Here is a 144,179-nt window from a genome sequence, read left to right as displayed (position 1 = left end):
AGAGTTTCCTTGAGAAAAAGGCACACGATCGCCATTTGGCAGGAGAGGGACCCTGAGATAAGACCGCACCCACACCTACCTCAGAAGCATTCATCTCAACAATAAAAGGTAGAGAGACATCAGGTTGTACCAAAATGGGAGCGGAAGCAAAACACTCTTTAATACTAGAAAAGGCTTTAAGCGCATCTACCGGCCACGAGGAAAAATCCACCCCCTTTTTAGTCATATCAGTGAGTGGCTTAACAACAGAGGAATAATTCAAAATGAACTTTCTGTAATAATTGGCAAAACACAAAAACTGCATCAGCGCCTTCTGATTCTCAGGAAGCTCCCAATCAAGCACAGCGCGGACCTTCTCAGGGTCCATCCGAAAACCAGTAGCGGATAGAAGAAAACCAAGAAATTGAATCTCCGGAACCGCAAACACACATTTTTTCAGTTTAGCTTACAATTTATTCTCCCGCAGAATCAGCAAGACCTGACATAGGTGGTCCCGATGAGTCTTGAAATCAGGAGAAAAAATCTAAATGTCATCTAGATACACCAGTACAAATTTTCCCATTTAATGATAAAAAATGCTGTTCACAAATGTTGGAAGATGGCCGGAGCATTAATCAAACCAAAGGGCATAACCAAATTCTCGAAATGACCCTCAGGGGTATTGAAGGCCGTCTTCCATTCGTCACCTTCCCTGATCCTGACTAGGTTGTATGCCCCTCTTAAATCCAACTTAGAAAAAATAGTTGTCCAGCTTAATCAATATAAATCAATAAAGAAGGGTCATAAAGTCAAAATATAATGTCCAGCAGTATTGATCCCTTTAAAACATAACTTTTACTATGCAATTTATAAAATAATACCACCGTAGTGGTTCACCAGTGAATAGTGATAGAACAAACAACAATAATCAAAGATAGACAATGTTCCTGGGAGCTGGTCGTGGATATACCTATAAAGGGGTGAGTGAACACAAGGCAGCTGAGGGGAGCAGTTGGCAAATCTATACTCTCCCTATGTTCTCCCTGGCTAAAACCTCAGCCCAGGGACGTCCCCTAGTGGTGGAGACTCCCTGTCCTCGTTCCTGGGCTGACTGCCCTGCGTTTACCCTCCTCTCCAAAAATAACAAAAATGTGCTCCCCAGGAAGCTGACGGGTGTAATAATGCGTCCCTGGTAGATGGATACTAACAGGGATGTTCATAGATAAAGACCAGTTCAATGTATAGGTGAATTAGATAGATATCACCTCTAGACAAAAGGAACCAAACACAGGGGCATCAGAAGGGTGCGTTCCCAGGTTGGTTCCACAGAAGCCCCTACGCGTTTCCCCTATTACTAGGTTCATCAGGGGGCATGCATGATCAAAGATACAACCATCAATCAAATGATAAATCAAAGATACTTAAAATATAGTTGAGGGAACAGGACCAGAGACGCAGATGATAACAAGCATAGGACCAAGGGACCCGTTTGATATGTCCCACCTGTAAGAGATAAACATATTCTAAGTTCAGATGTTGGATATAGTATACATATCCCCTATATCTCCTTCTCAATCGGCACTTACTTAATATCCTGTGCAGTCAGGAGGCTAAAGTGCCCACAAGATAAGGGCCAGTACTTCACCCAGGAAGCTGTGAGCAGAAAACCATATATAATGTGAAACCCACTACATACTAAGATAGTATCAACTCCCTGTAGATGGTCCTTACTTACATATTAAGCTGCGTCCTGGTGGCGTCCTGCTCCTCCTCTCAATCACACTCACTCTTTCTCATTCCCCTAAATACCCACTTACCCGCTGTAGAGCATTAGCGCTAATTGGCATGCAAAGTCAGCTTATGCCAAACAGTGAGGCACCACAGCCGGCCTCGCTTCCAGCCTGAGAGCCGCATGTGTGTGTAGTAATTCATCCCTCCCAAGGCCAGGTGCATACCTCCCATCATCAAGAGCCGGCCGGACCAGGTGGAACGCACTCTGCGACAACATCCGGTCGCGTGGAACGCACAGTCGCGTCACTTCCGGTCTGTGCAATACCTATCCCAGGTGGAACGCACAAAGCGGCCACATCCTGTTCTGTGAAACGCAAGGTAGCGTCACATCCGGTCTATGGGCCGCATCGTTTTAGCCATACATAGAAATCAAATGTCAAAGGAGGCAGCACGGTAGGCAAGGCGACGCTAAAAAACTATACATAGATCCGACCAGCCTCATCTGGCATGATAGTGTATGTTATGGCATATCAGTAGTGGGGGACGAAAAATGGAGTTTGAGGGGTACTAGTAGTTCACTATCATACTTTTCACTATGGTGTATACCCTATGATAAAGGTGACACCTGTGGCACATTAGATGGCTAATGTGCAGTCTGGATACAAAATGTATCAAAGTTCTTTCATCTTGGCCATCAGTACGATTACCGACGTGGCGTAATTTGTTAGACAGAGAGAGAGGAGAGATGTACATATATATATATAGAAACCCACCCCCCCGAAAAGATCACAGGTAGCAAGAAAATGTGAGTCTCTCATTGATCCCTAGTGGTGCCTGGGATCTAAAACGGTGGATCCAGACGCACTCTTTCTGGAGGATTTTACGGTCCCAGTCTCCACCCCTTGGTGACAATGGGATGGTTTCCAGGACCGAAAATCGCAGACATCTGGGATCACCGCCATGAACATCAATTACATGCGACGCGACGGGTGTGATCTTTTTCTTCACCACGTCGTTCACATGCTCACAGATACGACGCCTGACCTCTCGAATGGTCTTGCCTATGTAATCCATGGGGCAAGGGCACTGGCATATATATACCGCACCCTTGCTCCTACAGTTATAGAAATCCCTGATTACATAGGCATGACCAGTGACCGAGCAAACAATAGACTTTTCAGTGGAAATAAAGGCACATGCTTTACAGGAGCCACATTTAAACATCCCGCAAGGTTTCCGGTCCAGCCAAGTCCCCACTCCAATTGGTGTGGTATAATGGCTATGGACTAGACGGTCTCTTATACTCCTCCCCCGCCTGTAGGTGACACTCGGTTGCTTCGTCAGCACATCCTTCAGGTCAGGGTCCATGTGAAGAATTGGCCAGTACCTTTTTAGGACTGACATTACTTCCACGTTTGCGCAGTCAAATACAGATATCAGGCGTATTGGTTGTTGTCCACTCTGTACCTTTGGTTTGGGAACAAGGAGTTCAACACGTTCCTTGCTTGCGGCGTACTGAAACGCCCCCCCAAGGACCGTTTGAGGATAACCCCTCTCCCTGAATCTCATTTGTAGCTTCTTAGCCTCAGTATGGAAGGCCTCACCCTCAGAGCAGTTTCTGCGGGTCCGCAGATACTGGCCCCTTGGTATACCGCGTTTGAGCGGTGGCGGGTGATGGCTCTCCCAATGCAGCAACGAGTTGGTCGCGGTATCCTTCCTGAACATGTTAGCAGTGAGTTTTTCTCCCTCCCTGGTTATACGTACATCGAGGAAAGAAATAGAATGATAATCGAACTCAAAGGTGAACCGCAGTCCAACGTCGTTGCAGTTAAGGGACCCCACAAACTCCCGGAGTTCCTCTGACCCACCCTTCCAAATCACGAAAATGTCATCTATATAACGTGTCCAGAAGGTGATCTTGTCAGACCACCAGGTCACTGCATCTGGAAACACGCAGGTGTCCTCCCACCAGCCCAGGAAGAGGTTGGCATATGTGGGGGCACAAGGGCTCCCCATTGCCGTCCCCCTGAGCTAGTGGTAGAACCGTGAATTGAAAAGGAACGCATTATTACACCCGTCAGCTTCCTGGGGAGCACATTTTTGTTATTTTTGGAGAGGAGGGTAAACGCAGGGCAGTCAGCCCAGGAACGAGGACAGGGAGTCTCCACCACTAGGGGACGTCCCTGGGCTGAGGTTTTAGCCAGGGAGAACATAGGGAGAGTATAGATTTGCCAACTGCTCCCCTCAGCTGCCTTGTGTTCACTCACCCCTTTATAGGTATATCCACGACCAGCTCCCAGGAACATTGTCTATCTTGGATTATTGTTGTTTGTTCTATCACTATTCACTGGTGAACCACTACGGTGGTATTATTTTATAAATTGCATAGTAAAAGTTATGTTTTAAAGGGATCAATACTGCTGGACATTATATTTTGACTTTATGACCCTTCTTTATTGATTTATATTGATTAAGCTGGACAACTATTTTTGTATACATTATGGCCAATTTTTTATCTGGCACATTATTTACCGATGCTTTAATGAAAGAGGCGCATGATATCTTTTCTGACAGAGAGATTCCGGGACTCAGTACATCGGCCTCCTGTAAACAGGTTTTTTGGGACTTATATAACAGGTACAAAGATAATATTAAATCTTGGTGGGAGATACGCTGTCTTGAGAGCTACTTGGAACATAAGATAGTCCCTAAAGGACTTCGTCTCCAAGTAAGACCGGCAGAGCGTATTGCGTCACCATCCCTCACAATTAGGTGGGAGGAACAACTGACACGCAGCTCACTGAACCTTATGCAAATCCTCCTTGATGAGGAGAAATTGATGTTCGACAAAACATCTGGTAGCCTTCAAGAACAAATTGAAATTGCCCTCACCTATAAAGACGACCCTGACTTTTCTAGACGGGAGGCTTCCCTCCAAGTGTCCGTTGAGAGATTTCAAACTGTCATTAAAGAAAGAAAGCACAGACAGTTTCTGTGTGACCTCTCTGAGTTTAGAGAGAACAGGGCCTATCAACAACAACCTACCAGTTCCGTATCCTTGGTGTCTGAGGTGTCCACATCTGAGGTGGACTCCTCCGACACTGAATTATCGACTGGGAACTATAAGGGCAGAGGCACGACACAAAGTGGGAGGAGGGGTAGACGACGATGGCAGAAGGGAGGTACTGGCGGGAGGGGTCGTCCGGGAAGGGCAAATTACCCCACTGGCCCAGCATCTTATTCCTCTGGTCCATCATCTCAATCAGCTGTTGTTTCATCCAACAACTTTCCGTCGTCACATCCCCCTGTACCCTCACCTGCGTCTTTTTTAGAGAAAAGCCAGGTCCCCTACCATCTGCGGGAGAGGAGCAAGACCGACAGAGCTTGAAGGGAGGATTACAGGTTATTAATCTAACATCACGGACACTAAGCGCACTTGAACTTGGTGTACTGAGCAAAGGTTTATCCTTTGTACCGACTACCAATTTCTGTTTATTTACGTGGATCAAGGATTTGAGTCTGTTCACCAGACGCCTTAAGTGGCATAAATTTTTTAGGGAGAATGACAGACAAACATGTACCAGACTTGGTTTGAGTGAATGTGACCTGACCTCACTACAGTCTCTTTGTGAACTGGGAGAGGAAGGTAGCCGGGGTCCAGGACAGGGACCATTTACAAATTTGAAACCAACAAGCAGGAAGATGCCCCCACCCATGAATTATGAGTGTGTGGACATCTTCATGCAGATGGTGACGAGTGAGCTGGAGAGTTTAGAGGGAATGTCTCCCCGCCACTTCAATCTGTCTCGAAGGGAGATGTCGGCACTTACTGCCCTGGAGAAAGATAAATCCATCATCATTAAATCATCAGATAAGGGTGGTAATGTGGTCATCCTTGACCATGTAGCTTACCAGACTATGTGTCTGGACCTCCTAAAGGACAGGGAGGGGTATAGGGTGTTAGATACGAACCCCCTGGTCCCTTTTTATGAGGATCTTAAGATCATTTTGACTGATGCCCTAACAGACAGATTGATTTCGGCGGCTGAGTACGACTTTCTTCTCCCGGCTCACTCCACCATCGCTACCTTCTATGGATTACCCAAAATCCATAAGGGTGTGACACCCCTTAAGGGACGCCCCATCGTCTCTGGGGTTAACTCCCTAACCCAGAACTGTGGCATCTACATTGATCGCGTGCTGAGGGAGTTCGTCGTGTCCTTACCCTCCTATACGAGGGACACGATGGACTTCCTCAGCAAGATTGACGCGATCGATGTGGACAAGGACTGCATACTGGCCAGTATAGATGTCGAGTCCTTGTATAGCTCAATCCCACACACCAAAGGGATATTTGCCACAGAGTATTACCTGAGGACGAGGGATATCCACTGCAGAGCACATAACAGCTTTGTTCTCAGACTCCTGGAGTTCTCTCTGACCCACAATTTTTTCCTTTTCAATTCACGGTTCTACCACCAGCTCAGGGGGACGGCAATGGGGAGCCCTTGTGCCCCCACATATGCCAACCTCTTCCTGGGCTGGTGGGAGGACACCTGCGTGTTTCCAGATGCAGTGACCTGGTGGTCTGACAAGATCACCTTCTGGACACGTTATATAGATGACATTTTCGTGATTTGGAAGGGTGGGTCAGAGGAACTCCGGGAGTTTGTGGGGTCCCTTAACTGCAACGACGTTGGACTGCGGTTCACCTTTGAGTTCGATTATCATTCTATTTCTTTCCTCGATGTACGTATAACCAGGGAGGGAGAAAAACTCACTGCTAACATGTTCAGGAAGGATACCGCGACCAACTCGTTGCTGCATTGGGAGAGCCATCACCCGCCACCGCTCAAACGCGGTATACCAAGGGGCCAGTATCTGCGGACCCGCAGAAACTGCTCTGAGGGTGAGGCCTTCCATACTGAGGCTAAGAAGCTACAAATGAGATTCAGGGAGAGGGGTTATCCTCAAACGGTCCTTGGGGGGGCGTTTCAGTACGCCGCAAGCAAGGAACGTGTTGAACTCCTTGTTCCCAAACCAAAGGTACAGAGTGGACAACAACCAATACGCCTGATATCTGTATTTGACTGCGCAAACGTGGAAGTAATGTCGGTCCTAAAAAGGTACTGGCCAATTCTTCACATGGACCCTGACCTGAAGGATGTGCTGACGAAGCAACCGAGTGTCACCTACAGGCGGGGGAGGAGTATAAGAGACCGTCTAGTCCATAGCCATTATACCACACCAATTGGAGTGGGGACTTGGCTGGACCGGAAACCTTGCGGGATGTTTAAATGTGGCTCCTGTAAAGCATGTGCCTTTATTTCCACTGAAAAGTCTATTGTTTGCTCGGTCACTGGTCATGCCTATGTAATCAGGGATTTCTATAACTGTAGGAGCAAGGGTGCGGTATATATATGCCAGTGCCCTTGCCCCATGGATTACATAGGCAAGACCATTCGAGAGGTCAGGCGTCGTATCTGTGAGCATGTGAACGACGTGGTGAAGAAAAAGATCACACCCGTCGCGTCGCATGTAATTGATGTTCATGGCGGTGATCCCAGATGTCTGCGATTTTCGGTCCTGGAAACCATCCCATTGTCACCAAGGGGTGGAGACTGGGACCGTAAAATCCTCCAGAAAGAGTGCGTCTGGATCCACCGTTTTAGATCCCAGGCACCACTAGGGATCAATGAGAGACTCACATTTTCTTGCTACCTGTGATCTTTTCGGGGGGGTGGGTTTCTATATATATATATGTACGTCTCTCCTCTCTCTCTGTCTAACAAATTACGCCACGTCGGTAATCGTACTGATGGCCAAGATGAAAGAACTTTGATACATTTTGTATCCAGACTGCACATTAGCCATCTAATGTGCCACAGGTGTCACCTTTATCATAGGGTATACACCATAGTGAAAAGTATGATAGTGAACTACTAGTACCCCTCAAACTCCATTTTTCGTCCCCCACTACTGATATGCCATAACATACACTATCATGCCAGATGAGGCTGGTCGGATCTATGTATAGTTTTTTAGCGTCGCCTTGCCTACCGTGCTGCCTCCTTTGACATTTGATTTCTATGTATGGCTAAAACGATGCGGCCCATAGACCGGATGTGACGCTACCTTGCGTTTCACAGAACAGGATGTGGCCGCTTTGTGCGTTCCACCTGGGATAGGTATTGCACAGACCGGAAGTGACGCGACTGTGCGTTCCACGCGACCGGATGTTGTCGCAGAGTGCGTTCCACCTGGTCCGGCCGGCTCTTGATGATGGGAGGTATGCACCTGGCCTTGGGAGGGATGAATTACTACACACACATGCGGCTCTCAGGCTGGAAGCGAGGCCGGCTGTGGTGCCTCACTGTTTGGCATAAGCTGACTTTGCATGCCAATTAGCGCTAATGCTCTACAGCGGGTAAGTGGGTATTTAGGGGAATGAGAAAGAGTGAGTGTGATTGAGAGGAGGAGCAGGACGCCACCAGGACGCAGCTTAATATGTAAGTAAGGACCATCTACAGGGAGTTGATACTATCTTAGTATGTAGTGGGTTTCACATTATATATGGTTTTCTGCTCACAGCTTCCTGGGTGAAGTACTGGCCCTTATCTTGTGGGCACTTTAGCCTCCTGACTGCACAGGATATTAAGTAAGTGCCGATTGAGAAGGAGATATAGGGGATATGTATACTATATCCAACATCTGAACTTAGAATATGTTTATCTCTTACAGGTGGGACATATCAAACGGGTCCCTTGGTCCTATGCTTGTTATCATCTGCGTCTCTGGTCCTGTTCCCTCAACTATATTTTAAGTATCTTTGATTTATCATTTGATTGATGGTTGTATCTTTGATCATGCATGCCCCCTGATGAACCTAGTAATAGGGGAAACGCGTAGGGGCTTCTGTGGAACCAACCTGGGAACGCACCCTTCTGATGCCCCTGTGTTTGGTTCCTTTTGTCTAGAGGTGATATCTATCTAATTCACCTATACATTGAACTGGTCTTTCTTTATCTATGAACATCCCTGTTAGTATCCATCTACCAGGGACGCATTATTACACCCGTCAGCTTCCTGGGGAGCACATTTTTGTTATTTTTGGAGAGGAGGGTAAACGCAGGGCAGTCAGCCCAGGAACGAGGACAGGGAGTCTCCACCACTAGGGGACGTCCCTGGGCTGAGGTTTTAGCCAGGGAGAACATAGGGAGAGTATAGATTTGCCAACTGCTCCCCTCAGCTGCCTTGTGTTCACTCACCCCTTTATAGGTATATCCACGACCAGCTCCCAGGAACATTGTCTATCTTTGATTATTGTTGTTTGTTCTATCACTATTCACTGGTGAACCACTACGGTGGTATTATTTTATAAATTGCATAGTAAAAGTTATGTTTTAAAGGGATCAATACTGCTGGACATTATATTTTGACTTTATGACCCTTCTTTATTGATTTATATTGATTAAGCTGGACAACTATTTTTGTATACATTATGGCCAATTTTTTATCTGGCACATTATTTACCGATGCTTTAATGAAAGAGGCGCATGATATCTTTTCTGACAGAGAGATTCCGGGACTCAGTACATCGGCCTCCTGTAAACAGGTTTTTTGGGACTTATATAACAGGTACAAAGATAATATTAAATCTTGGTGGGAGATACGCTGTCTTGAGAGCTACTTGGAACATAAGATAGTCCCTAAAGGACTTCGTCTCCAAGTAAGACCGGCAGAGCGTATTGCGTCACCATCCCTCACAATTAGGTGGGAGGAACAACTGACACGCAGCTCACTGAACCTTATGCAAATCCTCCTTGATGAGTAGAAATTGATGTTCGACAAAACATCTGGTAGCCTTCAAGAACAAATTGAAATTGCCCTCACCTATAAAGACGACCCTGACTTTTCTAGACGGGAGGCTTCCCTCCAAGTGTCCGTTGAGAGATTTCAAACTGTCATTAAAGAAAGAAAGCACAGACAGTTTCTGCGTGACCTCTCTGAGTTTAGAGAGAACAGGGCCTATCAACAACAACCTACCAGTTCCGTATCCTTGGTGTCTGAGGTGTCCACATCTGAGGTGGACTCCTCCGACACTGAATTATCGACTGGGAACTATAAGGGCAGAGGCACGACACAAAGTGGGAGGAGGGGTAGACGACGATGGCAGAAGGGAGGTACCGGCGGGAGGGGTCGTCCGGGAAGGGCAAATTACCCCACTGGCCCAGCATCTTATTCCTCTGGTCCATCATCTCAATCAGCTGTTGTTTCATCCAACAATTTTCCGTCGTCACATCCCCCTGTACCCTCACCTGCGTCTTTTTTAGAGAAAAGCCAGGTCCCCTACCATCTGCGGGAGAGGAGCAAGACCGACAGAGCTTGAAGGGAGGATTACAGGTTATTAATCTAACATCACGGACACTAAGCGCACTTGAACTTGGTGTACTGAGCAAAGGTTTATCCTTTGTACCGACTACCAATTTCTGTTTATTTACGTGGATCAAGGATTTGAGTCTGTTCACCAGACGCCTTAAGTGGCATAAATTTTTTAGGGAGAATGACAGACAAACATGTACCAGACTTGGTTTGAGTGAATGTGACCTGACCTCACTACAGTCTCTTTGTGAACTGGGAGAGGAAGGTAGCCGGGGTCCAGGACAGGGACCATTTACAAATTTGAAACCAACAAGCAGGAAGATGCCCCCACCCATGAATTATGAGTGTGTGGACATCTTCATGCAGATGGTGACGAGTGAGCTGGAGAGTTTAGAGGGAATGTCTCCCCGCCACTTCAATCTGTCTCGAAGGGAGATGTCGGCACTTACTGCCCTGGAGAAAGATAAATCCATCATCATTAAATCATCAGATAAGGGTGGTAATGTGGTCATCCTTGACCATGTAGCTTACCAGACTATGTGTCTGGACCTCCTAAAGGACAGGGAGGGGTATAGGGTGTTAGATACGAACCCCCTGGTCCCTTTTTATGAGGATCTTAAGATCATTTTGACTGATGCCCTAACAGACAGATTGATTTCGGCGGCTGAGTACGACTTTCTTCTCCCGGCTCACTCCACCATCGCTACCTTCTATGGATTACCCAAAATCCATAAGGGTGTGACACCCCTTAAGGGACGCCCCATCGTCTCTGGGGTTAACTCCCTAACCCAGAACTGTGGCATCTACATTGATCGCGTGCTGAGGGAGTTCGTCGTGTCCTTACCCTCCTATACGAGGGACACGATGGACTTCCTCAGCAAGATTGACGCGATCGATGTGGACAAGGACTGCATACTGGCCAGTATAGATGTCGAGTCCTTGTATAGCTCAATCCCACACACCAAAGGGATATTTGCCACAGAGTATTACCTGAGGACGAGGGATATCCACTGCAGAGCACATAACAGCTTTGTTCTCAGACTCCTGGAGTTCTCTCTGACCCACAATTTTTTCCTTTTCAATTCACGGTTCTACCACCAGCTCAGGGGGACGGCAATGGGGAGCCCTTGTGCCCCCACATATGCCAACCTCTTCCTGGGCTGGTGGGAGGACACCTGCGTGTTTCCAGATGCAGTGACCTGGTGGTCTGACAAGATCACCTTCTGGACACGTTATATAGATGACATTTTCGTGATTTGGAAGGGTGGGTCAGAGGAACTCCGGGAGTTTGTGGGGTCCCTTAACTGCAACGACGTTGGACTGCGGTTCACCTTTGAGTTCGATTATCATTCTATTTCTTTCCTCGATGTACGTATAACCAGGGAGGGAGAAAAACTCACTGCTAACATGTTCAGGAAGGATACCGCGACCAACTCGTTGCTGCATTGGGAGAGCCATCACCCGCCACCGCTCAAACGCGGTATACCAAGGGGCCAGTATCTGCGGACCCGCAGAAACTGCTCTGAGGGTGAGGCCTTCCATACTGAGGCTAAGAAGCTACAAATGAGATTCAGGGAGAGGGGTTATCCTCAAACGGTCCTTGGGGGGGGCGTTTCAGTACGCCGCAAGCAAGGAACGTGTTGAACTCCTTGTTCCCAAACCAAAGGTACAGAGTGGACAACAACCAATACGCCTGATATCTGTATTTGACTGCGCAAACGTGGAAGTAATGTCAGTCCTAAAAAGGTACTGGCCAATTCTTCACATGGACCCTGACCTGAAGGATGTGCTGACGAAGCAACCGAGTGTCACCTACAGGCGGGGGAGGAGTATAAGAGACCGTCTAGTCCATAGCCATTATACCACACCAATTGGAGTGGGGACTTGGCTGGACCGGAAACCTTGCGGGATGTTTAAATGTGGCTCCTGTAAAGCATGTGCCTTTATTTCCACTGAAAAGTCTATTGTTTGCTCGGTCACTGGTCATGCCTATGTAATCAGGGATTTCTATAACTGTAGGAGCAAGGGTGCGGTATATATATGCCAGTGCCCTTGCCCCATGGATTACATAGGCAAGACCATTCGAGAGGTCAGGCGTCGTATCTGTGAGCATGTGAACGACGTGGTGAAGAAAAAGATCACACCCGTCGCGTCGCATGTAATTGATGTTCATGGCGGTGATCCCAGATGTCTGCGATTTTCGGTCCTGGAAACCATCCCATTGTCACCAAGGGGTGGAGACTGGGACCGTAAAATCCTCCAGAAAGAGTGCGTCTGGATCCACCGTTTTAGATCCCATGCACCACTAGGGATCAATGAGAGACTCACATTTTCTTGCTACCTGTGATCTTTTCGGGGGGGGGTGGGTTTCTATATATATATATGTACGTCTCTCCTCTCTCTCTGTCTAACAAATTACGCCACGTCGGTAATCGTACTGATGGCCAAGATGAAAGAACTTGGATACATTTTGTATCCAGACTGCACATTAGCCATCTAATGTGCCACAGGTGTCACCTTTATCATAGGGTATACACCATAGTGAAAAGTATGATAGTGAACTACTAGTACCCCTCAAACTCCATTTTTCGTCCCCCACTACTGATATGCCATAACATACACTATCATGCCAGATGAGGCTGGTCGGATCTATGTATAGTTTTTTAGCGTCGCCTTGCCTACCGTGCTGCCTCCTTTGACATTTGATTTCTATGTATGGCTAAAACGATGCGGCCCATAGACCGGATGTGACGCTACCTTGCGTTTCACAGAACAGGATGTGGCCGCTTTGTGCGTTCCACCTGGGATAGGTATTGCACAGACCGGAAGTGACGCGACTGTGCGTTCCACGCGACCGGATGTTGTCGCAGAGTGCGTTCCACCTGGTCCGGCCGGCTCTTGATGATGGGAGGTATGCACCTGGCCTTGGGAGGGATGAATTACTACACACACATGCGGCTCTCAGGCTGGAAGCGAGGCCGGCTGTGGTGCCTCACTGTTTGGCATAAGCTGACTTTGCATGCCAATTAGCGCTAATGCTCTACAGCGGGTAAGTGGGTATTTAGGGGAATGAGAAAGAGTGAGTGTGATTGAGAGGAGGAGCAGGACGCCACCAGGACGCAGCTTAATATGTAAGTAAGGACCATCTACAGGGAGTTGATACTATCTTAGTATGTAGTGGGTTTCACATTATATATGGTTTTCTGCTCACAGCTTCCTGGGTGAAGTACTGGCCCTTATCTTGTGGGCACTTTAGCCTCCTGACTGCACAGGATATTAAGTAAGTGCCGATTGAGAAGGAGATATAGGGGATATGTATACTATATCCAACATCTGAACTTAGAATATGTTTATCTCTTACAGGTGGGACATATCAAACGGGTCCCTTGGTCCTATGCTTGTTATCATCTGCGTCTCTGGTCCTGTTCCCTCAACTATATTTTAAGTATCTTTGATTTATCATTTGATTGATGGTTGTATCTTTGATCATGCATGCCCCCTGATGAACCTAGTAATAGGGGAAACGCGTAGGGGCTTCTGTGGAACCAACCTGGGAACGCACCCTTCTGATGCCCCTGTGTTTGGTTCCTTTTGTCTAGAGGTGATATCTATCTAATTCACCTATACATTGAACTGGTCTTTATCTATGAACATCCCTGTTAGTATCCATCTACCAGGGACGCATTATTACACCCGTCAGCTTCCTGGGGAGCACATTTTTGTTATTTTTGGAGAGGAGGGTAAACGCAGGGCAGTCAGCCCAGGAACGAGGACAGGGAGTCTCCACCACTAGGGGACGTCCCTGGGCTGAGGTTTTAGCCAGGGAGAACATAGGGAGAGTATAGATTTGCCAACTGCTCCCCTCAGCTGCCTTGTGTTCACTCACCCCTTTATAGGTATATCCACGACCAGCTCCCAGGAACATTGTCTATCTTTGATTATTGTTGTTTGTTCTATCACTATTCACTGGTGAACCACTACGGTGGTATTATTTTATAAATTGCATAGTAAAAGTTATGTTTTAAAGGGATCAATACTGCTGGACATTACAACTTAGAAAAAACTTTAGCCCCAACAATCTGGTTAAACAGGTCCGGGATCAGAGGAAGCGGATATGGGTCACGAATCGTGATACGGTTAAGCTCCCTGAAATCCAGACAAGGTCTTAAAGAAGCATCTTTTTTCTTAACAAAAAAAAAAACAGCGGCAACAGGTGACTTCGAGGGTCGGATGTGTCCCTTTCTCAGGCTCTCAGAGATATAAGTATGCATAGCGACTCTTTCAGGTTGGGAGAGATTGTATAATCGTGATTTTGGCAGCTTGGCGCCTGGGATGAGATTAATAGGGCAGTCATATTCCCGGTGAGGGGGCAACTCCTGGACACCACTCTCGGAAAACACATCCGAAAATTCAGAGAGAAAAGATGGCACAGTCTTGTTAGAAACCTCTGAAAGAGACGCCGTGAGGCAATTCTCTATGCAAAACTCACTCCAACCATTTATTTGCCTTTCTTGCCAATCAATGGTGGGGTTATGTTTAGTGAGCCAGGGTAGCCCCAACACTAGCGGAGTAGGTAATCCGCTTAAGACGAAACATGACATATCCTCAACATGAGCGTCACTCACAGTCAAATGGATATTGTGAACTATGCCCTTTAACGATCTTTGAGAAAGTGGAGCGGAATCGATAGCAAAAACAGGTATATCCTTTTCCAAAGTGCACACCTGGAAATCATGTGTTGTTGCAAATTGATTATCAATGAGATTGACAGCTGCTCCACTAAACAGTGAGGGGCACACCTGAAAATATAAAACGGAGTGCAGGCCTGGTATCAAAAAGCAAACATGAACACCACTAGAGAAAGAAATACCATAGCACAGCCGCACCTCCAAAAGTAAAGCATGATTTTATTGAAACATATAGGTTAAAAACATGGATAAACAAGGCAAACCCCACAGATGGGGAGGGATTTAAAGTGCTGCAGTGCATAAATGGCCATATAATCACAGAACCATAACAGGAAAACAGGAAAATATCTGCAAAACCTGGGTAAAATACTTATCATGGAGCACAGTGGTAGCACATAGAATAACAAAAACCCATCAGTGAGGGGAGCCTAGCATATCGCTAGTGCAAATACTAGCTTCCTGAGAGGTCCATGTAAGTCCAAATGACTGTTAGAACATTTATAATTCACATGATTAAGACATAATTTAATGAACCTGTGGTAAAAGCCAATCAAGGAGCGGTCACCTACAGAGGGGACAAAGGAGACGGTGGCAGGGTATGTGGGTTACATGGATCCTCCCCGGTGCATGGTCGCGCGCAGCTGCGAGTGCCAGAACAAGCCGGCGTGTTGAAAAAGCAAATGCGCATGCGCAAGATGGCGCCCAAACCGGAAGTCGACGCCGCGATGCGCTCCAAAGACCGGAAGTGCAGCCCGGCATCGACGTCACAGCCGGTCGCCAGCCCGCGCCGTGACACCCAATGGAACACAAACAAACAGGGGGCACAGGCAAGCGCAATAGGGTGCAGAAGACGATCAATCAACTATATATATACAGTACAGACCAAAAGTTTGGACACACCTTCTCATTCAAAGAGTTTTCTTTATTTTCATGACTATGAAAATTGTAGATTAACACTGAAGGCATCAAAACTATGAATGAACACATGTGGAATTATATACATAACAAACAAGTGTGAAACAACTGAAAATATGTCATATTCTAGGTTCTTCAAAGTAGCCACCTTTTGCTTTGATTACTGCTTTGCACTCTCTTGGCATTCTCTTGATGAGCTTCAAGAGGTAGTCCCCTGAAATTGTTTTCACTTCACAGGTGTGCCCTGTCAGGTTTAATAAGTGGGATTTCTTGCCTTATAAATAGGGTTGGGACCATCAGTTGCATTGAGGAGAAGTCAGGTGGATACACAGCTGATAGTCCTACTGAATATACTGCTAGAATTTATATTATGGCAAGAAAAAAGCAGCTAAGTAAAGAAAAACGTGTGGCCGTTTATTACTTTAAGAAATGAAGGTCAGTCAGTCAGCCGAAAAATTGGGAAAACTTTGAAAGTAAGGGCTATTTGACCATGAAGGAGAGTGATGGGGTACTGCGCCAGATGACCTGGCCTCCACAGTCACCGGACCTGAACCCAATCGAGATGGTTTGGGGTGAGCTGGACTGCAGAGTTAAGGCAAAATGGCCAACAAGTGCTAAGCATCTCTGGAAACTCCTTCAAGACTGTTGGAAGCCCATTTCAGGGGACTACCTCTTGAAGCTCATCAAGAGAATGCCAAGAGTGTGCAAAGCAGTAATCAAAGCAAAAGGTGGCTACTTTGAAGAAACTAGAATATGACATATTTTCAGTTGTTTCACACTTGTTTGTTATGTATATAATTCCACATGTGTTAATTCATAGTTTTGATGCCTTCATAGTCATGAAAATAAAGAAAACTCTTTGAATGAGAAGGTGTGTCCAAACTTTTGGTCTGTACTGTACATTATAAAGTCAGGCCAATGAGATGCTCACAAATTATAAAAATATATACACTGCTCAAAAAAATAAAGGGAACACTTAAACAACACAATGTAACTCCAAGTCAATCACACTTCTGTGAAATCAAACTGTCCACTTAGGAAGCAACACTGAGTGACAATCAATTTCACATGCTGTTGTGCAAATGGTATAGACAACAGGTGGAAATTATAGGCAATTATAGCAAGACACCCCCAATAAAGGTAACCACAGACCACTTCTCAGTTCCTATGCTTCCTGGCTGATGTTTTGGTCACTTTTGAATGCTGGCGGTGCTTTCACTCTAGTGGTAGCATGAGACGGAGTCTACAACCCACACAAGTGGCTCAGGTAGTGCAGCTTATCCAGGATGGCACATCAATGCGAGCTGTGGCAAGAAGGTGTGCTGTGTCTGTCAGCGTAGTGTCCAGAGCATGGAGGCGCTACCAGGAGACAGGCCAGTACATCAGCAGACGTGGAGGAGGCCGTAGGAGGGCAACAACCCAGCAGCAGGACCGCTACCTCCGCCTTTGTGCAAGGGGGAACAGGAGGAGCACTGCCAGAGCCCTGCAAAATGACCTCCAGCAGGCCACAAATGTGCATGTGTCTGCTCAAACGGTCAGAAACAGACTCCATGAGGGTGATATGAGGGCCCGACGTCCACAGGTGGGGGTTGTGCTTACAGCCCAACACCGTGCAGGACGTTTGGCATTTGCCAGAGAACACCAAGATTGGCAAATTCGCCACTGGCGCCCTGTGCTCTTCACAGATGAAAGCAGGTTCACACTGAGCACGTGACAGATGTGACAGAGTCTGGAGACGCTGTGGAGAATGTTCTGCTGCCTGCAACATCCTCCAGCATGACCGGTTTGGCATTGGGTCAGTAATGGTGTGGGGTGGCATTTCTTTGGAGGGCCGCACAGCCCTCCATGTGCTCGCCAGAGGTAGCCTGACTGCCATTAGGTACCGAGATGAGATCCTCAGACCCCTTGTGAGACCATATGCTGGTGCGGTTGGCCCTGGGTTCCTCCTAATGCAAGACAATGCTAGACCTCATGTGGCTGGAGTGTGTCAGCAGTTCCTGCAAGACGAAGGCATTGATGCTATGGACTGGCCCGCCCGTTCCCCAGACCTGAATCCAATTGAGCACATCTGGGACATCATGTATCGCTCTATCCACCAACGTCACGTTGCACCACAGACTGTCCAGGAGTTGGCAGATGCTTTAGTCCAGGTATGGGAGGAGATCCCTCAGGAGACCGTCCACCACCTCATCAGGAGCATGCACAGGCGTTGTAGGGAGGTCATACAGGCACGTGGAGGCCACACACACTACTGATCCTCATTTTGACTTGTTTTAAGGACATTACATCAAAGTTGGATCAGCCTGTAGTGTGTTTTTCCACTTTAATTTTGAGTGTGACTGCAAATCCAGACCTCCATGGGTTAAAAAATTTGATTTCCATTTTTTGATTTTTGTGTGATTTTGTTGTCAGCACATACAACTATGTAAAGAACAAAGTATTTCAGAAGAATATTTAATTAATTCAGATCTAGGATGTGTTATTTTTGTGTTCCCTTTATTTTTTTGAGCAGTTTATATAAGACGGGCCAATGTAATACTTGCATGATGTGACTAAAAAATATATAATAACATGATTGTGCATACAATATAATTATATACCCACAAAAAGTAATTGAATAAGTCAATGATTGCATAAAGATATAAACACAGCAGATATTGAAGATTGCAAAATCACAACATAATTATTCTATCATAATATAAGCAGACCCTTCAAGCCATAATTGATACCACAAAAGACCCACATTAATTAATAAATGATCACAAAACATTTTATGTTATAGTGCAATAAATACATTAAGAAAGAAACAAATTCATGAAAGCATACTACCCTACAGGCAATTTTCCTCATTGGCTCCAATAACAAATTTATACAAACAGAAGGCGTCCTGTACCCGCAACACCTGTCTCCCTGAGTATGTACATTTTATGCGCATTAATTTAATACTCCACTGCTGCTCCACTATCTAAAAAGATATCACGAACAATGTTCTTGCTGTCTAGCGCCACCCTGGCAGGTAGGAGAAAACGGGAACTACAAGCAAACGGCAAACCTTCAAATTCCACTTCAACCTTGCCAATAGTAGCAAATGGAAAGTTTTTAGAGGTTTTTTTTTTATTTTTTTATTACCCTCAGAAAACTCCATGAATCTCCTAGAGGGGCAAACATTAGCCAAATGATTTATACCCCCACAACAGAAACAAACCCTCCTCTGAGAGCTGAATCCTCTACTATCAGAGGCAAGCAAACGCAGCTGCATGGCCTCCTCCTCAGAGGGGATTGAGACAGCCTGAGACCCCTGCGCACTGAATGAGACAGACCCACTGTCCTTGGGGTGAATATGACAGGAAAAAGTAGTCTCCTCTCTCTCTCTCTAAGACGCCTGTCAATATGAACTGCTAGAGACATGGCAGACTCTAACGACGCTGGTCTCTCATTAAAAGCAAATGCATCTTTCAATCTTTCCAAAAGACCATGGCAAAATTGACTTCGGAGTGCAGCATCATTCCAACCAGTATCAGCTGCCCATCTCTGAAATTCAGAACAATATATCTCTGCAGACTGTTTACCCTGACAAAAAAGACGCAGTTTAGATTCAGCCAGAGCAATATGATCCAGGTCATCATATATCTGCCCCAGGGCTACAAAAAATTCATCCACCGATCGGAGGGGCAGTGCCCCAACCTGCAGCGAAAAGGCCCAAGACTGAGCATTATCCCTGAGCAGCGAGATGATGATCCCCACCCTCTGCTCCTCATCACCAGAGGAATGGGGAAGTAGGCGAAAATGGAGTTTGGAAGCCTCTCTAAAGCGAACAAAATTCTCACTACCCCCGGAGAACGTATCCGGAAGCGAGATCTTAGGCTCGGAACAAACTCCATGAATGCCAGCAGAAATGGTCACCTGAAACTGAGACACAGTTTCATGGAGATCTGCTACCTCCAGTGAAAGACCTTGCATGCGGTCAATCAAGGCTGAAACCGGATCCATGCTTAAGACGGTTTAGGCGGTTTATAATGTCACGATTGAAATTGCAGATAGCTGGAACTTATGAATAAATGACCGACTGACTTGATCCCAAACTAAGGAGCATATAGGTGAGCCCTTTAAAACCCTAAGAGCTCTCCATGACTGCTATGCACATGCAAGGGTCTCAATGGTAGACGATTGCATGCCCACATAGCTAAGACTGTGTGACACCTGAAAACCCTATAATAGTGAGGGGACACGACCACCGGCTCCCTGCACTTAATACGGACGGAGTAAGGGTCACCTAGAATCAAGCCAGCAAGGAAACACAATAAAGGAAAAGACTTATCTGAGCAAACAGCAGCAGCAGCCTCCAGCAGTGAACACTTATTCCAGGAAGTAGTATAAACCGCAAGGTGAGGCAGTATGGGAGGGAATATAAAGGGAGACGATTAGTCTAAATAAGTGACACCTGGCAGAAGGAAAGGAGTTGACAAAGTGAAACCAAAACAAAGAACGTCATACAAGAGGTAGAGAAGAACGTCTGTCAGACCTTCTCACAGATCTGGCGGTGACAGTTCAGATGAGACCTTATCCACCTCAGGGTTAGACGAGGAGACAGATGACCCAGAATGAAAACGAGGATGGAAACCGTAGTTACAAAAGAATGGGAGACACCAGCGGAGGAATTAACATGGTTGTTAATCGCAAATTCTGCCAAATGAAGGTATTTAACCCACAACTGTTGATCACCAGAGACCTGAGAAATTGTTCCACAGACTGATTAAGTCGCTCCGTCTGCCCGTTACTCTCAGGATGATAGGCAGACGAGAAGGACAATGAGATTTGGAATCTCTGACAGAACGCTCTCCAAAATCTCGACACAAACTGGACACCCCTATCAGACACAATGTTCTCGGGTACACCGTGCAAATGTACAATTTGTTCCACAAATATAGAGGCCAGAGTCTTAGCATTCGAAAGTTTAGCAAGGGGAATTTTTTTTATAATTTTATGAATCTGTCGACCACTACCCAAACCACAGTTTTACCCTCAGCAGGTGGCAGATCCGTGATGAAGTCCATAGAAATATGGGACTAGGGTCTACTGGGAATGGGTAGGGGTCGCAGTTCACCAGCAGGACGAGTCCTTGGGGTTTTGGACCTGGCACACACCTCGCAGGCCGACACATAGCACTTGATATCCTTGAACAGGGTGGGCCACCAATAATACCTGGATACCTGCTCTTTAGTACTCTTGATACCAGGGTATCCACACAAAACAGAGTCATGACACTCACCCAACAGCCAGAGACGGAACTTTTCAGGAACAAACAACTTATCTGTTGGTGTGAGTGTCGGGGCAGATGTTGTTCTGCCTTAATAAGAGCCGTAAGATCTTGGGACACGGCTGATAAAAATAAACTATCTGGCAATATGGTTTCAGGTGGTGCATCCATGGGCTGGAACGCACAGAAACTCCGGGATAGGGCATCTTCCTTCACGTTCTTTCTTCGTGGCCTGAAAGCGATGGAGAAATTAAAGCGTGTGAAAAACAATGCCCATCTGCCTTGACGGGGATTCATCCTCTTAGTAGACTCAAGAAACATCAGATTTTTGTGATCAGTAAAAGGGTAACACAATCTTTAGCCCCCTCAAGAAAATGTCTCCACTCCTCAAATGCCCATTTAATGGCCAGAAATACACAATTCCCCACATCATAATTTATCTCGGTTGGAGAAAAAAAAAATTGGAAAAAGAAGGCACAAAGCCTTAAATTGGTAAGACTAGCGGGACCTTGAGAGAGGACCGCCCCCACTCCATCCTCAGATGCATCCACCTCCACAATTAAAGGTCTCTCTTGATCCGGCTGAATCAAAACTGGGGCGCAGCTGAAAGCCTTCTTAAGTGTCTCAAATGCTTCAGTAGCCTCAACAGACCAGTTCTGTTCTCCACGTCCGCCCCTTTTTTGGTGAGGTCGGTCAAGGGCCTAGCAATTACCTAAAAATTCTTTATAAATCTACGATAATATTTAGCAAATCCTAAAAAACGTTGTAAGGCTTTTAAGGATGACGGCCTTACCCAGTCCAAAATTGCCAATACCTTGCTAGGATCCATTTCAAAAGCATGAGGAGTGAGGACATAACCAAGATACAGAATCTCTTGTACCCCAAAAACACATTTCTCCCGTTTGGCCGCCAATTGATTCTTCCTCAAAACCTCCAACACTTGTTTCACCTTATAAAAATGACTCTCAAAATCAGGGGAAAAAAATCAAAACATCATCAAGGTAAACAATTACAAATTTACCCAACCATTCTCTAAAAATATCATTCATAATGTTTTGAAACACAGCTGGCGCATTGCTGAGTCCAAAAGGCATAACAAGATATTTGAAGTGTGAAGCTGGTGTATTTAAAGCTGTCTTCCACTCGTCTCCCTCTTTAATTCGAATCAAGTTATATGCCCCCTTCAGATCAATTTTAGAGAAGCAGGAAGCCCCCATTGCCTGATTAAACAAATCAAGAATCAATGGAAGGGGGGGGCGGAGCTTGCGCCGGTCAGAGATGGCTGCACATTCCTGAGCTCCGTTATACAGATCTCTATTAGCACCTGCTACTGCCAGCAATCTGCCTGAACTTGGCTAATAATGGTGAAAATCGGGAACGCTAAGGCTGGAGAACATCCAACCTCTAACAAGACACAAGCCACTGCAGGAGAAATGGATAAATTTATAAAGAAGGCTGCCTCCTCGTTTGTGGCGCATGAATTCAAGATGGCGCCGGCTCACTCTCAGAAAATCTCTGAGTGCTCACTGGAAAGATCGGAGGAGGAAAGCGATACAGAGGAGCCGCAGGGTAAAGGTGCACTCCCCATCACCAGGCACTACCTGAAACAAGCCCTCTGCAAGGCCATGGAGCCGGTCATCGACGAAATCTCAGCTCTCCTCCAGGAGATGAGGCAAGTGGGGGATCGGGTAGAGACACTCGAATCACACCAGGCTTTAATTCTGGATCACCAGATGGCCACCACTAACTCCCTTCAAAAATGCAGCGCTTACCTGTCACGGCGGGCGTGCACTTAGTATAACAGATAACGCACCAACCAGGCTCTGGGCGAGAGACAGGGGAAGGGTCACCTCCTAGCTAATCCCTGACCTCTTTCCCTGCACTGCTCAGCCCACCTACAGACCTTTAAGTTAGGTATGAGGTGTCCCCGTGCCTGGGCTGACCAAACCCTGAATTCCCTGAGATAGTAAAGTGGGGAAATAGGAGCAGCCTGCTCGCACAGAACCTGGATGGGATAGATGACACAAAACAACCAAACTAGAAATAACACTTATCTTCCTGAGCTGGAACAGACAGCCAACCTTCCTTCCTAGCTTCCAAGCCCACAATGATGAGTATAATCCGCTCAGAGCACTGGGCTGGTATACTATTTAAACTAATGACCCCACCCAGTGCACTTGATGAGAGGCGGATCCAGCACGGTTCCAAAACAAAACAGAACTATATCAGGATCTTGCTGTGCTCCCTGCTGTCCCTACAGTCATCCCGTTTACTTACCAATGGACCCCCAAAGCACAAAGAACCAGGAAAAGAAGCCGACAGCTAACACCGAAGAGACTCGCTCAAGCTCCATGAGACACCTCTATAGCTGTCTTTAGTAGTGTCCTCCTTACCTTCATTTATTTTGAGTCTGCGTTCTTGCAGCTAATTCAAAATTCTATTCAGATCGGGATGTTTCTCAACTTACCACAAGCCCTGTCTTTTACTGTCCTCTTTAACTTTGCCTTACCTAGACAGGGATACTACCGTTCCCCTTCTACCTTCATCTCTATTCAGATCATCTCTACATATGTTCAGTTCTCTTCTACTAGTGCTGGAGATCTATCTTCAGGTCTATAGACCTTTTTCCCCCCATATGTATACTCTCTTTACCTACTCCATTGTAGGACAATGTAGGTTTTGTTTATTTTATGTTCTAATTTTCTTTTTCCCTCTTTCCTTATGTTTTTTGTTATACCAATGGTACAGGTTTTAGATCCACTCTATAATTCTGAATTGGCGAGTTTTCTCTGGTTCTCTGGCACCATGCCCGAGGCAGCAGAATATGTTCCCTGTGAATAGTGCGTCTTCCTGGAGAACCTGTGAGTTTTATAAAGGTAACCCTAGACATTCAAACCAATATGGCTGACATACATATCGCCTCCTACAATATTAAGGGTTTCAACTCTCCCTCCAAACGTAGTCAGACCTTCTCCTTGATGCGAAAGTCAGGTGTGACTGTTCTTTTCCTCCAGGAGACGCACTTCAGGTTTAATCACTACCCCAATCTGACGTTTTCATACTACCCTCAGTGGTACCATTGTGGGGGGAGCTCTTCTGCCTCGGGGAAGGGGGGGGGGGTGAGCATAGGATTCCAGAGAAGAATCCCCTTTAAATACATTAGCCACCTCCAATATCCAGAGGGAAGGTATATTCTAGTCAAAGGTCACATAGGCTCTCTGATATACACGTTTATTAATTTATATGCACCAAACACCAAACAAGCACATTGGCTTTCCACAATTATCCCAATTATTGAATCCTTCAAGGAGGGTTTGGTTGTCCTGGGAGGGGATTTGAATGCAACCCTGAATCCACAACCTAATGCTTCCTCACACAAATCCGCTCTCTCTCTAAGCTCCCTGCGAGTCATGAGAGAAGGTCTGTGGAACCTGCACTTAGTGGATTCCTGGCATGCCTTCCACCCCAACTCAAAGGACGTCACCTTTTTCTCGCATCCCCATAACACCTATCATCGTCTAGACTACCTATTTGTTTCCAAGGAACATCTCCAGCTTTGCTCAGAAGCTAGTATTGGCACCATCCACCTTTCCGACCATGCCCCTATCTTTCTCTCCATCCTGGCACCGTCACAGCATCCGAGAGCCTTTAGTTGGTGCCTCAATGAATCCTTATTAGGAGACACAGAAACTAAAAGCAAAATTGAGGCCCTTCTGAAAGAATATTTTCTATTAAATAAACAACCCTCTATGTCACCTCAATCTCTTTGGGAGGCCCATAAACCTTACATTAGGGGACACTTTATTAGCATAGGAATATTCTTGAAGAAAATCAGAGGAGAAAAAATAGAATCTATCCAACTAAAAATTAAAGCCCTTGAGACACTTCATAAGAGCTCTTTCTCTGACCTTCAACTTGAAGAACTGTCAAAGCTAAGAGCTGAACTGAAAGCCCTTTTACAAACTAAGGTAGCCAAATATTATTTCAATTCCCAGCACAAATACTTTGCCCATGGAGACAAGGCCTCTAAATTTATGATGCACAAAATAAAAAACAGGAGAGCCAATAATTTTATACATCAGCTAACCTCCCTGTTAGGAGACCCATTATTTACCACCACTCAAATTGCAGCTCAGTTTCGAGATTTTTATGAAGCCCTCTACAACCTATCACCCTCCAATGACCCAGACACCCATAAGTCTCTGATTTCTTCCTTTCTAGACTCAGTAACCCTTCCATCTCTGACAGACTCACAAAAACAGGTCTTGGTCTCCCGCTTCACCTTAGATGAACTAACCATTGCCCTCCACCAGATACCAGTGGGCAAATGTCCAGGCCCAGACTGCCTACCTGCCTCATATTATAAAACCTTCCAGAGCCAACTACTACCCCATCTCCTAGATGTCTGCAATCTCACCCTAAAGGGTGGCCTTCTCTCCAGGGACATGACAGTAGCTCACATCACTTTGATAGCTAAAGAGGGGAAGGATCCAAAACAATGTGCCAATTACAAGCTGTAAGGCAATATAGACTCTTTTGCCTAATGTGTCCCTGACACACGATTTCGGTGATCAGCTTGAATTAAGTCTTATCCGGTACCGGGAGAATGAATCAGGGTGAAACACTTAAACACGTGTGTAGTTCCAATCCATTCTGGTTTATTTCACAGTTGGCAAACAGTTATAATAGAGGGGGTTGAGCTTCCTTGACATCCAATCATATGTTAGCATTTGTTTGACCTATAGTATGATCACACATGAGCTCTGCTTTAACATAATAGATGACTCATAGTAACAGCATTTGACCAATCAGGTATATACACATAGGACAGCATGCATTTGAGCCAAGATAACCCTATAAGGTAGGACTGTTCAAACTTACAAACTAAGGAATGTATGGGTATCTTGAAACCGCACAGGAAGTTTCTCACATTCCAAAGGGGGGAAGGGAGAAGGGAGATTTTGTAAGTGCACTGGCCAAATGTAATGTAATACATGTTGCTGACAAGACAAAATGGAGTTACTTATACCCCATCAATCCCCTCTTAGAACCTTATATACAGTACAGACCAAAAGTTTGGACACACCTTCTCATTCAAAGAGTTTTCTTTATTTTCATGACTATGAAAATTGTAGATTCACACTGAAGGCATCAAAACTATGAATTAACACATGTGGAATTATATACATAACAAACAAGTGTGAAACAACGGAAAATATGTCATATTCTAGGTTCTTCAAAGTAGCCACCTTTTGCTTTGATTACTGCTTTGCACACTCTTGGCATTCTCTTGATGAGCTTCAAGAGGTAGTCCCCTGAAATGGTTTTCACTTCACAGGTGTGCCCTGTCAGGTTTAATAAGTGGGATTTCTTGCCTTATAAATGGGGTTGGGACCATCCATTGCGTTGAGGAGAAGTCAGGTGGATACACAGCTGATAGTCCTACTGAATAGACTGTTAGAATTTGTATTATGGCAAGAAAAAAGCAGCTAAGTAAAGAAAAACGAGTGGCCATCATTACTTTAAGAAATGAAGGTCAGCCGAAAAATTGGGAAAACTTAGAAAGTAAGGGCTATTTGACCATGAAGGAGAGTGATGGGGTGCTGCGCCAGATGACCTGGCCTCCACAGTCACCGGACCTGAACCCAATCGAGATGGTTTGGGGTGAGCTGGACCGCAGAGTGGAGGCAAAAGGGCCACCAAGTGCTAAGCATCTCTGGGAACTCCTTCAAGACTGTTGGAAGACCATTTCAGGGGACTACCTCTTGAAGCTCATCAAGAGAATGCCAAGAGTGTGCAAAGCAGTAATCCAAGCAAAAGGTGTCTACTTTGAAGAACCTAGAATATGACATATTTTCAGTTGTTTCACACTTGTTTGTTATGTATATAATTTGTCACGAGTTGGAGGTCCCAGGAGAGACCACCGCGTCGTCAAGCAATAAACGGAAATCAGGTACAGACACATAAGAGTTTATTGCACGAACAGAAACATGGAAAGCAGCACAGATAAAACATGAGCTCTATGTACCGTCAGCACAGTGGGAGAAAACCCCCACTGCGCCACTGTCTAGTAATACTCCAGCAGGGCGTAACTAAGCAACTCCTGGTTTTCACTAGAGCCCTAGATGGTAGGGTTAGACTTAGCCACAGGAAGTTGCCAGGGTCCACTCTGGAGCGTGACCTAGACAGCGACAGCAGGAGCGAATGGACAACAGGTACCAAAAGGTACCGACGGCACATAGGCAAACATAACAGGCAGGTAAATACAAAACAGGGGAACTAATAATACAAACAGGAGTTCACGCAAGGGAGCAGGAGTGGCAATGAGCAGAGAAGGACTTGCTCCACCAGTAGTAAACTGCATGGCCTTGTCATGCCACTCTGCTGCAAAGGCTTGCTGAACACAGACATCAGAATAAACACAAAGTAACTAAAACATAACTGGCAGAACAGAAAGACAGGAAAGAGGACGCAAATGAACAAGTAGGGAAACTCACAGAGTACAGACAGACAGACACAGATCCCATGGGTCAGCAGCATGGGAGAGAGTACAAACCAGGAGCAAAGCAGGACAAGACAACACACACCAGGAGAGCTGACACAGAACTGAGGAAACCTCAGCCTTATATACAGGTTCCATGGGTGCAGCAGAGAGACCACACCCATGGAGCAGACAAAGGATTAACTCCTAATAGGCACACAGGGGAGTAACCCATAAAGAACCACAAATTACACACAGGAACGGAACTTCAGCGAGGAGCGCCGAATGAGCAAGAACGGAAGGTCACAGCCAGAGATAGTGGCTGTGACATAATTCCACATGTGTTAATTCATAGTTTTGATGCCTTCATAGTCATGAAAATAAAGAAAACTCTTTGAATGAGAAGGTGTGTCCAAACTTTTGGTCTGTACTGTATATACACCTTATACTATATGGTTCTTTCTCTGCTCTTCCTTTGTTTGCTTGTAAGCCTTTAGGTATTCCATATACCCTTCAGGAGTATAATCCTCAGGCTTTGTTGAGGTTGTGTTTACCTCTTCTACCTCTACCGGAGTGTAGAGGAATGTTGAGTGTACCCCTCTTTCGGCCACCTTTTGACATATGGCTAGAAGTGAGGGCACACACTGTAGACAACAGCAGAGACACACTATTGCAGCGATCACGGCGAGTACCACTCCTAAAACATATCTTATTTGACCAAAGTCAGGTATCCAGCCAAAAAGCCAGTCCAACCAACCTTGGTCAACATCTTGTTTTATATGTTTTATCATTTCTTTTAGTTGGCCAATTTTATCTTTTATTCCACGGGAGTGATCTGATAAATTGAAACAACACATCCCTGTGAACGCTGAGCATCCGATACCATGTTGGAGCAATAGTCAATAGTTGCCCTATTCTGCAAGATAGCCTTTTTATATGATTGTATATCCAGCAGCATATCTTGCAGAACTGTACTAGTGACATTTATCTGTTTTACCATAAAACAGGCAAGTTTTGATATTGTCCTGTGGTTATATATGGCCAAACCTGGTACTCCTATCAAAGACATCCCTTAACTCATGTATTCCACTCTAGAGAGGAGATTTACATTATAGTCACAATTTTCTGGTAACTGTAGGGAAGTGTCTCTCGTGTGTCGTGTCTGCATTGCTAGGAATAGTGGTATCATTGCTAATGTCAACCTAGCTATTGTACAGGGTCCCTCTGTAATATTGGCTGGTATGTATGTGTAACTAATATTCCCACAGGCCAATACCCATCCTGTTGGTAGAGGTACATGTTTGTCTAGGGATGGTACTGTTTTTGTAATATTACATTGCATATTCTTTCCTGATACTATCTTTTTACAACTACCTAAATCTCTATCACAAATATTTGGTTTAGTCTTATTCTGCATTTTTGCTTGTATACAGGGAGGCAATAGTGTCTCATCACAGGTGAAGTTATAACATATTTCTGCTGCTGTGACAAGACCTGTAATTATTTCTACCATATTACTTTGCAGAGTCTCATATGTAGGACAGTCATAACAAGCATGATAAGGATTTACATATCCATATTTAACATCATGATCCTCCAAATCTGTGTCATTCCATTGAGAACGTAGGAGCCCCGTCCATACATCTACTGTGGTGGGGACTGCTACCAGACATGTATCCAAAATGTCAGATGTAGATAAAGTGGTTCGGAGACAAAAGTCAGTTAAGTTCTGAGTTTTGGCTAGGTACAACCATAAGTTCTCCTTTGTCTTCCATAGATTGTCTTCCCCTCTGCATTCTGTTTTCAGGTATGTCTGTCTGTTCCACAGCCATGGGACAGTGAATAGGAGACACAAAACTGCAATTGTCAAGGGACTATATTTCAGCCATCTCGAGGAATTTCCCGACTGCGTCATCTCGTTGGGGGTCAAGGCTGTCTGCCTCCGTTAGTACCCCTTCTGTATCTTCTTCGAGGTCAAGGCTGTCTGCCTCCGTTAGTACCTCTGGGCCTCATTGGAGGTCAGGGCTGTCTGCCCCCGTTAGTACCTCTCTTTTCTTCAAGGCCAAGGCTGTCTGCCTCTGTTCCTGCCTCCTCTCTTTCTCTCACAAGCTTCACTCGGGTGGCGTGGATCCAAATTGGAGATTAATCAGTCAGCACAGCTGTTCTGGTTACTACAACCACGGTAGTAGGTGGGCCATATACGAAATCACCTTGAGCTCTTCCTTTCTTCAGTGTTTCAACCACCACCTCATCCCCCACCTTGTATGGGTGGGTGGGTTCTTGTGGAAGAGAGGGAGACTTACAAGCAACTTATTTTTTCAGTTTTACTGAGGACCTTGATCAGATTATTACTCCTCTCTGATCAGGTCCAAGTCCCCTTCCTGCACTACCAGGGGGCGTCTTGCCCATGGTGTGGGGAAAGGCCTACCCATGAGTATCTCAAAGCTGTTTATGTCCTACTCCGTGGAAATGTGCTATTAAGATGGAAGCACTGTGTTGGGGAATGCATAGCTTCCCCTCTTCGCAGAATAATCCTGTCTTAGGATTTTTCTGCAATACTGGATAACACCAGTCTTACTGTTCCTGTTCAGTGGCATACCACTGAAGATCAGTAAGCATTTGCAACATCTCAGGGTTGGAGGTGCCAAACATGGCATTTCCCAATGGTTACACAAACCTGTGAGGCTGCATTTGGCCACTCATTTCGCCACCTTAACTGCCAGTGCAATGCCCTGTGAGACATGATCCTTACCATCTGCTGCTGTGAATCCTCTCCTCTGCCAAATCATACCATGGTCCCACACTACCCCATGTGTGTACCTACTATCAGTATAGATGGTGACAGGTCTATCAGTATGTAGAATACATGCCCTAGTGAGTGCAATGAGCTCAGCTGCCTGTTGTGTTGAGTGCGGATGTCCTTGAGTAGGCCCACAACATCATGAGTGGTGTGCAAAATGGTGTAATGTCACATTGTGAAAGAAGTTGCCGACTCTACCATCATAGCACAGGCTGCAAGAGAACACAGACATGCCGGCATCCCTTGAACAGGAGTGGGCATTACCTTTGAAAAAAAACACACAAGGACGCAACTTGCCTCCGTTTTCTTGTGTCAGTACACCCGCCATGGTTTTACAATTTTGGCATGCAAACATGTGGAAGGGCATATTATAGTCAGGGAGGCCCAGCCCTGGACTCGACATGAGTGAACATTTCAGATAATCAAATGCATTGTACATTTTCAGAAGACCATTTAATCAAATCTGGATTTTCTTCCAGAGTGGCTTGCCTCAAAACATTGTCATAATAGGAGCAATCAGAAATCCATTGTCTACAGTAGTTTATCATACCAAGGAAAGATAACATTTCTTTCTTGGTGTGCGGGGTGACCAAACCCGCAATAGACTGAACTCTTTCTGCGCTGATTCTCCTTTCACCTTTTGTGAGGACAAAGCCCAAGTATTCAACCTGCATTTTACACCATTGCATTTTCTTAAGTGTCCCTTAGTGACCATATCCTGACAATCATTATAACAGTGATAAACCATCCTGAATGCTGGCCTCCGCTGACATGCTACACAGTAACAAATCATCGACATATTGCAGCAACACAGAACCTTGGGGGGGGGGGTACCATGGTTTTAACGTCGCTCGGAGGACTATGCTGTACACTGCAGGTGAATCAGCATATCCCTGGGGCATTTCTGCACCAGGTCAGTTGACATCTGTCAAAGGAAAAAGCAAAAAGTAGTCTGGTTATCTTATCAACTGGGATAGAAACGAATGCATTTTTCAGATCTATCACACTGAACCAAACAGCGTCTGCTGGAATGGCAGATAATAATTGAGTGACATCAGGTACAACAGGGGCTATAGGCACAATGATGTTGTTGATGGCCCTTAAATCCTGTACAAAGCGGGTAGTACCATCTGCCTTTGTCACTGGATTCACGGGCGTGCTGTAGGGTGAAATCAACTCTTCCAGGATTCCCTTTTGTAGGAATTCTTCTATCATTGGCCTAAGTCCATCAAGTTTCTCTTTTGACAACGGGTATTGTTTCTGGAACACTGAGATGACACCTGGTTTCACAGTAGCTTTGTAAAGTGTGCAATCTATGAATCCTGTGTCATATTCATTTAAAGACCATAATGCAGGGTTAATGTTATTAAGTTCTGGGTGGTCCTGTATGTTTGCAAGAATCAGTGGCACTGGTGTAGAGATTGGAATGAGATCTGAGTGTACTCTTATGTCCTGATTCTTTGCTGATACCTCTAAGTCAAGCTTAATGAACAAATCTCTCCCTAACAGGCTGACTGGGCAATCTAGTATAATGCTAAATACATGATCTGTGATGTATTCCTTGTCCATGGTCTCGAGTGGTAGTGAGTCAGTTTTGAAAGGTTTTTTCAAAACCCCATTAATTCACATAGAAGGCTCACACTTCCTTCCTCCCACTCTGAGTCATCTAAGTCCACCCCTTTTAGTCGGACGCTTTGGTCCTCCTTCTCTCCGTCATTAGTATCCCAGCTGCCCATAAGAACAGAGCTCAGATGTTAAGCACAACACTTAACATGTAACACGTAACTGCAAGCATTGAAACAAACAGATTTGACAATACAGACATGAACACACAAAGGGCCCATAAAAACTTTTCATTGACTTCAATAAATAAAAAATGTACAGCTTGATCAATGCTGTTGGTACCAATAAAAACCAAAAACTTCCAAGAAAAATAAAATAAAATCCTCAATGCGCATATTATAAAAAAAAATTATACCGTACTCCATACGCATTAATTTTTTCATGTTTTCATGTACTCATGTTCACAAACAGCTCATAATCAGTCTTCACACATATTCGCCTCAACTACAACTCAAAGCCACACCCATTCACATTCCACTGAATCATGTATCTTTCAATCCAGTCACACAATTTCTTTGTTACATTCCAAAACTTATAGCACAGACAAACACAGCTTTCCTGTAAACAGATATCCACACAACACCCAGAATTGCTAATGGTCTGTCACTATTAAGCTGCTTTTTCCAATATCTTCTGATCTTCATTCTGTGATTAATCAACTCTTACAAGAAGACAATATATATCATACAGTCATTTTGTTAAAATTCAAATCATCTTATATGCCATGTGGTTTTAGTTTAGTGTTACACACATCGTTACTTACTCTATATAATTCCCCTTCCCCCATTTCCTTTGCCTTGCGTCTCTTATCTCAGGAATGTTTAGGCAAGGGAAGTAAAGCAATCCATCACAGGACGTTCAACTGTCCCAAATATTCCTCAAACTTTTACTCATATCTGAATAAGGACTTAGAATGGGTGCAACCTTAGATTGATAGGATTGGACAATTCCAATTAGCATCATGGGAATATTCACTGCAGGCACATTTTAAACCATCGGAACATACAATTTGGAAAGGTTATTTTTGCAAACATCATTGGATCTAATCCAATACTGGAGCCCTGTCTGGAAGATCTATAGATAACACAGGTTAGTATCTTCACAGTCTGCAGATGCATTACCAATTACCAGCCCCCCCAACCCCCATATGGAATTCCTGAGTACAGGAGGGGGATGTGAGCACATCTCAGAGAGAACAGGAAAAGTTATTGTGGCATTGCAAGTCACATTTTGGAATTTACAGCAGATGTGGTGGGGGAAGGGATGCCACATGGCAACTAATTTGTTCTCTATAGGATTCAAAATCCTCCATCTTGTAATAAGAAATGCTACCATTTCTCCAACTTTCAATTTCTCTCAGTTACTTCCATGGACACTTTAAACCATAACTCAGTATGCACCAGCCTATTATTATCCTTTCAACGAACTTCTCTTTTCAATTATCAATACACTTATCCATTAACTGACCATCTTTTAGTGCTGTAATCTCTAATTCTAGGGCCATGGATCGTCCCTATTTAAACACACACATATCATTAGGGCAACAAAACTTAACCAGTTCATTTCTGAACATTTAACACAAGCCCTTTCTGATTGCAGACACTGGGGCACTTTTTCCCTTGCCATGAATTAACTTCCGGACACTGCTCTGCTTTCTCATTCACCATCACAGGAGTTCTAATGTACACAGTCTGTAAGCTCTAACTTCACAGATTTTCATCCCTGTTGCCAGCCGGGCATAACATTCTGTTTCGCATTTTAACTGTCAATTCTCACATCCTGCCAAACTGTCTACCCATGGGTTAACTAGGAAGTAATTTGTGGGACTAGACCGTGCAACATAAAGTTTACATGTTGGCAGTGATGGAAAGAGAATGATTTCACAGTGGGATGTGACCGTACACTTACCACCCGGTCAACATCTCACACAGACAGATAATCTTAATACTTCTAAAATACTTATACTATATATACATAAGAGTTAATCCAAGCTTGTAACCTTCTGTTCCCTGAACAGGATTTCTATTCATAGTGCACTTTTATCTACCGATATGGACTCCCTGAGCCTCTTATGATCAACTTTAGCTCCCTGAGCTTTTTTTGCGTGTGTCCCGGACACAGCAATCCACCGAAATCATAAATAGATGGTTCAACTTACTTGAATGAGATTTTGGTCAGTGCCCCAGGTCCAAGGAGGACAAGAATTGATGTCTTTTAGCGTTGACCTGAAGATGACCCTCTCAATCCCGAGACTGAGCCCCCAAAGCTGTAAGGCAATATAGACTCTTTTGCCTAATGTGTCCCTGACACACGATTTTGGTGATCAGCTTGAATTAAGTCTTATCCGGTACCGGGAGAATGAATCAGGGTGAAATACTTAAACACGTGTGTAGTTCCAATCCATTCTGGTTTATTTCACAGTTGGCAAACAGTTATAATAGAGGGGTTGAGCTTTCTTGACATCCAATCATATGTTAGCATTTGTTTGACCTATAGTATGATCACACATGAGCTCTGCATTAACATAATAGATGACTCAAAGTAACAGCATTTGACCAATCAGGTATATACACATAGGTCAGCATGCATTTGAGCCAAGATAACCCTATAAGGTAGGACTGTTCAAACTTACAAACTAAGGAATGTATGGGTATCTTGAAACCGGACAGGAAGTTTCTCACATTCCAAAGGGGGGAAGGGAGAAGGGAGATTTTGTAAGTGCACTGGCCAAATGTAATGTAATACACGTTGCTGACAGGACAAAATGGAGTTACTTATACCCCATCACAAGCCTATTTCGTTACTCAATTTAGATTTAAAGCTTTTGGCTAAAATGTTAGCCAACCGTTTGGCCAACTTCCTCCCCCTCTTGATACATAGAGACCAGGTGGGTTTTGTTCGCAATAGAGAAGGCAGAGACAATACGTCCAGAGTCATAAATGTTTTATGCCATGCCTCAGCTTCCTCAAAACCTTTACTCTTTTTAAGTATTGATGCAGAAAAAGCGTTTGACAGGATCAATTGGTCGTACCTGAGTGAGGCTTTGTTGCGTTTCGGACTCCCTGGTCTCTATGTGCAAGCTATTTTTGCTATGTACTCTCTCGCTACTGCTAAGGTAATGGTCAATGGTGCCCTTTCCTCTCCCTTTAGCATCTGTAATGGCACTAGACAGGGATGTCCCTTGTCTCCCTTACTCTTTAGCTCTAGAGCCCCTCCTGGTCTCGTTGAGAAATGACTCACTCATCAGTGGTGTTAAGCTGGGAGGACAGGAGCACAAATTGGCGGCCTTTGCTGACGATGTTATGATTATGACCACCAACCCCATGGTATCTCTCCCTCTCATACAAAATCACCTACAAAGCTATAGTCTGGTCTCTAATTTCAAAATTACTGAAAAAAAATCTCAAATTATGAGTATCGGCCTTCCTTCATTTGTCAAGCAGACCTTAAAGACTAACTCACCTTTTGACTGGTCATCACCTTCCTTAACCTATTTAGGTGTTAAGATAAGTCCATCCGTCCCCGACCTCTTCACGCTTAATTATTCCCCCCTGCTCCAATCTATGTTTAAAGCCATAGACAACCTTAATCTCTGTACCCCTTACCTTTCCTGGTTTGGGGGGGTGTAAGAATCTCCTGTCATCATTGATCATACCTCGTCTCACCTACCTCCAACAAGTCCTACCTATCCCTATACCAAAGTCATTTTATGAGCTCATAAGGAAAAAATTCAGGTCCTTTATTTGGAATGGTAAGAAACCGAGGCTATCTTACTCCCAGCTTTCAAAACCAGTGTCACTGGGAGGAATTGGCCTCCCAGACCCAGAGGTTTATGGCAATGCAATACTCCTATCTAGGGCAATTGAGTGGTTATGAAACAGTCCCGAAAAATTGTGGGTCTCGCTAGAACAACACCTGATGGGCAGACCTTTTTGCTCTCTACTTTTAGGTAGCCAAAACCCAAACTTCACACTTCCCACTTCTTATCCAATTTTAAGAGCCACACTGAATGCTTGGAAATGGTTACATTGTTCAATCCCCTTCCCCTCTCCTGTCCTACAAGTCAGGGATGTGATTGGAACAATCTTCCCCGATAGATTGTCCTCTACCCCAAGGCAGTTAAGGTGCTCATATACTCCTATTATTTCCTTCCTAGGGATCACAGGAGAAATTATAAGTACTAACGACATGATAGAGATTTTAAAACCCCAGGCCAGTGGCTTAACCCTAATCACATACATTAGACAGTTTTTATCCCGTAATACAGGTTAGGGCAAACTTCTTCGCCCTTTAGTCTGGCTTGAATCCCTGAATACTATTCCGAAACCGCCTAAAAGGCTCATATCGCAAATTTATAACAGGTTGAGATCAACTCCCTTAATAGTCAAACCTGCCTTCATCCGACATTGGGAAAAAGACTTAAACAGAGACCTACCCATTCCCATGCTCCCCAAACTATTTGTGTCTGCCATTAAAACATCTAGATGCGTTAGGATCCAGGAGAATAGCTATAAATTGTTATCTAGATGGTACATAACCCCAGAGAAATCATGCCTTTTCTCTGAGGGTTCCTCGGATGTCTGTTGGAGGTGTGGGGATGACAGAGGTTCCTTCTTTCACATTTGGTGGGACTGCCCCAAAATATGCCCCAAAACTGTACCATCTTTTCTCTCTGAATTTTTGGATGTGTTTACCGAGAGTGGTGTCCAGGAGTTGCCCCCTAACTGGGAGTACGACTGGCCTATTAATCTCATCCCAGTCGCCAAGCTGCCAAAATCATGTTTATACAATCTCTCCCAACCTGAAAGAGTCGCTATGCGTACTTATATCTCTGAGAGCCTGAGAAAGGGACACATCCGACCCTCGAAGTCACCTGTTGCTGCTGTTTTTTTTTTTGTTAAGAAAAAAGATGCTTCTTTAAGACCTTGTCTGGATTTCAGGGAGCTGAACCTTATCACAATTCGTGACCCATATCCTCTTCCTCTGATCCCGGACCTGTTTAACCAGATTGTTGGGGCTAAAGTTTTTTCTAAGTTGGATTTTAGAGCGGCATACAACCTAGTCAGGATCAGGGAAGGGGACGAATGGAAGACGGCCTTCAATACCCCTGAGGGTCATTTCGAGAATTTGGTTATGCCCTTTGGTTTGATTAATGCTCCGGCCATCTTCCAACATTTTGTGAACAGCATTTTTTATCATTTAATGGGGAAATTTGTACTGTTGTATCTAGATGACATTTAGATTTTTTCTCCTGATTTCAAGACTCATCGAGACCACCTACGTCAGGTCTTGCTGATTCTGCGGGAGAATAAATTGTACGCTAAACTGAAAAAATGTGTGTTTGCGGTTCCGGAGATTCAATTTCTTGGTTTTCTTCTCTCTGCTTCTGGTTTTTGCATGGACCCTGAGAAGTTCCGCGCTGTGCTTGATTAGGAGCTTCCTGAGAATTAGAAGGCGCTGATGCAGTTTTTGGGTTTTGCCAATTATTACAGAAAGTTCATTTTGAATTGTTCCTCTGTTGTTAAGCCACTCACTGATATGACTAAAAAGGGGGTAGATTTTTCCTCGTGGTCGGTAGATGCGCTTAAAGCCTTTTCTAGTATCAAAGAGAGTTTTGCTTCCGCTCCCATTTTGGTACAACCTGATGTCTCTCTACCTTTTATTGTTGAGGTGGACGCTTCTGAGGTGGGTGTGGGTGCAGTGTTATCTCAGGGTCCCTCTCCTGCCAAATGGCGACCGTGTGCCTTTTTCTCAAGGAAACTCTCCTCTGCAGAGAGAAATTACGATGTGGGAGATAGGGAGTTGTTGGCCATCAAATTAGCTTTTGAGGAATGGCGCCATTGGTTAGAGGGAGCCAGATACCCTATTACCGTGTTTACCGGCCATAAGAATCTGGCCTACTTGGAATCGGCCAAGCGTCTGAACCCGAGACAGGCCAGATGGTCTTTGTTCTTTTCTAGGTTTAATTTTGTTATCACGTTCCGCCCTGGGGTTAAAAATGTGAAGGTGGATGCCCTGTCACGTTGTTTTCCGGGAGGGGAGAACTTTGAAGACCCGGGTCCCATTTTGGCTGAAGGGGTGGTCATCTCTGCTCTTTATCTTGATTTGGAGGCAGAGGTTCAGGCAGCCCAGGCAGAGGCTCCTGATCTTTGTCCTCCTAGGAGGTTGTTTGTGCCTCTCGCTTTATGACACAAGGTTTTTAAGGAGCACCATGATACGGTCCTTGCTGGGCACCCGTGGAGTAGAGCCACAGTGGATCTCATTGCTCAGAGATTCTGGTGGCCGGCTCTTCGCAAGACGGTTGAGAGTTTTGTGGCAGCCTGCGCTCATGCCAAGGTCCCTCATTCACGGCCATCGGGTTCTCTCCTCCCGTTACCCATTCCTTCCCGTCCTTGGACGCATCTGTCCATGGACTTCATTACGGACCTGCCTCGTTCCTCGGGGAAGACTGTAATTTTGGTGGTAGTGGACCATTTTAGCAAAATGGCGCATTTCATTCCCTTTCCTGGGTTACCCAATGCTAAGACGTTGGCACAAGCGTTTGTCGATCACATTGTTAAATTGCATGGCATTCCTTCAGACATCGTTTCTGATAGGGGCACGCAATTTGTTTCCAGATTCTGGAAGGCCTTCTGTTCTCGCTTGGGAAATTTGGTTGTCGTTCTCTTCTGCTTTTCACCCGCAGTCGAATGGTCAGACTGAACGCGTCAATCAGAATCTGGAGACATATCTGCGCTGTTTTGTGGCTGAGAATTGGGAGGATTGGTATTCTTTTTTGTGCCTTGCTGAGTTTGCTTTAAATAACCGTTGCCAGGAGTCCTCTAATAAGTCACCATTTTTTGGTGCATATGGCTTTCATCCGCAGTTTGGGACATTCTCTGGAGAGAGGTCTTCTGGTTTACCTGATGAGGAGAGATTTTCCTCGTCTTTGTCATTTATTTGGCAAAAGATTTAGGGTAATCTGAAGAGGATGAGTGAGAGATATAAGCGTGTGGCAGATAAGAGACGTGTGCCTGGACCGGACCTGAATGTGGGTGATCTGGTGTGGTTGTCTGCAAAGGATATCAAACTGAAGGTTCCCTCCTGGAAGTTGGGTCCTAAGTTTATTGGGCCTTACAAGATCTTGTCAGTCATCAATCCCGTTGCCTTCCCTCTTGATCTTCCTCAGACTTGGAAGATCCATAATGTTTTTCACAGGTCCCAATTAAATCCTTATGTCCAACCCACTGTACCCACTTTGCCTCCTCCTCCTCCGATTGTTGTTGATGGCATTCTTGAATTTCAGGTCTCTAGGATTGTGGATTCTCGCATTATCCACGGTTCTCTCCAGTACCTCGTTAATTGGGAGGGTTATGGTCCTGAGGAGAGGATGTGGGGCCCAGTGGCGGACATTAAGGTCACTCGTCTCATCAGGGCTTTCCATAGGTCTCAATCTGACAAGGTGGGCTCTGAGTGTCTGGAGTCCACCCATAGAGTGAGGGGTACTGTCACCGCCAGTTCTGTGAGAAGGTCTGACAGACGTTCTTCTCTACCTCTTGCATAATGTTCTTTGTTTTGGTTTCACTTTGTCATCTCCTTTCCTTCTCCCAGGTGTCACCAATTTAGACTAATTGTCTCCCTTTATATTCCCTCCCATACTGCCTCACTTTGCGGTTTATACTACTTCCTGGATGAGGTGTTCACTGCTGGAGGCTGCTGCTGCTGTTTCCTCAGATAAGTCTTTTTCCTTTATTTTTGTTTCCTTGCTGGCTTGAGTCTAGGTGACCCTGACTCCGTCCATCTTAAGTGCAGGGAGCCGGTAGTCGTGTCCCCTCACTATTATAGGATTTTCAGGTGTCACACAGTATTTGGTACTTGGGCATGCAATCGTCTACCATAGAGACCCTTGCATGGGCATAGCAGTCAGGGAGAGCTCTAGGGGTTTAATAGGGCTCACCCATATGCTCCTTAGTTTGGGATCAAGCCAATCGGATGTTTATTTATAAGTTCCAGCTTTCTGCAACATCATCCGTGACACCAAGATGGCTGAGGCTATTTATAGGGCTGTGACATCACAGGGATGGCTAGCTGCTGATTGGCTGCATGCATGGCATTATGAGTAACCCTGCGTTCCCAGATTTCATTGCTCCATGTGCAGCAGCCATTTTAGGAAAAAATGTGATTTGTTACCACGAAGTGTGAGGAAATACGAATTCGGTGCAAAACAAATTTTTCCTGAAATTCAGCTAGAATTCCACTTTGTCAACTTTGATTCGCTTATCTCTAATAAGTACATCCATTTATCCTTGATTCCGGGGTGAAATTGCGGGCTGATACTACAGATTTTAGGGTGTTCACATTCTATTATACATAAGTAAATCCATTAATCCTTGATTCTGGGGTGAAATTGTGGCCTGACAATACTGCTATTTTACACTTACAGTTACTGTTACAGTAAAGTATGTCTGACAGACAGGTGACAGGGCGTTCTAAGGAAATGGGCAGAGGCCAAAATGTTTGTGGAGCTGGCAGAACAGGCCAGAGCTGCCAGTGTCATCCAGCGGTTGTGTTTTGACCAGCAATCCAGCTGTTCTTGAATGGTTGACTCGGTCTTCAACATGATCTCAATTGACATCTCAATTGACATAAGACATCCACAGCCAGGAGTCGGTGGGTTCCTCTGACACCATGCTTAGTCGGAATAGCCCAGGAACAAGCTTTGTCCTCAACCTGCCTCTTTCATTTTCGGTTCCTTCTGCTCGGGGAGTATTATATGCCATCGGCTCTGCTCCGCTTTACATCAAAGATGAGCTTATTAAGGACAGTCAGCAGCTACTGCCCAGCAAAGGTGTGGAGGAGAGATCCACAGCTTCCTTCAGTAGGCGGGTAAGTAGCAGTGATGAGAGTCATGGGAGCAGGTGTTGCGAGCGGTCAGACATGCAGGCCTGTAACTGGTGAGGGTGACATCAGTGATGTACAGACAGTAGTGCATGATGATGTAGCAAATTGCACTTGGGAAACGGATGAAAGGGGGCTTCATCATCATCAGCTGAGCCAGCAGGGTGGTAGCATGGCTGTGAGTCAGCAGAGTGGCAGCAGTGTGAGGTCTGTAGCCAAACGTGCCCGGGGTAGACCGTCTGCTACAAAGGAGCCTACCTATCCAGAAAGAACTAGTGATGCACTGGTTCACGGAGGCAGTGGCAGCACGGAGTGGTAGGGGGAAAATTTTCATTAAGCCGTCGGAGGACGTCAGCATGGCCATTTGTAGAATCTGTGTGCAGAAGGTGAAACGTGGCCAGGGTGCCAATGTTGGCACCATTGCCCTGCATCAACTCTTAAAGTAGTCTGGGGAAACTGTGGTGCTAATATTATTCAACAGCCTGATGCAGCAACTGCTGCTTCTCCCAGTAGCCCACACCCCTTTATCCAGCAGTCAAGGCTCTACCACCTTAGCAGAAGGGAGCTGTGTTTCTTTCCCATCATCTACTGGTCCTGATGCTTTTCCTACTCCTACTCCTTGTCACTCATTTTGCCAGCAATCGATCACCGAGGTTATGGCAAAAAGACAACCGTATGTGTGCAGTCATCCAACGGTGCAGAAGCTGATTGTGCTCTTGGCCAAGTTGCTGGTACTACAGTGCCTCCCTTTCCATGTGGTGGATGCTGTGCCTTTCAAAGTAATGATGGCTTGTGCCGAGCCAAGATGGAGAGTCCCAAGCCGTCATTACTTCTCCAAAAAGGCTGTACCAGACTGTGCCCTGCACACATATGTTGAACAGAAGGTAGGCCAGTCATTGAGCCTGTTGGTATCTATAAAGTTCAAAGCAGTGCTGCTGAGGTTTGGAGCTGTAACTATGGTCAATGGCAATACTGTATATGTCCTTTATGGCCCATTGGGTAAATGTGGCTCCTGCCCAGCCACACCAGCAACTTGGCCAGATGACGGCACTGCCACATTTTTAAGCTGTGAGTTCTGTGCCAATATCCTCCTCTTCCTCAACATTGTCCTTAGCCTCCACTGCAGGCACAATTCAGAGTTCCCCTTCAGCCTGGCAGTGTGATGCTGTTCTGCATCTGTTTTTTTCTGGGTGGGGAGGGACTGCTCCACCTCCTTCAAGAGGTCGCTGATAATGTGAAGAACATTGTGTTGTCACTGCATCAAGGAGGGCTTACCTATGTGCCCTGCATGGTGTATGTCTTTAATCAAGTTATAAAGGTGTTCCTAAAGTCTTCCACCCAACTGCAAGACATCCTGAAAATGGCTAGGAAACTGGGGATGCACTTCGGCCAATCTTACCCTGCAAACCACTACCTCCTTGATCTGCAATGGCAGAATAACATTCCCCCAACATCACCTGATATATGATATTTCCACCCATTGGAACTCCACCATCCACATGTTGGACCTACTATATGAGCAGAGAAACACAGTGAATGATTTCTTGATGATACAGATGGACAGGGGTACTCTCCTGTGTAGCTTCAACTTTAGCCAGTGGCAGCTCAAGTGTGACACGTGGTGTTTGCTCAGGCCGTTTGAGAAGGAGACTTTATTTGTCAGTCACCGTAGCAGTATGCAGTGTATATGGAGACAGGGAGTCCCTTGTGCAAATGGTCAGATGCATGCGGAGTTGCTTGCGTAGTGACAGCTGTTTTATCACCATTCGGCAGAGGGATGAATACTGGCTTTCAACCATGTTAGACACTTGCTACCACTCCAAAATTGGGTCCTTTTTCTACCTGGTAAGAGGCAGCATAAACTTTACTACTCTACTATCGAGACATCCTATGTAGTCATTTGACCGCTGCCTATACAGTAGGTGTTTGTGAGATTGTGCTTTTAGCACGACAGCGTCGCGCTGATACTCGGCAACATGGTGCCGAGATCTCGCACTCACTGGAATAGTGACAGCACATCCCAGCAAGCGCGTCATAGAAGCGACGGGAGATCCGACTTGGATTCCCGCCAATTCTACACGTGTGCGGCGTTTGTTATGAATCCTGAGGGGGAAGTCCCCGCCGGATTTTAAATAAAAATCCGGCCTGGGTCCCCCCCTCAGGAGCATACCGGGCCCTTAGGTCTGTTATGGGTTGTAAGGAGAGCCCCCCCTACGCCGAAAAAAACGGCGTAGGGGTCCCCTTACAATCCATACCAGACCCGTATCCAAAGCACGCTACCCGGCCAGCCAGGAAGGGAGTGGGGACGAGCGAGCGCCCCCCCCCCCTCCTGAGCCGTACCAGGCTGCATGCCCTCAACATGGGGGGGTTGGGTGCTCTGGGGCAGGGGGCACACTGCGGCCCCCCCACCTCAGAGCACCCTGTCCCCATGTTGATGAGGACAGGGCCCCTTCCCGACAACCCTGGCCGTTGGTTGTCGGGGTATGCGGGCGGGAGGCTTATCGGAATCTGGGTGCCCCCTTTAATAAGGGGGCCCCCAGATACCGGCCCCCCACCCTAAGTGAATGAGTATGGGGTACATCGTACCCCTACCCATTCACCTGCAAGAAAAGTGGTAAAAACACAAATAAACCACACAGTGTATTAAAATATTTTATTTTTCTGCTCCGGAGGCCGCCCCCTGTCTTCTTTATTAGCTCTTTTACCAGGGGGGGCTCTTCTTCTTCCGCTATCCCGACGGGTCTTCTCCGCTATCCGGGGGGTCTTCTCAACTCTCCGGGGTTCTCCTTCTGTCTTCTCCGCTATCCGGGGGGGTCTTCTCAACTCTCCGGGGTTCTCCTTCTGTCTTCTCCGCTATCCGGGGGGGTCTTCTCAACTCTCCGGGGTTCTCCTTCTGTCTTCTCCTTCTGTCTTGTTGACTCGGCGCACCCCGGTTCTTCGTCTCGCGAGACTCGGCGCACCCCGGTTCTTCGTCTCGCGAGACGAAGAACCGGGGTGCGCCGAGTCGACAAGACAGAAGGAGAAGACAGAAGGAGAACCCCGGAGAGTTGAGAAGACCCCCCCGGATAGCGGAGAAGACAGAAGGAGAACCCCGGAGAGTTGAGAAGACCCCCCCGGATAGCGGAGAAGACAGAAGGAGAACCCCGGAGAGTTGAGAAGACCCCCTGGATAGCGGAGAAGACCCGTCGGGATAGCGGAAGAAGAAGAGCCCCCCCTGGTAAAAGAGCTAATAAAGAAGACAGGGGGCGGCCTCCGGAGCAGAAAAATAAAATATTTTAATACACTGTGTGGTTTATTTGTGTTTTTACCACTTTTCTTGCAGGTGAATGGGTAGGGGTACGATGTACCCCATACTCATTCACTTAGGGTGGGGGGCCGGTATCTGGGGGCCCCCTTATTAAAGGGGGCTCCCAGATTCCGATAAGCCTCCCGCCCGCATACCCCGACAACCAACGGCCAGGGTTGTCGGGAAGGGGCCCTGTCCTCATCAACATGGGGACAGGGTGCTCTGAGGTGGGGGGGCCGCAGTGTGCCCCCTGCCCCAGAGCACCCAACCCCCCCATGTTGAGGGCATGCAGCCTGGTACGGCTCAGGAGGGGGGGGGGGGCGCTCGCTCGTCCCCACTCCCTTCCTGGCTGGCCGGGTAGCGTGCTTTGGATACGGGTCTGGTATGGATTGTAGGGGGACCCCTACGCCGTTTTTTTCGGCGTAGGGGGGGCTCTCCTTACAACCCATAACAGACCTAAGGGCCCGGTATGCTCCTGAGGGGGGGACCCAGGCCGGATTTTTATTTAAAATCCGGCAGGGACTTCCCCCTCAGGATTCATAACAAACGCCGCACACGTGTAGAATTGGCGGGAATCCAAGTCGGATCTCCCGTCGCTTCTATGACGGCTCTGTCTCCATCGCGGCAAGCCAGCTCGGCGCTGGCTCCCGCGATGGGGCTCGTAGGTGCTCAATCTCGCCGAGAAAGAGAGCGAGATTGACACAAAATCGGGTTCACCTACTGTATGTGCTATCGCTCATCCTCACAAAGGTCTGGCCGGGGGGAAATCTCTAATGAGCACTTTTCTTCACCTGCCTACTGAAGAAACCATTCAGCAACAGCAGCAGCAGGACATGGAACAGAACCTGAACCAGCAGGTGGTGGCATACTTGGACTTCACTCTGCCATCCCACATCCAAAATCCCCTGGACTATTGGGCAACCAAACTTGATTTGTGGCCGCAACTGCCCGGCCAGTAGTGTGGCATCAGAGCAGGTGTTTAGTGCGGCAGGGGGCATAATTACCCCAAAGAGAACTCGCTTTTCTACACAAAATGTTAAGAGACTAACCTTTGTAAAGATGATTTAGACATAGATCAGCCAGGATTTTCCCACACCAGTGACTGATGCATTAGACTAGATCATTCTGGGTGCCACACCCAAATGTTGTGAAAAAAAGACCTGTTTCTTCAGGCCACCTGCTTCAGCCACTATTCTTATGCTGCCACCTACCTGATGCCACACACCTGCTGCCTCTCCTGCCATCTTCTCCTACTGCTACCAACCATCTTGTGCTGTTACTGCCACTGTTGTTGCCCCCCCACACCTCCCTACTCTGTCACTGGGACACTGTGTTGACTCCTCATGTGGCTGCCATCCTCCCCATTCTGTGACTGGGCCACTATGTTGACTTCTCATGTGGTTGCAACCCTCCCTACTCTATGACCGAGCCACTATGTTGACTCCTCATGCAGTTGCCACCCTCCCTACTCTGTAACTGGGCCACTATGTTGATTCCTCATGCGGTTGACACCCTCACCACTCAGTGACGGTGTCCATGCTTGGCATTGTTGACATCAACATTTATTTTACCCTTCTGATCTGTCAAAAATATAAAATTTGAACAGTGTGGAGATAAACCAACACAGATTTATGCCTAGTATCTCAAGTTATTACTCACAGATGTCATCGTCCGCTATCCTGAGTATTTTTAGACATATGTGTGCTGTTTTCCCAAACTTCAACCCAAAAAGATATTACATTTGAACTGTGTGGAGATGCACCAACATACATTTTGCCTACTATGTCACTTCATCACTGCCGGAATAAATTTTGCAAAGTTTGTAATGAACCCGGTCATCTCTAATATATATGTGTGTGTGTGTGTGTGTGTGTGTGTTTGTTGTTTTGGAAAGAAAGTAGAAGCTTTAGGAAAGAAACATTTTGATCTCTTCCATGGAATATATGGAGTACAGAACCAAAAAGAAAAAAGCACAACAACAGACTTTCATCATATTTTATCAAAGTTGATAACTGGATAACATCTAACTTTCAGCCTAAAGCAGGGAGGCTTGATTTAATTCCTGTGTTGAATCCATATGATTTTAAGTGAGTCACTTTATCTCCTTGAGCCTCAAGCAGAAAAAGATTAGAAAATCTCAAATATAGGCAGTACACTGCTTATATCTGTACGTTAAACAGTGTCATTGCTCACAGATCAGTTTAAATCCAAGTTATTTTTAGCTCTTGACTTTATTTAGTAATTTTATTTTTATTTTTAAGACTCATAAAAATAAATAAACATGGGTTTAAAAGGGAATTAAGAAAAAGGACTCTATTATGTTTGTTTGCCTTTTATACTGTATATTTACACGTATGTCACGTACAAATAAACTAAAAATTAAAAAATGATGTAACTTCATTGTTTCTTATGTATAAAAAGCATTGCAATGTATTTTATGGTACAGTCTTGGTGTTTCACTCCTCTGCATTAAGAGGCATTTTTAACCCCATGCCGACCAGCGCCATAATAGTACGGCGATGAGGGAAGTGACTTTCCAACCAGCGCAGTAGTACTAAGTACAGAAGCTGCGCCCGCCCAATCAGCTGCAGGGGACTGGCTGTTCCCATTAGCCGGACCCCTGCTGTATGCTCCAACATTGGTGAAAAGACAGATGCCGGCGCATTAACCCTCCCTATGCCGTGGTCAGCGCTGACCGCGGCATGTGCGGGTGTGTGGAGGGAGCTCACTCCCCTTCCCCATCGGGTCCCCGCGTTGCTGTGACAGGGACCCGATGGTAGGGAAGGCAGCCCAATGCCTTCCACAGGCATCGGGGCTGCCTTCCATGTAAGCATGTGAGATCCAGCCCCCTGGATCTCACATGCAGGAAGGCTGCAAGTGTATTACAGTGTGTAATACACTGACAGCCAATGCATTATAGTACAGAAGTATTGTAATGCATTGCACAGGGGATCAGACCCCCAGAAGTTGTTGAAAAAAGTAAAGTAAAATAAAAAGTTTAAATAAAGTTATACATATTAGGTATTGCCACGTCCGTATCGACCGGCATTCAGGTGAATGCAGTAAAAAAAAAAAAAAAACATTAAAAATACCAAGCGATCAAAAAGTCTTATGTACCCCAAAAGGGTACCAATCAAGCCACCATCTCATCCCACAAAAAATGAGACTCTACCTAAGACAATCACCAGAAAAATTAAAAACATAGGGCAGTCAGAAAATGGTAACACAAAAACATGATTTCATTCTGTTCATAAATGCATTTACTGTGTAACACTTAACAAAAATAAAAATAATAGATATATTGGGTATTGTCACGTCCGTAACAACCTGCTCTATAAAAATATCACATGAGATTTAATGCTTTAAAAATAAAAAAAATAAAACTATGCCAAAAAAGCCATTTTTTGTCACCTTGCCTCACAAGAAGTGTAATATCAAGTGATCAAAAAGTATTATGTACCCCAAAATGGTACCAATCAAACCGTCATCTCATCCCACAAAAATGAGACCCTACCTAACAAAATCGATGGAAAAATAATAATAGGGCAGTCAAAAAATAGCAACACAAAAACAAGATTTCATTCTGTTCAAAAATGCATTTACGGTGTAACAAAAATAAAAATAATACACATATTGGGTATAGCCATGTCCGTAACAACCTGCTTTATAAAAATATCACATTATATGCCCCCTCAGGTGAATACTGTACTGCCTTTTTTTTACCTTGCCTCACAAAAAGTGTAATACCAAGTGATCAAAAAGTCTTATGTACCCTAAAATGGTACCAATAAAAAGGTCACCTCAAAAATGAGCACCCACATAAGACAATCACTCAAAAAATAAAAAACAATGGCGCCCATAAACCAATCTATCAAAATCTGCGCTGCAAAAACCATATGGCGCTCCTTCCGTTCTTAGTCCTGCCATAAATCCCCACAGCAGTTTGCAACCATATATGGGATGCTGCCGAATTCAGGAGAAAATTGGTAACAAATTATGGTGTGCTTTTTCTCCTGTTACCCATTGTGAAAATGAAAAATTTGGGGCTAAAGCAACATTTTATTGGAAGAAATAAAACTTTCATTTTCACAGCCAAGTGTTTTCAAATTCCATAAAACGCTTAGGGGGTCAAAGTGCTCAGTACCCCCCTTAATAAATTGTTTGAAGGGTGTAGTTTCCAAAATCAGGTCACTTTTTGAGGGTTTCCACTGTAGGGACACATCAGGGTCTCTTCAAATATAAAATGGTGCCCAAACACCATTCTTGCAAAATGTGCCTCTAAAATCCATATGCGCTCCATTCCTTCTGACCACTGCCATGTGCCCATAGAGCAGTTTACCACCACGTATTGGGTATTTCTGTAAACTGCAGAATCAGAGTATTGTATATTGAGGTTTAGTTTGCTGTTGACCCTTGCTGTGTTGCAATAAAAAATTGATTAACATGAAAAATCTGCATAAAAAAATGACATTTTGAAATTTTGCCTCAATTTTCCTTTAATTCCTGTGGAACACCTAAAGGGTTAACAAAGTTTTTAACATCAGTTTTTAATAATTTGAGTGTAGTTTCTAAAATGGGGTCATTTGTGGATGGTTTCCATTATGTAAGCCCCTCAAAATCACTTTATAACTGAATTGGTGCTTATTGCTTTAAAAAAAATGTTTTGGAACTTTTGTTGAAAATTTGAAAAATGGCTTCTTAACTTCTAAGTTTTCTAACGTCCTAAAAAATTAAAATGACATTTACAAAATTATGCCAACATAAAGCAGACATATGGGGAATGATGACTAATAACTATTTTATGAGGCATTACTATCTGTCTTAAAAGTAGAGAAATTCAAATTTCAAAAATTGTGAATATTTCCAAATTTTGGGTACATTTGTTTTTTTTTTTATAAAAAAAGGAAAAATATATTGACTCAAAAGGCCTAGATAAGTAAAAGTGTTCCAAAGTTATTACCACATAAAGTGAAACATGACAGATTTGCAAAAAATGGCCTGGGCAGGAAGGTGAAAACTTGCCCGGGGTAAAAAGGGTTAAAGCACAGATGGTCTTTTACCCAAAAATAAACAAAGAACTTGACATGCAGAAATATATTGTGCAATTTCACTGGTTGTTAGATATAAATTAAGAATCTGTCTTAATTATTTGACAGTTGTTTGAAGTATTCATAGATGAGATGCAGAAATGCATTAAAGGGAGTCTATCAGCAGGAACATGCTTATGTAACACAGCCCAAAGCCATGCAAAATTGTTCAAGTGAAGAAAATGCTGCTGGTAATTGCCGCTGTCCTTGATGCACCCAAGCCCATGTCAACATTGTTATGTTCGCAATCTGTGGCTGCAAAGTCTCCTCTGTTTTAGGTGAGCATAGCTGTGAGGTTAATCACCCCTTCTCTTCTGCTTCCTTGGTGGTCCTTACCCATTGGTGTTCTCCTATGCCTCCTCAGCTGCCATGCTTTGTTTGTGTTCCCTTTAGGTCTGTGTGTCCTGTCTACAAACTCTCTTGGTCTCACCATGTGCTTCTCGGCCTTTTAAAGAACCAGCATGCACACACATTCTGTTGCTCCCAGCCTATGGCAGCCTTTCCAAAGCTATTTTAGACATCCTCCTACTGGGACAGGTGGTACAGTCCTCTATGACTATATATACACAGATAGCTGTAAGTCACTGATAGGACCACCTCTGACTTCAAAGCTCAGAATAAGCAGGAATATAAATGTACAAATTACAAGTTCCACTGAATCTTTTACCAAACAACTATATATCAATCTGCTCAGCTTCTCCTGATCTATAATATGCTGCCTACAGATAAAAGATTGTTGAAGACTGCACCTAATTTATGATGAGGCATACAGTGGATGTGAATCCACTGTGCCAACCAACTGGTTTTACTTTCGGCTAGTCCTGAGAGTCTTATCCGGGTGGTCCCCTATTATTTACTCTTTAACCCCTATACAGGGATCTGGCCTTTACTGCAGGGGAGCCAACAGGCAGCTACAGTACCTCTTGGAATAGTCCTGGTGTGGTTGGCTTCTGACCCATGAGGATTAGAGACACCGGTGCATGGCACCAAGGGAAGAAGCAAACTCATAATCATTAACAGGCAGTTATGCAAAACCATGAAACAGACCAAACACCAAAGTTCAGGGCAGGTGACACAAGATCAGTGCACTGAACAGACATAGGTCAGGTTAGGCTACAGAGTCAGGTCCAGGAAACATAGAGAAGTCAGTAAACTGGCAGAAAAATGAATAATAGCTCACATAATATCTAGCAAGCTATGGAGACCTAGGAAGATCAGTAGAGACCGATTGCTCAGGCCAGAAAGTGAGGTCAGCTGTGTTGGTCCCATGTTCATATGTGCCTGCATTGATGAGAAATATGATGTTTCAATATATACAAATTAATCTCTAGGAGCAACGGGGGCATGGCCATTACACCTAGAGGCTCTGCTCTCTCTACAATTTCTCCCCTTTGCTTGACAGGGACAGGAGTGATCATATTTACACTGCCTAATCCTGTCAAGCAAAGTGGAGTTATACATTGTAAATTTGTAATGGATTTAAAATTGGGTAATAGAAAATCCATGTGGTAAAAAAAAAAAAAAAAGAGCTCATTGTTAAATTTACTATTTTGGGGACTATTTTTATTTGGTGACTACCTAATGGATGTCAGGACATGGAGGCTTATTACTAAATTAATTTGAAGGGATAAAGAAAGAGACCCTAACTAATGTGCACATTTATTTGGAGCTCCAAAACATAATTTTAAGTGTGAAAAGTATATATACTGTATTGTATATACTGTGTTGTATATATATATTGGAGATGAGCGAATCGAAGCTGAAAAAGTGGAATTCGTTTAGAATTTCAGGAAAAATTTGATTCACAACGAATGCGAATTTCCTCGCGCTTCGTGGTGTGAAGGCGCTAGGGACAGCTATTGGAAAAACCTCTATGTTTAAAAAAAAACTGAAAAAAGGATTTATAAGCGCAGGGAAAGGATAGGGAGGAATTATTTCACAGCATCTTAGTGCATGGAGAGACGTCAGAAGGCGCTAGGGACATTGATAGGAAAATGATTTACAAGCGCAGGGAATGATTTTTTGGGGATCCAAATAGTCATTAGACAGCTCTGTCATTCCAGCTTTTTGTTATTGGGCTGCAAATGTTATGTTGGAAAGCCTTTAGTGGCTTATATCTTAGTATCTTATTCAGTACGACAAGAAAATATATACACATTTCACTTCTGCAGTTATTTCTGTTGAAAGCGTATAGGGGCATATTACAGTACAACAAGAAAAATATATACATACTACACTGTTGCAGTTATTTCTGGTCAAAGCATATAGGGGCGTATTTCAGTAAAATAAGAAAAATATATACCCACTGTGCTGCGTATTTCAGTAAAAAAAAAGACAAAAATATACGCACTGCACTGTTGCAGTTATTTCAGGTTAAGGCCTCATGCACACGACCGTTGTGTGCATCCGTGGCCGTTGTGCCGTTTTCCTTTTTTTTCGCAGGCCCATTGACTTTCAATGGGTCCGTGGAAAAAACGGAGAATGCACCGTTTGGCAGCCGCATCCGTGAGCCGTGTTTCCTGGCCGTGAAAAAAATATGACCTGTCCTATTTTTTTCACGGCCAACGGTTCACGGACCCATTCAAGTCAATGGGTCCGTGAAAGAACACGGATGCACACAAGATTGGCATCCGTGTCCGTGATCCGTGGCCGTAGGTTAGTTTTTATACAGACGGATCCGAAGATCCGTCTGCATAAAAGCTTTTTCAAAGCTGAGTTTTCACTTCGTGAAAACTCAGAACCGACAGTATATTCTAACACAGAAGCGTTCCCATGGTGATGGGGACGCTTCTAGTTAGAATACACTACAAACTGTGTACAAGACTGCCCCCTGCTGCCTGGCAGTACCCGATCTCTTACAGGGGGCCGTGATCAGCACAATTAACCCCTTCAGGTGCGGCCCCCCCCCTTCCCTCTATTGTAATAATTCGTTGGTGGCACAGTGTGCGCACCCCCCCTCCCTCCCTCTATTGTAATAATTCGTTGGTGGCACAGTGTGCGCCCCCCATCGGCCCCCCCTCCCTCTATAGCATTAACAACATTGGTGGCCAGTGTGCGGCCTCCCATCTCCCCCCCTCCCCCCCCCCCATCATTGGTGGCAGCGGAGTTCCGATCGGAGTCCCAGTTTAATCGCTGGGGCTCCGATTGGTAACCATGGCAACCGGGACGCTACTACAGTCCTGGTTGCCATGGTTACTTAGCAATAGTACAATAGTAGAAGATTCATACTTACCTGCTGCTGGCTGCTGCTGCGATGTTCGTGTCCGGCCGGGAGCTCCACCTACTGGTAAGTGACAGGGTCTGTGCGGCGCATTGCTAAATGAACTGTCACTTACTAGTAGGAGGAGCTCCCGGCCGGACACGAACATCGCAGCTCCCAGGTAAGTATGAATCTTTTACTATTGTACTATTGCTAGTAACCCGCTGCCACAAATGATCGGGGGGGAACGGGGGGGGGGGGGGAGATGGGAGGCCGCACACTGGCCACCAATGTTGTTAATGCTATAGAGGGAGGGGGGGCCAATGGGGGGCGCACACTGTGCCACCAACGATTTATTACAATAGAGGGAGGAAGGGGGGGGGGCGCACACTGTGCCACCAACGAATTATTACAATAGAGGGAGGAAGGGGGGGGGCGCACACTGTGCCACCAACGATTTATTACAATAGAGGGAGGAAGGGGGGGGGGGCGCACACTGTGCCACCAACGATTTATTACAATAGAGGGAGGAAGGGGGGGGCGCACACTGTGCCACCAACGAATTATTACAATAGAGGGAGGAAGGGGGGGGGGCCGCACTGGCCACCAATGATATTCAAACTGGGGAGGGGGGGGGGGGGGTCTGCCCCCTGCTGCCTGGCAGCCCTGATCTCTTACAGGGGGATATGATAGTACAATTAACCCCTTCAGGTGCGGCACCTGAGAGGTTAATTGTGCTGATCACGGCCCCCTGTAAGAGATCGGATGCTGCTAGGCAGCAGGGGGCAGTCATGTACACAGTTTGTAGTATATTCTAACTAGAAGCGTCCCCATCACCATGGGAACGCCTCTGTGTTAGAATATACTGTCGGAAATGAGGTTTCACGATCTAACTCATATCCGACAGTATATTCTAACATAGAGGCGTTCCTATGGTGATGGGGACGCTTCAAGTTAAAATATACCATCGGATTGGAGAAAACTCCGATCTGATGGTATAAAAGGGACTCCAGACTTTACATTGAAAGTCAATGGGGACGGATCCGTTTGAAATTGCACCATATTGTGTCAACGTCAAACGGATCCGTCCCCATTGACTTGCATTGTAATTCAGGACGGATCCGTTTGGCTCCGCACGGCCAGGCGGACACCAAAACGACTTTTTTTTCATGTCCGTGGATCCTCCAAAAATCAAGGAAGACCCACGGACGAAAAAACGGTCACGGATCACGGGAAAACGGAACCCCGTTTTGCGGACCGCAAAAAAATACGGTCGTGTGCATGAGGCCTAAGGCGCATAGTGATGTATTTCAGTACTGCAAGAAATATATATAAGCACTTCACTCTTTAATTTTTTATCTTTTTTTGTGGTCAAAGCGTATAGTGGCCTAATTCAGTCCAACAAGATATATATATTTTCAGGTCACTTCTGCAGTTATTTATGGTGAAAACGTATAATGGTGTATTTCAATACTGCAAGAAATATATATCAGCACTTCACTCTCTACTTTTTTTTTGGTCAAAGCGTATAGTGGCCTAATTCAGTACAACAAGAAATATATATTATCAGTGCACTGCTGCAGTGATTTCTGGTGAAAGGGTATAGGGGCGTATTTCAGTAAAAAAAGAAAAATATATATGCACTGCACTGTTGCAGTTATTTCAGTTAAAAGCGTATAGGGGCGTATTTCTGTAAAAAAAAGACAAATATATACGCACTGCACTGTTGAAGTTATTTCTGGTGAAAGCGTATGGGGCGTATTTCATTAAAAAAAGAAAAATATATACGTACTGCACTGTTGCAGTTATTTCTGTTGAAAGCGTATAGGGGCGTTTTTCAGTACAGAAAAAAACAAATATATACGCACTGCACTGTTGCAGTTTTTTCTGGTAAAACTGTATAGGGGCGTTGTGACAGAACCATCTGTCTTTGGAATTGTATTGTATTGTATGTTATGTGAGGGTACCCAGATAGCTATGCCATGGAGCCTGTTCGTGAAATTAAAGACTTTGGCTCCATGTCGATTTTATTGTATTCGTGTAGTCTGAGTGCCATTCACCTAATAATATGCACTCAGACTTGAGCTATCTGGGGATATGTTAAATATCTGTGTTTACTGTAATGGTTGTGACATTGTATGTTTAAATGGTGATTTCTGTCCTGTTGTCCCCACGTGTGCATTGGCGATTTCCCTTTGTCCTGAGAGATAATTGAATTGCTCCTCGGTTGTCTCCAGGGCAGAGAGGAGGAAACCATGATGCATTGTGGGGATGTATTGTGTCTGTGTATCCTGAATTGCTGCATATCTGTCCTGTGTCACAGTCTTCCATCTGGTCCCCTAGGGGAGTGTCCACCAGATGGGGACCTGCATAAATACGGGCGGGTAGCCCTCAGTAAAGGTGATTCTGATTTATCCTCAACACAGAGCTTGGTCTTGTTTTTTTGGGGGGGGAAAGTTCTTCTAAACGGCGGTTACACCCTCTCCTGCCGAGAGGATCGTAACAGGCGTATTTCAGTACTACCAGAATAATATCTACACACTTCTTTATTTAATTGTTTTTTGGTTAAAGCATATAGTGGACTAATTCAGTCCAACAAGAAATATATATTCTCATTGCACTGCTGCAGTGATTTCTGGTGAAAGCGTATGGTGGCGTATTTCAGTACTGCAAGAAATATATATAAGCACTTCACTTTTTATTTTTTTTCTGGTCAATGCATATAGTGGCCTAATTCAGTCCAACAAGAAATATATATTCTCAGTAGAGATGGCCTTGCGGTTCGCCCGGCGGTCGTTTCGCAGCGAACTTTGCTCGTTCGTGATTCGCCAAACATGCAAACATATGGCGATATTCGCACGCGCCATATTGTTTTGCATGGCGCCGAACTTAACAAATTACACATCCATCAGGTCGGACAGCACAGCCAATTAAGACGTTTCAGCACATTAACACACCCCCAACCCTATAACAGAACCCAATCTGGCAACCATTTTATATTATGTGTTTTGCCAGTGTAGGGAGAGGTTGCATTTTGGAGCAGGGACAGTTAGGGACACCAAACGCTAGCTAATAGGTGGAAACTGGTATATAGATAATAAAAAGGTATATAGCTAATAAATACTTTTTTGCCAGTGTAGGGAAATGTAGCTGTGTGGAGAAGGGACAGACTGTTAGGGACACCAAACGCTAGCTAATAGTGCCACAAAAGTCCTTTTAAGGACTAGTATAGGTGTGATATCGATAGGTGTGACATCCAGAGGGGTGTGATATATTTATAATTTACTTTCTAACATAGAAAGTACATTACAGTACATTTGTATTGTGCAGCAGTTGTGTTCGGTTCTGCTGTGATACTGCAGCTAGATAGAGAGACAAAAGCTATTGAAATAACAAATTGCAACTGGTGTGAAATACCTGTTGCCCCACAAAAAAAAATTATTGAGGGGTGTGGTATACCTATAATATACCTTCTAACATAGAAAGTATATTATAGTGCATTTGTATTGTGCAGCAGTTGTGTGTGGTTCTGCTGAGATATCGCAGCTAGATAGAGGGACAAACGCTATTGGAATACGTAATTGCAACAGGTGTGATATACCTGTTGTCCCCCCAAAAAAAGATTGAGGAATGCAATATACCTATAATATACCTTCAATCATAGAAAGTATATTATAGTGTATTTGTATTGTGCAGCAGTTGTGTGCGGTGCTGCTGAGATACCACAGCTGGATAGAGGGACAAACGCTATTGGAATAAGTAATTGTAACTGTTGTGATATACCTGTTTGCCCCCCAAAAAAAATCTGATTGAGGAATGTGATATACCTATAATATACCTTCAAACATGGAAAGTATATTATTGTGGATTTGTATTGTGCAGCAGTTGTGTGCGGTGCTGCTGAGATGCTGCAGCTAGATAGAGGGACAAACGCTATTCGAATAACTAACTGCAACTGTTATGATATACCTGTTGCCCCCAAAAAAACTGATTAAGGGGTGCGATATACCTGCTTCCACAAAATACTGATTGAGGGGTGTGATACATCGGCTTTCACAAAATATTGATTGAGGGGTGTGATACACCAACTTCCACCAAATATAGATTGAGGCCTGCGATACAACAGCTTCCACCAAATATTGATTAAAACTGATAGAGGGGTGTGATATACCTATAATATACCTTCTAACATAGAAAGTATATTATAGTGCAGTTGTATAGTGGAGCAGTTGTGTGCGGTTATGCTGACTGCTGAGATACCGCAGCTAGATAGAGCGCCAAACGCTATTGCAATAAGTAATTGCAACAGGTGTGATAAACCTGTTGCCTCTCCCCAAAAAAATAAAAATAAATGATAGAGGGTTTTGATATACCTATAATAAACCTTCTAACATAGAAAGTATATTATAGTGCCTTTGCATTGTGCAGCAGTTGTATGCGGTTCTGCTGAGATACCGCAGCTATATAGAGGTACAAACGCTATTCGAATAACTAACTGCAACTGTTATGATATACCTGTTGCCCCCAAAAAAACTGATTAAGGGGTGCGATATACCTGCTTCCACAAAATACTGATTGAGGGGTGTGATACATCGGCTTTCACAAAATATTGATTGAGGGGTGTGATACACCAACTTCCACCAAATATAGATTGAGGCCTGCGATACAACAGCTTCCACCAAATATTGATTAAGGGGTTTGATATACCAGCTTCCAGCAAATCATCATTATTGGGTTCTATATACCTTTTTCCACAAAATACTGATACAGAATATTAATATACCGGCTTCCACCAAATTTTGATTGAGGCCTGCGATACACCAGCTTCCCACAAATATTGAATAAGGGGTTTGATTTACCGGCTTCCAGCAAATACTCATTATTTGGTTCCATATACCTGCTTCCACAAAATACTGATACAGGAAATTGATATACCGGCTTCCACCAAATATTGATTGAGGCCTGCAATATACCTGCTTCCAGAAATACTGCTCTTCTACAGGGACTTTTGTCACAGGGTCATTTTGAAAATGACAGGCAGAGAAAGAGGCAGGCCATTCCGCAGGGGGGGTAGGGGATGGGCATGTGCACATAGTCGGAGCCTAAGTGCGAAGTTGCAGAAGGTGCGTGCGATTAAGTCAAAGGATGCACCAGAGTTGGTTGAGTGGCTCACTCAGCTTCCGCTTCTGCACCCTCCTCATCCTCTGTATCAGCACCCTCCTCACTCTTTCCTGTGCGCACCCACAAATACACCACCCCCACCACCACCATAGCCCCTCCACTCGAGTCAGATGAATTATTTTCCCATCCATTTCCAGACCTTACCGATGCGCAGCTATTCTTGGCATTAAATAAGGAAGAGTAGTAAGAGTAGTTAGCAATGGCCGCCACCCAGCGGTCTGACGACAGTACCCAGATCAGCCCAAGGAGGGTGGTCCCCGCTGTGGCTGCCTACTCCGAGATCTCTAATGTCGATGGACGTCACGTGGGTGCCCACAAGAGAGGAAGAAGAGGGGAGTTTAGAGGGAGAGACGGAGCAGCAGATAGAGAGGAGAAGGAGGAGCAGCAGGCAGAACTTGCAGTGCACAGGAGGCAAAAAGCAGACTGCAAATGTATCTGAAGCGAGCCATCCACCATGCGCGGTCACATTTGCCGCTCCCAGGACTCCGCAGTGTGGGCTTTTTTTAACGTGTCAGCTGCTGACAATAGTGTTGCCATCTGCAGCCTGTGCGTTCAACGCATAAGTTGCGGTAAACCCAACACTCACCTAGGGACGACCGCCTTAAGAAGGCACCTGGCCTCCCATCACCGAGCCAAGTGGGAGCAAAACCGTCAGAACCCACAAAGCCACACTCCCAGCGCTCCACGTCCTGCCTCTTCTCCTTCTCCTCTCTCTACCCATTTGTCCTCCACCGTGCCGTCGTCGCGTTCATCTGGCACAAGGCAGGCTTCCGTGGCCCAAATGTTCGAGTGTAAAAAGTTGATCAGGCCGGATAACCCTCTTGCCAAACGACTGACCGCCGGCTTGTCGGAACTGCTAGCCCGCCAACTACTGTCATATAAATTGGTGGACTCGGAGGCCTTTAGAAAATTTGGGGCCATTGGCACACCGCAATGGAAGGTCCCGGAAGGAAATATTTCCCCAGGAGGGCATCCAAGAGCAATATGGCCATGTTCAGCGGCAAGTGAATGTATCTCTGGCACACAGTGTCAGTGCCAATATACATCTGACCACAGACACGTGGTCTAGCAAACACGGGCAGGGAAGGTACATGACTTTTACTGCCCACTGGGTGAACCTTCAGACGGCTGTCAAGCATGCAACCCGTGTCAACCCTGTGGATTTGGTGTTACTGCCACGGATTGCATGCAGGCCTGCCTCTTCTTCTCCTATTCCTACTTCATCCTCCATCTCCTCCTCGGCTGACTCCTCCTTTTCCACTGCTACCGCCTCTTCCGCTGCACCCCCCCAGCTCCCCAAAACCAACACCAATCTTGCACTCCTTTCAGCTCTTCGGTCACAGGCCATTCAGTGGCTAACCCCGCTCAATTTGACAGTTGGTAAAGTGGTGTGCGACAACAGTGCCAATTTACTGAGCGTGCTGAAACAGGGCAGAATGACAAACGTGCCGTGCATGGCACGCATCCTGAACTTAGTCGTGCAGCGATTCGTTGCCAAATACCCCGGGGTCCAGGATGTCTTGCGGCAGGCCAGGAAAATCTCTGGCCATTTTAGAAGATGTTACACGGCCATGGCTCGCCTTGCTGACGTTCAGAGGCGACACCACCTGCCCGGCAGACGTCTGATTTGTGACTTCCCGGCGTGTGACTTTGTATATGCTTGATAGGCTGCTACAGCAAAAACATGCCGTTAACTACTACCTGTACGAACTCTGTTGCAGGACAGGTTCTAGGGAGCTTGGTTTTTTCACCGTGCCAGTGGCTGCTTATGCGCGACACATGCAGACTTCTGCGGCTATTTGATGAGATCACCAAACTGGTCAGTCGCAGCCAGTGCACCATCAGTGACATCGTACCTTACGCTTTATTTCTGGAGCGTGCATTGCGTTGTGTCATTGATCAAGCCGTCGAGGAGCAGAAGCAGAAAGATGAGGTAGTCGCAATGCTGAATGAATTCCCAGGGGAGCTACTCCATCTTAGTCAAGTAAGCAGGAGTCTGAAGAGGAGACAGAGGAGGATGGTGCCTGGGGGGAGAAGGAGGAGGAGCAAGAAGAGGAGGCTTTAAACTTTTATGGTATCCCTGGTGTTGTCCGTGGCTGGGGGGAAGAGACCGAGGACGACCTTCTCCTGGGCGATGAGCAGTAGCCAGGCCGCTCCACTACTTCCAAATAGTGTAAATGGGGGCCATCATACGAGGGACACAAAATGGTGGACATGTTACCAGCAACACAGAGGGCTGGCAGAATGCAGCATTTCCAGGCCTTGTTTCGAGAGATGCTGTATTCTGCTATTGTGGGCGCTAGCAAAGGAATTTCCACCCACAGAGAAACAGTTGCGGGTACCAATCCTACAGCGCATGCAAGAAGAGGGCGGTTTGAAGATATGTTGGTCACTTCTGATATAAAAAACACGGGTGGACAGCACTCCTTAGTAATAATGCTGCGGGTGCTCGTCTCCAAGGGAGGTGGTAAAAAGCCCCCCAAAATTAACAACTCATAGATGTCCAAAAAATAAAAAAATGGAGACAGCACGTCCAAAAGGTGGAATTTTATTCCAGATGCAACGTTTCGGCTTAGTGATGCTTGACAAAGGCTATCACTAAACCGAAACCTTGCATCTGGAATAAAATTCCACCTTTTGGACGTGCTGTCTCCATTTTTTTTATTTTTTGGACATTTATGGGTCACTTCTGATATGAGATCATTCTTGCAGCCAACCCATCGACAGCAGCCCTCCAGTTCCAGCCTCAGGGAACGCCTAGACCGACAGATGTCCAACTACATCGGGTTAACGGCCGATGTGGACACTCTCGGAAGCGAGAAAACCCTGGACTACTGGGTGTGCAGGCTTGACCTGTAGCAAGAGCTGCCACAATTTGCCATTGATCTCTTGGCTACCCCCTCGTCGAGTGTCCTGTGCGAAAGACGTTCAGCGCAGCAAGGAGGATCGAGACTGCGTACTTGCCTAGCTCACGACAGTGTGGACTACCTCACATTTCTAAAAATGAAAGAGGCATGGATCTCGGAGGAATTCAACACCTGTGACGACCACGTTTAATTGAATTTCCTCATGACAGGCTACAAATATCCACCACCACCCAAAACAAATATGGTCCCTGTCTTAGGTAAATACAGCGGCATAAAAGGCCTTTTCTGTCCGGTGAATGCCTAATGTTTGGGACCTCGGAGGAATTCAACATCTGTGACAACCACGTGATATTAATTTCAACTATTTTCATTGTTTTTTCAAGAGGGTGGATTTCGTTAGCCATGTTTTTAATCCAATTTTATATTTTTTGTTCTTTTAAACATATGTATTTGACATTTATTTGTACTGGCCTGCAGTAAAATTGATGTCTAATGACCGTCTAATATACCTCCAGCCACATAATTACTTGTTCTTTTCTGTCCGGTGAATGCCTAATGTTTGGGGCCTGTTCTACACTGGCCTGCAGTAAAATCGATATTGAATGGTCATCTAATATACCTCCAGCCACATAATCACTGGATCATTTATGTATGGTGAATGCATAATTTTTGGGGCCTGTAATCTAACTGACAAAGAGTAAAATTGTTATACGTTGACCGCCTAATTTAACTCCAGTCATATTATCAATTGTGCTTTTCTGTTCGGTGAATGAATAATTTTTTGGGCCAGTAATCCACTGGCCTGCTGTAAAATTGATATTCATTGACCGTCTAATATACCTCCGGCCACATAATCATTTATTCTTTTATGTACGGTGAATGCATAATTTTTGGGGCTTGTAATTATAACCGGACAACAGTAAAATTGTTATACGGTGACCGCCTAATTTACCTCCAGCCACATGATCAATTGTGCTTTTCTGTAAGGTGATTGAATAATTTTTGGGGCCTGTAGTCCACTGTCCTGCAGTAAAATTGATTTTCATTGACCGTCTAATATACCTCCAGCCACATAATCACTTGATCATTTATGTACGTTGATTGCATAATTTGTTGGGCCTGTAATCTAACTGGCCAACTGAAAAATTGTTACACGTTGACGCCTAATGTACCTCCAGCCACATTATCAATTGTTCTATTCTGTCCGGTGAATGCCTAATGTTTGGGACCTCAGAGGAATTCAACACCTGTTGATAATGACCACGTGTTATTGAATTTTAACTATTATCATTAGTTAGCCATGTTTTTAATCCAATTTTATATTTTTAGTTCTTTTAAACATATGTATTTGACCTGTATTTGTACTTGCCTGCAGTAAAATTGATATCCAATGACCATCTAATATACCTCCAGCCACATAATCACTTAATGTTTTCTCTCAGCAGAATGCCTAATTTTTGGGGCCTGTACTCCCGTGGCCTAAATTAAAAATTTTCTAGGCTCCAGCAGGCCTCATTTTTGACAGTTTCCATTTAAGACCTTAAGCACCTTACAGAAAAGCACAATTGATAATGTGGCTGGAGGTAAATTAGGCGGTCACCGTATAACAATTTTACTGTTGTCCGGTTATAAAAATGGCACCAAATTAAATGACATATTTTTTGTGGAAATTTTTGCCATTGACCGCCCTGTGGTATGTCACTGTCCATGTTGTGGGACGATTTGTGCACTTCTTGTAAGTATTTGGTGGCTGCAATTACCTAAAGGTTTTTCAGGTTCGCCTGCCATTAAAGTGAATGGGGCCCGCCGCGAACTTGCAGTTCACGAAAATGTTATCGCGTTCGCGCATTCGCAAATCGCCCCGGACAATGTTCGTCCATCTCTACTGGCGTATGAAACGCATTCACCATATGGACCTTCTAATGTCACAGGGTAATGTGACTGTGCCCCCACCCCATATTGTGCCCCTCACCCCATACTGTGCCCCTCTATTCCCTGTACTGTGCCCTCTTATACCCTTTTATCCGGTAATGGTATGGCGATGTTATCCGGTCACTGTACAGAGGTGTTATCCAGTCAATGTATGGCGGTGGTATCCATTAACTGGATGGGCATAACTGTATCCCTTTCCCTGCCCACGCCATCCTTTTTTAGACCTGGCATGAGCGGGAAAAATATGCAGATTGCGGTGCTAAGGACCTTTGCGCAACAATCTGTGTCAGAAATACGCCTAACATAGACGTATTTCTATATAATAAATTACCACCTAATTGTATTATTATTCTGGGGTAGGGCTAATTTCTTTATATTATATAGATTCTAGTGTATTATACTGTGCCCTGTATTCCCCAGTAGAAAATGATCCTTGGGAAACACAGTCCTCATCTCTGACCAATAGGACCAGGTAGCGCTCTGTCAGTACATGGCGGCCTCCACTCTCCACCACGCTGCTCCTCTGTGTACTGATGCTTATTCTGGCACTAGGGCTGGGTTCACATCCAAAAATGTATGCGTTAACAGATGCCTCAGACTGATGCCGTACAGTAGCGTCCATTCACCATACAGTTCCATGGTAGAAAAAATGTTTACGTTGACGTATGCATTTTTTTAATGGACTCTGCAGGATACAAAAACGTGGAGTGCTGCACATTTGTATAAATCAAACCGATAGAAAAAAAAAAATTCTAGGCTCCAGCAAAGCACATTTTTGAGAGTTTCCCTTTAAGACGCATAAAAATGGCCCCTGATTAAAATCTTTTTATGGGGATTTTTGCTAATGACCCCCCTTTGGTATATCACTGTCCATGTTGTGGGACTATTTGTGTACTTCTAGTAAGTGTTTGCTGGCTGCAAATATGACCTTAAGGTTTTTCAGGTTCGCCTGCTATTAAAGTGAATGGGGCCCGCCGCGAATGCAATAAAACTTTTTTCAGAAATAGATGCTAAACTTAATTTAAACATATATATATATATACAGTATATATATATATATATATATATATTTATATACAGTACAGACCAAAAGTTTGGACACACCTTCTCATTCAAAGAGTTTTCTTTATTTTCATGACTATGAAAATTGTAGATTCACACTGAAAGCATCAAAACTATGAATTAACACATGTGGAATTATATACATAACAAACAAGTGTGAAACAACTGAAAATATGTCATATTCTAGGTTCTTCAAAGTAGCCACTAGTGTTGAGCGCGAATATTCGAATTGCAAATTTTTTTCTCGAATATCGCAATTTCGAGATTTCGCGAATATTTAGAATATCGTTCTATATATTCGCGAAATCGAATATTCTTTTTTTTTCTTTTTTTTTTTTATTATATTTTTTTTCTTTCCCACTTCCCTAAAATTGTTCTTACCTGTCCTTTGGATTCCTGGCTTCCTGGCTGCTCCAGTCAGTGGCGTTTTCAACTTACTGCTATATTCCATATTAGCTAAATTACAATCTAATCTATATGTGTATTTTACGAAATTTCGCAATAGTTGCAATTGCGATGCGAGTAATATAACACGAAATATTCGCATGAAGATTTCAACTTAGCACTGCTATACTCCATATTCTAGCCTAATATGGAATATAGCTGTGCTAAGTTAGCACTGCTATATTCCATATTAGGCTAGAATATGGAGTATAGCAGTGCTAAGTTGAAATCTTCATGCGAATATTTCGTGTTATATTAGTCGCATCGCAATTTCGACTTTTTCAAATGTTCTTAATATTGCTCTAACTTCGTCTTTTAGAAATTTCGTAATATTGCTCTAACTTCGTCTCTTAGAATATTACGAATATTGATTCAACAAGTTGCTGATTGCATTCTTTAGAAATGTTGGCCCATATTGATAGGATAGCATCTTGCAGTTGATGGAAATTTGAGGGATGCACATCCAGGGCATGAAGCTCCCGTTCCACCACATCCCAAAGATGCTCTATTGAGTTGAGATCTGGTGACTGTGGGGGCCATTTTAGTACAGTGAACTCATTGTCATGTTCGAATCATTTAAAATTCAAGAAACCAATTTTAAATGATTCGAGCTTTGTGACATGGTGCATTATCCTGCTGGAAGTAGCCATCAGAGGATGGGTACATGGTGGTCATAAAGGGATGGACATGGTCAGAAACAATGCTCAGGTAGCCATTGGCATTTAAACGATGCCCAATTGGCACTAAGGGGCCTAAAGTGTGCCCAGAAAACATCCCCCACACCATTACACCACCACCACTAGCCTGCACAGTGGTAACAAGGCATGATGGATACATGTTCTCATTCTGTTTACGCCAAATTCGGACTCTACCATTTGAATGTCTCAACAGAAATCGAGACTCATCAGACCAGGCAACATTTTTCCAGTCTTCAACAGTCCAATTTTTGTGAGCTCGTGCAAATTGTAGCTTCTTTTTCCTATTTGTAGTGGAGATGAGTGGTACCCGGTGGGGTCTTCTGCTGTTGTAGCCCATCCGCCTCAAGGTTGTGCATGTTGTGGCTTCACAAATGCTTTGCTGCATACTTCAGTTGTAACGAGTGGTTATTTCAGTCTACGTTGCTCTTCTATCAGCTTGAATCAGTCGGCCCATTCTCCTCTGACCTCTAGCATCAACAAGGCATTTTCGCCCACAGGACTGCCGCATACTGGATGTTTTCACACCATTCTTTGTAAACCTTAGAAATGGTTGTGCGTGAAAATCCCAGTAACTGAGCAGATTGTGAAATACTCAGACCGGCCCGTCTGGCACCAACAACCATGCCACACTCAAAATTGCTTAAATCACCTTTCTTTCCCATTCAGACATTCAGTTTGGAGTTCAGGAGATTGTCTTGACCAGGACCACACACCTAAATGCATTGAAGCAACTGCCATGTGATTGGTTGACTAGATAATTGCATTAATGAGAAATAGAACAGGTGTTCCTAATAATTCTTTAGGTGAGTGTATGTTGAATCAGAATTTCATGGTGTCAACATATCCCCAAAACGTTGGGACAAGGCCATTTTCACCACTGTGTGGCATCTCCCCTTCTTCTTACAACACTCAACAGACGTCTGGACATGGAATGAAGGTCGTGCCACTGACTTTCACAGTTCGGAGGAAGAGGCAGTGATGAGACCGAGCCAACAGCGTAGCAAAAGACAAAGAGGGAGCAGTGGGCAAAAGCAGAACACCCGCTGCCAAGAGACTCCGCCTGCTACTGACCGCCGCCATCTGGGACCGAGCACCCCAAAGGCAGCTTCAAGGAGTTCCCTGGCGTGGCAGTTCTTCAAACAATGTGCTGACGACAAGACCTGAGTGTTTTGCACGCTGTGCCATCAGAGCCTGCAGCGAGGCATTAACGTTCTGAACCTTAGCACAACCTGCATGACCAGGCATCTGCATTCAAAGCATGAACTGCAGTGGAGTAAACACCTTAAAAACAAGGAACTCACTCAGGCTCCCCCTGCTACCACTTCTGCTGCTGCCTCGGCCTCTTCCTCTGCCTCAGGAGGAACGTTGGCACCTGCCGCCCAGCAAACAGAGGAAGTACCACCAACACCACCACCTGCGTCACCAAGCATCTCAACCATGTCACACGGCAGCGTTCAGCTCTCCATCTCACAAACATTTGAGAGAAAGCGTTAATTCCCACCTAGCCACCCTCGATCCCTGGCCATGAATGCCAGCATTTCTAAACTACTGGCCTATGAAATGCTGTCATTCAGGCTGGTGGACACAGACAGCTTCAAACAGCTCATGTCGCTTGCTGTCCCACAGTATGTTGTTCCCAGCCGCCACTACTTCTCCAAGAGAGCCGTGCCTTCCCTGCACAACCAAGTATCCGATAAAATCAAGTGTGCACTGCGCAACGCCATCTGTGGCAAGGTCCACCTAACCACAGATACGTGGACCAGTAAGCACGGCCAGGGACGCTATATCTCCCTAACTGCACACTGGGTAAATGTAGTGGCGGCTGGGCCCCAGGTGGAGAGCTCTTTGGCGCACGTCCTTCCGCCGCCAAGGATTGCAGGGCAACATTCTTTGCCTCCTGTAGCCTCCTCCTCCTACTTGGCTTCCTCCTCCTCTTCTTCCACCTGCTCATCCAGGGAGCCACACACCTTCACCACCAACTTCAGCACAGCCTGAGGTAAACGTCAGCAGGCCATTCTGAAACTCATATGTTTGGGGGACAGGCCCCACACCGCGCGGGAGTTGTGGCGGGGTATAGAACAACAGACCGACGAGTGGTTGCTGCCGGTGAGCCTCAAGCCCGGCCTGGTGGTGTGCGATAATGGGCAAAATCTCGTTGCAGCTCTGGGACTAGCCGGTTTGACGCACATGCCTTGCCTAGCGCATGTGCTGAATTTGGTGGTGCAGAATTTCATTCACAACTACCCCGACATGTCAGAGCTGCTGCATAAAGTGCGGGCCGTCTGTGCGCGCTTCCGGCGTTCACATCCTGCCGCTGCTCGCCTGTCTGCGCTACAGCATAACTTCGGCCTTCCCGCTCACCGCCTCATATGCGACGTGCCCACCAGGTGGAACTCCACCTTGCACATGCTAGACAGACTGTGTGAGCAGCAGCAGGTCATAGTGGAGTTTCAGCTGCAGCACGCACGGGTCAGTCGCACTGCGGAACAGCACCACTTAACCACCAATGACTGGGCCTCCATGCGAGACCTGTGTGCCCTGTTGCGCTGTTTTAAATACCCCACCAACATGGCCAGTGGCGATGACACTGTTATCAGCGTTACAATACCACTTCTATGTCTCCTTGAGAAAACACTTAGGGCGATGATGGAAGAGGAGGTGACCCAGGAGGAGGAGGAGGAGGAGGAGGAGGAGGAAGAGGGGTCATTTTTAGCACTTTCAGGCCAGTCTCTTAGAAGTGACTCAGAGGGAGGTTTTTTGCAACAGCAGAGGCCAGGTACAAATGTGGCCAGACAGGGCCCAATACTGGAGGACGAGGAGGACGAGGATGAGGAGGAGGTGGAGGAGGATGAGGATGAAGCATGTTCACAGCGGGGTGGCACCCAACGCAGCTCGGGACCATCACTGGTGCGTGGCTAGGGGGAAACGGAGGACGATGACGATACGCCTCCCACAGAGGACAGCTTGTCCTTACCTCTGGGCAGCCTGGCACACATGAGCGACTACATGCTGCAGTGCCTGTGCAACGACAGCAGAGTTGCCCACATTTTAACGTGTGCGGACTACTGGGTTGCAACCCTGCTGGATCTACGGTACAAAAACAATGTGCCCACCTTACTTCCTGCACTGGAGCATGATAGGAAGATGCGCAAGTACAAGCGCACGTTGGTAGACGCGCTACTGAGAGCATTCCCAAATGTCACAGAGGAACAAGTGGAAGCCCAAGGCGAAGGCTGAGGAGGAGCAAGAGGTCGCCAACGCAGCTGTGTCACGGCCAGCTCCTCTGAGGGCAGGGTTAGCATGGCAGAGATGTGGAAAAGTTTTGTCACCACGCCACAGCTAACTGCACCACCACCTGATACGGAACGTGTTAGCAGGAGGCATCATTTCACTAACATGGTGGAACAGTACGTGTGCACACCCCTCCACGTACTGACTGATGGTTCGGCCCCATTCAACTTCTGGGTCTCTAAATTGTCCACGTGGCCAGAGCTAGCCTTTTATGCCTTGGAGGTGCTGGCCTCCCCGGCGGCCAGCGTTTTGTCTGAACGTGTATTCAGCACGGCAGGGGGCGTCATTACAGACAAATGCAGCCGTCTGTCCACAGCCAATGTGGACAAGCTGACGTTCATAAAAATGAACCAGGCATGGATCCCACAGGACCTGTCCATCCCTTGTGCAGATTAGACATTTATAACTACCTCCCCTTAACCATATATTCTTGTACTCCAGGGCACTTCTTCATTCAATCCTCTTTTTTTAATTTTACCTTTATATAACGGGGCAACCCAAAGTTGAATGAACCTCTCCTCCGTCTGGGTGCCAGGGGCCTAAATGTCGTAAACTGGCCTGTTCCAGTGGTGGGTGACATGAAGCCTGATTCTCTGCTATGGTACCTCTCTCCTCTGTCTGGGTGCCGGGGCCTAAATATCTCACAGTGGCGTGTTCCAGTGGTGGGTGATATGAAGCCTGATTCTCTGCTATGGGACCTCTCTCCTCTGTCTGGGTGCTGGGGCCTAAATATCTGAAAGTGGCCTGTTCCAGTGGTGGGTGACATGAAGGCTGATTCTCTGCTATGGGACCTCTCTCCTCTGTCTGGATGCTGGGGCCTAAATATCTGAAAGTGGCCTGTTCCAGTGGTGGGTGACATGAAGCCTGATTCTCTGCTATGGGACCTCTCTCCAATTGATATTGGTTAATTTTTATTTTTTTTATTTTTCATTTCCCTATCCACATCTGTTTGCAGGGGATTTACCTACATTTTGCTGCCTTTTGCAGCCCTCTAGCCCTTTCCTGGGCTATTTTACAGCCTTTTTAGTGCCGAAAAGTTTGGGTCCCCATTGACTTCGGGTCTCCGAACTTCTCGAACCTGAACATCCAGGTGTTCCCTCAACTCTAGTTAACACTAACAAAAGATCCGGCACAGGATCTACACAGTACAGAATTCAAAGAGGAATGGGACTCCTTTCTAAAAACTAGAACTAATAATAAAAAGAAGAAAACAACTACTAGATGAAACCATCACACAAATAGATAAACTAAAAGAAAAAATGGAACAACTCCAAAAAGACGATGAATATCATAAATGGGAAGAGAGAATATGTAAAGGACTAGACTCACTAGAAAAGGAAATAATATATAAGAAGACAAAGAAATTAAGACACTACCAATATGAGGAATACACCACACAAAACTCAGAATATGACCAACATGGTGAACCAAACACCCAAGTAGTGGAACACACAAACCATGCACCATCCAATCACCCACAAGATTACACAAACAGAGACAAAGGAAGGGAGCAAGAGAATACAAAAGAAAACACAATTAATGGGACAAATAGAAAATATCACAATTCAGTCACTGACAATTCACCCACCCATTATAGTGTGCCAACCTCAAATAGATATGAAACATTGGCGACCCCACATTTTTTAGATGTAACCCCCCTCATTACAAAACCAAACAAAAAGTGACACCACTACTAATTCCAGAGAAAAAACACAACCAAACACACTATTCCACCCACGATTACAATCTGAGATACAGACAAAACAACAAATCGACATACCAACCGCGCGATTGTCCAATACAATACAGACATCAAATCCCACACCAAAATCACCATCAGAGGGAAAATCCGTCACAACAAACATGGATTCCATCCAAAACACGACGTACCAACAAAGAGAAAGATACGAAGAGGAAGACGAAGAACACTATCCAAACAGACATCACAACAGATAGAACAAGAGGACATAATTGTCAACTTGAGTCAGATAAATTTATCATTAGACCAGAAAAATCTACTAAACAAGGGACTAAATTTTGCACCAACAACTAATTTGAATAAATTTGCAACTTATATAGGCATAGAAAAATATATCAGAAAATTATGCCTAAAGAAGTACCATCTAAAAAACTCACTCACTACACAGATACCAGAAAGCAGTGAATTTTTACATACAGCTTTAAAGAATAAATCAAAACACTTTCCTAGACATAAGAAATAAGTCAAGAAATCACAACATTCCGTAAAAGTGTAGAGCAAGATATCAGGAAACTAAAAACACACCCAACCTCCAACAACTTAACAAGAAAAGAAAGGGAATCAATGAAACAGCTCCAAGCAATGGAAGAAATTACTATTCGACCAGCAGATAAAGCGGGGGCTATAGTCATACTAGACTCTGTCAGCTACAACCAAGAATGTACCCGCCAACTCACAGATTGTGAAACATACCAAAAGCTAAAATACAATCCCACAGAAGAATATCAAAAGAAATTGATAGAATACTGCACCATAGGTTTAAATGATGACATACTATTAGAACGAGAACATACATTCATTATATCCACCCAAAAACGACTACCAGCATTTTACTGTATACCAAAACTACACAAGAATCCAACTGCACCTCCTGGGAGACCTATCATCTCAGGGATAGGGTCAATAACATTGAATTTATCAGAATACATCGATAAAATGCTGCAACCATATGTCAAAATTATTCCCTCCTACATTAAAGACACTACGGCCATCATCACCACATTGGAAACAATAGAATACAACAAAAACTGGACACTTGGTACACTAGATGTCAATTCTCTATACACGGTAATAGACCACACACAAGGTATATCAGCACTTAAAAAACATTTAACAGATTACTCACCACTAAAAGCTGACCAAATAGATTTAATCACATCAGGTGTCCACTTTATATTGACACACAATTATTTCATTTTCAACTCTGAATACTATCAACAAAAAATTGGCACAGCCATGGGCACCAGATTCGCCCCAAGTTACGCCAACATCTTCATGTCCCAATGGGAGCGGGATGTGATTGGGCCGCGGCTTGGGGGGAGTCTGGTGCTGTGGAGAAGATATATAGACAATGTTATCTTTATATGGCAAGACACAGACACCTCCCTACAGGCATTTCTAAACAAAATTAATGCTAACAACCTAAATTTAAAATTTACATCAAATATAACAAAGACCCAGATAGAATTCTTGGATTTATCCATTCAAGTGGAAAATACCAGACTAATATGCAGCACATACTAGAAACCGGTAATGAAAAATAGCTACATCCTCTTCTCCAGCTGTCATCTCCCACAGTGGCTAACTAACATCCACACTAATCAATTTAAAAGACTAAAAAGAAACTGCACCATCAACACTAAATTTGAAGAAGAAGCCATTTAAATGAAAGAGAAATTCACAAACAAAAAAATATCCAGACAGACTACTAGATAACGCACTAAACAAAGTCAAGAAAATGGACAGACAGGAATTTTTTAGGGAAAAAGAATAAACAAACACACAACAAAAAGGAGGAAGCACGATTGATCCTTCCATTTAATGCTCAACATAAAACCATTGCCAAAATCATTAATAAACACTGGCATCACTTACTCAATGACAAAATCATAGGTCCATTACTCAACATCACACCATCAATTGTCTATACCAAAGCCCCTAATTTAGGACTAAAAATAGCTCCTACAATAAAACAAAAAACAAAAGATACACATAACAATTGGCTTTCACTGAAGGGCTTCTTTCGATGTGGACGATGCAGTAACTGCAAACTGTCAAATTTCCCCAAAAAAACAACACAAGTCTGCTCCACACACAATCCATTCAAATTACAAATAGAGGATTGCCTAACATGTAACACAACTGACTTCATATACTTACTGGAATGCCCATGCCGCAAACACATCGGAAGAACAAAAAGACAACTGAAAAAAAGAGTATCTGAACACATGGCCAACATCCTGGAGAGGAGGAAACCATATAAACAACATGTCACAAAATGAATCCAAGAGAATATACGAATTCGACACCCTAATACCAGCAGGTCTAAACTGTTTTACCAGCACCTCTATCCACTCTCCTATCGAGGCCCCTCTCCCTTGCACGCATAGCCAATCTTCCTGTCCCATCCACCAAAAACCAATGAACACCGTTACAATCATACTACCTATGAAACTAATAAAACTTCCGAGAAGAATATCAATATAACACCAGTCACCAACAGAATTATAAATACCAAGATTTAGAGAAAGAAAGAAAGGAACTTTTAAGCCCAAAATAACTTTTATCCCCAAAAAACTTATAGCCAAAAAAAACGCACAGAAATCGCACAACAAACGCAGGGATTGTTTAAATCTCAATAATGAGGCCCCATTCCTATGCACACACACATATACACTGCTCATAAAAATAAAGGGAACACAAAAATAACACATCCTAGATCTGAGTTAATTAAATATTCTTCTGAAATACTTTGTTCTTTACATAGTTGAATGTGCTGACAACAAAATCACACAAAAATAAAAAAATGGAAATCTAATTTTTCAACCCATGGAGGTCTGGATTTGGAGTCACACTAAAAAATAAAGTGGAAAAACACACGACAGGCTGATCCAACTTTGTTGTAATATCCTTAAAACAAGTCAAAATGATGCTCAGTAGTGTGTGTGGCCTCCACGTGCCTGTATGACCTCCCTACAACGCCTGTACATGCTCCTGATGAGGTGGCGGACGGTCTCCTGAGGGATCTCCTCCCAGACCTGGATTAAAGCATCTGCCAACTCCTGGACAGTCTGTGGTGCAACGTGACGTTGGTGGATAGAGCGAGACATGATGTCCCAGATGTGCTCAATTGGATTCAGGTCTGGGGAACGGGCGGGTCAGTCCATAGCATCAATGCCTTCGTCTTGCAGGAACTGCTGACACACTCCAGCCACATGAGGTCTAGCATTGTCTTGCATTAGGAGGAACTCAGGGCCAACCGCACCAGCATATAGTCTCACAAGGGGTCTGAGGATCTCATCTCGGTACCTAATGGCAGTCAGGCTACCTCTGGCGAGCACATGGAGGGCTGTGCGGCACTCCAAAGAAATGCCACCCCACACCATTACTGACCCAATGCCAAACCGGTCATGCTGGAGGATGTTGCAGGCAGCAGAACGTTCTCCACGGCGTCTGCAGACTCTGTCACGTCTGTCACATGTGCTCAGTGTGAACCTGCTTTCATCTGTGAAGAGCACAGGGCGCCAGTGGCGAATTTGCCAATCTTGGTGTTCTCTGGCAAATGCCAAACGTCCTGCACGGTGTTGGGCTGTAAGCACAACCCCCACCTGTGGACGTCGGGCCCTCATATCACCCTCATGGAGTCTGTTTCTGACCGTTTGAGCAGACACATGCACATTTGTGGCCTGCTGGAGGTCATTTTGCAGGGCTCTGGCAGTGCTCCTCCTGTTCCTCCTTGCACAAAGGCGGAGGTAGCGGTCCTGCTGCTGGGTTGTTGCCCTCCTACGGCCTCCTCCACGTCTCCTGATGTACTGGCCTGTCTCCTGGTAGCGTCTCCATGCTCTGGACACTACGCTGACAGACACAGCAAACCTTCTTGCCACAGCTCGCATTGATGTGCCATCCTGGATAAGCTGCACTACCTGAGCCACTTGTGTGGGTTGTAGACTCCGTCTCATGCTACCACTAGAGTGAAAGCACCGCCAGCATTCAAAAGTGACCAAAACATCAGCCAGGAAGCATAGGAACTGAGAAGTGGTCTGTGGTCACCACCTGCAGAGCCACTCCTTTATTGGGGGTGTCTTGCTAATTGCCTATAATTTCCACCTGTTGTCTGTCCCATTTGCACAACAGCATGTGAAATTGATTGTCACTCAGTGTTGCTTCCTTAGTGGACAGTTTGATTTCACAGAAGTGTGATTGACTTGGAGTTACATTGTGTTGTTTAAGTGTTACCTTTATTTTTTTGAGCAGTGTATATACTTAAAAACAACCGTATCCACCTAATGAACAAAAATAATGCTATACACCACCTACCAGACTACCAAAAATCCTAAGTAAGAGACTACTACAATATCAGTCACGTACATCACCAAATACATTAAGATGAGGTCTAAGCAAGAGAAGTAATTCATAGTAAAATATTAAATACATATTCTGCATTATTTAACCCCGAAAAAAACTTTCCCCAAAAAAATCGCACAGAAATCGCACAATAAACGCAGGCACTGCTTAATGCATTTTTTACAACGTAAATATTTTTAAGAATTTACTGACAAGACTTGCAACACAGGAGTACTTTTATATCTGCAGCATAAGGTATTATTATGAAACAATGAAATACCATAACGCAACATTTCCTCCGATACATTTAAAATAAATAATGCCTAAAAAAGAAAATTTCAGCTGTTAATGAAATCCAGTCCATGACTTTTAATCAACCCAAACAAAATTTGGGCAACACCCCTTTAAAGAAGACCGCACAAACCCTCACTTGCTCAGGTCAAACCATTACGTGACCACTGAGGAAGGGACTAGAAAGTGTCCCGAAACGCGTCCTCACTTGCTCAGGTCAAACCATTACTTGACCACTGAGGAAGGGATTAGAAAGTTTCCCGAAACGTGTCTGGTCTGAGGAAGCAGTGAGGACTATAAAGAACACAGGGATTTGAACTGAAAATCACCTGTTCAAGCTAAAAAATACACGGCAAAAATATTTCCAACAGCGGTATTCTTCAAATTCCTTACAGCTAACAAGATTGGCCAATCAGGAACCCGGAACCGTGTGACGTCAGGCTGCATCATCATCACATGCAGCATCACATGGTAAGGCAAGTGATCACGTAAGACGCCACGCAGGTCCTTGCAGGACGGAGGACAACGCAACAGTCTGAAGAGTGGTAAAATAAATGCACCCTTTACTGTCCATCCGCAATTCAATATATGTACTTTTTTTTACTGATAACGGCTGTATCCAATAAGATAATCTGTAAAGCCTACTTGTGAATTTCAGTGAATTGAAAACATGTCAGGAGAGACACTCTCTCTTTAATAGGCGGGTGATCTAACACTTGGAAACCCTGTGAATACAAAACTCAACACATTCTGCGTCCACTATTGCAGTTAATCTATAGTGTTTCAAAAAAAGAAAACTGCTTTTATGCTTTTTTAACTTCCTTGCAAGCACTTTTATGCTAATTAATGCTAATTAATATTTTGGTTGCGCACAATATATATTTTCACTAATTGAGTATTTTCTACACCATCCTTTTTGCACGGCCTTTTTGACCTATACTTTATTGGATTTTTTTCACATGCGAATATATTGAACACCCTGTGTGATCTTTTATAGACTTTGTTATATTCACTGAACTTGTTGAATGAACTTTTTGAACATGTTAATATCAGCCGCATTCTCTGAGACACATTGATCCCATTCATCATTGAAAATCCTTATTATATATCCCAGTTCAAACCTCATCCTAAATAACGACCACAATTTGTCACTTCACTTTACCATTTTTTTACCTTTTATTTACTTTTCATTTACTTATTTTTACATATTTATTCTCAATAAACATTTTAATCAACAATAATCCAGAGGGGAAACATACCAGGCTGGTGTAGTGAGCTGCATTTATATTTATATAAGGAGATATATAACGCGAGTTTGACCGCGACGCGTGGTTGATTAAGTGTGGTTGCGTAAGTGTGTGACTTAAGATTAAGTGACTTTAGATTCAGGGACTTCAGTGGGGGACTGCAATTAACCTGTTTCTTATTACTACATTGTATTGTATTTTTTGCTTTTGTGGTGTAATCCCATTTAGTATGTGTTGCACAATTGACAACGCAGTCCAGTGCACATCTTGCATGATGTATGCAGTCCTGGAACAGCCGTTCAAGGGTGTATATCTTTGTTCAAGATGTGAGCAAATTACCCGTTTGGAATCGCTAATCGAATCTCTAAATGGGAAGTTGCAACACTGAGAGGCATTGACGATTTGCAAAAAAGTTTGCTTCTCACCGAGCAAGCACTCTTTGGGGTAGATGAGGGGGAGGGTGACAGAGAGGAGGCTGAGGAAAGTGAGGTAGCTAGCTGGGTAACAGTTAGAAAGCGGGGTAGAGGGAAGAGTGCCAGGGAGGCTAGCCCTGATCTGACACACCCCAACAAGTTTGCACGTTTGGCAGATGAGGGGGATGTCAGTCCAGGGACGGCACTGCTGGAGCCGGACAATTCCTCTGCCAGTCAGGGGAATGTCAGCTCCGGTAAGCAGGGGACCAGGAGAGCAGGGCAGGCCAGACAGGTGCTGGTAGTGGGAGACTCAATTATTAGGGGAACAGATAGGGAAATCTGTCACAAAGACCGTGATCGCCGAACAGTGTGCTGTCTTCCTGGCGCTAGAGTTCGACACATCGCGGATCGGGTTGACAGATTACTGGGAGGGGCTGGAGAAGATCCAGCGGTCATGGTCCATATCGGAACCAATGACAAAGTTAGGGGTAGGTGGAGAGTCCTTAAAAATGATTTCAGGGATTTAGGTCAAAAGCTTAGGGCAAGGACCTCAAAGGTAGTATTTTCCGAAATACTACCTGTACCACGGGCCACACAAGAAAGGCAGCGGGACATTAGGGAAATTAACAAGTGGCTCAAGAACTGGTGTAGGATGGAGGGGTTTGGGTCCCTGGAGAACTGGGCCGACTTCTCTGTCGGCTGCAGGCTCTATCGTAGGGACGGGCTGCACCTCAATGGGGAAGGGGCAGCTGTGTTGGGGAAGAAGATGGCTAGAAGGTTGGAGGAGTGTTTAAACTAGGGACTGGGGGAGGGTAATTACACTATAGAAGGGGAAGATAGTGCAGATAGAGACCGGGGGCAAGGTAGTGGGACTGGGGGAGGAATGGAAGAAGGGACTAGAACAGTTCAGAAGGAAAGGTGTAGGGTAAAAAATATACATAAACCTCTCAAATGTATGTATACTAATGCCAGAAGCCTGACTAATAAAACTGGTGAACTGGAATTAGTGATGTGTGAAGAGGACTATGACATAGTGGGAATAACTGAGACATGGCTGGATGATAGCTATGACTGGGCAGTTAATGTACAAGGTTACAGTCTGTTTAAAAAGGATCGTCAAAACCGGAGAGGGGGAGGGGTTTGCCTTTATATAAAGTCCTGTCTAAAGCCCACACTCCGTGAAGATATAAGTGAGGGACATGAACATGTGGAGTCACTGTGGGTAGAGATACATGGAGCTAAAAACAACAATAAATTACTAATAGGAGTTTACTATAAACCACCTAATATACCAGAGTCCACAGAAAATCTACTACTAAACGAGATAGACAAGGCGGCAAATCATAATGAGGTGGTCATTATGGGGGACTTCAACTACCCAGATATAGACTGGGAAACTGAAACTTGTATATCTCATAAAGGAAACAGATTCTTGGCAATAACCAAAGACAATTATCTCTCCCAACTGGTTCAGGACCCGACTAGAGGGACGGCCATACTGGACTTAGTATTAACCAATAGACCTGACAGAACAACAGACGTGCAGGTTGGGGGACACCTGGGAAATAGTGACCATAAAGTAATAACCTTCCAATTATCATTCAAAAGAGCGTTTCTACAGGGAGGAACAAAAATACCAAACTTCAAAAAAGCTAAATTTAGCCAACTAAGAGAGGCCATAGGCCTAACTAACTGGGACAAAGTCCTCAAAAATAAAAATACAGCCACAAAATGGGATATCTTTAAAAACATCCTAAAATCTCATTGTAAGAGGTACATACCGTATGGGAATAAAAGGTTAAGGAACAAAAAGAAACCAATGTGGATAAACAGAACTGTAAAGAAAGCAATAAATGACAAAAAGAAAGCATATAAAACACTAAAACAGGAGGGTAGCACGGAAGCACTGAAAAACTATAAGGAAAAAAACAGAACATGTAAAAAACAAATAAAAGCGGCCAAACTAGAGACCGAGAGATTAATTGCCAAAGAGAGTAAAACTAACCCTAAAATGTTCTTCAATTATATAAATGTTAAAAAGTATAAATCTGAAGGTGTCGGCCCTTTAAAGAGTAATGAGGGGGGAGTCGCAGAGAGCGACGAGGAGAAAGCAAAGTTGTTAAATATTTTTTTCTGAGGAATATAAACTGTCAGATGAAATGCTGAATGTTGAAATAAATTCGCCATTAAAAGTGTCCTGTCTGACCCAGGAAGAAGTACAACAGCGACTTAAAAAGATCAAAATAGACAAATCGCCAGGACCGGATGGCATACACCCCCGTATCCTAAGGGAATTATGTAATGCCATAGCCAGACCCTTATTTCTGATATTTGCGGACTCTATACTGACAGGGAATGTCCCACAGGATTGGCGCATGGCAAATGTGGTGCCAATATTCAAAAAGGGTCCAAAAACAGAGCCTGGGAACTATAGGCCGGTAAGTTTAACATCTGTTGTGGGTAAACTGTTTGAAGGTTTTCTGAGAGATGCTATCTTAGAGCATCTTAACGGAAATAAGCAAATAACGCAATATCAGCATGGCTTCGTGAGGGATCGGTCATGTCAAACTAATTTAATCAGTTTCTATGAGGAGGTAAGTTCTAGACTTGACAGCGGCGAATCAATGGATGTCGTATATCTGGACTCCTCCAAAGCATTTGACACTGTACCACATCAAAGGTTAGTATATAAAATGAGAATGCTCGGACTCGGAGAAAACGTCTGTAAGTGGGTAAGTAACTGGCTCAATGATAGAAAACAGAGGGTGGTTATTAACGGTACATACTCAGATTGGGTCACTGTCACTAGTGGAGTACCTCAGGGGTCAGTATTGGGCCCTATTATCTTCAATATATTTATTAATGATCTTGTAGAAGGCTTGCATAGTAAAATATCAATTTTCGCAGATGACACTAAACTGTGTAAAGTAATTAACACTGAAGAGGACAGTATACTACTACAGAGGGATCTGGATAGATTGGAGGCTTGGGCAGATAAGTGGCAGATGAGGTTTAACACTGACAAATGTAAAGTTATGCACATGGGAAGGAATAATGCAAGTCACCCGTACATACTAAATGGTAAAACACTCGGTAACACTGACATGGAAAAGGATCTAGGAATTTTAATAAACAGCAAACTAAGCTGCAAAAAACAGTGTCAGGCAGCTGCTGCCAAGGCCAATAAGTTAATGGGTTGCATCAAAAGAGGCATAGATGCCCGTGATGAGAACATATTCCTACTACTTTACAAATCATTAGTCAGACCACACATGGAGTACTGTGTACAGTTCTGGGCTCCAGTGAACAAGGCAGACATAGCAGAGCTGGAGAGGGTCCAGAGGAGGGCAACTAAAGTAATAACTGGAATGGGGCAACTACAGTACCCTGAAAGATTATCAAAATTAGGGTTATTCACGTTAGAAAAAAGACGACTGAGGGGAGATCTCATTACTATGTATAAATATATCAGGGGTCAATACAGAGATCTATCCCATCATCTATTTATCCCCAGGACTGTGACTGTGACGAGGGGACATCCTCTGCGTTTGGAGGAAAGAAGGTTTGTACACAAACATAGAAAAGGATTCTTTACGGTAAGAGCAGTGAGACTATGGAACTCTCTGCCTGAGGAGGTGGTGATGGTGAGTACAATAAAGGAATTCAAGAGGGGCCTGGATGTGTTTCTGGAGCGTAATAATATTACAGGCTATAGCTACTAGAGAGGGGTCGTTGATCCAGGGAGTTATTCTGATTGCCTGATTGGAGTCGGGAAGGAATTTTTTATTCCCCTAAAGTGAGGAAAATTGGCTTCTATCTCACAGTTTTTTTTTTGCCTTCCTCTGGATCAACTTGCAGGATAACAGGCCGAACTGGATGGACAAATGTCTTTTTTCGGCCTTATGTACTATGTTACTATGTTACTATGTTACCTTTTAGCTTAAACCAAATGCGAGTGTGCCATCACAATTCTTCTTTTTAATCTTACAAATCCCTACGGTTTTTAGGTGTAATGGTGATTGAGCACCTCTATCCATATTGATCAACTGGTGAGCCACAGAAACACTCTATTCTGTGTGTTTTTTCTGTCTGTACATGTCTGCCACCGCTATTGACTATTTTTAATATTTATCTGAACTAAAAAAGTTTATATATTTTGATACTTATGTAGCACTGCGTTATATCTCATTGTATGAGTTGTAATTGGTATTTCAGATACGGAGTGCAATAATATTTGGGAGCCCTATTAGGTATTGAAGTTTAGGGCCAGCAGACTCCAAAGCTTGAGTCATTTCCAGAAACAGGCTACAGAGGCTGAAGGGAAACAATGAAAGGAAAAGGAAGTAGTGATGAGAGAAAATTGACTTTGGAGGGTTGGTATGAAACCCTTCAGAGGGCATTCTACCCAAAGAGGATAGATTTACAGCATGAGCAAATCAAGAGAGAAAATGTGTGATTTGGTTCAGTAGTGTGTGGCTCCTAGGTTCAACAATCTTGGGCGCGAATATTCAAATCACGAATATTAATTGCGAATATCGGCACTTCGAGAATTCATGAATATTTAGAATATAATGATATATATTCGTAATTTTGAATATTCTAGATTTTTTTAAATCAGTAACCTCCCTTCTTGCTTGTGGGCCAATGAGAAGGCTGCAATGTATTTGAGCTTAGCAACATCCCTAGCAACCAATAGGAAAGTTGCGGCAAAATATTCACATCATTAGCGAATATATTGGAGCACTCTAACTGCATATAAAGCCATTTTTAATGTTCTGCTGTGCCAACCATTTTCTCCAGTCTCAGGAAACTTGTAACAGCTTGAAAAATGTAGCAAAAGTGACCCACGCCTGTATTTTGCGCGCATTACGCGAATATTACATTCCCGTTTTTTCGCAATCAAGAAAATAATCTCGAATATAGAAAAAAATTGCGAATATATGACGAATATTTGCCCAAATATTCATAAAATATTGCGAATTTGAATATAGCCCCTGCCGCTCATCACTATTCAACAATGCTGCCACCAGGTTAGTTCAAGGTTCTATGATATTTGCCAGTAACAATCATGGGAGAACTATGGGATTTCCAGAGAGGCATATGCCCAAGTCATCTTCAGAGACTGTGGATTGGCTACATTCAGTTACCAAAAGTGGGTCATTGTGAATATGTCCTTGTCTGTGTTGATCTCTTTTTAGGATATTCATAGACCTGGCCTTTAGCGAGAGCAACAGCAACATCTACAGTTAAAGAAGATGTTGGCTGAGGTTGATGGGGCTTCAGAAACAGTGGAGAGTAATAATGGAACTAATTTCACTGAAGTAGTAATGCATACAATTATGGAAACACTGGGTATAGTGTAAAGATGGAACAATAAATGGTCTTAAAATATCAAGGCAGAAGTGAAAATACCTTGAAAAGAATGTTTCCTGATAGTTTTGTATTCATTAAGGACCACTCCTCAGAAGAATATCTCCTTGTCAACCTATGCTATATTTTTGGGATAAGCTTCTAGAACAGGGCTATATTATCTCCAACAGGTTCAGATACTGCATTTTGATCTTACTGCCTATTGTTATAGCCTGTTGCTTCTGACCTATGAGGATGAGAAACACCAAAATGAGGTACAGGGAAGCAGGCCATACATTGTACAGGAAACAGGTTGTGGTCTTAGGCAGAGTTTGTGCAGATCTGTAATGCAGTAATGCAGTATTAGTATTAGTATTAATTCACAAAGTGGACTGCGATAAAAATTTCATGGAAAATTGAATTCACTGATTACCTCATGCTTCATGGCAACAAATAAATTATCCGTAAAATGGCTGTAAAAAAAAAAATCACACTTCCATTTGCGCGTAAAGAGTCCACAGCTGCCATCTTGATTGAAGATCCCACAAGAAGTCTTGTGGGCGGTGATGTATGTGGTCACCACGCCTGCCAGTGTGATGACTGTCATCATGCACCGAGCGAGATTTTGTGCTGGATCTTCAATCAAGATAGACACGGCAGACTCTTTGCAAGCAAACAGATAAGGTATTTTTCTTTTTTTGTTAACAGAATAACCCCTGACTGCCCTCCATGGGCATCTAATATGCCACGATCAGCGACGAATGCGGCATCTGAGGGGTTCAATGATGGGGGGCAGAACCATTGTTTTTCCCCATCATTGTGCCTGCTACTCACAAAGAAATGCACTTCATGATGATATGAAATTTGGCGAAGCAGGCGAATTGTTGAGAACTTTTCTCATGTCTAGTTAGTATATAGTAGACATGCATAATTATAGCTCTTTTAGAGAGGAAGAATAGATAAAGGTCACCAGTGTGACACCTGCATGAGAATCCTACAAAACCAACTAATTGCTGTAAATATTCAGGCGTATGATTTCTTTCCAGATCTGGATTCAGTGGATTTACCATTCCATTAAACCTGGTGATTGAGCATGTGTTAAGACGCATAAGGAAAAGTCTGGATCCCAGATTGGATGGTGACTTTCAGGTGCAACAAACTACTCTATTAGTATCACTATTAGTGAAACTTGAAGGAGAAACCACTTGGACGCATACCAGCCATTACGAATACATCTCTAAGTCAAGGGAACCACCATGAGAGTCTTCAGTTTCTGCTTTGTCATTGTTTGTCATTGTTTGTCACTTTAAATGTTTGAAAAGACAATTGGGACAATACATTTATTAATCACTATTACGACTGTAAAAATCATGAATTTGATTATTTTATACCTGCAAATTGTTGAAATGTTTCCAATTTTATGTTTTATATTACTGTTATTGAGAAAGAGCTAATGACACCATATTGCTGGAATGTAATACTGTACAATGTGAATAAGTGGGTAAATACCATTTTCTATGCCAATAGTAGGTGGGTCAAGGCTTTTCTAGTGAGTGGTAGGCATCTCAAGAAGGTAAATATTATGATGGCAGATTATAGAAATGAAAGACCTAGGCAATGGATGTTAACTTCCTTAAATTCGAGAACACTTGGGCTGAAAAGATACATTATCCAAATTAAGGGCTCATGCACACGACTGTTGTTGTTTTGCGGTACGTTTTTCATGGATTCATTGTTCCGTATGTAATATTTTTTTTCTCTGATTTAAGTCCTCTTCCGTTCCGTTATTCTACAAAACATATCCATGGTTTCCATATGCGATCCATTTTTTGCGGATCGGAAACGGAAACAGTAACTTATTAAAAACAAAACACATGAGCAATATGGGCTGGGCACAGCATTTCTACAGTCTGGATCCGCAAAATACGGATGAAATATGGATGACATATGGACATGTTCCATGTGCGTTCCGTATTTTTTGCGGACCTATTGACTTGAATGGGGCCTCGGATCATGATTTGCGGACAATAATAGGACATGCACTACTTTTTTGTGGAACGGAAATATGGAAACGGAATGCACATGGCGTACCTTCCGTTGTTTTAGCTGAACCATTGAATTGAATGCTTCCGCATACGGTCCGCCAAAAAAACGGAACGGAAGCGGAAATAAAATACGTTTGTGTGCATGAGCCCTAAAAGTAAGCATAGAATTTTCCAGAGGAGGATAATGAATCCTGTACTAAAAGTGGAAAAATCCCAGACTCTAGGGAAGATGTGAACTTTTATAGTGGTGTCATAAGCCCATGGTAAATTGTTGATCGGGGATATTTTTACTGTATCAGGAATATGCAGATGTAGCAGGGTTAAGGCACAGACGGATCCGCTCCTATAATGCAGATGTTTGGATCCGTTCAGAACGGATCCGTCTGCATTATAGTTTGAAAAAAATTCTAAGTGTGAAAGTAGTTCTGACGGATCCGTCCAGACTTTACATTGAAAGTCAATGGGGGACGGATCCGTTTGCCTCCGCATGACCAGGGTGTCCGCTTGCTGAGTGGAGCGGAGGCTGAACGCTGCCAGACTGATGCATTCTGACCGGATCCGCATCCACTGAGAATGCATTGGGGCTGTACGGATCCGTTCGGGGCCGCTTGTGAGAGCCTTCAAACGGAGCTCACAAGCGGAGCCCCGAACGCTAGTGTGAAAGTAGCCTAACACACAAACTCTTAACTCAAATTTCTTAACTCATCGTGTCATCTTGAAACAAAAGCCATTGAAAAGCAATTGAAGGTGTTTGCTTAACAGATTTAATTTAGATAACATGTCTCATAAAGCATGTGTGTTAACTCTACTACATCTGTGTGTGCCAGAGTTCTGCTTGCTGTCATTATATAGAGCAATTTAGCCTGATGCAATTAAAACATGATTTGGGAAAGATAACTTCAAAGATAAGAAGGAGTTCATAAGGCTTGAAGGTTTTAATTAGTAATATCAGCTAATTGGTTCAAGGATATTGATGAGTTTGGGATCTTACACTGTGTGTTTTATATGATTTTAGTGGGATTAATATTTGATCTATGTGTTTATCTGTTTAATGGTTTTATGTAAGACAGAAATTGATATGGGTAATTCACAAAAGAAACTGATATACATTTAATAGGCATTCTTTAGTATAAACATTTCATCAACCCCATATCAGGGACGCTCAGAAAGGATTATATTAGCAAACACTAGTGGGGTGTGTAGATTGCAAGGGGTTACATTCTGGTGATGTTTTATAAATGGGAACCTCTTCATGTAGGTAATGTCAGACAGCGATTTTAATTTCGATCAAGGGGGTGCCTTTCCTGGTGAATGGTTTGGTCCTGCCCATTTATAAGGGTAAATGTAGCTTGGAAGAGGTGAACTTTGAGATCCAATATTTGGAATTGTGTTTAAGAGGAGGAAAGTGACATAATTAGATCTTGGATATACTTAGGGTGAAATATTTGGTATAAAAGGTAGATGGCTACAGAGGGGCTGTCATGTATCTAGACAAGGAATTCCTCTGCTGGAGTTTCCTAATTGGGTCCAGATATACACTATGAGCAGGGGGGCGTAGCTATAGGGGGTGCAGAGGTAGCAGTCGCTATCGGGCTCAGGAGCCTGAGGGGGCCCAAAGACCCTTGTGCCACATAAGAAGACACACAACGCACTGAGGGAAGGGGGGCCCAAGCTGAACTCCTGCACCAGGGCCCATGAGCCGTTAGCTATGCCCCTGATTATGAGGATATATACATCACTCTTTACTAAAACACATGTCACAGTCCAATTGGCTCATTTGTATTTTTAGGTTGTAAGGGTGACACCTGGGGATTTACTAATAAATGAGAGTGTTTTGCCGTTTGAAGTCGGAAGAGGTGGAGGAAGGTTCAAATACCACCATGAGTCATGTCTTCTCATTCTTTTACCCCTAGACCAAGTTTTAAGATTTGGAGCATTGCAGAAAACATGGTTACATCTCTCATTTAGGAATTATGCAAAAAATGTTACCATCACAGTACAAATCCGCTGACAGATGCCCTTTAAGATTGATGACTACATTTCAAATGCCAAAAATGATGCACTTATTCTTACCAGACTGCAAGCCATTTTTATGTCATCATTTAGAATCTATGAATGCAGCTTTATGTACGGTATCTACTAGAAGAAGTGAGATAGCCTAAGTTCAATTGAATCATTTAATTAAATATTTCAAGTGATGCTATAATTCAGAGAAGAGTTTTTACAATAAATTCTGACATCTAGGCACTACAATTTCATCAAATGATTTGTGCAATATATTTTACCATACTTTTGTATTATCCTTTCACATTAAATATGCAATCTGTGTATCTCCCCTTTGGGCCCCTTGAGGAATTTTAACAAATTGTTACATGGAATTCAGCATCATGCTGAGTATTAAGAACATGGAAATCTATATCTCCATGGTAACAATGAATCAAGGTTTGCTCCCACTGTCTGTTTCTACAATCACCTGCCTTTTTTATTATATACAAGACAACCTGCTACAATTAAGCTTATATTAGCATTTGAATTGTGAATCTGTTTTTACTGTTATATTTAAAGTTTTTAATATCCTTTATTACATTTTATATGTTATTTTTAAAAATGTAGATGAAACACAATCAAAATGAAAGGTTCTATTGTGCTGCTAATCTGGGTATGACTGAATTGCTTTGCCTGGCTCCAATTATTTGAAAACAAGTTACATTTCCATATTACCACATTTCCTAGATATTATTCTGCTGCAGCTGTCTAAGGAGAAGTGACAGAGCAGAATAAAGATGTAAAAATCTACATGTATCAGGAGAAGGTAAAGCGAAATATAGAATATGATTTCAAATCAATATATAACAGGTAAATGATATTCTGACCTGCTTGCGCGAAAAGACTACTTGTTATAATAGATTGCTATGCTTTATCAAGTATATGAATGGAACATGTTTAAAGAATTCACTAATTAGCCCATTCTTTATATATCCAAGATATTCCATAGGCTTGTTTTAAAATTAAATATGGTATAATGACTTTTCTCTTACTTACAAAGGGCTGAACGTATTACAGTGCTATATCTTGGAAGCCCGAGTATCTTTTTGTCTTCCAAGTTGGTGATCAGTCCTACTTTTATTAAATGCTTATAGGGATTGCCTGGGGACATAAAAATGTATTTGCTTGCCACTCAAATGAAAATTAATAAAACATTTTAATGCCCCTGTGTACCAATTTCAGCATTCAGCAATTCTGAATTTGTTCTGGCACAGCAGAATGTGCCCTACCCCTCTGTTTCAGTGGTATGCATGAAGCGACCTGGCTGTCTGTCTCAGTTCATAAACTAGGCTGATACAGTGATGGAGAAGTGAAAAAGAAACAATAACCAGGATACAACCTAAATCATAACAAGAAAGGTATGACTACCAACACTAAATTACCACCAATCAAACAAATACCTCAATACAATTAATAAACAACTTTATTAAATAATTCTAAATGACATATCTAGGTATCAATATAGCAGCAATGAGCATATCAGAGAGAACATGGAGGGTGCTGCCCTTTCAGTTGTGTATAGTCCACATAGACAAAAATCAAATGCATTGAACTACACCCAACGCTAGTAGACATATAAAATAATGCACCCAAAAGGGAGTTGACTAGTATATCATGTAGTAGATATCATAATGTTGGGATAGTAAGAATCAAAAAGGCACAATATATGCGGATTACCAACCATCAGGAAAGCTTCCTCTTCCCAACGCTGTTTCGCCCAAGCAGGCTTCTTTCTGGGATGATATAATGGACAGACACCTCTCTTTGTACATGTCAACAACACAAAAAGTGGGAGCTGTCTGTTGTTTTGGAATAAATGGAATCAATCTGTAATCAGGACATTAGAGCATTAATAATAATGAAAGTATGTGCATTAATAAACGTTACCAATTTTTTAAGCAACATAACTTTTTATTTCTCTGGATAACCCCTTTCAGCACTATAATATGCAATTTTGTTGCAACAAGTATATGTACAATTCAATTTCTAATGTACAATATACTAGGAAGAAGATATGAAAATCAGCTCTTTTCAAAAGGATAAGCTATCCTATAAGTCAAGGACTGACCTTTTAAATGGTCTTAAACATTACTGGAGAAGCATTGCCTAGCCCTGTGATGGCTAACCTCCGGCACTCCAGCTGTGGAAAAACACAATTCCCAAGAAGTACACTTACTTGGATGTTCTCAGAACTCCATAGAAATGAATAGAGCATGCTGGGAGTCATAGTTTCACCACAGCTGGGGTGCTGGAGGTTAGTTTATAAGTCTCCCTAAGCTGACTAGGCATTCTTTATGAGGAGAAATAATATCCTCTGAATCATTAATCATGACCAGGGCCTTGCACACAGTTAAGCCAGTACTCTACTCTGCTCTTCACTGATGAGGGGAAATTTCAGTACCCCAGTACTGCAAATGGTTTGTTGTTAAAATGTTATGTTATGTTATATAATGTCATGTATTACTCCCAACATAGTTCGGTATGATAGTAACAGAGTTTACTTACTCTGACACAGCCCTTTGTAGAGTCTTCTAGGAATCAGAGGAATTAGTAGGGAGAGGAAGGAAGCAAAGTCCATGTGCTCCCTCTCCTCAGATTTCTGTTGGATTGCTGCAGGATCTATAGCAAGAGAGAAAAGAAAAGGTTCATAAATCTGCATGGCCGAGCAACAAGAGCCAGTCAGTAAGATAACCATTGTTGAGGGCAATACAGACTTTACTGCCATGGAGCGATTACAGTTATGACAACCCTACATGCTTAAGGAATGACCTGGCCAGTCGTATCATTAAACCTGTACACCACAGTGCGCATTTCAGGTATAATTGCAAAAGTACAGTCGCCTGCCATAGATTCTACTGATAGAGAGACTTTAGCAAGATGCAGTGTACAAAGAGGGCCATAATTCCCATCCTTGCAAAAAGCCATACTCTTCTTTCTGGGAGAGAATTGCACTGTGTGAAGTTGGAACTGTTTTGCTATAACTGGATGTAAAGCAACTCCCATTTTTAAAAAGTAAACTGCAAAGCTCACCACTAAACAAGCAAGGTTAGGCAAGTGTTCACATGTGCAACATTTCCTCCCCATATCAGCAGACTGATTTGAAGTTGATTGCCACTAGTAATCTCTCCCAGACACCTTCCCTTTCATTCTTCCACTCTATTTCTTCCTCACAGAAGAATTTAATAAGAAAGCAAGCACAAAGTGAAGTAACAGTAGGTCAGGCAAAATTTTTATTATACTCACAAGATAGAATACATTAATTTGCATATCATGAAACAATCCCAACTGGAAGCGGCCTAACTTGAGTTTACCTTAATGTTTATTTAAAGTAACACTGCAGAACAAAATATCACCCCAGCATAACCAAATACCACAGTGCAGCACTGAAGACGGCGATACAGTTGAGGGCACTTTCCACTACTAGTCAGATGCCAGATGCATAAGTAATGCTGAGAGTATCAGATCACTATGCTGGCTGGTGTCTGTAAGGAGGGCTTGGGTCACTGTCCGGCAGGAAATTTCCCTGTAACGTCTAATCTACCCCTGGCGAATGGACAAGTGTGGTGCTGTTGCACAAAGAAAAGACAATTTCTCCTAACTTTATACAACCACTTGCACTGTTTTTCTAATCTCTGTACCCCTTGTAATGTAGGAGTTTTACACATTTTCCAAACATATTAACTACTTCATGACCGCCCATAGACATCAACACCCTATATTAGGTGTGCATAATTATTAGGCAACTTCCTTTCCTTTGGCAAAACGGGTCAAAAGAAGGACTTGACAGGCTCAGAAAAGTCAAAAATAGTGAGATATCTTGCAGAGGGATGCAGCACTCTTAAAATTGCAAAGCTTCTGAAGCGTGATCATCGAACAATCAAGCGTTTCATTCAAAATAGTCAACAGGGTCGCAAGAAGCGTGTGGAAAAACCAAGGCGCAAAATAACTGCCCATGAACTGAGAAAAGTCAAGCGTGCAGCTGCCAAGATGCCACTTGCCACCAGTTTGGCCATATTTCAGAGCTGCAACATCACTGGAGTGCCCAAAAGCACAAGGTGTGCAATACTCAGAGACATGGCCAAGGTAAGAAAGGCTGAAAGACGACCACCACTGAACAAGACACACAAGCTGAAACGTCAAGACTGGGCCAAGAAATATCTCAAGACTGATTTTTCTAAGGTTTTATGGACTGATGAAATGAGAGTGAGTCTTGATGGGCCAGATGGATGGGCCCGTGGCTGGATTGGTAAAGGGCAGAGAGCTCCAGTCCGACTCAGACGCCAGCAAGGTGGAGGTGGAGTACTGGTTTGGGCTGGTATCATCAAAGATGAGCTTGTGGGGCCTTTTCGGGTTGAGGATGGAGTCAAGCTCAACTCCCAGTCCTACTGACAGTTTCTGGAAGACACCTTCTTCAAGCAGTGGTACAGGAAGAAGTCTGCATCCTTCAAGAAAAACATGATTTTCATGCAGGACAATGCTCCATCACACGCGTCCAAGTACTCCACAGCGTGGCTGGCAAGAAAGGGTATAAAAGAAGAAAATCTAATGACATGGCCTCCTTGTTCACCTGATCTGAACCCCATTGAGAACCTGTGGTCCATCATCAAATGTGAGATTTACAAGGAGGGAAAACAGTACACCTCTCTGAACAGTGTCTGGGAGGCTGTGGTTGCTGCTGCACGCAATGTTGATGGTGAACAGATCAAAACACTGACAGAATCCATGGATGGCAGGCTTTTGAGTGTCCTTGCAAAGAAAGGTGGCTATATTGGTCACTGATTTGTTTTTGTTTTGTTTTTGAATGTCAGAAATGTATATTTGTGAATGTTGAGATGTTATATTGGTTTCACTGGTAAAAATAAATAATTGAAATGGGTATATATTTGTTTTTTGTTAAGTTGCCTAATAATTATGCACAGTAATAGTCACCTGCACACACAGATATCCCCCTAAAATAGCTAAAACTAAAAACAAACTAAAAACTACTTCCAAAAATATTCAGCTTTGATATTAATGAGTTTTTTGGGTTCATTGAGAACATGTTTGTTGTTCAATAATAAAATTAATCCTCAAAAATACAACTTGCCTAATAATTCTGCACTCCCTGTAGATCGCTGTATACACAGTGCTTAATGAGCGCTGTGTATACAGATCAGAAATATGCACGTATTGCGCACGCAATTTCATTACCTATAACATACAATCACACAAAGACTATATGCCAAAAGCCGGGTATGTGCAAGCCAACAACCTACCCATGAGACAGGTACAGCCAGCATATCTTACAATGGAAGCCTTGTGCACTATGAGACATTCGGTGCCAATTTACATAAGCAGACCCTATCCGGGTACTGGTATAAATCCTATCTCAATACACAGAAGCCTAAGCGGCTGATTACCAACTTGACCCGGATATTCACACTACTATAAAACGTAACATTTCATTGTATCTATTAAAACTGATTTGTGCGCAAAAATAAACAGGTAAAAATAAACTGTTCATTTTCATTGATGCCTGGTGTGTACATGTTTTATATCCACTAACAGGGATGTGCACGCTCCCTGCAAATGTGCTCCTCTTTCTCCAGCTTGTTTTCTAAAGAGTTTAAGGCATCTTCAACAAAGGCTTTATCTATTTGTTTTTTATTAGAGTTGAGCGGACACCTGGATGTTTGGGTTCGGCCGAACTTGAAAAAAAAGTTCAGGTTTGGGACTCGAACGTGACCCGAACTTGACCCCAAACCCCATTGAAGTCAATGGGGACCCGAACTTTTGGGCACTAAAATGGCTCTAAAATAGTCCTGGAAAGGGCTAGAGGGCTGCAAATGGCATCAAAATGTGCTTAAGAGCATGACAACTGTTCTGCAAACAAATGTGGATAGGGAAATGACTTAAAATAACATAAAATACAAAAAATTTAAAATAACAATCTGGATCTAGGAGTAGGAGGTTGAGGAGGTGGATGGGTGGATGTGGCGGAGTAGGTTGAGGTGGCGGTGTAGGTGGAAGCGGCGGTGAAGGAGGAATAGGTAGCCAATAGGGATGAGCGAACCCGAACTGTATAGTTCGGGTTCGTACCGAATTTTGGGGTGTTCGTGACACGGACCCGAACCCGAACATTTACGTAAAAGTTTGGGTTCGGGTTTGGTGTTCGGCACTTTCTTGGCGCTTTTTGAAAGGCTGCAAAGCAGCCAATCAACAAGCGTCATACTACCTGCCCCAAGAGGCAATAACAGCCATGCCTACTATTGGCATGGCTGTGATTGGCCATAGCAGCCTGTGACCCAGCCTCTAATTAAGCTGGAGTCACGTAGCGCCGCACGTCACTCTGCTCTGATCAGTGTAGGGAGAGGATGCAGCTGCTGTTAGGGCGAGATTAGGCAGGGATTAACTCAGCAAAAACACTTAATTCAGTGATCGATCTACAGCTGTGAATCATTCAACTTCTGCTAGTTAATTGCTCACTGTTTTTAGGCTGCCCAGAGCGTTTTTCTGTCACTTTTTTCTGGGGTGATCGGCGGCCATTTTGTGTCTTGTGGTGCGCCAGCACGAGCTGCCACCAAGTCGATTTAACCATCAATAGTATATTATATTTTTTTTGCTATATCCTACATCAGGGGCTTGGCTGTGCTTATTGTCACCCCTAGAAACTCAGGATAGAATTTTCTATATTTTATTGAAGGGTGAAATTCACTTGCAAAAATAGCAATCCCCTAAAACTGGTTCCAGCTGTGGCTAGCCACGTGTAATACTGTCTGCTGTCTGGCAAAGGATATATATTTTTCTAGGGTGAAATTCAATTGCCAAAATAGCAATACCCTAAATCTGGTGTTCCAGCTGTGGCAGGACAAGTTTTATAGTGTCCGTCAAAGCATAAATTTTGTTCTGGCTTGAAATTCAATTCCCAAAATAGCAATACCCTAATCAGTGATTTCTGCTGTTGCAGGCCAAGTGTAAATCTGTCCATAAAAGGGGATATCACGCTCAGCATGCATCTCCAAGTGTATTTTTTTTTACGTAAAAGGGTATATTATAGTTGATATTACAGTTAAGTGTTAAATTACAATTGCTGATAGCATAAGCCTTTAAATTTGCACGCACTATTGTGCATCTCATAGTGTATTTCTGTCCGTAAAAGGGTATATTACATTCAAGGTGCAAATTCAAGTGCTGATAGGGTAATCCTCAATAACTTCACACGCTACCATGCATATCCAAGTGTAATTCTGTCCGTAAAAGGAAACCTTTCATCCAGGGCCTAAATACTAGGCCTACAATTTATATTCAGCTAAATCTGTGGTTACTGCTGTCGCTGGACAAGTTTTTTAGTGTCCGTCAAAGCATAGTTTTTGTTATGAGTTGAAATTCAATTCCCAAAATAGCAATACCCTAAATCAGTGGTTTCTGCTGTTGCAGGCCAAGTGTAAATCTGTCCGTAAAAGGAAACCTTTCATCCAGGGCCTAAATACTAGGCCTACAATTTATATTCAGCTAAATCTGCGGTTACTGCTGTGCCTGTATTAGTGTAATACGGTACATAAATAGATAGCCAGATAGTGTTAGGTGCCTGTAAAAAAAGGCCTGAATTTGAATTCAATACATTGGGCCAAATCATTTTTTTCTTATTGTGGTGAAAGATAATCTAGTAAGGGACGCGGAAATGGTCGTGGTGGTGTTAGTGGACCCTCTGGTGCTGGGAGAGGACGTGGCCTTTCTGCCACAGCCACGCGTCCTAGTGAAACAACTACCTCAAGTCCCAGTAGCCGACACAATTTACAGCAATATTTGGTGAGGCCCAATGCCGTTCTAAGGATGGTAAGGCCTGAGCAGGTACAGGCATTAGTCAATTGGGTGGCCGACAGTGGATCCAGCACGTTCACATTATCTCCCACCCAGTCTTCTGTAGAAAGCGCACAGATGGCGCATGAAAACCAAGCCCATCAGTCTGTCACATCACCCTCATGCATATCATATCATCCTCAAGTTATGCAGCAGTCTCTTATGCTGTTTGAAGACTCTGCTGCCAGGGTTTCCCAAGGGCATCCACCTAGCCCTTCCCCAGCGGTGGAAGACATAGAATGCACTAACGCACAACCAATTATGTTTCCTGATGATGAGGACATGGGAATACCACCTCAGCACGTCTATGATGATGACGAAACACAGGTGCCAACTGCTGCGTCTTTCTGCAGTGTGCAAACAGAACAGGAGGTCAGGGAGGAAGACTATGTTGAAGACGATGCAGGGGACGATGAGGTCCTAGACCCCACATGGAATGAAGGTTGTGCCACTGACTTTCAGAGTTCAGAGGAAGAGGCAGTGGTGAGACCGAGCCAACAGCATAGCAAAAGAGGGAGCAGTGGGCAAAAGCAGAACACCCGCCGCCAAGAGAGTTCGCCTGCTACTGGCCACCGCCACCTGGGACCGAGCACCCCAAAGGCAGCTTCAAGGAGGTCCCTGGCGTGGCAGTTCTTCAAACAATGTGCTGACAACAAGACCCGAGTGGTTTGCACGCTGTGCCATCAGAGCCTGAAGCGAGGCATTAACGTTCTAAACCTTAGCACAACCTGCATGACCAGGCATCTGCATGCAAAGCATGAACTGCAGTGGAGTAAACACCTTAAAAACAAGGAACTCACTCGGGCTCCCCTTGCTACCTCTTCTGCTGCTGCCGCCGCCTCGGCCTCTTCCTCCGCCTCTGGAGGAACGTTGGCACCTGCCGCCCAGCAAACAGAGGATGTACCACCAACACCACCACCTCCGTCACCTAGCATCTCCACCATGTCACACGACAGCGTTCAGCTCTCCATCTCACAAACATTTGAGAGAAAGCGTAAATTCCGACCTAGCCACCCTCGATCCCTGGCCCTGAATGCCAGCATTTCTAAACTACTGGCCTATGAAATGCTGTCATTCAGGCTGGTGGACACAGACAGCTTCAAACAGCTCATGTCGCTTGCTGTCCCACAGTATGTTGTTCCCAGCCGGCACTACATCTCCAAGAGAGCCGTGCCTTCCCTGCACATCCAAGTATCCGATAAAATCAAGTGTGCACTGCGCAACGCCATCTGTGGCAAGGTCCACCTAACCACAGATACGTGGACCAGTAAGCACGGCCTGGGACGCTATATCTCCCTAACTGCACACTGGGTAAATGTAGTGTCGGCTGGGCCCCAGGCGGAGAGCTCTTTGGCGCACGTCCTTCTGCCGCCAAGGATCGCAGGGCAACATTATTTGCCTCCTGTAGCTTCCTACTCAGCTTCATCCTCCTCTTCTTCCACCTGCTCATCCAGTCAGCCACACACCTTCACCACCAACTTCAGCACAGCCCGGGGTAAACATCAGCAGGCCATTCTGAAACTCATATGTTTGGGGGACAGGCTCCACACAGCGCAGGAGTTGTGGTGGGGTATTGAACAACGGACCGACGAGTGGTTGCTGCCGGTGAGCCTCAAGCCCGGCCTGGTGGTGTGCGATAATGGGCGAAATCTCGTCGCAGCTCTGGGACTAGCCGGTTTGACGCACATCCCTTGCCTGGCGCATGTGCTGAATTTGGTGGTGCAGAAGTTCATTCACAACTACCCTGACATGTCAGAGCTGCTGCATAAAGTGCGGGCCGTCTGTGCGCGCTTCCGGCGTTCACATCCTGCCGCTGCTCGCCTGTCTGAGCTACAGCGTAACTTCGGCCTTCCCGCTCACCGCCTCATATGCGACGTGCCCACCAGGTGGAACTCCACCTTGCACATGCTGGACAGACTGTGCGAGCAGCAGCAGGCCATAGTGGAGTTTCAGCTGCAGCATGCACGGGTCAGTCGCACTGCGGAACAGCACCACTTCACCACCAATGACTGGCCTCCATGCGAGATCTGTGTGTCCTGTCGCGCTGTTTCGAGTACTCCACCAACATGGCCAGTGGCGATGACGCCGTTATCAGCGTTACAATACCACTTCTATGTCTCCTTGAGAAAACACTTAGGGCGATGATGGAAGAGGAGGTGGCCCAGGAGGAGGAGGAGGAGGAAGAGGGGTCATTTTTAACACTTTCAGGCCAGTCTCTTCGAAGTGACTCAGAGGGAGGTTTTTTGCTACAGCAGAGGCCAGGTACAAATGTGGCCAGACAGGGCCCACTACTGGAGCACGAGGAGGATGGCACCCAACGCAGCTCGGGCCCATCACTGGTGCGTGGCTGGGGGAAAACGCAGGACGATGACGATACGCCTCCCACAGAGGACAGCTTGTCCTTACCTCTGGGCAGCCTGGCACACATGAGCGACTACATGCTGCAGTGCCTGTGCAATGACAGCAGAGTTGCCCACATTTTAACATGTGCGGACTACTGGGTTGCCACCCTGCTGGATCCCCGGTACAAAGACAATGTGCCCACCTTACTTCCTGCACTGGAGCGTGATAGGAGCGCACATTGGTAGACGCGCTACTGAGAGCATTCCCAAATGTCACAGGGGAACAAGTGGAAGCCCAAGGCGAAGGCAGAGAAGGAGCAAGAGGTCGCCAACGCAGCTGTGTCACGGCCAGCTCCTCTGAGGGCAGGGTTAGCATGGCAGAGATGTGGAAAAGTTTTGTCACCACGCCACAGCTAACTGCACCACCACCTGATACGGAACGTGTTAGCAGGAGGCAACATTTCACTAACATGGTGGAACAGTACGTGTGCACATCCCTCCACGTACTGACTGATGGTTCGGCCCCATTTAACTTCTGGGTCTCCAAATTGTCCACGTGGCCAGAGCTAGCCTTTTATGCCTTGGAGGTGCTGGCCTGCCCGGCGGCCAGCGTTTTGTCTGAACGTGTATTCAGCACGGCAGGGGGCGTCATTACAGACAAACGTAGCCGCCTGTCTACAGCCAATGTGGACAAGCTGACATTCATAAAAATGAACCAAGCATGGATCCCACAGGACCTGTCCATCCCTTGTGCAGATTAGACATTTATAACTACCTCCCCTTAACCATATATTATTGTACTCCAGGGCACTTCCTCATTCAATCCTTATTTTATTTTCATTTTACCATTATATTGCGGGGCAACCCAAAGTTGAATGAACCTCTCCTCTGTCTGGGTGCCGGGGCCTAAAAATATCTGACAGTGGCCTGTTCCAGTGTTGGGTGACATGAAGCCTGATTCTCTGCTATGACATGAAGCCTGAATCTCTGCTATGAGACCTCTCTCCTCTGTCTGGGTGCCGGGGCCTAAAAATATATGACAGTGGCCTGTTCCAGTGTTGGGTGACATGAAGCATGATTCTTTGCTATGACATGAAGCCTGACTCTCTGCTATGGGACCTCTCTCTTCTGTCTGGGTGCCGGGGCCTAAAAATATCTGACAATGGCCTATTCCAGTGTTGGGTGACATGAAGCCTTATTCTCTGCTATGACATGAAGCCTGATTATCTGCTATGGGACCTCTCTCCTCTGTCTGGGTGCCGGGGCCTAAATATCTGTCAATGGCCTTTTCCAGTGGTGGGTGACATGAAGCATGGTTCTCTGCTATGACATGAAGCCTGATTCTTTGCTATGGGACCTCTCTCCTCTGTCTGAATGCCGGGGCCTAAATATCTGACAATGGCCTGTTCCAGTGTTGGGTGACGTGAAGCCTGATTTTCTGCTATGACATGAAGCCTGATTCTCTGCTATGACTTGAAGCCTGATTCTCTGCTATGACATGAAGCCTGATTCTCTGCTATGGGACCTCTCTCCTCTGTCTGGGTGTCGGGGCCTAAATATCTGACAATGGCCTGTTCCAGTGTTGGGTGACATGAAGCATGATTCTCTGCTATGACATGAAGCCTGATTCTCTGCTATGGGACCTCTCTCCTCTGTCTGGGTGCCGGGGCCTAAAAATATCTGACAATGGCCTATTCCAGTGGTGGGTGACATGAAGCCTGATTTTATTACACGACACGGAGGCTCCTATTGCTATCTCTTTCTTTACTAAATCTTATAGCAGCAAAGAAAAAAGCATCAATCAAACAGGTAACCATGGCAACCAACTCCTCCCCACTGTGCCAGTATAATAGTCTCTGACTCTGCTAACTCCCCCTCTTTCTTTGCTGCTCCCTCACAGATAAGTACTTCTCCTATGTATCTGTGGGTGGATGCTATATGTATTTATGTTTTAGGGGATATATAGATATGATTATTATCTGTATTTTATGAGGTATTTCCTTAGTTTGCTTTAGGATTGTGCCCTCTGGGCGTTAATATCCTTTTCCTATTTGATTTTCCTTTCCCCCCTTCCCTTGGTTCTCATTTTGCCTTTCAGGTTTTCTCCTCGTTTATCACTGTTACCCCCTTCCGTTTGTCTACCTTGTACCTCCGCTCGGTTTCTTCTTCTGCTTATCCCGCTTGTGGCGTTGTTGTCTCCCAAGTGCAGTTCCTCCGTGCTCTTCTTCTTACGGCCGAGATCTCGCGATATCTCGGCCGCCATCTCCTGTCCTTCTGCAGCTGGTTTCGCGCTCTCCGCAGTGTTCTCGCGGGATAGCGCGAGACTTCCGCCTGCATCTCTGTCAGCGGCGCCGGGAGTTTTCTTCATTCAGCTCCTTCCTCAGGTTATTCGTTCCTGTTCTTTATATGAGCCCTTATATTAGCCCTCGGCCATAATAATAATACTATTTAGCCCACCATATTGGCACTTATTTGATTTAGTTGCTGATTAGCCCGTCGCTACTTAGTTCTTTATCATGTCCAAGGCTTCATTTCATGGTTCTAGCCCTGTCCCTGAGGGCATGGATTCTGTTCCTCACTTACAGGATGCAGATGTTATTACTCCTGAGGCACAGTCTTTAGCCTTACAGCGCTCTGTGACTGCTGCTATACAGGCCGCCATGGGGTCTATGTCCTCGGCCATTTCAAGTTCTATTACTGAGGCCCTTATGGCCGGCCCTTCCTCCTAGGCACCTTTAGGGCCCTCACCACTTGAAAAACCACTACCTGCCTCCAGAAACACTATGACTGGTGGAAACATAGCCACCCTTGATGGCGCGCATCGATCGCGCAAAAGAGCCTACGCCCGCCAGGCAGAAAAGGCGAGGCAATGGAAATGCGCCAGAGCGCAACAGGATAAGGAATCAGGTTCTGAACCAGATTCTGATGAGGAGGCTCAGTATCAGTCTTTGGACTTAGTGGATATTGAGGAGGAGGATCCTTTGGATTTGGACCTGCCAGGCCCGTCCTCAGGATCGACAGCTCCCATTGAGGTTCCTTTTGATGCCTCTACAATCTTGGATCCTGCAGGGGAACCCCTTTTTGACCCGGATGCTCTCCACCATCCGAGGTCGGCGGAATGGCTACCGTCTTCTCATATTGCCAAATACTTAGAGGCCCGTATACGCCAACCTCTATCTAAAGAGGCGCAAAATAAACTAAAGGCCGAATGTCCCAGACCTATTGTACCTAACAAAGTCTGCGAGACACCCGTTGTTGACCCAAAAATGTGTCAATTTTTAGCTAAGTCAGGCTGGAACCCCAGGAAGGGACTTGAGTCAGCCCTGAAGTCCTGTCAGGACAAGTTGTTGGACCTTTTGGGCCCATTGACAAAAATCTTTGAATTGGCTGAATCAGCCAGAACCCAGAACACCCTGGTAGACCCGGAAGAACTCCGGGGATGGATACAACGTGCTGTGTGCCTCACGGGCAACATAAATACTTCGCTATCAATTGAGCGTCGTAAGGCTATCCTATTTAAAATAGAGCCTAAGCTATCCAATTTAGCCCTTACTGAGACAGGAAAGGAAGCTCAGGGCTTGCTCTTTGGGGATACCTTTATTAAGGACCTCTCCCAATTTGTAGGAACCTTTACGGCCCTCGATAAGGCTCAAACATCCATGAAGAGAGTGTTCCAAGGACGGGTCTCTAACAGGGCCGGCAGCTCTAGGGGCCGCCTGTCCGGCCGTTCTTCATACCAGACCCGCGGGTCCGGCAGAGGCTCCTTTTCTTACCGACCATCCAACCAGGAATTCCGTCAACCGCCTGCTTTCTTCCCCTCCCGAGGTTTGTCTTGGCGTTCACGTGCAGTCAGAGGTTCATCTTCCAGACGTCCTTTCGGTAAGTCGGATGTCACCATTTTCTTTGACTCCTTGTGTAGGGGGCAGGCTCCGTCTTTTTTCCCATGTTTGGAAATCCATCACGGCAGATCCTTGGGTCCTATCTACTGTTCAAGGGTTTCACATAGAGTTAATTCGCCCCCATATCCAGATTCCGTCCCCGTATCCTACGGTTCTCCCAGCTTCATCACAACTGCTTTTACATCAGGAACTGTCAGCCCTGTGTCAGAAGGGCGCCATAGAGCGGGCCCCCCCCTTCCTCGGAAGGGGTTATCAGCAGCATTTTCTTGGTGGCCAAAAAAGGAGGCCAGATGAGACCCGTGATCAATCGCAGGTTACTAAACGCTTTTGTAAAATATCGACACTTCAAGATGGAGGGTATCCACCTCCTCAGGGATTTACTCCTTCAGGGAGATTGGATGGTCAAATTGGACTTGAAGGACGCCTACCTGACGGTTCCGGTAGCCGAACCATCCAGGGATCTCCTTCGTTTTCTCTGGGACTCGGAAATTTGGAGGTTCACCTGTCTACCCTTCGGTCTCTCTTCCGCCCCTTGGTGTTTCACCAAGCTCCTTCGTCCGGTGATTTCTTTTCTTCGCAGTCAAGGAATTTGTCTGATTATTTATCTGGACGATATCCTGATATTGGCTCAGAATCCTTCTGTTCTTCTAACCCATCTTCAGTGGTCCATGGACCTATTATCCTGGCTGGGATTCCTCCTGAATTTGGAGAAGTCGTCACTTACCCCGGCCCAGTCCATAGAATTTTTGGGATTCACCATCGATTCTTCCACAATGTCTCTCAGCCTTCCGTCTGCCAAGGTTCGTTCCATTCGCAAGGAACTTCTTCATACTCTGTCTCTCCAACAGGTTCCTTTACGTCATCTTGCCAGAATCATAGGTCTCCTCTCCTCGTCCATTCAGGCTGTGTTTCCGGCTCCCTTACACTACCGCGGCATGCAACGTCTCAAGATTGCTCACCTCCATGCGGGAGCATCTTACGCGGATGTGGTCACCTTGGACGAGGACACCAGAGAAGAACTGATGTGGTGGATCTACAACTTGGATACCTGGAATGGGAAGGCCATAATTGGTCCCCATCCGGACTTCACGGTGGACTCGGATGCCAGCCTTCTCGTCTGGGGTGCGTACTGCGAGGGTGTGAAGAATCCAAGTTCCACATCAACGCCTTGGAGCTTCTGGCGGGTTCCTTTGCCGTTCGCAGTTTTGCGAGCGGTTTGTCCAAAATTAGCATCAGACTGCGGATGGACAACATTTCCGCAGTTCGGTATGTCAATGCCATGGGGGGCACGCATTCTGCGATTCTATCCAGTTTAGCTCGGGATTTCTGGACATTCTGCCTGGACAGAGAAATCACAGTTACGGCTGAGTATTTGCCGGGACTCCACAATACTCACGCGGACTGGAGCTCGCGTTTCCTCTCAGACTCGGGAAATTGGAAGTTAGATTGCACGGTGTTCTCATCCATATCTTCCCGTTGGGGTCCATTCTCTTTAGACCTCTTTGCGTCCCGTTTGAACGCCCAACTTCCACGCTTTTACAGCTGGCGTCCGGATCCGGACGTGGAAGCAGTAGATGCGTTCCTCCAGGATTGGACCGTCACCTTGCGTACGCTTTTCCCCCGTTTGTGATGGTGTCTCGAGTATTGTCTCAAACCCGCCGCCAGCAAGCGGACCTTGTGCTCATAGTTCCGTTCTGGCCCGCACAATCATGGTTTCCTCAGCTTATGGAATTGTCACGGCTGAGGATGGGGGAAGTCCTCAGCCGTGTGAAGCCAGGTGATGTTATGGCTGCTTGACCAAGAAGACAGGATTAGGGAGCAGGTCACCTCCTAAACGCATCCCTAACCTGACCCTGACTCCTAGCTACATGAGCCAACCTTGATGGTAGGAGGGCTCATGCTCAGGAACCTAGAAGTCCCTGCTAGCCCTCAAGATGGCCCTAAGCTAGGAGCTGAGTAAGACAACCCACTCCTCCTAAGCACGGAGGAGCAGGAGTCTCAACGGCCAAGCTGCAGGAAAAGGGGAAACATAAACAGCCTATGTATATGGCAGGTGCTGCACTAGTTCCAGCCACATGCCACAGCCCTGCTGACTTCTCATCCTTGGTTCCGGTTTTGTGTCCGTGCTCCTCGGTGGTGTATGGTGAGGTGAGCTCCAACTTGGTGTTTTTTCGGTTCGCTTCTACTTGGGACGTCTCTTTGGTGCTTACCCTGTTCTCTTCGTGGCCGTCTAATACGGACCTTTCTCTTCGTCATCTTGCAGCCAAGCTGGTGTCGTTGTTCTGCTTGATATCATGCAAAAGGGTATCGGACGTTCGCGCTTTGGATCATGACGCTCGTTCGTTTACTCCTGAGGGAGTCACGTTCAACATCTTGCGTCGCACCAAAACCAGTATTAGGTCGGTATCTTACCCCAGTTTACCGGATTCTCCGGCTCTTTGTCCGGTGTTGTGTCTCCAGGAGTATGAGGCTCGTATGGCTGCGCATCGATCCTCTTCTTCTCCGGAACTTTTTCTATCTTATAGGCGTCCTTTCCGTCCGGTCTCCACTGTCACCTTGGCCCGTTGGGTGAAATGGGTTATGGCTTTAGCAGGTGTTGATACTGCGATTTTCACGGCTCATTCCACTAGGGGAGCTTCTGCAACGTCTATGGTGGTGTCTGGAGCGCGTTTAGAGGATATTATGAGGATGGCGGATTGGTCCCGTGTATCTACATTCCGTGAGTTTTATTTCAGGCCTTCTGTTCACGTTTTTTCCTCAGTTATAGGTCAGCTTTGAACTCGCAATAGGAGCCTCCGTGTCGTGTAATAAAATTACATGATTTTCCTATTTTATGACGTAAAGTCATGATTTTATTAAAGACACGGAGGCGAGTATTGCCCCTCCCATTTTGTATACCCTCCCTGAGAGTTTTCTCTGTTATGCATTATTTATTGTTTTGTGCTTTGATTTTTTCATCCAATTATGCTGTGTGTTCATTACCATGTACTGATGTCTCTCCTTGATGAGATTTTGGGACGTTTTCTACCTTTGTCTTGTTTATTTATTTCATAGGATGAAAACACTGTCTTCTGGACGCGATTTGTATTGGAGTTTCCTGTTTCCGTCTTCCGTTGAAGAGCCGTTCAGCTGGTCCTTGAATTTCAGTTTCCGTGTTTGGAGAGTTTGGTTCTAAGAGTTCTGGACATCGGTCGTTATCAAAGAAAGAGGAGGAGTTAGCAGAGTCAGAGACTATTATACTGGCACAGTGGGGAGGAGTTGGTTGCCATGGTTACCTGTTTGATTGATGCTTTTTTTCTTTGCTGATATAAGATTTAGTAAAGAAAGAGATAGCAATACTCGCCTCCGTGTCTTTAATAAAATCATGACTTTACGTCATAAAATAGGAAAATCATGTAATTCTCTGCTATGACATGAAGCATGATTCTCTGCTATGGGACCTCTCTCCTATGTCTGGGTGCCGGGGCCTAAATATCTGTCAATGGCCTGTTCCAGTGTTGGGTGACGTGAAGCCTGATTCTCTGATATGACATGAAGCCTGATTCTCTGCTATGACTTGAAGCCTGATTCTCTGCTATGACATGAAGCCTGATTCTCTGCTATGGGACCTCTCTCCTCTGTCTGGGTGCCAGGGCCTAAATATCTGACAATGGCCTGTTCCAGTGGTGGGTGACGTGAAGCCTGATTCTCTGCTATGACATGAAGCCTGATTCTCTGCTATGACATGAAGCCTGATTCTCTGTTATGGGACCTCTCTCCTCTGTCTGGGTGCCGGGGCCTAAAAATATCTGACAATGGCCTGTTCCAGTGGTGGGTGACATGAAGCCTGATTCTCTGCTATGGGACCTCTCTCCTCTGTCTGGGTGCCAGGGCCTAAATATCTGACAATGGCCTGTTCCAGTGGTGGGTGACGTGAAGTCTGATTCTCTGCTATGACATGAAGCCTGATTCTCTGCTATGACTTGAAGCCTGATTCTCTGCTATGACATGAAGCCTGATTCTCTGCTATGACATGAAGCCTGATTCTCTGCTATGTTACCTCTCTCCTCTGTCTGGGTGCCGGGGCCTAAAAATATCTGACAGTGGCCTGTTCCAGTGGTGGGTGACGTGAAGCCTGATTCTCAGCTATGCCATGAAGCCTGATTCTCTGCTATGGGACCTCTCTCCTCTGTCTGGGTGCTGGGGCCTAAATATCTGACAATGGCCTGTTCCAGTGGTGGGTGACGTTAAGCCTGATTCTCTGCTATGACATGAAGCCTAATTCTCTGCTATGACTGGAAGCCTGATTCTCTGCTATGACATGAAGTCTGATTCTCTGCTATGGGACCTCTCTCCCCTGTCTGGGTGCCGGGGCCTAAATATCTGACAATGGCCTGTTCCAGTGGTGGGTGACGTGAAGCCTGATTCTCTGCTATGACATGAAGCCTGATTCTCTGCTATGACTTGAAGCCTGATTCTCTGCTATGACATGAAGCCTGATTCTCTGCTATGGGACCTCTCTCCTCTGTCTGGGTGCCGTGGCCTAAATATCTGACAATGGCCTGTTCCAGTGGTGGGTGACGTGTAGCCTGATTCTCTGCTATGACATGAAGCCTGATTCTCTGCCATGAGACCTCTCTCCAATTGATATTGGTTAATTTTAATTTATTTTATTTTTAATTCATTTCCCTATCCACATTTGTTTGCAGGGGATTTACCTACATTTTGCTGCCTTTTTCAGCCCTCTAGCCCTTTCCTGCGCTATTTTATAGCCTTTTTAGTGCTGAAAAGTTCGGGTCCCCATTGACTTCAATGGGGTTTGGGTTCGGGGCGAAGTTCGGGTCGAGTTCAGATCCCGAACCCGAACATTTCCGGGAAGTTCGGCCGAACTTCTCGAACCCGAACAACCAGGTGTTCGCTCAACTCTAGCGGTAACCGTATAACAATTTTACTGTTGGCCAGTTAGATGACAGGCCCCAAAAATTATGCATTCACCATACATAAAAGATCAAGTCATTATGTGGCCGGAGGTATATTAGACGGTCAATGGATATCAACTTTAATGCAGGCCAGTGGACTACAGGCCACAAAAATTATTTATTCACCGTACAGAAAAGAACAATTGATAATGTGGCTGAAGGTATATTAGTCGGTCACCGTAAAATAATTTTACTGTTGGCCAGTTAGATTACAGGCCCCAAAAATTCAGCATTCATCGCGAATAAAAGATCAATTTATTATGTGGCCGGAGGTATATTAGACGGTCAATGGATATCAATTTTACTGCAGGCTAGTGGACTACAGGCCCCAAACATTATTCATTCACCGGACAGAAAGCATCAAGTGAGTATGAGGCTGGAGGTATATTAGACGGTCATTGGATATCAATTTTACTGCAGGCCAGTACAAATACATGTCAAATACATATGTTTATAAGAACAAAAAATATTAAATTGGATTAAAAACATTTAATAACACGTGGTCGTCACAGGTGTTGAATTCCTCAGAGGTACCAAACATTAGGCATTCACCGGACAGAAAAGGCCTTTTATGCTGCTGTATTTACATAAGACAGGGACCATTATTTGTTCTGGGTGGTGGCGGATACAGTCAGGTCCATAAATATTAGGACATAGACGCAATTGTAAAATTTTTGGCTCTATACACCACCACAATGGATTTGAAATGAAACAAACAAGATGTGCTTTAACTGCAGACTGAGAGCTTTAATTTGAGGGTATTTACATCCAAATCAGGTGAATGGTGTAGGAATTACAACAGTTTGCATATGTGCCTCCCACTTGTTAAGGGACCAAAAGTAATGGGACAATTGGCTTCTCAGCTGTTCCATGGCCAGGTGTGTGTTATTCCCTCATTACCCCAATTACAATAAACAGATAAAAGGTCCAGAGTTCATTTCAAGTGTGTTATTTGTATTTGGAATCTGTTGCTGTCAACTCTCAAGATGAGATCCAAATAGCTGTCACTATCAGTGAAGCAAGCCATCATTAGGCTGAAACAAAAACAAAACAAACCCATAAGAGAGATAGTAAAAACATTAGGCGTGGCCAAAACAACTGTTTGGAACATTCTTAAAAATAAGGAACGCACCGGTGAGCTCAGCTACACCAAAAGACTTGGAAGACCACAGAAAACAACTGTGGTGGATGACCGAAGAATTATTTCCCTGGTGAAGAAAACACCCTTCACAACAGTTGGCCAGATCAAGAACACTCTCAAGGAGGTAGGTGTATGTGTCACGGTGGGGAGTGGGGGAAACTCCCCACCATCCAAAGTCTGAAATTAAGGAAAGCCACTAGGCCTGGAAGCCAAGATAAAGGAGAAGGACACCTCCAATCGCCATCCTCATCCTATCCCTGACCTCCTGACTGTATGAGCCCCCCTCGATGGTAGGGGGGCTCATACTCTCGAACCTGGGCCCTACTGACCCTATCGGTCCCTGCAATATGGAAGTCAGGAATAAGAGACGACCAATTCATCCACGACACTGATAAATTGGAGTCTCCCACAGGCCTAGTAACAAGGAGGAGACAGCAAGCAACAACTGAATGTCAGGTAAGTATCCTGTGGCCAGATGACCACAGACAACAGAACAACAAGGTCACTTACCGGAAGCCACAGCTTGCTGTCTTGTAGTTCCCCCTCCGGGGAACCCCAGGGACCCCCTTCCGGAGGTACAACAAACAGGATATGTCTAGCAACCATGCGGCATCAACTACACCATAGACAAACCACACATGGAACAAACAACTAGACAAACATCAACCCATAAGTGCAGCACCACACATAACAACAATGGGGAAGGACCTCGATGTCCAACAAGGTGGCCCTCAAAGACTGGGCAGATGGAATAGCCACAGAATGGAGCATAGCTTCCAGCCCACAGCAAGGCTAGAGCACAACTAAGCTAAAAGCAAAAGCTAAATAGCTAGAAGAGACCACATCCTGATCTAACCAAGTCAGGATATTAACCCCACGCACACCACACAGCAGGGAGACACAACTTAAAGGGAAAGTGCACGTGCAAACCACAAACTACACGTTGCCACAAACACCAATATGACTGTGACAATATGTGTGTCAAAGTCAACAATCAAGAGAAGACTTCACCAGAGTGAATACAGAGGGTTCACCACAAGATGTAAACCATTGGTGAGCCTCAAAAACAGGAAGGCCAGATTAGAGTTTGCCAAACAACATCTAAAAAAGCCTTCACAGTTCTGGAACAACATCCTATGGACAGATGAGACCAAGGTCATCTTGTACCAGAGTGATGGGAAGAGAAGAGTATGGAGAAGGAAAGGAACTGCTCATGATCCTAAGCATACCACCTCATCAGTGAAGCATAGTGGTGGTAGTGCCATGGCATGGGCATGTATGGCTGCCAATGGAACTGGTTCTCTTGTATTTATTGATGATATGACTGCTGACAAAAGCAGGAGGATGAATTCTGAAGTGTTTCGGGCAATATTATCTGCTCATATTCAGCCAAATGCTCCAGAACTCATTGGACGGCGCTTCACAGTGCAGATGGACAATGACCCAAAGCATACTGCAAAAGCAAGCAAAGAGTTTTTTTAAGAAAAAGAAGTGGAATGTTATGCAATGGCCAAGTCAATCACCTGACCTGAATCCGATTGAGCATGCATTTCACTTGCTGAAGACAAAACTAAAGGGAAAATGCCCCAAGAACAAGTAGGAACTGAAGACAGTTGCAGTAGAGGCCTGGCAGAGCATCACCAGGGATGAAACCCAGTGTCTGGTGATGTCTATGTATTCCAGACTTCAGGCTGTAATTGACTGCAAAGGATTTGCAACCAAGTATTAAAATGTGAAAGTTTGATTTATGATTATTATTCTGTCTCATTACTTTTGGTCCTTTAACAAGTGGGAGGCACATATGTGCACTGTTCACCAGATTTGGATATAAATACCCTCAAATTAAAGCTGACAGACTGCAGTTAAAGCACATCTTGTTTGTTTCATTTCAAATCCATTGTGGTGGTGTATAGAGCCAAAAATGTTAGAATTGTGTCGATGTCCCAATATTTATGGACCTGACTGTATGTGTGGGCTGGCATTCAATTAAACGTGGTCATCACAGGTGTCGAATTCCTCCAAGATCCATGCCTCATTCATTTTTAGAAATTTGAGGTAGTCCACACTGTCGTGAGCTAGGCGAGTGCGCTTATCCGTCACGATCCCCCCTGCTGCGCTGAACGTCCTTTCGGACAGGACACTCGACGAGGGGCAAGCCAAGAGTTCCATGGCAAATTGTGCCAGCTCTGGCCACAGGTGAAGCCTGCACATCCAGTAATCCAGGGATTCCTCACTTCTCAGAGCATCCACATCGGCCGTTAACCTGATGTATTCAGACACCTGTCGGTCTAGGCATTCCCTGAGGCTGGATCCGGAGGCCGGCTTTAGATGGGTTAGCTGCAAGTATGATCTCATATCCTAAGTGGCCAACACATCTTTAAACCGCCCTCTTCTTGCATGCGCTATAGGATTGGTACTCGCAAATGTTTCTCTGTGGGTGGAATATCCTCTGCCAGTGCCCGCAACAGCAGAATGCAGCATCACTGATGGTACCCTGGCTGCGACTGACCAGTTTGGTGATCTCATCAAATGGTCGAAGAAGTCTGCATGCATCGCGCATGAGCAGCCACTGGCGCGGTGAAAAGAAACCAAGCTCCCCAGAACCTGTCCAGCCGCAGAGTTCATACAGGTAGTCGCTAACGGCACGTTTATGCTGGAGCAGCCTATCTGACGGGCAAGTTGTGTCGCCGCTGAATGTCAGCAAGGAGAGCCATGGCTATGTAAGATCTTCTAAAATGGGCACAGATTTTCCTGGTCTGCTGCAAGACGTCCTGGACCCCGGGGTATTTGGCAATGAATTGCTGCACGACTAAGTTCAGGATGTGTGCCGTGCACGGCAAGTGTGTCATTTTGCCCTATTTCAGCAAGCTCAGCAGTTTGGCACCTTTGTCGCACACCACTTTACCAACTGTCAAATTGAGCAGGGTTAGCCACGGATCGGCCTGTGACCGCAGAGCTGAAAGGAGTGTAGGGCCGGTGTGGCTCTTGGCTTCCAGGCACAACAGCCGCAGTACAGCATGGCAACGTCTCACCTGGCACGTCGAATAGGTTCTGGGGAGCTTGGGGGGTGCAGCGGAAGAAACGGTAGCAGTGGAAAAGGAGGAGTCACCCAAGCAGGAGAGGGAGGATGGAGTTGGAGGAGGAGGAGAAGAAGAGGCAGGCCTGCATGCAATCCGTGGAGGTAACACCAAATCCACACGGGTGCCACGGGTTACATGCTTGATGACCTTCAGAAGGTTCACCCAGTGGGCAGTAAAATGTATGTACCTTCCCTGCCCATGCTTGCTAGACCACGTGTCTGTGGTCAGATGTATCTTGGCACTGACACTGTGTGCGAGAGATATATTAACTTGCTGCTGAACGTGGCCATATAGTTCAGGGATGCCCTTCTGGGAGAAATATTTCCTTCCAGGGACCTTCCATTGCGGTGAGCCAATTTTTCTAAAGGCCTCTGAGTTCACCAATTTATATGGCAGTAGTTGGCGGGCTAGCAGTTCCGACAAGCCAGCGGTCAGCCGTTGGGCAAAAGGATTATCCGGCGTCATCTTTTTTTTACGCTCGAACATTTGTACCACGGAAGCCTGCCTTGTGCCAGATGAACGTGACGACGGCACGATGGAAGATGGAGTGGAGGACAAATTGGAGGAGAGAGGAAAAGGAGAAGAGTTAGGACGTGGAGCGCCGGGAGTGTGGCTTTGTGGGTTCTGACGGCGTTGTTCCCACTGGGCTCGGTGATGGGAGGCCAGGTGCCTTCTTAAGGAGGTCGTTCCTAGGTGAATGTTGGGCTTACCGCGACTTTTGCGTTGACAGCACAGGCTACAGATGACAACACTATTGTCAGTAGCTGACACTTTAACCACCTCCGGACCGCTGTACGCACAGACGCGTCCTGGAGGTGGTTGATTCATTCCGCCTGGACGCATATACGCGTCCTCTCGCGAGACGCGAGATTTCCTGTGAACGCGCGCACACAGGCGCGCGCGCTCACAGGAACGGAAGGTAAGAGAGTTGATCTCCAGCCTGCCAGCGGCGATCGTTCGCTGGCAGGCTGGAGATGTGTTTTTTTTAACCCCTAACAGGTATATTAGACGCTGTTTTGATAACAGCGTCTAATATACCTGCTACCTAGTCCTCTGGTGGTCCCCTTTGTTTGGATCGACCACCAGAGGACACAGGTAGCTCAGTAAAGTAGCACCAAGCACCACTACACTACACTACACCCCCCCCCGTCACTTATTAACCCCTTATTAGCCCCTGATCACCCCATATAGACTCCCTGATCACCCCCCTGTCATTGATTTCCCCCCTGTCATTGATCACCCCCCTGTCATTGATCACCCCCCTGTAAAGCTCCATTCAGACGTCCGCATGATTTTTACGGATCCACTGATAGATGGATCGGATCCGCAAAACGCATCCGGACGTCTGAATGAAGCCTTACAGGGGCGTGATCAATGACTGTGGTGATCACCCCATATAGACTCCCTGATCACCCCCCTGTCATTGATTACCCCTCTGTCATTGATCAACCCCCTGTAAAGCTCCATTCAGACGTCCGCATGATTTTTACGGATCCACTGATAGATGGATCGGATCCGCAAAACGCATCCGGACGTCTGAATGAAGCCTTACAGGGGCGTGATCAATGACTGTGGTGATCACCCCATATAGACTCCCTGATCACCCCCCTGTCATTGATCACCCCCCTGTCATTGATCACCCCTCTGTAAAGCTCCATTCAGATGTCCGCATGATTTTTACGGATGCACTGATAGATGGATCGGATCCGCAAAACGCATCCGGACGTCTGAATGAAGCATTACAGAGGCGTGATCAATGACTGTGGTGATCACCCCATATAGACTCCCTGATCACCCCCCTGTCATTGATTACCCCCCCCCTGTCATTGATTACCCCCCTGTAAAGCTCCATTCAGACGTCCGCATGATTTTTACGGATCCACTGATAGATGGATCGGATCCGCAAACTGCATCCGGACGTCTGAATGAAGCCTTACAGGGGCATGATCAATGACTGTGGTGATCACCCCATATATACTCCCTGATCACCCCCCTGTCATTGATTACCCCCCTGTAAAGCTCCATTCAGACGTCCGCATGATTTTTAAGGATGCACTGATAGATGGATCGGATCCGCAAAACGCATCCGGACGTCTGAATGAAGCCTTACACGGGCGTGATCAATGACTGTGGTGATCACCCCATATAGACTCTCTGATCACCCCCCTGTCATTGATCACCCCCCCTGTCATTGATCACCCCCCCTGTCATTGATCACCCCTCTGTAAGGCTCCAGACATTTTTTTGGCCCAAGTTAGCGGAATTATTATTTTTTTTTTCTTACAAAGTCTCATATTCCACTAACTTGTGTCAAAAAATAAAATCTCACATGAACTCACCATACCCCTCACGGAATCCAAATGCGTAAAATTTTTTAGACATTTATATTCCAGACGACTTCTCACGCTTTAGGGCCCCTAGAATGCCAGGGCAGTATAAATACCCCACATGTGACCCCATTTCGGAAAGAAGACACCCCCAGGTATTCCGTGAGGGGCATATTGAGTCCATGAAAGATTGAAATTTTTGTCCCAAGTTAGCGGAACGGGAGACTTTGTGAGAAAAAAATTAAAAATATCAATTTCCGCTAACTTGTGCCAAAAAAAAAAAATTTCGATGAACTCGCCATGCCCCTCATTGAATACCTTGGGGTGTCTTCTTTCCAAAATGGGGTCACATGTGGGGTATTTATACTGCCCTGGCATTCTAGGGGCCCCAAAGCGTGAGAAGAAGTCTAGTATCCAAATGTCTAAAAATGCCCTCCTAAAAGGAATTTGGGCACCTTTGCGCATCTAGGCTGCAAAAAAGTGTCACACATCTGGTATCGCCGTACTCAGGAGAAGTTGGGGAATGTGTTTTGGGGTGTCATTTTACATATACCCATGCTGGGTGAGAGAAATATCTTGGTCAAATGCCAACTTTGTATAAAAAAATGGGAAAAGTTGTCTTTTGTCAAGATATTTCTCTCACCCAGCAAGGGTATATGTAAAATGACACCCCAAAACACATTCCCCAACTTCTCCTGAATACGGCGATACCACATGTGTGACACTTTTTTGCAGCCTAGGTGGGCAAAGGGGCCCATATTCCAAAGAGCACCTTTAGGATTTCACAGGTCATTTACCTACTTACCACACATTAGGGCCCCTGGAAAATGCCAGGGCAGTATAACTACCCCACAAGTGACCCCATTTTGGAAAGAAGACACCCCAAGGTATTCCGTGAGGGGCATGGCGAGTTCCTAGAATTTTTTATTTTTTGTCACAAGTTAGTGGAAAATGCTGATTTTTTTTTATTTTTTTTTTCATACAAAGTCTCATATTCCACTAACTTGTGACAAAAAATAAAAACTTCCATGAACTCACTATGCCCATCAGCGAATACCTTGGGGTCTCTTCTTTCCAAAATGGGGTCACTTGTGGGGTAGTTATACTGCCCTGGCATTCTAGGGGCCCAAATGTGTGGTAAGGAGTTTGAAATCAAATTCTGTAAAAAATGACCTGTGAAATCCAAAAGGTGCTCTTTGGAATATGGGCCCCTTTGCCCACCTAGGCTGCAAAAAAGTGTCACACATCTGGTATCTCCGTACTCAGGAGAAGTTGGGGAATGTGTTTTGGGGTGTCATTTTACATATACCCATTCTGGGTGAGAGAAATATCTTGGCAAAAGACAACTTTTCCCATTTTTTTATACAAAGTTGGCATTTGACCAAGATATTTATCTCACCCAGCATGGGTATATGTAAAAAGACACCCCAAAACACATTCCTCAACTTCTCCTGAATACAGAGATACCAGATGTGTGACACTTTTTTGCAGCCTAGGTGGGCAAAGGGGCCCATATTCCAAAGAGCACCTTTTGGATTTCACAGGTCATTTTTTACAGAATTTGATTTCAAACTCCTTACCACACATTTGGGCCCCTAGAATGCCAGAGCAGTATAACTACCCCACAAGTGACCCCATTTTGGAAAGAAGAGACCCCAAGGTATTCGCTGATGGGCATAGTGAGTTCATGGAAGTTTTTATTTTTTGTCACAAGTTAGTGGAATATGAGACTTTGTATGAAAAAAAAAAAAAAAAATCATAATTTTCCACTAACTTGTGACAAAAAATAAAAAATTCTAGGAACTTGCCATGCCCCTCACGGAATACCTTGGGGTGTCTTCTTTCCAAAATGGGGTCACTTGTGGGGTAGTTATACTGCCCTGGCATTCTAGGGGCCCAAATGTGTGGTAAGGAGTTTGAAATCAAATTCTGTAAAAAATGACCTGTGAAATCCGAAAGGTGCTCTTTGGAATATGGGCCCCTTTGCCCACCTAGGCTGCAAAAAAGTGTCACACATCTGGTATCTCCGTACTCAGGAGAAGTTGGGGAATGTGTTTTGGGGTGTCATTTTACATATACCCATGCTGGGTGAGAGAAATATCTTGGCAAAAGACAACTTTTCCCATTTTTTTATACAAAGTTGGCATTTGACCAAGATATTTCTCTCACCCAGCATGGGTATATATAAAATGACACCCCAAAACACATTCCCCAACTTCTCCTGAGTACGGAGATACCAGATGTGTGACACTTTTTTGCAGCCTAGGTGGGCAAAGGGGCCCATATTCCAAAGAGAACCTTTTGGATTTCACTCGTCATTTTTTACAGAATTTGATTTCAAACTCCTTACCACACATTTGGGCCCCTAGAATGCCAGGGCAGTATAACCACCCCACAAGTGACCCCATTTTAGAAAGAAGAGACCCCAAGGTATTTCGTGATGGGCATAGTGAGTTCATAGAAGTTTTTATTTTTTGTCACAAGTTAGTGGAATATGAGACTTTGTAAGGAAAAAAAAAAAAAAATCATCATTTTCCGCTAACTTGTGACAAAAAATAAAAAGTTCTATGAACTCACTATGCCCATCAGCGAATACCTTAGGGTGTGTACTTTCCGAAATGGGGTCATTTGTGGGGTGTTTGTACTTTCTGGGCATTGTAGAACCTCAGGAAACATGACAGGTGCTCAGAAAGTCAGAGCTGCTTCAAAAAGCGGAAATTCACATTTTTGTACCATAGTTTGTAAACGCTATAACTTTTACCCAAACCATTTTTTTTTTACCCAAACATTTTTTTTTTATCAAAGACATGTAGAACAATAAATTTAGAGCAAAATTTATATATGGATGTCGTTTTTTTTGCAAAATTTTACAACTGAAAGTGAAAAATGTCATTTTTTTGCAAAAAAATCGTTAAATTTCGATTAATAACAAAAAAAGTAAAAATGTCAGCAGCAATGAAATACCACCAAATGAAAGCTCTATTAGTGAGAAGAAAAGGAGGTAAAATTCATTTGGGTGGTAAGTTGCATGACCGAGCAATAAATGGTGAAAGTAGTGTAGGTCAGAAGTGTAAAAAGTGGCCTGGTCTTTCAGGGTGTTTAAGCACTGGGGGCTGAGGTGGTTAAAAACAGCCCACACTGTGGAGCCATGTGCCAGCGTCCTGGGAGCTCAACATGTGACCATGCATGGTAGATGGCTCGCTCCAGATACATTTGTAGACTGATTTTTGCCTACTATGCACTGCGAGTTCTGCCTGAATTTCCTCATTCTCATCTCTATCTGCTTCTCCGTCTCTCCCTCTGAACTCCCCTCCTCTTCCTTTGTTGTGGCCACCCACATGACATCCATCAACACGTCATCATCGTCACCTTCACCACCACTGACATTAGAGATCTGCCTGAGGAGGTGGTGATGATGAGTATAATAAAGGAATTCAAGAGGGGCCTGGATGTATTTCTGGAGTGTAATAATATTACAGGCTATAGCTACTAGAGAGGGGTCGTTGATCCAGGAAGTTATTCTGATTGCCTGATTGGAGTCGGGAAAGAATTTTTTATTCCCCTAAAGTGAGGAAAATTGTCTTCACCTCACAGGTTTTTTTTTTTGCCTTCCTCTGGATCAACTTGCAGGATGACAGGCCGAACTGGATGGACAAATGTCTTTTTTCGGCCTTATGTACTATGTTACTATGTATCTTACTATGCTACTAGATCTTGGTGTAGGCAGCAACAGCGGGGACCACCCTCCTTGGGCTGATCTGGGTACTGTCGTCAGACCGCTGGGTGGCATCTGTTGCTACCTCCTCTTCCTCTTCCAATGTCAAGAATGGCTGTGCATCGGTAAGGTCTGGAAATGGATGGGAAAATAATTCCTCTGACTCGAGTGGAGTGTCTATGGTGGTGGTCGTGGTGGTGTATTTGGGGGTGCACACAGCAGAGAGTGAGAAGGGTGCAGATACAGAGGATGAGGAGGGTGCAGAAGCGGAAGGCTGAGTGAACCACTAAACCAACTCTGGTGCGCCCTCTGAAGTTATCGCACATGCCTTATCCAGCAGTCCGACTGCCCCCCGGAACAATGCCAGAAGATGCCAGTAGCACAAAGGTTAAGAAATGACAAGCTCAGATTCTTATCTACAAATGCTCGCAGTTTAGGGAATAAGATCAATGAACTTGAGGCTATAATGGCATCTGAGAATATAGATGTAGTGGCTGTTACTGAGACGTGGTTCAAGGGGAGTAATGACTGGGATATATCAATACCAGGGTTCTCTCTATACAGTAAAGACAGAGAAGGCAAGAAGGGGGAGGGGTGGCCCTGTATGTGAAAGACAGCATAAAATCGAATTTGATACAAGTTAGCGAGAACAATTTAGAGTCAGTTTGGGTTACCTTGCAGCTTGATAATCATAAGGTAACTCGTGTAGGTGTGATATATAGACCACTTAGCCAAGTCAAAGAATTAGATGATCTACTAGTTGAGGAAGTAGCTAAAATGACATTGAAGGGGGAAGTTATCATTATGGGAGACTTCAATCTTCCTGATGTAAACTGGAAAACCAAAATAGCTAGTTCTGCCAGGAGTACAGATATTCTAAATTCCCAAGTAGTTGAGGAGCCAACCCGGAAGGAGGCCATTTTAGATTTAGTATTCACAAATGGGAATTTGGTATATGATATTACTGTAGGGGAAAGCTTGGGATCTAGTGATCACCAGTCAGTGTGGTTTACTATAAGTACAGTGACTGAGTCACACCACACAAAAACAAAAGTTTTAGATTTTAGAAAAACTGACTTTTCTAAAATTAGATTAGTGGTATACGAGTCCCTATCATATTGGAACAGTTTCATTGGAGTCCAGGAGAAATGGGACTACTTAAAAAAGGCACTATTGAAGGCAACAGAAAATTGCATTAGGCTTGTCAGTAAAAGCAAAAAAAGGAAGAGACCACTGTGGTACTCAGCAAAAGTGGCCAAAATCAATAAAAACAAAAAGATAGCATTTAGGAATTATAAAAAAAAAAAAACGAGGATGACAGGCTAATTTACAAGATTAGGCAGAGAGAGGCCAAACAAGTTATAAGAGCTTCTAAAGCACAGGCAGAAGAGAAATTAGCGCAGTCAGGGAAAAAAGGCGATAAGGCATTCTTCAGATGCATAAATGAAAAAAGGAAACTAAAACAAGGAATTACAAAATTAAAAACAAAAGAAGGAAGGTATATGGAAGAAGAAAAAGAACTAGCTGACTGCCTCAATGAATACTTCTGTTCAGTCTTTACGAAGTAAAATGAATGAAAAGGACCTCAGTTAGGAAAAAAGACTAATGAATCTTTTGATGCATGTGTCTTTACAGAGGAAGAGGTTCTAAGTCAGCTGTCAAAAATCAATACAAATAAGTCACAGGGGCCTGATGGGATATACCCAAAGCTATTAAAAGAGCTCAGCGGTGAACTAGCAAAACCATTAACAGATTTATTTAACCAATCACTGGCAATAGGAGTCGTCCCAGAAGATTGGAAATGAGCAAATGTTGTGCCGATTCACAAGAAAGGTATTAGGGAGGAATCGGGCAACTATAGGCCAGTAAGCCTGACATCAATAGGTGGGGAAATTAATGGAAACCATACTTAAGGAGAGGATTGTGGAATATCTAAAATCCCATGGATTGAAAGATGAAAAACAGCATGGGTTTACTTCAGGGAGATCATGTCAAACTAATCTTATAGATTTTTTTGATTGGGTGACTAAAACGATAGATGGCGGAGGTGCAGTAGACATCGCTTATCTAGACTTCAGTAAGGCTTTCGATACTGTCCCACACAGAAGGCTTATCAATAAATTGCAGTCTTTGGGCTTGGACTCCCATATTTTTGAATGGATTAGGCAGTGGCTGAGGGTCAGGCAACAGAGGGTTGTAGTCAATGGAGTATATTCAGACCAAGGTCTTGTTACCAGTGGGGTACCTCAGGGATCTGTGTTGGGACCCATATTGTTTAATATCTTTATCAGCAAAATTGCAGAAGGCCTCGATGGTAAGGTGTGTCTTTTTGCTGATGACACAAAGATTTGTAACAGGGTTGATGTTCCTGGAGGGATACACCAAATGGAAAAGAATTTAAGAATACTAGAGGAATGGTCAAAAATCTGGCAACTAAAATTTAATGTGGATAAGTGCAAAATAATGCACCTGGGGCGTAAAAACCCAAGAGCAGAATATAAAATCAGTGATACAGTCCTAACCTCAGTATCTGAGGAAAGGGATTTAGGGGTCATTATTTCAGAAGACTTAAAGGTAGGCAGACAATGTCATAGAGCAGCAGGAAATGCTAGCAGAATGCTTGGGTGTATAGGGAGAGGCATTACTAGTAGAAAGAGGGAGGTGCTCATGCCGCTCTACAGAGCACTAGTGAGACCTCATTTGGAGTATTGTGCTCAGTACTGGAGACCATATCTCCAGAAGGATATTGATACTTTGGAGAGAGTTCAGAGAAGAGCTACTAAACTGGCACATGGATTGCAGGATAAAACTTACCAGGAAAGATTAAAGAACCTTAACATGTATAGCTTGGAAGAAAGACGAGACAGAGGGGATATGATAGAAACTTTTTAATACATAAAGGGAATCAACAAGGTAAAAGAGGAGAGAATATTTAAAAGAAGAAAAACTGCTACAAGAGGACATAGTTTTAAATTAGAGGGGCAAAGGTTTAAAAGTAATATCAGGAAGTATTACTTTACTGAGAGAGTAGTGGATGCATGGAATAGCCTTCCTGCAGAAGTGGTAGCTGAAAATACAGTGAAGGAGTTTAAGCATGCATGGGATAGGCATAAGGCCATCCTTCATATAAGATAGGGCCAGGGGCTATCCATAGTACTCAGTATATTGGGCAGACTAGATGGGCCAAATGGTTCTTATCTGCCGACACATTCTATGTTTCTATGTTTCCCACTTAGGCTCCAGCCTGGTGCACCTTTCAGAACCCTACCATCCCTGCTGAATGGTCTGCCTCTACCTCTGCCTGTCATTTTCTAAATGACCCTTAGAGATGGCCCGAACTATCCGACGGCGAACAGTTCCCGGCGAACATAGCTTGTTCGCGTTCGCCTCTGCCGGGCGAACACATGCGATGTTCGGTCCGCCCCCTATACATCATCATTGAGCAAACTTTGACCCTGTACCTCACAGTCAGCAGACACATTCCAGCCAATCAGCAGCATACCCTCCCTCCCAGACCCTCCCACCTCCTGCACAGCATCCATTTTAGATTCATTCTGAAGCTGCAGTCTTAGTGAGAGGAGGGAGACTGTAACTGCTGCTGATTTAATTGGGAAATCGATAGCTAGGCTAGTGAATTCAGTGTCCACTCCAGTCCTGAAAGACTCATCTGATCTCTGCTGTAAGGACAGCGTCCTGACAGCACCCCAAAAAGCCCTTTTTAGGGCTGCAACATTAGTCTGCTTTTTTTTTTTCCTTTATATACATATTGCAGTTGCCTGGCCTGCCTGTGTGTGAGGAGCTGCAGGCCCACAGACTGTAGTGTGCCCACTGCCAGTGCTCACCCCTGTCATTCCGTGTGGCACAGGACTTTGCTTAAAAAAAGGCACTTAATTTTTACACTTTAATCTAAGGTTAGTTGCCTGCCAGTGTGTGTCAGGCTGACTTCCACTGACTGTAGTGTGCCCACTGCCAGTGCCCACCACTCATACCGGCTGGCACAGGACTTTGCATAAAAAAGGCATTTAATTTTTACACTTTAGTGTAATTTCAGCTGCTTGCCTGCTGCTAGTGTGTGTCAGGCCGACTTCAACTGACTGTAGTGTGCCCACTGCCAGTGCCCACCCCTGTCATCCCGTGTGGCACAGGACTTTGCTTAAAAAAAGGCACTTCATTTTTACACTTTAATCTAAGGTTAGTTGCCTGCCAGTGTGTGTCAGGCCGACTTCAACTGACTGTAGTGTGCCCACTGCCAGTGCCCACCCCTGTCATCCCGAGTGGCACAGGACTTTGCTTAAAAAATAGGCACTTAATTTTTACACTTTAATCTAAGGTTAGTTGCCTGCCAGTGTGTGTCAGGCTGACTTCCACTGACTGTAGTGTGCCCACTGCCAGTGCCCACCACTCATACCGGCTGGCACAGGACTTTGCTTAAAAAAGGCATTTAATTTTTACACTTTAATGTAATTTCAGCTGCTTGCCTGCTGCTAGTGTGTGTCAGGCCGACTTCAACTGACTGTAGTGTGCCCACTGCCAGTGCCCACCCCTGTCATACCGAGTGGCACAGGACTTTGCTTAAAAAATAGGCACTTAATTTTTACACTTTAATCTAAGGTTAGTTGCCTGCCAGTGTGTGTCAGGCTGACTTCCACTGACTGTAGTGTGCCCACTGCCAGTGCCCACCACTCATACCGGCTGGCACAGGACTTTGCTTAAAAAAGGCATTTAATTTTTACACTTTAATGTAATTTCAGCTGCTTGCCTGCTGCTAGTGTGTGTCAGGCCGACTTCAACTGACTGTAGTGTGCCCACTGCCAGTGCCCACCCCTGTCATACCGAGTGGCACAGGACTTTGCTTAAAAAATAGGCACTTAATTTTTACACTTTAATCTAAGGTTAGTTGCCTGCCAGTGTGTGTCAGGCTGACTTCCACTGACTGTAGTGTGCCCACTGCCAGTGCCCACCACTCATACCGGCTGGCACAGGACTTTGCATAAAAAAGGCATTTAATTTTTACACTTTAGTGTAATTTCAGCTGCTTGCCTGCTGCTAGTGTGTGTCAGGCCGACTTCAACTGACTGTAGTGTGCCCACTGCCAGTGCCAACCACTGATACCGGGTGGCACAGTAGCTTGCCGATAAATAAGGCATTTAATTTTTAGACAGTAGTCTAAATTCAGTTGCTTGCCTGCTGCCAGTGTGTGTCAGGCCCGCTTCCACTGACTGTAGTGTGCCCACTGCCAGTGCCAACCACTGATACCGGGTGGCACAGTAGCTTGCCGATAAATAAGGCATTTAATTTTTAGACAGTAGTCTAAATTCAGTTGCTTGCCTGCTGCCAGTGTGTGTCAGGCCCTCTTCCACTGACTGTAGTGTGCCCACTGCCAGTGCCAACCACTCATACCGGGTGGCACAGTAGCTTGCCGATAAATAAGGCATTTAATTTTTACACTTTAGTGTAATTTCAGTTGCTTGCCTGCTGCCAGTGTGTGTCAGGCCCGCTTCCACTGACTGTAGTGTGCCCACTGCCAGTGCCAACCACTGATACCGGGTGGCACAGTAGCTTGCCGATAAATAAGGCATTTAATTTTTAGACAGTAGTCTAAATTCAGTTGCTTGCCTGCTGCCAGTCAGTGTGTCAGGCCCTCTTCCACTGACTGTAGTGTGCCCACTGCCAGTGCCAACCACTCATACCGGGTGGCACAGTAGCTTGCCGATAAATAAGGCATTTAATTTTTACACTTTAGTGTAATTTCAGTTGCTTGCCTGCTGCCAGTGTGTGTCAGGCCCGCTTCTACTGACTGTAGTGTGCCCACTGCCAGTGCCAACCACTGATACCGGGTGGCACAGTAGCTTGCCGATAAATAAGGCATTTAATTTTTAGACAGTAGTCTAAATTCAGTTGCTTGCCTGCTGCCAGTGTGTGTCAGGCCCGCTTCCACTGACTGTAGTGTGCCCACTGCCAGTGCCAACCACTGATACCGGGTGGCACAGTAGCTTGTCGATAAATAAGGCATTTAATTTTTACACTTTAGTGTAATTTCAGTTGCTTGCCTGCTGCCAGTGTGTGTCAGGCCCGCTTCTACTGACTGTAGTGTGCCCACTGCCAGTGCCAACCACTGATACCGGGTGGCACAGTAGCTTGCCGATAAATAAGGCATTTAATTTTTACACTTTAGTGTAATTTCAGTTGCTTGCCTGCTGCCAGTGTGTGTCAGGCCCGCTTCCACTGACTGTAGTGTGCCCACTGCCAGTGCCAACCACTGATACCGGGTGGCACAGTAGCTTGCCGATAAATAAGGCATTTAATTTTTAGACAGTAGTCTAAATTCAGTTGCTTGCCTGCTGCCAGTCAGTGTGTCAGGCCCTCTTCCACTGACTGTAGTGTGCCCACTGCCAGTGCCAACCACTCATACCGGGTGGCACAGTAGCTTGCCGATAAATAAGGCATTTAATTTTTACACTTTAGTGTAATTTCAGTTGCTTGCCTGCTGCCAGTGTGTGTCAGGCCCGCTTCTACTGACTGTAGTGTGCCCACTGCCAGTGCCAACCACTGATACCGGGTGGCACAGTAGCTTGTCGATAAATAAGGCATTTAATTTTTACACTTTAGTGTAATTTCAGTTGCTTGCCTGCTGCCAGTGTGTGTCAGGCCCGCTTCCACTGACTGTAGTGTGCCCACTGCCAGTGCCAACCACTGATACCGGGTGGCACAGTAGCTTGCCGATAAATAAGGCATTTAATTTTTAGACAGTAGTCTAAATTCAGTTGCTTGCCTGCTGCCAGTGTGTGTCAGGCCCACTTCCACAGACTGTAGTGTGCCCACTGCCAGTGCCAACCACTCATACCGGGTGGCACAGTACCTAGCACGCGTAGTACCACTTATCTAAAAAAAAAATGACAGGCAGAGGCAGGCCACCCCGCAGGGGCCGTCGTGGTCGTGGTGCTGTGATTTCCACTGTCCCTGGAATAATGCCCAGTTTTCAGAGGCCACGTACCCTGAACCCGAAAAATTCAGAGGACGTAGTTGACTGGCTTAGACAGGACACCCAATCTTCAACAGCTTCCGCTAAGAACCTTGATGCACCATCCTCCTCCAACTCAGCTTCGGTCACCTGCTCTCAAGTTACCACGCACCCGCCCGTCGCCACTACCACCACAGCCACCACAGCCGCTTCACTTGATCCGTCAGAGGAGTTATTTACACATCAGTTGGATGCAATTAGTGATGCGCAACCATTATTGCCAGATGATGTAGATTACGGGGATATGTCTCAGTCAGGCAGGATTACACACATGGACGTACAGTGTGATGATGATGATGTTGTACCCGCTGCTGCTTCCTTTGCTGAGGTGTCAGATACAAGTGAAGCGGTTGATGATGACGATGTGTCCACGGATGCCACGTGGGTGCCTGCTCGAAGAGAAGAAGAGGGGGAAAGTTCTGAAGGGGAGACAGAGAGAATGAGGAGACGAGTTGGAAGCAGGGGGAGGTCGTCGCAAGGAGTTAGTGGCACAGTCAGACAGCATGTATCGGCACCTGGGGTCAGCCAGACAGCACGCCAGTCAACGCATGCTGTTGCCACCACCAGAATGCCGTCATTGCAAAGCTCAGCAGTGTGGCATTTTTTTTGTGTGTCTGCCTCTGATAAAAGCAATGCCATTTGCAACCTGTGCCAAAAGAAACTGAGTCGTGGGAAGTCCAACACCCACCTTGGTACAACTGCTTTGCGAAGGCACATGATCTCACATCACAAACGCCTATGGGATCAACACATGAGTACAAGCAGCACACAAACTCAAAGCCACCATGCTCCTCCTGGTCCTGCATCTTCAGCCACGTCAACCACTGCTGTCCTCCCTGCCCCCTCTCAACCACCCGCCACTCCATCTCTCACCTTCAGCAGTTCCTGCTCATCTGCCCACAGTCAGGTGTCTGTCAAGGACATGTTTGAGCATAAGAAGCCAATGTCACAAAGTCACCCCCTTGCCCGGCGACTGACAGCTGGCTTGACGGAACTCTTAGCCCGCCAGCTTTTACCATACCAGCTGGTAGAGTCTGAGGCCTTCAAAAAATTTGTCGCTATTGGGACACCACAGTGGAAGGTACCCGGACGAAATTTTTTTTCAAAAAAGGCAATCCCAAACCTCTACCATGTCATTGAAAAGGAAGTCATGGCATCTCTGGCATACAGTGTTGGGGCAAGGGTCCATCTGACCACTGATACCTGGTCTGCAAAGCACGGTCAGGGCAGGTATATCACGTATACTGCGCATTGGGTCAACCTGCTGACGGCTGACAAGCATGGAATGCGTGGCTCTGCAGCGGAGTTGGTGACACCACCACGACTTGCAGGCAGACCTACTGCCACCTCCTCTACTCCTACTCCATCCTCTTTAATTTCCTCCTCGGCTGAGTCCTCTTCTGCTGCGGCGTCTGGCTGCACATCAACTGATTCCCCCCAGCTCCCCAGGGGCTATTCCACATCCCGGATACGACAGTGTAACGCTATCTTGGGGTTGACTTGCCTGAAAGCAGAGAGCCACACAGGACCAGCACTCCTGTCCGCCCTGAACGCACAGGTGGATCAGTGGCTGACCCCGCACCAACTGGAGATCGGCAAAGTGGTGTGTGACAATGGAAGCAATCTGTTGGCGGCATTAAATTTGGGCAAGTTGTCACATGTGCCGTGCATGGCACATGTGTTGAATCTCATCGTACAACGTTTTGTGTCTAAGTACCCAGGCTTACAGGACGTCCTCAAGCAGGCCAGGAAGGTGTGTGGCCATTTCAGGCGTTCCTACACGGCCATGGCGCACTTTTCCGATATTCAGCGGCGAAACAACATGCCAGTGAGGCGCTTGATATGCGACAGCCCGACACGTTGGAATTCAACACTCCTAATGTTCGACCGCCTGCTCCAACAAGAAAAAGCCGTCAACGAGTATTTGTATGACCGGGGTGCTAGGACAGCCTCTGCGGAGCTGGGAATCTTTTTGCCACGTTACTGGACACTCATGCGCAATGCCTGTAGGCTTATGCGTCCTTTTGAGGAGGTGACAAACCTAGTCAGTCGCACCGAAGGCACCATCAGCGACCTCATCCCATTTGTTTTCTTCCTGGAGCGTGCCCTGCGAAGAGTTCTGGATCAGGCTGTAGATGAGCGTGAAGAGGAAGAGGAAGAGTTGTGGTCACCATCACCACCAGAAACAGCCTTGTCATCATCGCTTGCCGGACCTGCAGCAACGCTGGAAGAGGAGTATGAGGAAGAGGAGTCAGAGGAGGAATGTGGCGGCTTTGAGGAGGAGGAAGACCAACCACAGCAGGCACCCCAGGGTGCTCGTTGTTGTCACCTATCTGGGACCCATGGTGTTGTACGTGGCTGGGGGGAAGAACAGACCGTCAATGACATCAGTGAGGACGAGGAACGGGAAATGAGAAGCTCTGCATCCAACCTTGTTCAAATGGGGTCTTTCATGCTGTCATGTCTGTTGAGGGACCCACGTATAAAAAGGATAAAGGAGAACGATCTGTACTGGGTGACCACGCTACTAGACCCCCGGTATAAGCAGAAAGTGGCAGAAATGTTACCAAATTACCGAAAGTCGGAAAGGATGCAGCAGTTCAAAACCAAACTAAAAAATATGCTTTACACAGCTTATAAGGGAGATGTCACAGCACAACGGGAATCTAACAGGGGAAGAGGTGAGTGTAATCCTCCTCCTACCACGGCGGCAAGGACTGGACGATTTACAGATGTGTTGTTGATGGAGGACATGCGGAGCTTTTTCAGTCCTACTCATCGCCACAGCCCTTCGGGATCCAGCCTTAGAGAACGACTCGACCGACAGGTAGCAGACTACCTCGCCTTAACAGCAGATATCGACACTCTGAGGAGCAATGAACCCCTTCACTACTGGGTGTGCAGGCTTGACCTGTGGCCTGAGCTATCCCAGTTTGCGATAGAACTTCTGGCCTGCCCTGCTTCAAGTGTCCTGTCAGAAAGGAGCTTCAGTGCAGCAGGAGGCATTGTCACTGACAAGAGAAGTCGCCTCGGTCAAAAAAGTGTTGATTACCTCACCTTCATAAAGATGAATGAGGCATGGATCCCGAAGGGACTGACAGTGGGGGATACGTTTGACTAACAAAAGGCCTGATTACATGCCTTGGCCTCAAAATGGTCCCCACGCTGCTGTATTTAATGTCTGCATACCGGATGACTTTCGTGAATTCTCCACCACCAACTAGGGTTCAAGCCGTAATGTTTTAGTCACTTTTCTGCCTGGAAAACATAAATTTTTCCGGCCGCTGCTACAATAGCGTCTGCAACAGTGCCATTATTTTTCAGGCATGTGTACATGCCTAATTTTTCTGTCCTATGGTGCAGCACTGTGGCTGCAAAAACAAACCAAAAAAAAAAGGCACATACAAGTGTCAATTCCCCTTCGTGATCGTTACCTTGTTGTGGTGAAGGGGCTTGCGTATCACAATGAAGCAATCATCATCACCTCTATAAAAGTGTGTTGGCAATGTTGCCACACCCCAGATGATAAGGCCGTTGCTTCATTATGGTCAGACCAAAAGCGATCGGGTGGCCACGCTACTAGACCCCCGGTATAAGCAGAAAGTGGCAGAAATGTTACCAAATTACCAAAAGTCGGAAAGGATGCAGCAGTTCAAAACCAAACTAAAAAATATGCTTTACACAGCTTATAAGGGGGATGTCAATGGGGGATTCGACAATGGTTAATCAATTCGACCGGATAGGGTCCGTAACAGGGATTAAACTGATAGCAATAGTACTAGTTAAGACACCACTCATATAGGGTGTCACAGCACATTGCTCTGTGCACGCGCAGTGCCCCAATTTGGGAGTAAGAGGACCGACCAAGCTGCTTTTTCCATCTCCCGGTTCCTGAAATCAATTCAGTTTAGTGTATGAGAGTTTGGTCTGTCACTGTGAAGGCAGTCGAAGGTACCCGGCCTAAATTTTTTTTCATAAAAGGCAATTCCTGATATGGGACGTAACAGGGATTAAACTGATGAGAATAATACTACAGAAAATACCACTCATATCGGTGGAGGGAGCCAGCGTTTTTTTAACCATCTCCCCGTTCAAAAAATCTATTTAATAAATGGCCCCCAGATTGGGGATGTTAGAGGGATTAAACTGATGAGAATAGTACTACAGAAAATACCACTCATATCGGGTGTGACAGTAAATTGCACGGCGCAGATGCAGTCACCGTGGTTTAAAACAGAGTGGAGGGAGCCAGCGTTTTTTTAACCATCTCCCCGTTCGAAAAATCTATTCAATAAATGGCACCCAGATTGGGGACGTTAGAGGGATTAAACTGATGAGAATAGTACTACAGAAAATACCACTCATATCGGGTGTGACAGTAAATTGCACGGCGCAGACGCAGTCACCGTGGTTTAAAACAGAGTGGAGGGAGCCAGGTTTTTTTTAACCATCTCCCCGTTCGAAAAATCTATTCAATAAATGGCACCCAGATTGGGGACGTTAGAGGGATTAAACTGATGAGAATAGTACTACAGAAAATACCACTCATATCGGGTGTGACAGTAAATTGCACGGCGCAGACGCAGTCACCGTGGATTAAAACAGAGTGGAGGGAGCCAGCGTTTTTTTAACCATCTCCCCGTCCGAAAAATCTGTTTAATAAATGGCCCCCAGATTGGGGAGTCGGGGACGTTAGAGGGATTAAACTGATGAGAATAGTACTACAGAAAATACCACTCATATCGGGTGTGACAGTAAATTGCACGGCGCAGACGCAGTCACCGTGGATAAAAACAAAGGGGAGGGAGCCAGCGTTTTTTTAACCATCTCCCCGTTCGAAAAATCAATTCAATTGACCTTTCGGGGACCCTTGGTGTTGTACGTGGCTGGGTGGAGGAAGAAACCTTCAATGACATCACCGGGACGTGGCTAGCTTGGTATCCAACCTTGTGCAAATGGGGAGTTTGCGGTTGTGCAAATGAACTGTTTGCGGTGCATTAAAAGGGGAGTTTGGTCTGTCAATGTCTGTGATGCGGGCGTAACCCTTACACTACCTGATCGATACAACATCATACCTGATCGTATACACACACTGGATGTTTTAAAGCACGTTATTCCAAACAATTTAGGAATGTTAGTTGATTTATGCCCTTTATGGATTAAAACCCGACTCTGCGTCCACTACGTAATTTTCCATGGGAGTTTTGCCATAGATCCCCCTCCGGCATGCCACAGTCCAGGTGTTAGACCCCTTGAAACAACTTTCTCATCACTATTGTGGCCAGAAAGAGTCCCTGTGGGTTTTAAAATTCGCCTGTCTATTGAAGTCTATGGCGGTTCGCCCGGTTCGCCAGTTCGCGAACATTTGCGGAAGTTCGCGTTCGCTGTTCGCGAACTGAAAATTTTATGTTCGCGACATCACTAATGACCCTCTGCCTAAGGCCTCATGCACATACGAGTGTATTACTGTAGTGCAGCGGCGGCATGAAGCTCACGGCGTCATAGCAACCAATATAGCACCCCTCAATCAGGATTTTGTGGAAGAAGGAATATAGCACCCCTCAATCAGTGTTTGGCAGAAACAGGTATATGGCACACCTCAATCAGTATTTTGTGGAGGCAGGTGTATCGCAGCCCTCAATTAGTATTTGGTGGAGGAAGGTGTATGGCAACCCTCAATCAGGATTTGACGGAAACAGGTATATAGCTCCCCTCAATCAGGATTTTGTGGAGGAAGGTATATATCACCCCTCAATCAGTATTTTACGAAAACAGGTATATGGCACCCCTCAATCAGTATTTTGTGGAAGCAGGTGTATCGCAGCCCTCAATCAGTTTTTGGTGGAAGAAGGTATATAGCAATAGCACCCCTCAATCAGTATTTTGTGGAAGAAGTTATATGGCACCCCTTAATCAGTATTTGGCGGAAACAGGTATATAGCACCCCTCAATCAGTATCTTGTGGAAGAAGTTATATGGCACCCCTTAATCAGTATTTGGCGGAAACAGGTATATAGCACCCCTCAATCAGTATTTTGTGGAAGAAGGTATATAGCACCCTTCAATCAGGATTTGGCAGAAACAGGTATATAGCACCCCTCAATCAGTACTTTGTGGAAGCAGGTTTATCGCAGCCCTCAATCAGTATTTGGTGGAAGTAGGTATATGGCACCACTCAAGCAATATTTGGTGGAAACTGTAATATATCACCCCTTAATTAGTATTTGGCGGAAGCAGGTATATAGTACTCCTCAATCAGGATTTTGTGGAAGAAGGAATATAGCACCCCTCAATCAGTATTTGGCAGAAACAGGTATATGGCACCCCTCAATCAGTATTTTGTGGAGGCAGGTGTATCGCAGCCCTCAATCAGTATTTGGTGGAGGAAGGTATTTGGCACCCCTCAATCAGGATTTGACAAAAACAGGTATATAGCACCACTCAATCAGTATTTGACAGAAACAGGTATATAGCTCCCCTCAATCAGGATTTTGTGGAATAAGGTATATAGCACCCCTCAATCAGTATTTGGCAGAAACAGGTATATGGCACCCTTCAATCAGTATTTTGTGGAGGCAGGTGTATCGCAGCCCTCAATCAGTATTTGGTGGGGGAAGGTATATGGCACCCCTCAATCAGGATTTGACGGAAACAGGTATATAGCTCCCCTCAATCAGGATTTTGTGGAAGAAGGTATATAGCACTCCTCAATCAGTATTTTACGGAAACAGGTATATAGCACCCCTTAATCAGGATTTGACGGAAACAGGTATATGGCACTCCTCAATTAGTATTTTGTGGAAGCAGGTGTATCGCAGCCCTCAATCAGTTTTTGGTGGAAGAAGGTAAATAACAATAGCACCCCTTAATCAGTATTTTGTGGAAGAAGTTATATGGCACCCCTTAATCAGTATTTGGCGGAAACAGGTATATAGCACCCCTCAATCAGTATTTTGTGGAAGAAGGTATATAGCACCCCTCAATCAGTATTTGGCGGAAACAGATATATAGCACCCCTCAATCAGTATTTTATGGAAGCAAGTGTATGGCAGCCCTCAATCAGTATTTGGCAGAAACAGGTATATGGCACCCCTCAATCAGTACTTTGTGGAAGCAGGTTTATCGCAGCCCTCAATCAGTATTTGGTGGAAGAAGGTATATGGCACCACTCAAGCAATATTTGGTGGAAACTGGTATATATCACCCTTTAATTAGTATTTGGCAGAAACAGGTATATAGCACCCCTCAATCAATATTTTGTGGAAGAAGTATATAGCACCTCTCAATCAGTATTTGGCAGAAACAGGTATATGGAACCCCTCAATCAGTCTTTTATGGAAGCAAGTGTATTGCAGCCCTCAATCAGTATTTGGTGGAAGAAGGTATATGGCACCCCTCAACCAGTATTTGTTGGAAACAGGTATATAGCACCCCTCAATCAGGATTTGGCGGATACAGGTATATAGCACCCCTTAATCAGTATTTGGTGGAAGAAGGTATATGGCAGCCCTCAATCAGTATTTGACGAAAACAGGTATATAGCACCCCTCAATCAGGATTTGGCGGAAACAGGTATATGGCACCCCTCATAGTAACATAGTAACATAGTACATAAGGCCGAAAAAAGACATTTGTCCATCCAGTTCGGCCTGTCATCCTGCAAGTTGATCCAGAGGAAGGCAAAAAAAAACTGTGAGGTAGAAGCCAATTTTCCTCACTTTAGGGGAATAAAAAATTCCTTCCCGACTCCAATCAGGCAATCAGAATAACTCCCTGGATCAACGACCCCTCTCTAGTAGCTATAGCCTGTAATATTATTACACTCCAGAAATACATCCAGGCCCCTCTTGAATTCCTTTATTGTACTCACCATCACCACCTCCTCAGGCAGAGAGTTCCATAGTCTCACTGCTCTTACCGTAAAGAACCCTTTTCTATGTTTGTGTACAAACCTTCTTTCCTCCAAACGCAAAGGATGTCCCCTCGTCACAGTCACAGTCCTGGGGATAAATAGATGATGGGAGAGATCTCTGTACTGCCCCCTGATATATTTATACATAGTAATTAGATCTCCCCTCAGTCGTCTTTTTTCTAACGTGAATAACCCGAATTTTGATAATCTTTCAGGGTACTGTAGTTGCCCCATTCCAGTTATTACTTTAGTTGCCCTCCTCTGGACCCTCTCCAGCTCTGCTATGTCTGCCTTGTTCACAGGAGCCCAGAACTGTACACAGTACTCCATGTGTGGTCTGACCAGTGATTTGTAAAGTAGTAGGAATATGTTCTCATCACGGGCATCTATGCCCCTTTTGATGCAACCCATTATCTTATTGGCCTTGGCAGCAGCTGCCTGACACTGTTTTTTGCAGCTTAGTTTGCTGTTTATTAAAATTCCTAGATCCTTTTCCATGTCAGTGTTACCGAGTGTTTTACCATTTAGTATGTATGGGTGACTTGCATTATTCCTTCCCATGTGCATAACTTTACATTTGTCAGTGTTAAACCTCATCTGCCACTTATCTGCCCAAGTCTCCAATCTATCCAGATCGCTCTGTAGTAGTATACTGTCCTCTTCAGTGTTAATTACTTTACACAGTTTAGTGTCATCTGCGAAAATTGATATTTTACTATGCAAGCCTTCTACAAGATCATTAATTAATATATTGAAGAGAATAGGGCCCAATACTGACCCCTGAGGTACTCCACTAGTGACAGTGACCCAATCTGAGTATGTACCGTTAATAACCACCCTCTGTTTTCTATCATTGAGCCAGTTACTTACCCACTTACAGACGTTTTCTCCGAGTCCGAGCATTCTCATTTTATATACTAACCTTTTATGCGGTACAGTGTCAAATGCTTTGGAGAAGTCCAGATACACGACATCCATTGATTCGCCGCTGTCAAGTCTAGAACTTACCTCCTCATAGAAACTGATTAAATTAGTTTGACATGACCGATCCCTCACGAAGCCATGCTGATATGGCGTTATTTGCTTATTTCCGTTAAGATGCTCTAACATAGCATCTCTCAGAAAACCTTCAAACAGTTTACCCACAACAGATGTTAAACTTACCGGCCTATAGTTTCCAGGCTCTGTTTTTGGACCCTTTTTGAATATTGGCACCACATTTGCCATGCCCAAATCCGGTGGGACATTCCCTGTCAGTACAGAGTCCGCAAATATCAGAAATAAGGGTCTGGCTATGACATTACTTAATTCCCTTAGGATACGGGGGTGTATGCCATCCGGTCCTGGCGATTTGTCTATTTTGATCTTTTTAAGTCGCTGTTGTACTTCTTCCTGGGTCAGACATTTTGCCTGACACTGTTTTTTGCAGCTTAGAAATATTTTGTGGAATCAGTATTTTGTGGAAGCAGGTGTATTGCAGCCCTCAATCGGTATTTGTTGGAAACAGGTATATAGTACCCCTCAATCAGTATTTTGTGGAAGAACGTATATAGCACCCCTCAATCAGTATTTGGCAAAAACAGGTATATAGCACCCCTCAATCAGTATTTGGTGGAAGAAGGTATATAGCAATAGCACCCTTCAATCAGTATTTTGTGGAAGAAGGTATGTGGCACCCCTCAATCAGTATTTGGCGGAAACAGGTATATAGCACCCCTCAATCAATATTTTGTGGAAGAAGGTATATAGCACCCCTCAATCAGTATTTAGATGAAACAGGTATATAGCACCCCTCAATCAGGATTTGACGGAAACAGTTATATGGCACCCTTCAATCAGTATTTTGTGGAAGCAAGTGTATTGCAGCCCTCAATCAGTATTTGGTGGAAGAAGGTATATGGCACCCCTTAATCAGTATTTGGCGGAAACAGGTATATAGCACCCCTGAATCAGGATTTGGCGGAAACAGGTATATAGCACCCCTCAATCAGGATTTGGCAGAAACAGGTATATGGCACCCCTCAATTAGTATTTTGTGGAAGCAGGTGTATCGCAGCCCTCAATCAGTATTTGGTGGAAGAAGGTATATAGAAATAGCACTTCTCAATCATTATTTTGCGGATGAAGTTATATGGCATCCCTCAATCGGTTTTTGGTGGAAGAAGGTATATAGCATCCCTTAATCAGTATTTGGCTAAAATTAGTTTATAGCACCCCTCAATCAGTATTTGGCAGAAACAGGTATATAGCACCCCTCAATCATGATTTTGTGGAAGAAGGTATTTCACAGCCCTCAAGCTTATTTTTTAGGGCAACAGGTATATCATACTCGTTGCAATTAGTTACTCTAATAGCGTTTGTCCCTCTATCTAGCTGCGGTATCGTAGCAGAACCGCACACAACTGCTGCACAATATAAATACACTATAATGTAATTTCTATGTTAGAAAGTATATTATAAGTATATCACACCCCTCTATATCACACCTATCGATAGCGCACCTATACCAGTCCTTAAAAGGACTTTTGTGTCCCTATTAGCTAGCATTCTCCCTACACTGGCAAAACACAATGTAAAATAGCTGCCTGTCCCACTTTATGGATGTGTCATGGGTCAAAGTTTGGCGCTATGCAAAAAAATATGGCATGTGCGAATATTGCCATATATTTGCATGTTCGGCGAATCACGAACGAGAAAAGTTTGCCGCGAAACGACCGTCGGGCGAACCACAAGGCCATCTCTAATTAGCCGTTGTGCAGTGAAGTGCTAAAATTACAGCTCTTTTTGTTATGTATTAGTGGCAAAAGTAAAATTTATTTGCTGTTCAGCGGTGCAGTTATATGTTCTAAAACCTTTTGTGGTGTATATTAGTGGAAACAGAAAAAATATGTTTGCCGTCCAACGGTGCAGTTATATGTTCTAGAGCCTTTTGTGGCACATATAGTGGCAAAAGTAAAATATTTTTGCCGTTCAGTGGTGCAGTAATATGTTCTAAAGCCCTTTTTGACGTGTATTAGTGGCAAAAGAAAAATATATTTGCCATTCAGCGGTCCAGTTATATGTTCTAAATCCTTTTGTGGCATGTATAAGTGGAAAAAAATAAGGGCCTATTTGCCATTCAGCGATGCAATTATATGTTCTAAGGCCTTTTGTGGAGTGTATTAGTGGCAAAAGAAAAATATATTTGCCGTTCAGCTGTGCAGTTATATGTTCTAATGCCCTTTTTGGCGTGTATTAGTGGCACAAAAACAAATATATTTGCCATTGAGCGGTGAAGTTTCATTGTAGTGATGGACGATCATCTGCCGAGATGGTTCGCGAACGCGATCGCTATCAAATGTTCGTGAACCTCAAGTTCAGTATTTGGCGGAAACAGGTATATAGCACCCCTCAATCAATATTTTGTGGAAGAAGGTATATAGCACCCCTCAATCAGTATTTAGTTGAAACAGGTATATAGCACGCCTCAATCAGGATTTGACGGAAACAGTTATATGGCACCCTTCAATCAGTATTTTGTGGAAGCAAGTGTATTGCAGCCCTCAATCAGTATTTGGTGGAAGAAGGTATATGGCACCCCTTAATCAGTATTTGGCAGAAACAGGTATATAGCACCCCTGAATCAGGATTTGGCGGAAACAGGTATATAGCACCCCTCAATCAGGATTTGGCAGAAACAGGTATATGGCACCCCTCAATTAGTATTTTGTAGAAGCAGGTGTATCGCAGCCCTCAATCAGTATTTGGTGGAAGAAGGTATATAGAAATAGCACTTCTCAATAATTATTTTGCGGATGAAGTTATATGGCATCCCTCAATCAGTTTTTGGTGGAAGAAGGTATATAGCATCCCTTAATCAGTATTTGGCTAAAATTGGTTTATAGCACCCCTCAATCAGTATTTGGCAGAAACAGGTATATAGCACCCCTCAATCATGATTTTGTGGAAGAAGGTATTTCACAGCCCTCAAGCTTATTTTTTAGGGCAACAGGTATATCATACTCGTTGCAATTAGTTACTCTAATAGCGTTTGTCCCTCTATCTAGCTGCGGTATCGTAGCAGAACCACACACAACTGCTGCACAATATAAATACACTATAATGTAATTTCTATGTTAGAAAGTATATTATAAGTATATCACACCCCTCTATATCACACCTATCGATAGCACACCTATTCCAGTCCTTAAAAGGACTTTTGTGTCCCTATTAGCTAGCATTCTCCCTACACTGGCAAAACACAATGTAAAATAGCTCCCTGTCCAACTTTATGGATGTGTCATGGGTCAAAGTTCGGCGCTATGCAAAAAAATATGGCATGTGCGAATATTGCCATATATTTGCATGTTCGGCGAATCACGAACGAGAAAAGTTTGCCGCGAAACGACCGTCGGGCGAACCACAAGGCCATCTCTAATTAGCCGTTGTGCAGTGAAGTGCTAAAATTACAGCTCTTTTTGTTATGTATTAGTGGCAAAAGTAAAATTTTTTTGCTGTTCAGCGGTGCAGTTATATGTTCTAAAACCTTTTGTGGTGTGTATTAGTGGAAACAGAAAAAATATGTTTGCCGTCCAACGGTGCAGTTATATGTTCTAGAGCCTTTTGTGGCACATATAGTGGCAAAAGTATAATATATTTTTGCCGTTCAGTGGTGCAGTAATATGTTATAAAGCCCTTTTTGACGTGTATTAGTGGCAAAAGAAAAATATATTTGCCATTCAGCGGTCCAGTTATATGTTCTAAATCCTTTTGTGGCATGTATAAGTGGAAAAAAATAAGGGCCTATTTGCCATTCAGCGATGCAATTATATGTTCTAAGGCCTTTTGTGGAGTGTATTAGTGGCAAAAGAAAAATATATTTGCCGTTCAGCTGTGCAGTTATATGTTCTAATGCCCTTTTTGGCGTGTATTAGTGGCACAAAAACAAATATATTTGCCATTGAGCGGTGAAGTTTCATTGTAGTGATGGACGATCATCTGCCGAGATGGTTCGCGAACGCGATCGCTATCAAATGTTCGTGAACCTCAAGTTCAGTATTTGGCGGAAACAGGTATATAGCACCCCTCAATCAATATTTTGTGGAAGAAGGTATATAGCACCCCTCAATCAGTATTTAGTTGAAACAGGTATATAGCACCCCTCAATCAGGATTTGACGGAAACAGTTATATGGCACCCTTCAATCAGTATTTTGTGGAAGCAAGTGTATTGCAGCCCTCAATCAGTATTTGGTGGAAGAAGGTATATGGCACCCCTTAATCAGTATTTGGCAGAAACAGGTATATAGCACCCCTGAATCAGGATTTGGCGGAAACAGGTATATAGCACCCCTCAATCAGGATTTGGCAGAAACAGGTATATGGCACCCCTCAATTAGTATTTTGTAGAAACAGGTGTATCGCAGCCCTCAATCAGTATTTGGTGGAAGAAGGTATATAGAAATAGCACTTCTCAATCATTATTTTGCGGATGAAGTTATATGGCATCCCTCAATCAGTTTTTGGGGGAAGAAGGTATATAGCATCCCTTAATCAGTATTTGGCTAAAATTGGTTTATAGCACCCCTCAATCAGTATTTGGCAGAAACAGGTATATAGCACCCCTCAATCATGATTTTGTGGAAGAAGGTATTTCACAGCCCTCAAGCTTATTTTTTAGGGCAACAGGTATATCATACTCGTTGCAATTAGTTACTCTAATAGCGTTTGTCCCTCTATCTAGCTGCGGTATCGTAGAAGAACCACACACAACTGCTGCACAATATAAATACACTATAATGTAATTTCTATGTTAGAAAGTATATTATAAGTATATCACACCCCTCTATATCACACCTATCGATAGCACACCTATACCAGTCCTTAAAAGGACTTTTGTGTCCCTATTAGCTAGCATTCTCCCTACACTGGCAAAACACAATGTAAAATAGCTCCCTGTCCAACTTTATGGATGTGTCATGGGTCAAAGTTCGGCGCTATGCAAAAAAATATGGCATGTGCGAATATTGCCATATATTTGCATGTTCGGCGAATCACGAACGAGAAAAGTTTGCCGCGAAACGACCGTCGGGCGAACCACAAGGCCATCTCTAATTAGCCGTTGTGCAGTGAAGTGCTAAAATTACAGCTCTTTTTGTTATGTATTAGTGGCAAAAGTAAAATTTATTTGCTGTTCAGCGGTGCAGTTATATGTTCTAAAACCTTTTGTGGTGTATATTAGTGGAAACAGAAAAAATATGTTTGCCGTCCAACGGTGCAGTTATATGTTCTAGAGCCTTTTGTGGCACATATAGTGGCAAAAGTAAAATATTTTTGCCGTTCAGTGGTGCAGTAATATGTTCTAAAGCCCTTTTTGACGTGTATTAGTGGCAAAAGAAAAATATATTTGCCATTCAGCGGTCCAGTTATATGTTCTAAATCCTTTTGTGGCATGTATAAGTGGAAAAAAATAAGGGCCTATTTGCCATTCAGCGATGCAATTATATGTTCTAAGGCCTTTTGTGGAGTGTATTAGTGGCAAAAGAAAAATATATTTGCCGTTCAGCTGTGCAGTTATATGTTCTAATGCCCTTTTTGGCGTGTATTAGTGGCACAAAAACAAATATATTTGCCATTGAGCGGTGAAGTTTCATTGTAGTGATGGACGATCATCTGCCGAGATGGTTCGCGAACGCGATCGCTATCAAATGTTCGTGAACCTCAAGTTCAGTATTTGGCGGAAACAGGTATATAGCACCCCTCAATCAATATTTTGTGGAAGAAGGTATATAGCACCCCTCAATCAGTATTTAGTTGAAACAGGTATATAGCACGCCTCAATCAGGATTTGACGGAAACAGTTATATGGCACCCTTCAATCAGTATTTTGTGGAAGCAAGTGTATTGCAGCCCTCAATCAGTATTTGGTGGAAGAAGATATATGGCACCCCTTAATCAGTATTTGGCAGAAACAGGTATATAGCACCCCTGAATCAGGATTTGGCGGAAACAGGTATATAGCACCCCTCAATCAGGATTTGTCAGAAACAGGTATATGGCACCCCTCAATTAGTATTTTGTAGAAGCAGGTGTATCGCAGCCCTCAATCAGTATTTGGTGGAAGAAGGTATATAGAAATAGCACTTCTCAATCATTATTTTGCGGATGAAGTTATATGGCATCCCTCAATCCGTTTTTGGGGGAAGAAGGTATATAGCATCCCTTAATCAGTATTTGGCTAAAATTGGTTTATAGCACCCCTCAATCAGTATTTGGCAGAAACAGGTATATAGCACCCCTCAATCATGATTTTGTGGAAGAAGGTATTTCACAGCCCTCAAGCTTATTTTTTAGGGCAACAGGTATATCATACTCGTTGCAATTAGTTACTCTAATAGCGTTTGTCCCTCTATCTAGCTGCGGTATCGTAGCAGAACCACACACAACTGCTGCACAATATAAATACACTATAATGTAATTTCTATGTTAGAAAGTATATTATAAGTATATCACACCCCTCTATATCACACCTATCGATAGCACACCTATACCAGTCCTTAAAAGGACTTTTGTGTCCCTATTAGCTAGCATTCTCCCTACACTGGCAAAACACAATGTAAAATAGCTCCCTGTCCAACTTTATGGATGTGTCATGGGTCAAAGTTCGGCGCTATGCAAAAAAATATGGCATGTGCGAATATTGCCATATATTTGCATGTTCGGCGAATCACGAACGAGAAAAGTTTGCCGCGAAACGACCGTCGGGCGAACCACAAGGCCATCTCTAATTAGCCGTTGTGCAGTGAAGTGCTAAAATTACAGCTCTTTTTGTTATGTATTAGTGGCAAAAGTAAAATTTATTTGCTGTTCAGCGGTGCAGTTATATGTTCTAAAACCTTTTGTGGTGTGTATTAGTGGAAACAGAAAAAATATGTTTGCCGTCCAACGGTGCAGTTATATGTTCTAGAGCCTTTTGTGGCACATATAGTGGCAAAAGTAAAATATTTTTGCCGTTCAGTGGTGCAGTAATATGTTCTAAAGCCCTTTTTGACGTGTATTAGTGGCAAAAGAAAAATATATTTGCCATTCAGCGGTCCAGTTATATGTTCTAAATCCTTTTGTGGCATGTATAAGTGGAAAAAAATAAGGGCCTATTTGCCATTCAGCGATGCAATTATATGTTCTAAGGCCTTTTGTGGAGTGTATTAGTGGCAAAAGAAAAATATATTTGCCGTTCAGCTGTGCAGTTATATGTTCTAATGCCCTTTTTGGCGTGTATTAGTGGCACAAAAACAAATATATTTGCCATTGAGCGGTGAAGTTTCATTGTAGTGATGGACGATCATCTGCCGAGATGGTTCGCGAACGCGATCGCTATCAAATGTTCGTGAACCTCAAGTTCAGTATTTGGCGGAAACAGGTATATAGCACCCCTCAATCAATATTTTGTGGAAGAAGGTATATAGCACCCCTCAATCAGTATTTAGTTGAAACAGGTATATAGCACCCCTCAATCAGGATTTGACGGAAACAGTTATATGGCACCCTTCAATCAGTATTTTGTGGAAGCAAGTGTATTGCAGCCCTCAATCAGTATTTGGTGGAAGAAGGTATATGGCACCCCTTAATCAGTATTTGGCAGAAACAGGTATATAGCACCCCTGAATCAGGATTTGGCGGAAACAGGTATATAGCACCCCTCAATCAGGATTTGTCAGAAACAGGTATATGGCACCCCTCAATTAGTATTTTGTAGAAGCAGGTGTATCGCAGCCCTCAATCAGTATTTGGTGGAAGAAGGTATATAGAAATAGCACTTCTCAATCATTATTTTGCGGATGAAGTTATATGGCATCCCTCAATCAGTTTTTGGTGGAAGAAGGTATATAGCATCCCTTAATCAGTATTTGGCTAAAATTGGTTTATAGCACCCCTCAATCAGTATTTGGCAGAAACAGGTATATAGCACCCCTCAATCATGATTTTGTGGAAGAAGGTATTTCACAGCCCTCAAGCTTATTTTTTAGGGCAACAGGTATATCATACTCGTTGCAATTAGTTACTCTAATAGCGTTTGTCCCTCTATCTAGCTGCGGTATCGTAGCAGAACCACACACAACTGCTGCACAATATAAATACACTATAATGTAATTTCTATGTTAGAAAGTATATTATAAGTATATCACACCCCTCTATATCACACCTATCGATAGCACACCTATACCAGTCCTTAAAAGGACTTTTGTGTCCCTATTAGCTAGCATTCTCCCTACACTGGCAAAACACAATGTAAAATAGCTCCCTGTCCAACTTTATGGATGTGTCATGGGTCAAAGTTCGGCGCTATGCAAAAAAATATGGCATGTGCGAATATTGCCATATATTTGCATGTTTGGCGAATCACGAACGAGAAAAGTTTGCCGCGAAACGACCGTCGGGCGAACCACAAGGCCATCTCTAATTAGCCGTTGTGCAGTGAAGTGCTAAAATTACAGCTCTTTTTGTTATGTATTAGTGGCAAAAGTAAAATTTATTTGCTGTTCAGCGGTGCAGTTATATGTTCTAAAACCTTTTGTGGTGTGTATTAGTGGAAACAGAAAAAATATGTTTGCCGTCCAACGGTGCAGTTATATGTTCTAGAGCCTTTTGTGGCACATATAGTGGCAAAAGTATAATATATTTTTGCCGTTCAGTGGTGCAGTAATATGTTATAAAGCCCTTTTTGACGTGTATTAGTGGCAAAAGAAAAATATATTTGCCATTCAGCGGTCCAGTTATATGTTCTAAATCCTTTTGTGGCATGTATAAGTGGAAAAAAATAAGGGCCTATTTGCCATTCAGCGATGCAATTATATGTTCTAAGGCCTTTTGTGGAGTGTATTAGTGGCAAAAGAAAAATATATTTGCCGTTCAGCTGTGCAGTTATATGTTCTAATACCCTTTTTGGCGTGTATTAGTGGCACAAAAACAAATATATTTGCCATTGAGCGGTGAAGTTTCATTGTAGTGATGGACGATCATCTGCCGAGATGGTTCGCGAACGCGATCGCTATCAAATGTTCGTGAACCTCAAGTTCAGTATTTGGCGGAAACAGGTATATAGCACCCCTCAATCAATATTTTGTGGAAGAAGGTATATAGCACCCCTCAATCAGTATTTAGTTGAAACAGGTATATAGCACCCCTCAATCAGGATTTGACGGAAACAGTTATATGGCACCCTTCAATCAGTATTTTGTGGAAGCAAGTGTATTGCAGCCCTCAATCAGTATTTGGTGGAAGAAGGTATATGGCACCCCTTAATCAGTATTTGGCAGAAACAGGTATATAGCACCCCTGAATCAGGATTTGGCGGAAACAGGTATATAGCACCCCTCAATCAGGATTTGGCAGAAACAGGTATATGGCACCCCTCAATTAGTATTTTGTAGAAGCAGGTGTATCGCAGCCCTCAATCAGTATTTGGTGGAAGAAGGTATATAGAAATAGCACTTCTCAATCATTATTTTGCGGATGAAGTTATATGGCATCCCTCAATCAGTTTTTGGTGGAAGAAGGTATATAGCATCCCTTAATCAGTATTTGGCTAAAATTGGTTTATAGCACCCCTCAATCAGTATTTGGCAGAAACAGGTATATAGCACCCCTCAATCATGATTTTGTGGAAGAAGGTATTTCACAGCCCTCAAGCTTATTTTTTAGGGCAACAGGTATATCATACTCGTTGCAATTAGTTACTCTAATAGCGTTTGTCCCTCTATCTAGCTGCGGTATCGTAGCAGAACCACACACAACTGCTGCACAATATAAATACACTATAATGTAATTTCTATGTTAGAAAGTATATTATAAGTATATCACACCCCTCTATATCACACCTATCGATAGCACACCTATACCAGTCCTTAAAAGGACTTTTGTGTCCCTATTAGCTAGCATTCTCCCTACACTGGCAAAACACAATGTAAAATAGCTCCCTGTCCAACTTTATGGATGTGTCATGGGTCAAAGTTCGGCGCTATGCAAAAAAATATGGCATGTGCGAATATTGCCATATATTTGCATGTTCGGCGAATCACGAACGAGAAAAGTTTGCCGCGAAACGACCGTCGGGCGAACCACAAGGCCATCTCTAAATAGCCGTTGTGCAGTGAAGTGCTAAAATTACAGCTCTTTTTGTTATGTATTAGTAGCAAAAGTAAAATTTATTTGCTGTTCAGCGGTGCAGTTATATGTTCTAAAACCTTTTGTGGTGTGTATTAGTGGAAACAGAAAAAATATGTTTGCCGTCCAACGGTGCAGTTATATGTTCTAGAGCCTTTTGTGGCACATATAGTGGCAAAAGTAAAATATTTTTGCCGTTCAGTGGTGCAGTAATATGTTCTAAAGCCCTTTTTGACGTGTATTAGTGGCAAAAGAAAAATATATTTGCCATTCAGCGGTCCAGTTATATGTTCTAAATCCTTTTGTGGCATGTATAAGTGGAAAAAAATAAGGGCCTATTTGCCATTCAGCGATGCAATTATATGTTCTAAGGCCTTTTGTGGAGTGTATTAGTGGCAAAAGAAAAATATATTTGCCGTTCAGCTGTGCAGTTATATGTTCTAATGCCCTTTTTGGCGTGTATTAGTGGCACAAAAACAAATATATTTGCCATTGAGCGGTGAAGTTTCATTGTAGTGATGGACGATCATCTGCCGGGATGGTTCGCGAACGCGATCGCTATCAAATGTTCGTGAACCTCAAGTTCAGTATTTGGCGGAAACAGGTATATAGCACCCCTCAATCAATATTTTGTGGAAGAAGGTATATAGCACCCCTCAATCAGTATTTAGTTGAAACAGGTATATAGCACCCCTCAATCAGGATTTGACGGAAACAGTTATATGGCACCCTTCAATCAGTATTTTGTGGAAGCAAGTGTATTGCAGCCCTCAATCAGTATTTGGTGGAAGAAGGTATATGGCACCCCTTAATCAGTATTTGGCAGAAACAGGTATATAGCACCCCTGAATCAGGATTTGGCGGAAACAGGTATATAGCACCCCTCAATCAGGATTTGGCAGAAACAGGTATATGGCACCCCTCAATTAGTATTTTGTAGAAGCAGGTGTATCGCAGCCCTCAATCAGTATTTGGTGGAAGAAGTTATATAGAAATAGCACTTCTCAATCATTATTTTGCGGATGAAGTTATATGGCATCCCTCAATCAGTTTTTGGTGGAAGAAGGTATATAGCATCTCTTAATCAGTATTTGGCTAAAATTGGTTTATAGCACCCCTCAATCAGTATTTGGCAGAAACAGGTATATAGCACCCCTCAATCATGATTTTGTGGAAGAAGGTATTTCACAGCCCTCAAGCTTATTTTTTAGGGCAACAGGTATATCATACTCGTTGCAATTAGTTACTCTAATAGCGTTTGTCCCTCTATCTAGCTGCGGTATCGTAGCAGAACCACACACAACTGCTGCACAATATAAATACACTATAATGTAATTTCTATGTTAGAAAGTATATTATAAGTATATCACACCCCTCTATATCACACCTATCGATAGCACACCTATACCAGTCCTTAAAAGGACTTTTGTGTCCCTATTAGCTAGCATTCTCCCTACACTGGCAAAACACAATGTAAAATAGCTCCCTGTCCAACTTTATGGATGTGTCATGGGTCAAAGTTCGGCGCTATGCAAAAAAATATGGCATGTGCGAATATTGCCATATATTTGTATGTTCGGCGAATCACGAACGAGAAAAGTTTGCCGCGAAACGACCGTCGGGCGAACCACAAGGCCATCTCTAATTAGCCGTTGTGCAGTGAAGTGCTAAAATTACAGCTCTTTTTGTTATGTATTAGTGGCAAAAGTAAAATTTATTTGCTGTTCAGCGGTGCAGTTATATGTTCTAAAACCTTTTGTGGTGTGTATTAGTGGAAACAGAAAAAATATGTTTGCCGTCCAACGGTGCAGTTATTTGTTCTAGAGCCTTTTGTGGCACATATAGTGGCAAAAGTAAAATATTTTTGCCGTTCAGTGGTGCAGTAATATGTTCTAAAGCCCTTTTTGACGTGTATTAGTGGCAAAAGAAAAATATATTTGCCATTCAGCGGTCCAGTTATATGTTCTAAATCCTTTTGTGGCATGTATAAGTGGAAAAAAATAAGGGCCTATTTGCCATTCAGCGATGCAATTATATGTTCTAAGGCCTTTTGTGGAGTGTATTAGTGGCAAAAGAAAAATATATTTGCCGTTCAGCTGTGCAGTTATATGTTCTAATGCCCTTTTTGGCGTGTATTAGTGGCAAAAAACAAATATATTTGCCATTGAGCGGTGAAGTTTCATTGTAGTGATGGACGATCATCTGCCGGGATGGTTCGCGAACGCGATCGCTATCAAATGTTCGTGAACCTCAAGTTCGCGGCGGGTCCCATTCATTTTAATGGCAGGCGAACCTGAAAAACCTTCAGCTCATATTTGCAGCCAAGAAATAATTACTAGAAGTGCACAAATAGTCCCACAACATGAACAGTAAAATACCAGATGTATTATTCAAATTTGCGATCTCCATTTATTATTTTTTTTCAATGTGAAATATCGGCAATATAATTTTCGCGTACGCGCATGCGCAAATGCACTATACAGTACCCAAATGCACTATAAAGTAAGTATATTGATATATTACACCCCGCTTCAATCAGTTTTTTGCGGGGGAGACTGGTATATCACACCAGTAGAAATTATTTGTTCCAATAACGCTTGTCCCTCTATATACCTGCAGTATCGCAGCAGAACCGCACACAACTGCCGCACAATACAAATGCACTATAATATACTTTCTAACATAGAAAGCATATTATAACATTGTACAAGGAAGGCAATCCATTAGAATATACATAAAGATAAAACTTAAACATTAATAATTTTACTATGAGGGTCCATTCACACGTCCGAAAGTGTTTTGCGGATCCGCAAAACACGTACACCGGCAATGTGCATTCCGAAATTTGTGGACCGCACATTTGTGGACCGGCACTATAATAGAAAATGCCTAATCTTGTCTGCAATTGCGGACAAGAATAGGACATGTTCTATTTTTTTGTGGAAACGGAAGCACAGATGCGGAAGTGCGGATATGCAAATGTGGATGCGGATCCGCAAATGCGGATGGGGACAGCACATTCCGGCCCCATTGAACATGAATGGGTCTGCACCGTTCCGCAAAATTACGGAACGGATACGGACCCATTTTGCGGCGCTCCAGCAAGTGAACAGAGTTTAGCCCCGCCCACGCTAGTTGATACTAGTCGTGACGTCACTGGGCCAGCGGAAAACAGCGAGCGCCGCTGCCTTCTCAAACAGCTGATTGGCGGGGGTTCCGGGTGTCGGACCCCCGCCGATCAGATGCTGATGATTTATCCAGAGGATAGATCATCAGTTAAAACAAAGTGCAAAACCCCTTTAAGCAAAAAACATAGATGTGGTAGGCAATAACAAGTGCTCGGCGGCACTAAATCAGGTGATCGGCGGCACCAAATCAGAAACCATATGTCCTACCACAATCCTGGGGTACCAGTGCACATCCAAGAATCCCGGAGGGAAAGCAAAAACCATCTATCCCTGGGCTAGATGATGATGTGCTATTGAAGAACAGGGTGGGCAAAGAACTGTCCCTGATATTGCCCTACAGGG

Source organism: Bufo bufo, chromosome 7, assembly GCF_905171765.1.
Source record: "Bufo bufo chromosome 7, aBufBuf1.1, whole genome shotgun sequence".
Lineage (NCBI taxonomy): Eukaryota > Metazoa > Chordata > Amphibia > Anura > Bufonidae > Bufo > Bufo bufo.
This window is presented reverse-complemented; position numbering follows the sequence as displayed.